The 101,987-nt window shown below is 42.2% G+C and overlaps 1 protein-coding gene across 10 annotated transcripts; it reads right to left on the reverse strand.

Annotated features, from left to right (window-relative positions):
- Nucleotides 1-934: 934 nt before the first annotated feature.
- On the reverse strand, nt 935-101,663 carry KIAA0232 (KIAA0232 ortholog). Of its 10 annotated transcripts, XM_055385399.2 has the most exons (11): nt 101,514-101,663; nt 79,809-79,892; nt 59,659-60,158; nt 42,080-42,217; nt 27,078-27,144; nt 25,801-25,882; nt 20,119-23,401; nt 18,043-18,114; nt 12,623-12,731; nt 7,539-7,636; nt 935-3,509 (listed from the first exon to the last, which is right to left on the reverse strand). In XM_055385399.2, the coding sequence occupies exons 3-11, from the start codon at nt 59,887-59,889 to the stop codon at nt 3,330-3,332; spliced, it is 4,260 nt and encodes a 1,419-aa protein (XP_055241374.1). In that variant the 5' UTR covers nt 59,890-60,158; nt 79,809-79,892; nt 101,514-101,663; the 3' UTR covers nt 935-3,329. The 10 variants fall into 10 exon arrangements, with proteins under 10 accessions (XP_055241374.1, XP_055241373.1, XP_055241376.1 ...); XM_055385398.2 differs by lacking the exon at nt 79,809-79,892 and having other exon boundaries at nt 101,514-101,656; XM_055385401.2 differs by lacking the exon at nt 18,043-18,114 and having other exon boundaries at nt 101,514-101,628.
- Nucleotides 101,664-101,987: the final 324 nt, after the last annotated feature.

Consider the following 101,987-nt stretch of genomic DNA (forward strand, 5'->3'; position numbering starts at 1 on the left):
ATTTCTCTTCAGTTCACAATGCAGAGACTACACTGACAAGGTGAAATTTCCAGGAGCCTCAGTTCTTTAGGGATAGACTGAATGGTTGGTATTATGTCTTATAGTAGTATCTTGAACTTGATGGAACTTATGTTGAGAAATAAAGTTTATATTTTTTTATTTTTCTTTTAATTCCATTTTCCATGAACTTTTAAAAGTCCCCTCATACATGTTTACGGATGTCCATAGAAACGTTATTCAGATGCTGAATAAACAACCAAAAAAACATTGTTTTATCAATGAGGAACCTGTTAAATCTACATAATACAGCTATAAAAATAATTATGTAGTTCTATAATTACCGACATGAAGACATCTGAGTAAAAACCTATTTCTGATGTTATAGAAGAACAAGTATAGTACACTCTTTAATGTAAATTTCTCTATGTATGCATTCATATATACTGTACATTCAGAATCCTGGAAAGGGGCTTGCACAGATGTTACCAGTGAATGTCTCAGAGTGACAGAAGGACATGAGTTTTCCTTTTCCCTTATACTTCTTTAAAAACACACTGATTTTTTTTCCACAATGAATATCAATCATATTAACATATAAAGATTTAATTTTTTTCCCCGGAAGAAAACAAAAAGATTGAGCTTTGTGTACCATCTATGGACAAAAATGCTATGTGTTTTGCAGACTCAGGTAGTAGTCCCTGCATGTGCTGGGGGTGAGATGGGGAGGAGCCGCTCGTTTCTCAGCAGGCCACACCACTTTCTTCCCTAGCAAAGCTGCACAATGTTTTCAGCAGTGTCTGCAAGGAGAGCTAAATGACCTCCATCTAGAACAAATGTAACCTGCGCACTTGCTCTTCCACGGATGCTCATGAGTAAAAGGAAGCTGGAGTTCTTTACAAAAGAAGCTTTGCTATGAGAAATAAAAACAACAAACTGTTTTTTTACAATTTTTATTTGGTGTTAACTCCACAAGAAAACAAAAAAAAAAAAATCAGTTACTCTGGTGTACGTGAAATCAGAACAATACAACCACGGGAAAAACAATCTCAGCCCAGGAATGGAAACTGGTACTTCAGTGCTATGGAAATGCAATGCGCTTCATACCACAGTGCGTTTCAGCGTTTGCCAACTTTTTAAAAATGCTTTTTCTTTGTGATCATCCATTCACAAAACTAAAAAGCCACACTTTCATCTCTGTTGCTGAAAGCCCCTGAGCTTCAGCTACTTAACTATGAAAACAAATAAATACATAATTTGTGAATCCCTTTGCTCACTTCGAATCCGTCCGATTCGCCTGTGGAAGGTGCTGCATCTTCTCACCTGTGTCTGAGGAAGTGTGCACCTTTGCCACCTGGAGCCCTTTCCTAATAAACAGCAGCTGTCCAAAATCAACTGTGCTCAAGGTTGTGTCTGAAATCTATTTATTTGGTCTTTGCTACACAAGCAACGATTTCTAGAATAATCGTCACTGTAGTGATATGAGGAATTTACAACTTTCAATCCTTTTTTACTTTTGCTGTTAAATTATATTTCAGTGCAGATGCTTATCAATTTTTAGGAAGCTCCAGAAGAATGAAAAATACATAAAAACGTATCTGAAGTTCGTAAATAAATAACAGCAACATAAAACCTTACACATGCGCGCGCGCACGCACACATACACACACACACACATACACCCACCCACCTTAAAGTGTCAAAAGATGTGTTGTATAAAAATAAACCCTAACACGTGGGAAGATCGACCCGGTGGGCACACCAGGTCCCTCTCGGTGAGGACACACAGACCCTCAATGACTCCACAGTCTTTGATGGTACTTTCTTTTCTGTGTTATCAATTAAGAAAAAGGCAACAAAACCCAAATGTTCAAAGCAAATCATAGATTTCACAGCCAGTTCAGCTCCCAGCTAATAAATCATATGTGTGTTTACTGCCTGCCCAAATGAGTGGTGAAGCTGTCTAGAGCGTATCAGACTTTTCTGCCATTCCTGATGCTCCAGGCATGCTACGCTGAGTTCACAGATTAGGTTTTTTTTGTTTTTGTTTTTTAAACAATGAGTTGGTTAAAAAAGAAAAACAATGTAAAATGTTTCGGTTGTGCACATACTGCTCCTCCTGGCTTCCGCCTGTGGCACAATGCCATGAGAGCCGGAGGAGCAGATGGCCATGCACAGACGCGACTCACAAGATGCGCCGGCTCCCCAGGCTCACCAAGGAGAAACGGGAGCCAGTCCCACGGAGCGACAGTCAGCAAAACCACCACACAGGGATGTGGAAAACTCATGACTCTACCCGCCCCAACCCACCACACACAGAACTTGCCCAGAACATTCTCTCAAACACAAAATGAGATCGAAGCTATACTACATCACAGCCAAGGAGTGGCTAGCTGCAGCAGCCAAAGATTTCTCTGGGTGATGAGGTGGCCTTTACTGCATGTCAAATGTTCACAATTTCAAGTTTTGGGGGTTTCAATTCAACACAGGTCACCAGAAAATAACCATCTGCAACTAAGGTCCTTATCACACATGTAACACTCACCACAAAGAACCCTGCATGGGGTTTTGGTGTAAATGTAACTGCAGTATGAGAACAGGTAAGGGGTGGGGTACGCCCCCTTACCCCACTGTGTCTCGCATACGACCCCACACCCCAAATCCTTGGCTTCTTCAGTTAGCAAGAAAGTCACGAACCATAGTATCTTCCATGATACTTTAGGGGAAAAGAAATCCTAAGATAGAAAACACAGTATTTGGTGAGTCTTGAAAAGCACACCTTTGCGGTTCCTACTTGAAATGTACATGAGATTTTGCTGAATGGAGACCACCGCCGAGTCACCCAGGCTTCCCTCTCGCCTTCAGAAAGGCATCAAGCCACTGTAGGGTAAGAATGGATATCCCAGTTCTTGGAGAACAAAGCCTAAATGCTCCAAAGCTGAAGTCTCTGAAGAGCAGAAGTGGTTGTTGACACTGCAATGCTAGTAAGGTCATAGTGATATAACCGCAGTCGGAAGGAAAATTAACTGCAGTTAAGATGCAAAAAGCAGTGATACTTCTAAGACAAGCACATGCACACCCATTCTTGATTTGACAACACAATCTAGTCTATTTCAAATAGCCAAGAATTTAACAGCTGGGAAAAAAAATCTTTAACAGGATAGCTGTCCTCAACTCTAAAATAAGCAAGAAGAGAAAGATAATTATTACCAATCTGAATCAGTTAATTGAAGAGGAAACCTAAGTTGTTGTTTTAGATTAACAGGTCTCACTGAAGAGTAATTTTCCATCACATATCATTTTAAAACAATAATTTGTACTATTTTGCAGGTTTAGAGATGAGTTCGAGAAAAGAGCTCCTCTTCACTAGGGCCCACCCACTCGCCTCCGCCTTCTGAGCCTGTCTCTTCCGAGGTGGAGCTGGCGCTGGAGCACATCTTTCCGCGGAAGCCATCTGACTTTGCTCCAGAATCTCTCTCTCCTGTACATCTTGCTTCATAAACAGAAGACACCTAAGATTAAAACAATTTTCAACACATCAAAGACTTTTTTTTTCCCAAAAGGGTGAGATACTCTATCTATATACATAGAAGAAATAACAAATCATCAGTGTTTTCCTGTGGAGTTACAAAAATGCAGAGTTTTACTGTTTCAGAGCAAAACCGCCTCTCTTCTCTGATCCATGAAGGATCCAAAATCCTAATTCCACATGTTCAGTCACTTGGACAAAATGTTAGCCTTGTTAGGGTAGGATAAAGAATTATTTCATTTTCAAAGTCTTTGAGTACCTGCTATGCACCAGGAACTTTACTGGGCACAGGGACTCCAGCAGTGGAAGGCACATGCCAGGCTCGCTGGGGAGATGAACGAGCAAACCAACACGCGCCAGTTGCACTGACACAGTACAGATGGTGAGGGGGGCACTGCAGACGGGTGTGTTGGGAAGGGAGTTTGCAGTGACACAGTACAGATGGTGAGGGGACACTGCAGACCTCTGTGTTGGGAAGGCAGTTTGCAGTGACACAGTACAGATGGTGAGGGGACACTACAGACCTGTGTGTTGGGAAGGGAGTTTGCAGTGACACAGTACAGATGGTGAGGGGACACTGCAGATGGGTGTGTTGGGAAGGGAGTTTGCAGTGACACAGTACAGATGGTGAGGGGACACTGCAGACCTGTGTGTTGGGAAGGGAGTTTGCAGTGACACAGTACAGATGGTGAGGGGGGCACTGCAGATGGGTGTGTTGGGAAGGGAGTTTGCAGTGACACAGTACGGATGGTGAGGGGGCACTGCAGACCTGTGTGTTGGGAAGGGAGTTTGCAGTGACACAGTACAGATGGTGAGGGGACACTGCAGACCTGTGTGTTGGGAAGGGAGTTTGCAGTGACACAGTACAGATGGTGAGGGGACACTGCAGACCTGTGTGTTGGGAAGGGAGTTTGCAGTGACACAGTACGGATGGTGAGGGGGCACTGCAGACGGGTGTGTTGGGAAGGGAGTTCTTTGGAGAAGAGGCCCGCTCAGCTGAGAAGCCAGCCATGCAGAGGTGCCAACACTCTGTTATGTGGGACTGTCTCCCCTACACCAGATGGTCAGCATCTCTGGACCCCAGGACATGAGATGCAGTGGTGGCCCCTCCTCAGTCACAGTCATTACAAAGCTCCCCTCACGCTGCCATAGTAACTAGCAGCACTCCCACCTCATTTCCAAATGGCAGCATTGTCCCTGGTTGAGAACCCCTGAGGCAGAAGCACAGAAAAGCCACACAGAGTAAGGGGAGAGCAGAGACAGATGAGGTCAAAGGCAGATGGGGGCAAAACATACAGGGCTGTAGAGGCGTGGCGGGGAGTTTGGATCTGTCTCATCTGCAACAGCAAAGCGACATCATGGTTAGCAGTACGGGTCCTAGAGGCAGGCTGCTGAGGTTCAGAGTTCAGGTCCACACTGAATCTGTGGCTCTCTGACCTCGGATACACGGCGCCTGATGTTTTTGTGCTTTAGCTTCCTATTTTGCAGAACAGGCATGACAACAGTACCTACCTCACAGGGTCGTTGTGAGGACTAAACAAGATACTGCTCGTGAGGTCATTCTGTCCGCTGTGTGGAGAGAAGGCTGGAAAGGATGACGGAAGCAGGAAGGACAATGAAATGACCATGGCAGCTGTTCAGGAGCAGGGACAGTGGCTTGAACAAAGTGGTAATGATGGAGAGGAGGAGAAGTGGGAGATGCGAAGTGGCTGACAGGGGGAACGGTCAGGACTGGCAGGCAGACTGTGTGTGGAAGATGAGAGAGAGGACTGGGGAATATGTCTCAGTTTGGGGTTTGAGGCCAGAGGGATGATGTGAACTAGTCACTGAGCAGAGAGCTGGTGGAGGCCTCAAACATCTGCCTTCATGTGTGGAGCCGGACAGGTCAGTGGGCAGCAGGACGTGGACGATGATGCTACAGGTGCTTGGGCAGACAGTTCTCACAGGACTTGAATGGACACTGACTGATGGTTAATACTGTCAACTTGATCACATGCCCTGTGATTAAAGTTAACGGGAAACTACAACAGCCCAGTCCAGACAGGATACAAATGGCTCAGACTCTTTAGGAATGAGGGTTTAGGTCACTCCACCGGGAAAAAACCACAACCTGTTGAGGTGCTTGCTGAAGGCAAAGGGAATACAGAATGGGTAGTAGAAGAAGGTAGTCATCAATACCAGCTACGACCATGTGACCAGGTGCAGAAACCAGGACTGTAATTGTCTTGAGTATTTCCTCCTTCGTTAAAAACACGTTTGTGCATGTATACACTTGTACTAAGAAAATCTCATTTTACTTTTTGTCCTTTATCATGTGACACAAGATTTATGTATGTATATATGTATGTATGTATGTATGTATATATGTATGAATGAATGAATGAATGATGGAGTTTTGCTCTGTCACCCAGGCTGGAGTGCAGTGGTGCGATCTCAGCTCACTGCAATCTCTACCTCCTGGGTTCAAGCAATTCTCCAGCTTCAGCCTCCCAAGTAGCTGGGATTACAGGGGTGCACCATCACACCCGGCTAATTTTTGTATTTTTAGTAGAGATGGGGTTTCGCCACGTTGGCCAGGCTGGTCTTGAACTCCTGACCTCAGGTGATCTGCCCACCTTGGCCTTCCAAAATGCTGGGATTACAAGCGTGAGCCACAGCGCCCGGCTGACATAAGATTTATTGACTTCATATCAGCATTTAAGTATTGTTAACTCTATGTAATAGTATTTGGGTTTGGGATTGGTGCTTTTCCGGTTGTATGAAGCATAGCTGAATTATGTTAGGTATAATTATGACCTTATTGTCTTTATTTGAAGATTACATATAATTTCAGGAGATGTGTATGGGTTCAAATTGACAAGGGGTGGACTTGTTATGGTTAATACTGACTGTCAACTTGATTGGATTAAAGGATGCAAAGTACTGATCCTGGGTGTGTCTGTGGGGGTGCTGCCAAAGGAGATTAACATTTGATCCAGTGGGCTGGGAAAGGCAGACCCACCCTTCCTCTGGGTGGGCACCATCTAGTCAGCTGTCACCGTGGCTAGAATATAAAGCAGGCAGAAAAATGTGAAAAGACTAGACTGGCCTAGCCTCCCAGCCTACATCTTCTCCCATGCTGGATGCTTCCTGCCCTCGAACATCGGACTCCAAGTTCTTCAGTTTTGGGACTGGGACTGGGATTGGCTCTCCTTCCTCCTCAGCTTGCAGATGGCCTATTGTGGGACCTTGTGATCGTGTGAGTTAATACTGAATAAACTCCCCTTTGTGTATATATATACCTATTTCATTAGTTCTGTCCCTCTGGAGAACGCTAATACACTGACAATTCACACCAAATAAAAAGAATTTTCCTTAGGTTCATTTGCCTGCCTGCCTCTTAACCGGGGAAGGTCTAAGACGAGACTAAACCAGGCGGAGGCCCCGCTCCCGCCTTCGTGGTGCCCACAGGCTTGTGGAAGAGGCAGACATGCAGAAATGGAACGCAGGTACATGCTCTGGCTACAGCAAGAACAGTCGTGCACAGAGTGCAGGAGGACACGGAAAGGGCGGGATCGTTCTGCAGAAGCCGGGAGAGCGGCAACAAGCACACTGGCAAGGCTGCCTCAGGGTGCACTTTCAAAGAGGACAAGGCTAGGTCTCCCACTTATTAGGTAAACAAAAAGAAAAAGAAAAAAAGAAAGATGAAAAGTGTGCCCACCCAAGGAGCAACAGGGTCAGCTCTGCATTTGTAATGCAATGCCCTCGGGCAGTAGTGTAGAGCCAAGACTGGGGAGAGAGCTGGGGATTCTTCAGGAAGCACTGGCAGTCAACAGTCAAGGGGGTTTGGAAGCGGGGGAGACTGCAGACTCAGAACAAAGGCCAGAGAACAGGAAGTCTGCACCCATAGGCCTGGCTGGTTCCTGGGAGAGGTGGGGTCCACTCACATGACTCCCAGGTTTTTGACTACAGTGACAACTGGAGGTGGTGGCTGTTTGTAAGTTAATGACGAGGAGGAGGACAGTCCACTTACCCTATTAAAATCTAACAGGCGCTCTTCATTACTGGGTGTCTCTTTAGCATCTGGATATTCTTCTAAACCACTCTCTCCCTTGGCATTTGTGTAACATTCTTAATCATTTGGAATGGAGAAGGGAAAAGAGGGAAAGGGGGAAATTCCATTAAGACACAGTTATGAAACATACATTCTTGTTTCATTTTTCACTAAAAAGCTACATCAGTTAGGTCTCCCAACCCTTCGGAGATTTTAAGTCGTCACTAAAAGCACAGCCAGGCAGGTATGTAAGAGAAAAAAAACGCTATGATGACAAAAAATTCTTGGTTTGGTGAGTTAAAAAAAGAAATAGGCCAGCATAACCATACACTCCTGTTAGTCTACCAGGAGACACGCATTGGACAAGCTTCTATTCACACCTGTAATGTGATCGGCCCTGGGAACACAGGACAGAGAGACCCACAGGGCCCATGCTCTCCACAACAAATGGATGGAGGAGACAGATGGTGCATCATAGCACGTTCATAGGACAGAGGAACAAAGGAAGCTCAGACAGGAGGGAACGCAATGGAGAAACGACACAGGGTCACGTCCTTGTGTGTTCTTCCTCAACTCAACAACATACTGAACCATGTATCACATCTATGAATAGGAAAAAGAAATGGTGCTAGCGATTCCATCAGGCAAATGGCCCACAAAATGGGAAAGAAACTGGGATGAGAAGAAATCAAACAAATCCAACGAGCCCAGTAGTTCTCAACCCTGGCTGCATATTCTCATCATCCGGGGGCTTTAGAGAGGCTTAGACTCCTGCCAGAGATTCCAAATGAACTGTCCTGGGCAGGGGCTGGGCACTTTCTGAAAAGCAGAATTGCTCCCAGGCAATTCTAATGCACTGAGAACTGCTGGTCTTCATCCAGAACAGCCTCTTACTCCCCTTACCTCCATGAGAAACACAGCTGGGCCAGAGGCACAGTGCAGAGTAAAAGGAGGAACTCGGCCAGGGTTTTGGACTCTGGCTTTGACATTCATGGTGCATTAAGTCCTTTAACACCCTTGAGCATCTACTTCCTCAAAACCAGATCACACCCCCCATCCCCTGCCACAGAGTTACCACAAGGTAGTCTGACGAGATGACATGCCTGCCCCTTGCACAACACCCCAAAGGACAAGGCTGGAGCAAGTGACTGTTGCGCCCTTCTACCTTGGCACAGGGTAGCGAGGCTGTGCCAAGGGTAAGACCATCTGGGCCCTGCTGGGCTGCTTCCTGCAGCTGCACTGGCCACATGGAAGACTCTCCACAGCTTCTGTTCTCTCTGACGGCTCCAAGAACTCCAAGTTACTAGTTGAGGTTCATGAGAATACCCCAGGCTCTGGGATTAGACAGACTTCAGTCAATTCCAGGTCATGCTATTTACTTGTGATGTAACTCTGCGCAAATTATTTAACCTCTTTGAGCCCTAGTATCCTCATCTCTAAGATGAGAACATCACCACTTTCCCTCCTCCATTTCTGTGCAAATTCAAAGAGGTGAAGCCTCAAGCACAGTGCCGGGCACACACATTGCACCCATGACCGCTGCTGATCAAAGCCATAGGCTTGGAGGCATGGTTGCCCTAGGGCGGCTGGGGAGGATGCCATGTGTCCTCTGCGGAGGCTGGGAGGAACCCTGGCTTCATCTCTCCTAAGGAGGCATCTTTTCCTTGGCTGACTTCTCACTCCATGGCCCACTCCATATGGCCACCACTTATACTGGCTGAGGGGCATGGAGTGGGTAGGGCATGGTTTCCTCGACAAGGATAGTTCAGAGGCAGGCAGGCCCATCTCCACACCCCACTCCTTCATTTTCTCTTCCTGCTTTAGGAATTCTGTACATACAAGAGGGTTTTATGGTGCCACAGGGTATTTGGAAAAGGTGATGCTGAACTGCTGCTGATAGTCTTCATGATGCTCAAGTTGACCACCACCCTGTTTCAGGCTATGACATGCCAGCCACTGTTCTAGGCACTTTACCTTACAATGAGGGCATTCTTCTAGCCTCCTTTTATACATACAGACTACAGAGGCACAGAAAGGCTCAGTCAGCACCCAAAGCCTAATAGCTGGGGAAAGAGGCTCTGGATTCCAATACAGTTCTCAATCCTGGGCCTTTCACCGCCTGTCTGTACTGCTTCCCTGCAGGACTCTCTGTCTTTAATGCTAAAATCATCCAGACGCTTACATTACTCGAGTCTTGAAAGCACTGAAAATCCAGGGGCGTGAGCTGTGGAGACTGCTGTTTGGGACGGCACTCCTGGTGCACACAGTCTACAAGGCCCTCTGTGGTCTGGCTTCCAGCTGCCTGGCTGGCCTCATCCCCATCACACTCCCATGCCATCCCTTCTTTGCCAGTCATGCTGGGGCATACCCAATGCATTCCTGTCCCTGCACAAGCCACTGCTGCCTGGCACCTCTCCCTGCAGGCAGCCCCAGCTGTCACATGGTCTGTGCCCTATTTCCTCAAGTCCCTGTTGAGAAGGTACCTGAGCAGGGGGAGGACAGGGACACGATCTGTTTGCCTATGCATTCCCAAGTCTAGAACAGTGCCTAACCCAAGTGCTGAAGGGATGCACATATGAATACGCAGCAAGGCCAGCAGGGGGCAGACTGCACAAAGCTGGGGCTTTCTTATATGGTTACCTGAACAAGCTGCCTCTTTTCTGAGCCTGTTTCCTCGCCTTACTGTAAAGGGGACAATGCTACTCTTCCTTTCCAGAGATGCTGTGAGCTCCCAGGTCAGCCCCTGGCTCAGAGCAACAACTGCTTGTGATGAATCATATCCAATATTAGAAGCATTAGGAGTCCCCAGCCACTTCTGCTGAGTAGGTAAGTGACTACCTGTTTTCTTGGCTATCCTTCTGAGACTAAATGCCCCAACCCACATAAGCTAAAGAAGGATGCTTCATGATGCTACAGGGCAAATATGCAGGGACTTAACTCACAGTGTGAGCTAAAGGTCATTCGAAAGAAATAATTACCAGTATTTATGCACTGAGAGTTTCTCTATATACCACTTCACTGTAAAAACAAAAATATTATGTACAAACACCAGTATCTACCAAGAGACTGTACAGATAACCAGGAACCTAGAGCTAAGAGGTGGAACTGGATTCTTTACTAACTAATGACAGAAAACTGGACTAAGGGTGCTAAGGTTGCCCTTTACTAAAGAAACATGAACTCTGTGTCTGAAAATCATCCTATGCCACTGCAAGGCATTGGTTCTTTTCCACAAGGTGGCATCCTCCTCTCCCTCCTAGCTCTTTCTGAGAGGTCCTCTGTGGCACAGCTGTGGCCACATCCCACCTTCATTCCATTAACTGTGTCTGTGTCTTATACTTGCCCAGTTTACCAGACTGGACACACATGAAGGGAAGCTCTGTGTGTCCTACTCCTCCTACTGCCCTGGCATCTACCTTGGTACCAAGTGCAGGCAGCTGCTGTAGAGGGCAAAACTTCTGGACCACAAGAATCACAACCTACATTCTAGCCCATGCTTAATAGTTAACTGTGTGATTTCGGGCAAATTACAGTACTAAACTTGAGACTCAGCTTCCTCATCTGAAAACTAGCGGGGGGCATCTCCTAAGGTTCTTGTGGGAATTATGTAAAAGAAAAGCTTGAGAGCACCTTGCACGTAACCAAGGCTGTCCAGATATGAGCTAATGGTAGGGCGGCAGCAGCAACGGGCCTTCAATAAACGCTGTTCAATCAACGAAGATGCTAACAGTGAAGACTCAGCTCTACGCTCTCCTTATGACCCAGCTGAACCTCTGGGAAGGAGGAAGGCAGGGTCTTGGGAAGCTGTCTGTGGCTACAGACCAGAGAACAGCAAACGCTCCACTCCTAAAGAGTCAACCTGGCCAAGCCGGCCTTCCATCCCATCAGCTATAGCCCATGCTGCCGAGGGATGCCAGGGAGGCTTTCCGGGGACAGCACAGGCGTGTGCAGGGCATCGTGGCTAGTGAGAGAGAAGTCACTTGGCTCCACACTAACTACAAATTAGCTGAGGGGATGTGACAAACACGTGAACCCGTAAATTTAAATGCAAGAGATTTGCATAACCCCTTCAGGACTCTGACAGGAGACTGTTGTTAAATAAATGTGGTAGCCAACAGAAGCCCAGGAGACCACAATCTGGACAAGCTGAACTTCTCGAGCTAATCAATTCTGGTTGCATCCTTAGTTCCTACTTCTCCCAAAATTTCAGTTCAGGGTTTCTTAACAACTTCTGGGTGTCTACCTGGAAGGCCTCACAGACTGCTCATTCAAAAAATACCCTAAACTAAAATCTTCCTCACCGTATCAGCGCCCACTCCTGTCTCCCTCTCTACCTAGACTCCCATAACTACTCCTCATAGAAAGTAATCCAACAAACTCCTCCTCTACAAAACTTCTCGGTCCTGTTTCCTTTTCTCTGTCCCCGCTTTGATTGCCTCAGTCCAGGCCTTTAGCGTATGCCTCCCAAACTACTGCAAGGGCTTAAAACCCTGGCCAATAGCCTTCAGTTTTTCAATTCCATTTCCACTCTGTTACTAGAATTGTTCTAAACAACATCTGACCTTGACAACCTCCAATTTAAATCCTGTGAACGGCGTTCCCTTCCTGCATGTCAGACGCTACCTAACCTAGCCAAGCCCTCAAACCTTCTGACAGGCTCCTGCCCTGTCTGTCTCTCCCGCGTCAGCTACAACTCAGCTGAGCCATGGGGCCCTGTGCTTTCCCCTGGCTGCGACCCTCCTGCCTCTGTGCAGGCAACTCTCTTCACAGGGACTGCCCGCTATTTCCTCCTCTGTGACTCAGTGGTGGCTTATACACACCTCATCCATGGTCAGTAATGCTTGGATATATTTCCATGCCTTTCCCCTCCATCAGATTGTGGCTGTTTCAGAGCAGGGCCCAGTTCTCATTCCTCTCTGTGTCCCCAGTGCATGACAAAGTGCTACCCACACAGAAACCTCTCGGTAAATGTTTCTTGGACTGATATTTATAGAAAAAGAAATTATTGCTCTTAATAAATTACAAATTGGAATGAATAAATGAACTAACAAAGGTCTCCTTACCTTCACACTCTGATGCAGGAAAAAGAGGAGAGTACAAGGCTTTTTCCCACCAGGTCTGTTTTTCTTGACTTCTATTCATTCCTTGTATATCAGTGTTCAATACAGGGAACTGTTTAGATTAAACCAAATATAGAAAAAGTTTATAAACTTTCAGGTTAGAGGAAGAATATTCAAGCATTATTAACTACAGATTATAAACCCAGAACTTTTAAACTGGTGAGGTTTTTTGATTTTTCTTTCTTTCTTTTTGAGATAGGGTCTGGCTCTGTCACCCAGGCTGGAGTGTAGTGGCACGATCTTGGCTCACTGCAACCTCCACCTCCAGGGCTCAAGTGATCCTTCCACCTCAGCCTTGCAAGTAGCTGGGACTACAGGCGGGAACCACCATGTCTGGCTCATTTTTTGTGCTTTTTGTAGAAATGGGGTTTCGCCATGTTGGCCAGGCTGGTCTCGAACTCCTGGGCTCAAGCAATCTGCCAAGCTTGGCCTCCCAAAGTACTGGGATTACAGGCATGAGCCACCATGCCCAGCCAACTGGTGAGTTTTTATACTGTTCTGAAAAAAAGTGCATTTTAAAAGCCAGCATGTTCACAGTGTATAAAGAAAGTATTGCTTAAGAAGTACTTAGATGGGAAGCGACATGAAAATCTTAACTAAAAAAACTCTTACAAGCCAAAAATATAATGTAACAAAAACGCTCCCAAGCAAGGCAAACTTCTAGATTCCACAAGTGCATAGAGGTAACGGGGAAGCCCTGAGCCTTTACTGGCATGAGGTGCTCTGAAGAGAACAGGAGGAACCCTCTTCTCCCTCATATATTCAGGCAGAAGTAAGTAAAAGAAGAAATGGAATCAAAGAAACTTTTTTTTTTTTTTTTTTTCCAAGACAGAGTCTCATTCTGTCACCCAGGCTGGAGTGCAGTGGCACGATCTCAGCTCACTGCAACTTCTGCCTCCAGTGTTCAAATGATTCTCATGCCTTAGCTTCCTGAGTAGCTGGGACTACAGGCATGTACCACCACCCTGGCTAATTTTTGTATTTTTAGTAGAGACAGGATTTTGCCATGTTGGCCAGGCTGGTCTCGAACTTGTGACCTCAGGTGATCTGCCCGCCTTGGCCTCCCAAAGTGCTGGGATTACAGGCGTGAGCCACCATGCCTGGCCCAAAGGAAGTTCTTATAGGCACAGTTATTGACCTAAGTGTCTTAAAATTATCTTGCTTAGGTGCGAACCAGAAGGAAACTAAGGCTAAAACCAAATTACAAATTCAAATTCCATGATTCAAATTTAAAATAGGAGATAGCCATCCAAATGAGATGAGAGAATGATTCCTGAGAGCAGGAGAGACTCACATCCTTCACATCTGGAAGTTGCCCAGGCCCAGAAGAGGGACCTAGCCTGAACCCAGGCTCTGTCCTTTCCCAGTGGGATTCTCAAGTCCTGGCTGGGCCCCGCCCACCTGCTTGGCCAGTGAGAACTGGATAGTGTGGCCAATGGCAGACAGACAACAGCTGTCATCAGTGACCAAGAAGAGTCCTTGTAGTGTGGTCAATAGAAGACTTGTGGCAGCTTCAGTCACCATGTATACCTGGCATGCTGGCAGTCAGGGCAACCCCCTTCAGTGTGCCTTCCTCACTGTGCCTGAGAGAGTGAGCCTGCCCCAGCTCGCCCAGGGTGAGGCTTGGACACTGCATCTTTCTACCACCCACATCCCCTAATACTGTGTTCTCAGTAGACACCTGCTCAGTGGAGAGGCCTGTCAACACTGCACCCATCTTCATTGTTTTAAAAGACATTTCACTACGTGTTCAAGCTTAAAATCTAAAGTGTTTTAGAAACAAATTTTTCATCAGTTTCCTAACGGGATTTTGTTATGCTTTTAACTTAATTATTTATGGGTCTAAAACTGTTCAATTCCGTAATGAGTGTCTGTTATGTAACTAAAAGGGAAACACTTCAAACTTTTGTTTTCACTTAACTTTTCGGAAACACTCCTAAGTCAGAAACTGAAGAAGAATTGTACTGTCTACCCACAGCAGTCAGTTAACCTTTGCTAATTTCTCCTACAACTTATCCTAACAATAAAAATTGGTACTACTATTAGATAAACAGATGCTAGGGCCAGGGGAATGGACAGGGCTGGGCTTCCTACAAACAAGGTGGCACCATGCAAGGCCTGCAGTTCTTCCAAGGTGGCTAACAGCACCTGTCATGCAATTCCCTGCACTCTAAGACCTCTTCAGAAAGGCCTTGCCTGTCCTGTGAGATTACTTAGTGCTACTCAGGGGGAGCAAGGAAGGTGCCCCAGCCAGAACTCTCTCCATCACCTCCCTAAGGTGCTATTGAAGATAAATGGATTTAGAGGTTAACAGGTTCTTATTTGAGAAAGAAAAAGCTCTTTGCAGGAATGATCAGTTTAAATACACTGCTTATCTTTTCATCCTTTCTTGAGGATTAAGATCAAGAAAGGGAGTGAGTTCATGGTGGGGGATGGGACAGGTCAGGGAAAGCAGGCTAGAGGGGCCAGGCACCTGGGAGCAGAGGCAGCACGAACCAAGACGAGTTTAGATCCCAGCAGAACCCGACTGTAAGCTTCCTGAGGGGCGGGACCATGTCTTCCTCATCTTTGCATCCCCAAGTATGGGGCCCCGCACAAAGCAGATACTCAGTGTCTGCTGACGTGAAGAAAAGTTTCCGCCAGGCCAACAGTCTCTGACTATCTCATACATCATTTCTTCTCTCTCTTGCTGAAACCACTGTGAAGGGCACACCAGTTTCTACCATAAATTTGAGAGTCTTTTTTCTGCATCCTCCATTTGAATGTCAATTCCTATGGCAGGGACTTATTTGTCCCGTTTTATACTAAACATATTCAAGGAATATGCATCTTGTTATGACATCTCTCCACTCATTTATAACTTTTAGGCTGGATCATGCTATGTTCATCTAATACATCATTGAATGTATTAATTCAACTTCTGCTGTAGCTGGGAATGAAAAGAATGAAGAGACAATGGAGGAAGCTGAAAGCAGATCAGAAGGTCGTTGTCATGGACAGGCAGGCACAGCAGCGGCCTCAGTGCTGCCCTCCCTTTCCTGCCAGGCATCCTCTCAGCTCATTCTCTTACCTCTATTTCCTTAAATTGCACCTTGGCGAGGAAGCCTGCTCTCACACCGCCCATAACACAGCAAACTCCTGCCATCACTCCCAACCCCAATGCCCCTTGTCCAGCGATCCTCCTTTCCAACAGCATTTATATTGTAACACACTATATAACTTCACATGTTTATTGTCAGCTCCCCAAGGTGGGATGTGACTCCATCAGCACCAAGAGCTTTGTTACTTATTCCCAGCACCAAGAATAGTACCTGGCTGAGCAGGTACATAAGAAATACTTGATGAATGAATGAAACAGTGAAAAGAAGACATAAACTTAATCCAAAAAGCCTAACCAGAAATGTTTTTAGCAACAGATGTAAAATTGAGAAATTCTTTAGAAGGTGGAAGCTGGGTGAAGGAAACAAAGGCTTCACAGCTGTAAATTCTCACAGAATACTCCTAGTTTGGGTAAAGAGAAAGGTGCTTGGTTTTAGTTTTACTCTGGGAATCTTGCCCCTTTGCCACAATCAGCTCTCATTTGGGTCACACCAGGAAAAGCAAGACTTCCATGTACCTTGTTCTCTGGGAAGGAAGAAATGAAACGTCAATGAAGAGATACTGAGTGCAACAGAGACAAACAAGAGACACAGAACTGCTGGTGTAAGTCTTCCTCAGTTCACAGAGGTGCAGAGTGGTGGAAAATGCTTTGCCTGTCCCCTACACTGGGATCTGGGGCAGCTGTCTCACCTCTCAGAGCCTATGTGTCTTTAGAAGTGGGGAAAATAACCTACCGCATGAGGTCTACATGGGCATCCAGTAGGATAGTGGTGACAGAAGCCTCTACATAGATGGGCCGGGTGGCACATCACCAGGATGACCCCTGACCCTCACTCCTTCTTTACTCATCAGAGCCTTCCTGTCCCTCCAGACCTGCTGACCTCCACAGCACAGTGAGCTCCTCTCCTGAGTGGACTGAAATTCCCTGAAGACAGCAAGTAAGCCTTTTGCTTATTTTCTGTGCGTCAAGGTGCTTGGTACTAAGTTGGCAACCAAGGAAACGACAAGAACATTTTCACCACAAATGTATGTCCAGATACCAAGGCACACTGTGCTTCATCTGTGCTACTCTTAACCGTATGGCTTCTACTCCAGAGACCGTGAGATCCCTGTTCACAGCTGCCCTTCACACATCAGCAGATTCAAATCTCTTTACCCTTGCTTCTGCTGTTCCTTCTGCCTGGACGGCCCTGCCTCCATCCTTCTACTCTGGACACTCAGATATGCTCAAGAAACCTTCCTCAACCTTCACAGGCTGGAAGGGTTCTCCTGCAGGTTCCCACAGCATTCTGTGCTCCCCTCCACCATTCTACCTACAGCACCTAAAACTGCATTGGTCAAATGCCCTAAAACATAAAGAACTGACTAGGTAGATTACAGTATATCCATACAATGGAATAGTGTGCAGAAAATAAAAAAAGAAAGGGTGATTACAATAAAGTACCATTTCAGCAAAAAGAAAAAATAGGAAGAAATACATGTGAACATTTACTTGTTTATATGCGCAAAAAATATCCTTGGAGAATACATCAGAACTCACACTAGTGGTTGCTGCTGGGGAGGAAACCTTTCACTGTGTATGTACATATACACTTGTAACTTTTGAATTTGAACCACATGAATAAATTACCTAATTCAGTTAAAATAAGTAACATGGTACAAGCTGGTCATCGTCACTACGCTGAATTCTGTATGGGCAAGGACAAAGTCTTATTCATCCGGGACACCTACTTTAGCAACAGGCATGTAGACAGGTCCTCACTAAATGTTTGCTGAATTGAACTACACTTTTGAAAATAATCACATTATTTTCATGCTCTTAGACACCAGTTCTATCGGAAATCCTACACTTTCATCATCTAGGTCTGAAATAGATGGGGTTCTACTGATCTTTAAACAGGCCTCCCAGATTGCTTTCTGAAAAGACTGTACTGACTCAGGAAAAGGGTCGGAAGCACGTCCTCTTAAAAGCACCTTTCAGACTGACCAAGCAATGTGACAGAACAGAAAGATACAGGTTCTAGTCCCAGGCTGGCCCCAAACTGTCCCTTCAGGTCACTCTCTCAGCCTCCTCCACATCTCAGATTAATCTATGAAGTAAGCTTCAACCTGGCTTCTAAAGTATAACAATGCTGCCGAGAGAGCAGTGCTGACAACATCTAAACTATCAGACAATCCCAAAATGTCCTCTGGGAATTTTTTTGGCAGCTAAGACCTTTCAAGGAAACCCAGAATTCTGATAACACATAAATACATCAACATACTAGAAAGCGAAGGAATATGGTAGTGGTATGATGTAGAATCTTGCTTCTTTCCTCTTTTTCTTTCTTCCCAATCTGGAACCAGGTGAAATACAAAGTACATAAAGGAATATTTAAGGATGAAAAATGGGGCAATAAACAAACAGATAAAGGCTAACAATATTATTGGTTTTTTTCTTAGCAGTGTTTCAATGGGATTAAATTCATCCTCTATGGGTCTCTAGGTAGCTGATTAGAGCAGTGCCTCTCAAGTCGCCTGGGGGCTTCCTAGAATCACAGGCAAGCAGTCCCACACCTGGGCACTCTGATGCGACAAATAAGTAAGGCATGGTCCACAGCCACAAGGAGCTTATAGTCCAGGATATAAATAACTCACGAGAAATGGAAGATGCAATCAAAAAGCGGCATAAAGTGCATGAAAGTTAAGAGAGGGGCAAAATTAATTCTGATGCAGAGTGGGGATGGAGCAGGGGAGAGAGGGAATTAGGGAAAGTGTCAGTGAAGGAGGTGGTATATGAAATAAGTCTCATGGTATGGGTAGGATTTGGATGTGCAATGGTGGGTAGGGCGTGCAGGACAGTTGGGAGGAAGTGCAACACTCATCTGCTCTCTGGCCACAGGTGGCATGGCTTCTAAACACCTCCATCTCTTTTTTTCAATAAGCTGGGCCGGACGCGGTGGCTCACGCCTGTAATCCCAACACTTTGGGAGACCAAGGCAGGTGGATCACTTGAAGTTAGGAGTTCAAGACCAGCCTGGCCAACCTGGTAAAACCCCGTCTCTACTAAAAATACAAATAATTAGCTGGGCGTGGTGGCGCATGCCTTTAATCCCAGCTACTTGGGAGGCTGAGGCAGGAGAATCACTTGAACCTGGGAGGTGGAGGTTGCAGTGAGCTGAGATCGCACCACTGCACTCAAGCCTGGGCGACAGAGCGAGACTCTGTCCCCAAAACAAAACAAAAACAAAAACACAATTAAATAAGCTGTTTCTGGAGAAAGGCTAGGCACTCACATATCGAAAACAGTGGAAAAATGGGCAGACTGCTGTGCTTTTTTTGTGAAACAGTTTATTGTCTTAAGTGTTATTTCTTGTACAATCAGTTTAACCTCAAGCCATTTCTTGGGCATACAGTGGAGGGGTACAATGACTCTCATTAACACAACTTAATGTGCTCCTCATTCCATAGCCTTAACATATAATCCACACAGCTTCTGGAATATGTACTTTGTATAAAGCAAGATACATCTATATAGGTTCTGTAGAAAAAATTTTGTTGCATTTGGGCTGTGGGTGAATTTCTACATGTGCCACAATGTATTTTTGAGAACTCCATAGAGATATAATTTGTTTTATATGTAAAACACAAGTTTTGATAAAGTGATCAACTTCTAAGAGTCAGTTAGACAGGCTTGCTACACTTTAATAGCAGCCACTTCCTGATTCATCAACTTTGAATGTTAGAACACTTTCATGTTAGGTTTTTGCTTTAAGCATAATACATGTATTTTTTTTTTTTTTTTTGAGATGGAGTCTCACCCTGTCAACCCAGGCTGGAGTGCAGAACACGATCTCGGCTCACTGCAACCTTTGCCTCTCAGGTTCAAGTGATTCTCCTGTCTCAGCCTCCCAAGTAGCTGGGATTACAGGTGCCTGCCACCATGCCTGGGTAATTTTTGTATTTTTAGTAGAGATGGGGTCTCACCATGTTGGCCAAGCTGGTCTTGAACTCCTGACCTCAAATGATCCACCCACTTCGGCCTCCCAAAGTGCTGGGATTACAGGCGTGAGCCACTGCACCCGGCCAATAACATGCATCTTAAGACAACACATAGGAATCTTACATCCTGTGATTTTTAAAAGCTTTTTCTCTCCAGAAAAACTCTACTGTCTAGTTCAAATTTATAAATATTAAATCCATTTTAAGTCCTTACATGTAAAATTAGAACAATTTAAGTTTTAAGACATTTAAGCTAATTTCCCAATAATTTAACCCTATCTTTCATTGACTGGCATGTCTGTTCTCGGGTTAAACTCTGATCAAATCCTTTTGTCAAATACCAACACGCAGACACATACCTCTTCCAGCTGTCCCGAAGAAACTGGATTATCTTCATAAGCAGGAAACTGACAACCTGCTTTGCAACCACAAAAATTATTAATTTCTTCCTCGCATTGTGCCATTATTTTACAATTTGCTTCTGAGCTTTCTAAATCTATTTCCAGGGATTCATTCATGCTACATTCCAAACACTGATTTTGCTTTCCTACTGACAGAATCCCAGTTGATTCCTCCTGGGAATCCAGTGATGTCTGAGCACTCTTTTCCATCCCAGATTTTTTTAACCTGGGAAGGAATTTTCCAGACTCAAGCTCTGATTTTCCATAGTAATGGCCTTCTTTCTGTGCATCTTCTTCCAGAGGTTTGAGATCTGCCTGCGGATCTTCAAATATATCAACTTGAGAAGGAATGGCAATATTTGCTTCATCTTTCTCAGATTCAAATTCTGACTCGCTTCCTCCTCCTGGGGACAGTTCAGATGCAGAAATTGGGCGAAAGTGAGTCCGAGGAGAGATCCGAATAGCCCTGTATTGTGTTCTGTCAACACCACATATCCTGGGGTGAAACACTTCACTGTCTGAATCAGAACAGAGGATTGATTTCGGTTTAAAACTGGGGCTGAAAGATGCAATCCCTTCAGGTTCAAATGAGCATTCTACATGAAGAACTTGTGAAAATGGATTGCTTAAGTCAAAGGAAGAAAATGAGTATTCAAGTCCAGGATCTTCGACTTGAAAGTTGCCACAAGCTCCTAGTAAGTCTTCATGGAAGATAAAAGAAAATCCCTTATTTAACCCATTTTCCCCACTCTTCGGCTGATCATTCTGTTCAAATGACACGAAGGGTTTCCATAACTGCCTGTGCCCAGGAGCAAAACTGTTTCCTGGGGTCATAAAGACATCTGTACCAGCTATCGTCACAACATCAGAAGCTGCACACTGTAACAGACTCCCTTTTGTGTGACTAGGTGGTACGACTGCCCATTCCCCATCACTATTGAAGGTTTTGAGTTCTCCATAAACTCCTCCAAGAATGAATGTGTTTTCTTTATCTTGGGCTACATCCCAGGGTTTAGAGGGTGTTGTATAATCACCACCATCCACGTTTGATAGCTCACTAGAAGCAAATGCTCTTTTCTCCAGGCTCTCTTTCTGTCCCTCCCACAGATGGTACTCTGACCTCCGCACAGCCTTATCAGGCTCCTGAAGGGTCTCCAGTTCAGCTTCAGCATCTAGACAGCAGCAGTAGTTATTTACATCTGCCGAAAACAACTCAGCATCAGTTCTTTCTATTTCTACTGTAGCCACAGAATTTGTGTCTGCCATCTTTGTCCAAATGTCTTTAATAACCCCTGAGCTGTAGCCATCTCCATGTGGACTTTCATTACATACTTGTGTAGTTTCAAAATTTTTGTTTTCTGTTTTTTGTTCTAGCTGAATACCACAGACGGATTCTAGTTTAGATGTTTTTTTGAAAACTAATGTAGGAATCTCACCTAAAGTTCTACTGTTTTGCTGGCAAGTTTCATCTTGCAAAAAATCTAGAAGTTCTTCATCTACATAGTTTGACGAGACTCTAGGAACTACATAATTAACATCTTCGGCATTAAACTGTGTGGATTCTTCAAACTGAATATTTAATGTTTCATTGTCTGAACGTGTTTCTTCTGAATGGGACCATGGACTACAAGTTCTTGTTGAAAGATTAGAACAGTGTTCATTTTCTTCAAAGGCACTATTTTTGGTCCATATTAGCAATCTAGACTGTGTTTTCCCAAGCATATTAGCACTAGAATCTGTATTTTCATTTCCCAAGTTGAGTGTTTCAAAAGAAAATGGTAAAACAGAATTACTGCATTGCACTTCAAACACTGAAAAACAAGAGTTTATACCAGATCCTTCATTAATATCTGAAAAGAGCTCTTGATTGCCAGCAAGCAGGTGTGAATTGAGCACTGTGCTGTCTAAGATGGGAGAGAGTCTCACTGGAGAGTCTCCTCCAAAACTCTCCCCATCAGCATCACCGGAGCTGGATGAACAGCACTCCCAAAACTGAGCCAGATTGCCAAGGTCCTGCAGGAATAAGCCCTCAGCACCTACGGAGCTGGTAGAATCTGTCCATATTGCACGTTCCCCTTGCAACTCCATACCATCTAACACTATGCAACATTCTGCCTCAAAATCTGTGTTCTCTTTGCTTTTCTGTCGAATCATATTCAAAATCCGACTTTCTCCTTGCATTGTTTCTGAGGCACCAGGATCCAACATGGATTGATCAATATCCACTTCATAGAAGTGCGTTAATTCTGATAGATGAATATCATCCAGGTATTTATTGTCCTCTGGTAGAGAACATAATGAGGTCCCAGTGAGGTCAATATCCTCATTTATAACTGCAGGCATTTCTACAAAATGACCATCAATGAAAGTACCTGCTGCGAGGTATGTTTTATGAAGATTATTGTTGCTGATACAAAGACCATGCACTGATTCAGACAATTCTTCCACTGCCTCTGATGTCAGATCACTTGTATCCTGTCTGTTTCGGTATGTGGTCTCTAGTTTACTTTTTCTGCTCAGAGGAACAAAATATTCAGCAATTGGCTCGGTGTACCACAAGGGCTCCTCTTTATACTCTGTGTCATTTCTGTTCTCCATGTACAGGTCTTTTCCTTCAGTGCTCCCAGGATCTTTTCTCCCTATTTCTTTTAAAGGTCTCTTACCCCGCTTGCACAGCTGTTTGACAGAACCACTGCTGCTACTGCTACTACTTCCAGTATGAATGTTCCTTTCAGCCTTTTCACCGTGCTTCAAAGAAAGCCTGCTTTGCCCATTCCGCCCTTTTTTGTTTCGAATCTCTCGTGCCTTGTGTCTTACTTTAACATACTTCATGGATGCTTTTAATTCTCCCTGATTCCCACTGGAACTTGAGCCTGCTTCACTGGAGCCAGAAGACCACGAGCGAGGGCGAATCTTTCCTTCAGGTTTATGTCGGATTTGCTTTTTGTACAAAGCAGGCTTTTCTTCAATTGTGCCATTACTAAATTTGTTTTCCTTCTCGTTTTTGCTTTTGCTCTGGGTTTTCTCATGCACAGTGGTGGGTACTTCACTGCTTCTTTCCTTGGTGACTTCACTTTCACTGTTGCAGTCCTTAGGAGAGGAAGTATCTGTGCTAGCTGGTGGGGCTGTGGATGATGAAGAAGAGCTAGAGTAAGAACAGACTTTAGACTTGTTCCACACAGTCATGATTTCTTGCAGGCAAACTGGTTTCTCAGAAAGTGGTGGAAATGCTTCATAGTACCTGAAAAACAGAGTAAAGACTTCAAAACACGAGTATGCAGATTTTTTAGATACAGTAAAACAACATTACCAACCAGAAGAATGGAATATTTCATTTTAGTAGTGTCAACATTCACATCATCCAAGAATCATTAACTTTACAATAATTTATAATACAGTAAAATATGCTTAAGATTAGTCCCATGCATCAAGCACCATTTTGCTCAGCACTGTGATACCCACTGTAAGATTACTGAGAAAATATGTAAGATGACAGTTTTTATCTTCAAAGTTTGCATTTTAATTAAGAAGTCAAAAAGGACAAATAGTAGAAGAAAGAATGCAGTCTCTTCAGTAAGCATTATCTGAATTTGAATCTCAGCTAAGTCACTATTGCTTGCGACTTTAAGCTCATTATTTACTACTTCAGACTATTTCCTCAACTGCAAAATGGTGATCCTATGACTTACCTCCCAAAGTTATTGTGAGCGTTGAAAATATATGCAGTTAAAAAGCTCGGTAGCAATCAGTCAAGAGTATGAGCTCTAAAGCCACATTCTGAGGTCAAATCCTGGCTCTGCCTGCTTTACTAGCTGTGTGACCTTAGGCATGTTACTTAACCTCTCCATAGCTCAGTTTCCTCACCTACAAAATAGAGCTAGTAATATTTACCTCTCAGGGTTGTCAGGAGTAAAGGAATTAATATGCAAAATGAGTTGGAACAGCAGCTTCTTATGTAACTGCTAGCATACTGCCTGGCATTGAAGCAGGCCCTCAGAAAGGGTAGGAATGATCACATTCAAGTATTCAGAAAGAGGATGTCGGTGAGGCCTAGAACAATTAAAGTGGGCCACAACTGAGCCTTGAAATTCCAGATTTATTCCACAAGTTTAGTGAGTACTACCTGTGAGGCCTGAGAGCCTGTGTGAGGACACGAAGACACACATGTTATGCTCACAGAATGGAAAACTAATTAGAGCTGTGATCACTAGAAATGCAGCGTAGAAAAAGCCAGGGAGGCTGGTTTCAGGGGGCTTGAAAATGAGAAAGTATTTTTGATTTGCTAGGAAACTGGGGGCCACTGAAGATTTCAAAGCAGAATAGATTGCAAAAGGCAGAATTTAAAGTCACATTGGCTACTGGGGACTGTTGTTTCAGAGGCAATGCTCAAGGTCACACATGAAGTGGTAAAAGGCCATGTTTTCAAAGGGCCTGAACTTGATACTCTTTCTCAGTCTATGTCAGAGTTGACCAAGAGAAATATATTTTGAGCTTCATATGTAATTTTAAGTGTTCTAGCAGGCACATTAAAAACATAAGAAATAGGTGAAATGCACTCCAGTAATATATTTAACTAAACTCCTGATATTATCATTTCAACATGTAATCAATACTTTAAAATGTTTAATACTTTACATTTTTTTTATATATAGTCTTTGGAATCCAATGAGAGTTGTCCACTGACAGCACATCACGGTTTGAACCAGCCCCATTTCAAGTGCTCAGTAGTCACACATGGCTTGCAGCTACTGTGCTGGACAATACAGGTCTATACAAACCAAGGAAATGCTATTTTTTTCTTAGGTTTCAGAGGTTCGAAAGATTAAAATAAAATGTATAATAGGGAAGTCTGTTTATAATGCAGACTATTTTAAGACTAATTATTTACAAAGAAAAAAATAAAAGTATCTTTAGGAAGCAGGTTTGGCAGGTCAAGGATTGCCTATGTTCCCTCTACAGTAAACAGCGGGAACTCAGTGTTCTTGCTTGTGAACATGGATAATCATTTCTTTTCTTTCTTTCTTGTTTTTTTTTTTTTTTTTTTTTAATAAGACAAAGTCTCGCTCTGTCGTCCAGGCTGGAGTGCAATGGCACAGTCTCAGCTCACTGCAACCTCTGCCTCCCGGGTTCCAGCAATTCTCCTGCCTCAGTCTCCTGAGTAGCTGGGATTACAGGCATGTACCACCATGCTCAACTAATATTTGAGACAGGGTTTCACCATGTTGACCAGGCTGGTCTCAAACTCCTGACCTCAGGTGATCCACCTGCCTTGGCTTCCCAAAGTGTTGGGATTACTGACATGAGCCACTGTGCCCGGCTGATAATCCTAATTTCTCACAGCTGTCTCAAAGGGCTGTTGTGAATATTAAAGGTAATAGTACATACATAGACTTAGCAAATAATAACCTTCTATGTTTCACTCATTTGTTCCACAAATATTGAATATGAACACCAAGGACAGAACCATCTTATTTCACCTTTGAATTCTCAATGTCAAGCATATAAGCACTTGATAAATGTTTCTTACATTATATATAATGAAACTAAACAAGATGACAAACAGAAAACGGAAACCATGTAGCAGTTATTCATTTGATTTTAACAAATGCACACTTTATTACTGAATACAATCTTACATACATTTCCACTTGATCCTTTGCTGGAGGGGATAATTCTGCCTCTGGAGAGGGAGACCCCTCTAACTTTTTGTGAATCTTCTCTTCTGTTACGAAACAAAAATTAAGAAAGATTTGTCTTATATCTAGTTAATAAATGCCCATGTATTTCAAAGTTTCTCAACTAATTTTAACAAGAAATAGAGACTTTGGTGCTTAAAAGGCAAACTCAATACCGATCTTTTTAATAAAAATTTATTTTTTCAGTGTGCCAGAGGGAATTCTCCGATTAAACCACATTAGCATTAGGCCAAGAGGTGAGAGTTGTTCATCTCGTCACTGATACAGTGCTCTAGAGGCACTTAATTAAGAGACTGAAGTCCCCTGTGTACTTATTAATTAGACCAGAAGGACAGAACATCTGTTTAGATTCCAAAAATATTTTCTCACAAAATTCTACACTCATAGACTTTACATTGACTCATCTTGACTAAAACTAATCTGTAAAGAATATTCTTTATTACAGTTTGCTCTATTACTTAACATGTAGGTGAGCAAGGGCTATTTCAACTAAAACAGGAAAAAGAGCTATCCCTTAGTTTAGCCTAGGATACTGCCTTAGGTTACAAATCAACTGTGCCCTTAAGAGGCAGGCTCAAGGCTTGGTGGGCAGCAAAATGACCATAAAGAGGGCAAGGAAACAAGGATCCTCACCCTTAATATGAAGGTCTCGTTCTTAGGGATTGCAAACAAGTTAGAAAAAGTATGAGGAGGATTCATATATCGAAATAACTAAATAAGCTTGCCAAGTCTGTGTTTCCAAAAAAGCTGAGTCAAAACAGAAGTCCCTTCCAAACCTGAAGTAATTCATGTCTTAACATCTTAATTTAATGTCTTAATTTAGCAGTCTTAACATCAACAGGCAGATATTAACAGAGGGGCAAGGATGGGGAAAGGAAAGAGACAATATTGTTCCTGATCTCTGAGCTTCAACTTGAAGCCAATGACAATTAAAAAAACCCAAAAAAACAGAAAACCATGAAGTGTTTCCTATCTCTGAGGGCACCTGTGGACTAAGTCCCTCCCTTGGTTGCAGGAATCTCTATGAGTGACTGCTGGGACTGACACAGAAGCCACTAACAGAGCTGCAGATGGAGCATGAGGCTGGCCTAGTGACACACACTGGACACAAAGAGTTTGTTCTGGTTGTTTTCTTTTCTGATCAATTCTAAGAGTTTCCCCAATCCAGATTCCTCAGGGATGTAATCCTGGCATGTGTGCGCACAGTGCTTTTGACCTCACCTTGCTTACTCTGAAGGTCTTTCAGTCTGGAGCAGAGCTCCTCCACTAAAGTCTCGATACCAGAGCTCTGCATGACAACAAAAAGACACATTAGGTTACAGCCAGGTATGTACAAATCAGGTATTTGTATACTTTTGTTTTTTTACAAATCATCCACATTCCAAAATAAATATATTACCAATATTTACGTGAATACTACAGTTTAAAAACTATAGGTTTGTAGATACAAATTGGTATACATGCTTATTACTAATAAGGCATATTAAATGAAACTTAGTGTTAAAATGTGAACATATTCATGTACCTCCCAGAATAGCTTCTGTTTTTCCAAAGGTGTGTCATCTTGCTCATGGGGCAGATTTAAGGGCCTAAATGTCCATCATACGACCAAAAGTCAGTCACCATCAAAAAGAGTATTAAATATTTATGTGAGCGAGATCTTATACCAGACTTAAAACAAAGGAAAATCACAAAACCTCATCTTAGTTCTCTAGGAGCTCACACCCTGAAAAAAACAAGGTGATTTTTTTTTTCTGTTTTAAAGAAACATGAACACTCATGATTAAAACAACAACAGAAGTCCAGAAAATGAAGCCAATATTGCAAATGTGAAAGCTTTGTCTTCTTTTCAGCATCTGGACCAGATTATCGACTTCTATACAAAGCTTGGGAGTTTCAAATTTAAGGAGAGTACATAGAAGAGTCTGGATTTGGGAGGGTAAAAATAAGAGTCAACCTTTAAAGAAAAATGAATGTTGAAAACAGGCACAAGCAAATAATCTTCCATTATGTAGACTTTAACTTTTAAGAGTCTCAATTTTTCACAGGAAGAAAAAAAAATTTTTTTACAGTGGACAAAAAAAGTCAATGTATTTCTCAGAAACTTTAGATTTATTCAGTGACCAAAGTCCTATTTAAACTGGAATCAAGTCCTTATTGGTGGGCATAACCCAAACAGATGCGCGTAACGGAGAGTTCTGCTAAGCCAGTGCCCTCACTAGGCCTTGACGGGCTAAAAATAGAACTTTACCCCATTCACTTAACTCAAAATGACTCAGCACAAATATTATAGATATCCTACATAAGAAATCCCACAGTTACACAGTTTGAATAGCAAGAAACAGATTACAATGAAAACAGTTAATTGTAAACATCTAGAGTTACATTCTGTCCACGTCATACCACAGCTTTTAATAGGAAGATAGAAAAATAGGCCAGACAAGAGTTGCCCTTTCCTTTAAAAACACTCTTAAAACCATGGCAGATATTAGTCATAAACACTGTTCAACCACAAACAGTTGCACCAGAAAGCACCTGCTTACCATAATGCTCAAGGTGTGACAAGGACGGCAATTATATTCCATTTCCTTCGGATCGTGAAACCAACACCAGTGTCAGCTGACACACTGCATACTGTTCTGTACAGCAAGCCTATGTCACTAGGTTTCTAAACCTAGGGCTAGTCTCCCAATGCAGAACACTGAACCTCTAGGGATCACTTATTAAACGTCTTCCAATACTCTAAAATGGGGTCCCATTTAATCAGAATGGTCATTACAACCTAGTGACTACATATTTTTTCATGCTTTGTCTTAGAAATTAATTACATATACACACATATATTTATTAATATATGAGTAAATATGTATATTATATATGAGTGATATATATATATTTGCTGTCATATATAAACATATATTTTTTTTGCTCTCATGTTTAAACAGCAGAATAAGAGCTTACTCCTTACTCTCTGTGTAAAAGCAAGCTCTACCAACCAGGTTTTTCTGTTCTTTTCTTGACTACCTGTAGCATCTTATATATTTTTTTAAAAAATCAGCTGGGCGCAGCGGCTCACACCTGTAATCCCAGCACTTTGGGAGGCCAAGGTGGGTGGATCACTTGAGGTCAGGGGTTCAAGACTAGCCTGGCGAACATGGTGAAACCCCGTTTCTACTAAAAATACAAAAAAATTAGCTGGGCGTGGTGGCAGGCACCTGTAAGCTACTTGGGAGGCTGAGGCAGGAGAACTGCTTGAACCCAGGAGGTGGAGGTTGCAGTGAGCTGAGATCGCGTCATTGCACTCCAGCCTGGGCAACAGAGCGAGACTCGGTCTCAAAAAAATAAAAAAAAATAAAAAATAAAAAATAAAAAATCATGAGAACCCTGGGTCACCATCACAGCAAGCTGGGAAGCATAGAGGCACAGCAGAAGCTGTCATCACCCTTTGTTGTCTCCTGGCAGGTGTTCCAAAGTGTTAATTTACAGTTTTAATGAGAAATTTTTATTCACTTTCCCAATTATATAAACCATTAGAAAATATTAATAATCAAATTTCAGTAGCATAGCATATCCATAAGGCCATTCAATAATATTTTGAGAGCCTACAGTATCTTAAAAAACAAAGAAAGATTAAGTTATATCTTAATAACAACTCTAAGGGAGCACAAGCTATAGGTGAAAAAAATGCTACCATTCCACCACTGAACTCATGAATTGCTTTTCCTAACTGTAAAAGGGATAATATCCACCCATCTTCCAGTATCCAACACATGTAAAACACTCTGCAAACCGTTAAGAGCAATCTAAAATTCAAATTACAGTACTCCAAACCTGCAAAGTGGCGAGCCACATACAGACGCTGCCAAGTTTCAGGACACGCTCAGTGAGCAACCCTCAGAATGCATGGCCAGCCAGCCACTAGTTTACCATGCACTGGCTCATTCACCCACCCAGTGAACAAATGGTTATGAGGACCCCTGTCCTCCTGAGATTTACATGATAATCACTCTAATTTCTCTGAGAAGAGGACTCAGTGGAATGTATTTGGGTTTGGGGCTTGGAGTCATGCTGGACTGGGTCTGAATTCTTGCCCTGCTACATTCACTGGGCAGCAAAGGGCATGTGTGCCACTTCCTCTTTCTGGACCCAAGAATGCCACCACTTCCCTCCCAAGATTCAGTAAAAAAAGCTAACATGACACATGTGAGGCATCCACAGCCCCTGTCACCTTAGTCACTTAAATGTTGGTGTCATTTCTAGATTTTGTACGTCTTTAATTTTCTACAATCTTGTTTTTTGATTCATCACTTCAAAAATGCCTTTAATTTTTGCTAAGATTTGATTTTGAGGTTGGAGGAGTAAAAAGATAATTAACCTAATGCATACCACCAAAACCCCTCTGGATTCTCCCTGGACTTCATGGCCTGCTCCTTCTCTCTCTGACCAACGCTAGGTTCTTGCTACTGCTACACTCTCTGCTTCTGGCTGTGGGGTGGGGTTGAAGAGTTAAATGATGATGGAGACTGAGCCTCGGTCAAACACAGCAACTGGTGTCCTATTACTTCATGAGGGTCTTATTTGTTCCCTGACAAATTCCTATCACTTCCCATCCCTACAACATTTCCAGTATTTCTCCATCTTCTCCATACTTCCCATCCTTCTCAACTTGGACCTTAGTTATTAAGTGTAAAGTAAAAGAAAGGCAATTTGACTTATTCTGCCTCATCTCTCCTCTCCATACTCAAAGGTTTCCGTGCCATATTAATCATCTTACAGGTTTCTCTTTTATGGAGGGTTCATTTAGACTGGATATTTCCTAAATGCTGGACAGGTGCCGCCATAGTGTGATCACTAACCTACATGATACTCAGTGTTAACTGCCTGTTCCATTTGCACATGGCTCAATGGAGTCAAAGAGATCTGGTTCTAAATTTCACCCCAGGGTTAACCACATGACCCTACATAAATCATTTACCTATCAAAGCCTCAGTTTCTACATCTGGAAAAGGGTGTTAGTATTATGGACACATTTCTTAATAGCTGGTTACTGAATTTCCTGTACTGGTCCCCTAATTTCTTTTGTCATCTGTTTACCATTTCTTCATCTTTTTGTTCTACTTTCTGGAAGATTTCCAGAGCTGCCTTCCAAACCATCTATTGAATTTTTCATTTCTATTATCATGGTTATAATTTTTAAAGGATCATCTCGTCCCTCAAATGTTTCTTCTTTCCAGCAACCTCTTCCTCGTTAAGAAATCTTCCACACTTCTATCTTTGGAAGATAAACCTATTTGTCAGTCAGGCACCAGAAAGGGATGGGGGAATCAGTCAGTCCCCAATTTTCATTATGGTGTCTCAGGCTTTGCCTCAGGGGTGCCTAGTATCCCAAAGTCCAGAACCTGTCTACTCAATCTCTCCAGAAAGTAACTGTCAGAGGAAAGGCTGTTACTCCGGTGCCCCCAATGAATTGTGCCTCCCAGCACTTGCCCCTAGGTTGGGCCCCTCCCACAGTGACTGGGTTTCACAATAAGATGTTGCCGAGTGTGACAGATGCCCTCCTGGAATGCTACCTTCTGAGCGTTCTCCATCTGCCATGTGCGGAAAGGTCACAGCTCCCAGCCATGCTTGCTGAAGCACCAGTCACATGAGGAAAGCAATCCTGGATGTTTCAGCTCCACCTGCCATCATAGACCCCAAGCAAGAACAGCAGAAGAACCTCCCAGCTGAGCCCTAGCTAACTCACAGATTTCCTCTAGTTGTTTCAAGCCACTAAGTTTTGGGGTACTTAGTCATGTAGCAATAACTGAAGCACAGGCTTTCAAACACTCCTATTTTCAGCACAGCCCTGCACATGGAGCTCTTTTACAGTTTTTCAGATCTTAGTCTTTAGCTTTAAAGCAGAGTTGGAAGATTAGTGGTAGGAAACCCAACTAGATACTGATAGAATGACTACTGGTGATCATAGTAATCATTTCACTGCAAAGCAAAGGATCAATTCCATACTTTAATGACTGGAAGTTTTAAAAACCCTTTTAAAATTTAGAATTAAATTAATGTTAAGCAAATAAGCAAAAGAGCACCAAGTGAGAAGACTGAGAATATGTGCCAGGGGTCACAAACTCATGCCTTCAATAGCCAGAGAAGCAATACAAAGTGAAAAAAAACTCCTCTAAATAAAAAGCTGTTTCTGCCAAGGCCCCTGTATGAGAGCTGTGATTCCTATCCTTGAACACGGAATGGTCTAAAAAAAACTGGCCCGTCTCCAGCTCTCATGCACATTTGCTCTCTAGAAAATGATACAGAGTAGGAGAGAAGTATCCAATGGATAAATATCTTTAAACATGATCTAGGGCACAGATTATGCACTCTTTAGAATGCTGAAAAAAAAAGAAGGTTAAAGTTTTCAACAAAAAATAGAGGATATCAAACTGTTATAATAATTAAATAATGTGATCAATCGAGGCTTAGAAAAAGGTAACCCCGCTCTTTAGCAGGGTGATGTAACATAAAGGGAACATGATCTGGACTTATGAGACCTGCTGTGCTGTGTGAAGCTGGACAAGTTATTTAACTTCTGAGCCTCCATTTCATCATTTTACAAAAAGAGGAAAATACTTCAACTTGAATTAAGTCCTTCAATTTTCTTAGTTCATTATAGCACCTTACGGATTTAGGCAAACCCCTCCCCGCTTTTTTTTTTTTTTTTTTTTTTTTAATTTTTGAGATAGGATCTTGCTCTGTCACCCAAGCTGGAGTGCAGTGGTACGATCACAGCTCACCATATACTTGACCTCCAGGACTCACGTGTTGCTCCCACCTTCTCAGCCTCCCAAGTAGCTGGGGACTCAGGCATGTGCCACCACACTTGGCTTTTTTTTTTTTGTTTTTCAGAGATGTGGTTTCTGCAAAACCCCATCTCAAACTGGTTTCAAACTGCCAGGCTCAAGCGACCCACCCGCCTCAGCTTCTCAAAGTGCTGGGATTACAGGCATGAGCCATCGCATCCAGGCAAACCCTATTTTTTATTATATGCAAAAAAGTCCTGTTTCTTACTTTCATATGGAGATGGCAGTTTCTTTTCCCTTTAGATATCTAACAAGTAAACTTCCTGAAGGATATTTGGCTACAGAAGCTCAGAAAGCTATGAGCTGAATGTCTGGATACTATTTGTTTCACTTCATGGTTCAATTAAGAAGAATAGTCACAACTTAGACCAGTTATTTTTAATCTAGGAAGGATGAACTCTTAAGGAGGCCACTAATGGGCATGTAACAAAGTAATTCATATAAGAAAAGTTTAAGTATAACATTCTGGTTAGGTCCATAGCTTTCATCAAATACTCCAGTCTATAAGGCTGACAGTTACAAAAAAACACTGACTTCAGTCAAGGAATCTGATGCCTAAGTATACATGCAAGAAAAAGTACTGTACATACGCACAAGGATAAGCAGGTAAGAATGTTCCTTTCGGCCGAGCATGGTGGCTCACGCCTGTAATCTCAGCACTTTGGGAGGCCGAGGTGGGCGGATCACGAGGTCAAGACATCGAGACCATCCTGGCCAACATGGTGAATGGTGAAATCCCGTCTCTACTAAGAATACAAAAATTGGCTGGGCGTGGTGGCATGCACCTGTAGTCCCAGCTACTCGGGAGGCTGAGGCAGAGAATCGCTTGAACCCAGGAGGCAGAGGCTGCAGTGAGCTGACTGAGATAACGCCACTGCACTCCAGCCTGGCACAGAGCGAGACTCCGTCTAAAAAAAAAAAAAAGAATGTTCCTTTCTACTTTCTTTATAATAGCCCAAAATGAGAAGCAATTGAAAGGCCCATTACCAGGAGAATAAACAGTGTTACATAGTTCACAATGGACAACTATTTAGGAATGAAGAATGAAGACATTATAAGATCATGTTATCAATATAGATAAAATTTTAAAATTTTTAACTAAAAGTTACAAAAATATATAGAGTATGGTATAATTTATAGAAAGTTTAAGAACATGCAAAATCATGCTGTATTTGTGTACACCTTCAAACAGTATTTAGTAAACATACGAAAATAAGCATGGGAAAGACAAACACCAAGCGGGGTATGATGGTGACCTGAGAGGGATGACCAGGAAAGTCATGAGGAAAGCGTACATGGGTCTCCAGCTGTGCCCCCAACACCTGGCTTCTTCAACTTCAGTGGGCACACAGGGATTCATTGGGCCATCATTTGGCCCTTTCTGGTCCTCAAACTCTTAACCTGTTTTCATACCCCAGCCCCTAACCCCACGCATGTCTATTTTATAGTGCCTCATTCTCAGATTTTTACAGCAGCCCCTTCCACTTCTGTGTCTGCTCTCATATTTTCACTTTTCAACATTTGAAAGATCAGAAAACTTCCTGTTAAAAAATCCAAATTTTCTACCTTTTCTAAAAAGAGATCAGAAGATCTGGGCTAGATTAACAAAAAGAAAATGGTCTATTTCTTGCCTGGTCCTCATAAACCACTCTACCCCACCAACCCTAGACATGCATATTCAGTTTATTCAGCTGCCTGTTCAAAAATCTCCACTTAGCTGTCTCCTAGGAGGCATCTCATATGTTAATCCTTATTCATACCACAAAGATGTTCCTTCCTTAGGTTCCTTTTCCTTAGTAAACAGAAATTACTTTTTTTTTTTTTTTTGGAGACCGAGTCTTGCTCTGTCACCTGGGCTGGAGTGCAGTGGTGTGATCTTGGCTCCACCGCCTGGTTCAAGCAATTCTCCTACCTCAGCCTCCTGAGTAGCTGGGACTACAGGCATGCACCACCACATCTGGCTAATTTTTTGTTTGTTTGTTTGAGATGGAGTCTTGCTCTGTTGCCCAGGCTGCAGTGCAGTGGCACGATCTCAGCTCACGGGAACCTCCACCTCCTGGGTTCAAGTGATTCTCCTGTCTCAGCCTCCCAGGTAGCTGGGATTATGGGTGGGCGCCACCACGTCCGGTTAATTTTTATATTTTTAGTAGAGACAGGTTTTTGCCATGTTGGCGAGGCTGATCTCAAACTCCCGACGTCAAGTGACCTGCCTGCCTCCTAAAGTGCTGGGATTACAGGCATGAGCCACTGTGCCAGGCCAGGAATTATATTCTTGCAGTTGCTCAAATCAAAACCCTTGGCTGTCTTCCTTGTCTCCTCCCCTTATCTCTACCCCACATCTAATCCTGACAGTTCCATCTTCGAAAACAGATGCAGAATCCCCCAGCCATCTGCCTTCTGGACCCCTGCAACTGCATCTTCACTGGGTACTCACAATCTGCCCTCTGTCCCTCCAGCACAGCTCACTTACCGTGTTCAGTTAGTCTCAGTGCAGCAACCAGTATGGTCTGATCAGCATCTGATTGGCAAGTAAGTCAGGTTGCACTACTCCTCTCCAAACCCTAACACTTCACAGCTGCTCAGGGGAAAAGCCCAAGTCCCTAGCATGGCCCGTGTGTCCTCAAATGCTCCAGCTCCACTGCCATCTATATACCCAAAGACATAGGACTTAGGCTTCCTCAGGCAGGACTGGCTGTGATCACACAACAACTGTGAGCACTCTCAGCTTTTCTAATCAGTGGCTTCTTCTCAGGGGGTTCTGGTCTGTAGAGAGAGCACAGCATCACTTCCTGCAATGTACATAATGTATTCAGACAGGCACCTCACACATTTTAAGCGCTCAATAAATGTTATCATTGTATTGATGCTCTTAGTATTACCCAGAAAAGGTTGGGTTCAACAGTCCATGTGTCAAGACACAGTATATAGTCATCCCTATATTGGGTCGGTTCCAGGACCCCGAGGATACCAAAATCTGTGGATGTTCAAGTTCCTTATATAAAATGGCATATTTGCATATAACCTACACACATCCTCCTGTATGTTTTAAATTATTTCTAAATGACATGTAATACCTAACACAATGTAAATGCTATGGGTGTAGTTGTCATACTGTATTTTTTAGGGAATGCCAGGAAAAAAGTCTATATGTGTTCAGCACAGACACAATCATCCATTTTTTTCCAAATATTTTTGATCCACTGTTGGTTACCTCCACAGATGTAGAACTCATGGGTATGAAGGGCCAATTGTATATGGTCAAAATTAACCTTGAAGGTAAACACTGCCGTGACATACTTTACATGGTTTTCTGTAGATATAACCCTGTACAGCATATAAATAATGCATATACAAAATACTAAGTTGTACTCTGTACTTTTACTGGCAGACTTAGCTCAATGTGAGAATATAAGCAAGTGAATGTTGAGACTCTACTTAGGGTGTAAGTCCTCTAAAGCTCTTTAAATAACAATAGGACTGGTCAGCTCCCCAGGGTAAGCTGCAGTGCTGTTACCTTCAAAACTAACACCCCAAAAGAATGGTATTATGAAAGAGTTATTGCATTTTAACTTTATTTACTCCTCAAACAGGGCCTCATTAAGTTTCTAATCTTCTAACCATCCTCAAAGTGGGAGATAAAGTACTAGCTTTGATTCAGTTTCAAGTGGCTCAATAAAAATAAAACAAATATAAGTAGTTTTTTTTTTAAGGGGGAAATGAAGAGTGGTTTGCATATATTTAACAAATACCAGGTATATGCCAGGTCCAGTCATAACAGGAATGAAACAGACAGCTTAGGATAATAATCACCTAAAAAATATGCATCTGGAGGAGGGCTGAATTGCCTATGACTGATTCACAATACCATTCCTCTTTACAGACCCCATTACTAACTGCAATCAAAGCATATGCAAAACATTTTATCGAAAACTTGCATGTTATTTGCATAGGTAAATGAAAGGGAATTAGCCAAGGCAGTTTTCAGCTGGGACGTAAAAACCAATAAAGCCCATCAAAGGTCATGATTCCCTGGAGAAATATTCACCAACTGCTCTGCCAACTTTTACACGGGGACAGCCAAATTTTAATCAATGTATAAAATTAAATTCTGACACAACTGAATTGCCCTTCTGTTTTGGCAATGTCTCTCATAAAATAATGAGCTGAGCAGGCCAAGAGAAGTGCCATCATGTGGGGTACAACTTGTTACAAGGATAAAGTGGAGGCACGGTGTAGTATCCCAAGTGTGTAAGTGGAGCCAGAGAAGTAAGCCATTCTCCTTAAACCATGACACCAGTGAACAGTCTGGTAACTATGGATGCTTTTATAGAAACAGTTCACACTGTAACTATAATAGTCACATACACGCATGGTCACATGTGTCACATACACACATAATAGTCACACACATAATGAGAAAATAATTCATCTCACATGTAATGCATAACATCACCAGTACTTCCTACCTATACTTATATCTAATATAATAATATAACCTATATTATTGTCTTTTAATTGCCATTAGCATTTTAATCTACTAGATTATAAACTGAACTGTTAGTGGTTTTTGATTGTGACCAATTAGTAGTGACTGTCTAAAGAGCTGTACTGAGAAGCACTTTTAAGAGGGCATTTGGACTGGATGGGAAAGCACAGCACACAGTACCACAAACACGATCATCCTCAGGAAATGAGCATACTTATATGCAAACATTCATGACAAAAACACAAAATAAAATTGTGCATTATAATTTTCGATGTAGGTCCTCTTTGCTCCTTTCTTTCCATTGAAGCCAATAGACAAATTATAAAAAGAAACCCAGGGGACACACGGATGGCCTACCCTTCATAAACTACCACAGAGTGATTCTTTCTATTGCAGCAGGCAATAGTTAAAGAGGGTTCTTTTCATTGGCTCCCCAAGAGGCCAGTGAGCTGGTTTAAGGCAGTGGTCCCCAGTGTTTTTGGCACCAGGGACTGGTTTCGTGGAAGACAATTGTTCCACAGACCAAGCAGGTAGGCATGGGGTTCGGGATGAAACTTCCGCCTCAGGCATTAGATTCTCATAAGGAGCGTTCACCCTAGATCCCTTGCATGCTCAGTCCACAACAGGGTTTGTGCTCCTATGAGAATCTACTGCCACAACGGATCTGACAAGAGGCGGAGCTCAGGCGGTAAAGCTTGCTCGCTGTTCACCTCCTGCTGTGCAGCCCAGCTCCTAACAGGCCATGTACTGGTACCTGTCCATGGCCTGGGGGTCGGGGACACATAGTTTAAGGGATCTATAGATTGATGCACAAACAACAGCTCTGGAGCAGGGACTGGGACTTGAAGACTCTCCTCATTCATTCCATAAGTAATTACTGAGCATCTGGTTATGCCTGGCACATTCACTTCCTCAGCTAATTTTAATTTGGTAAGATTTTTAAAAATCGTTGTTAGGAAAAAGCAATCCAACAATCTTTTTTTTTTTTTTTTTAATAAAATGAGAAGGAAAGAGCAATAAAAGTACAAATATGCTTTACTGGGGTTGAAAATAAAAATCCTGCCTATGACAGCCAGGCAAAGGAAAGCATTTTCCCAAAGCAATAACCTAAAGAATCAAAGATCTTTATAAGCAACAACCATTCCCTTGCACTGTTTCTATCTCATACTAAGTTCTTCACATCACACAACATACTCGGCTAGTATGAATTACACGCAAATTCAACAAGTTACAGGAGAAGGGTCTTGCATTGCTCATAGAAGGTTTTTATACTCTTCATCTTTTCACAGTTGATTTCAGCTGCCCCTGTCATTTCCCCAGCTTAACCATGAGTCAAAGGCTAGGCTCATTTCTCAGCAACTTTGGTCCAAAGAAGAAATAAGATCCTTTCTCAGTTTGAACCTGCACTACCCATATTTTCTTTCTGACTATAACTCAGCAGCTTCTTTGGATTTTGCTCAAATAATTTACCTGAATTAACTTCTCACTTGTTAAAAAAAAAAATCTGCATTCTGAATTCCTTTAAAAGCTCTAAACTACTTATCAATCTACAAATTATCAATGTACTCCCCTTCGGTGTCATAAAGAAAACACCATTTTGGCTGGGCATGGTGACTCAGGCCTGTACCGTGCAGTTTGGGAGGCCGACGCGGGAGGATGTCTTGAGCCCAGGAGTTCAAGATCAGCCTGGGCAACACAGGGAGACCCTGTCCGTGCACTTTTTAAAATTAAAACAAAAAACTAAAAAACCCACCATTTTAACCACAAAGTTTTCTCTGCCAAGTTTTCTCTGGGCACGTCACTCACAGCCCCTGCTGAAGTGATGAACCTCCAGGCCGCCCTGCCCCCTCACCAGGGCTTATCAAATCAGGCTGGCTCAAGCCTGATTAAGCCCAGGCTCAATCACCTGGCTCAAGCCCAGCCAATCAGATTCTCTCTCTAGATGAATGGTGTTGGACAGGAGAGTTCCATGGTCATGCTGGGCTGGAAGCTGGAATGGCCATTCTTCACTATGTGCTAAAGCAGAGAAAACCAGAGTTTGGACAGAGAGGGAATGACCCTGACTCAGGTACAGAAGGAAATGAGAGATTGTAGGTTGGTTGTTACCGAAAGTGACTTTGTCTATCACATAATTCCCAGTTCAGGTCTCTCGTGAGGCTGCTATACTTTTAGCACTTGGCTTCAGTGAAATATCCCTGTATCCTTTACATATATTTCTATTCTTCCTTAAACCAGGTTAATTATGTTCCTAATTGTTGTAATGAAATGGTGCCTAAGATAGCTGTATGTATAAGTGGTAACTTCCAAACTCCTATCCCATGCTGTATGAAGCAGCAATTTCAAGAAATTAAGAAGTTGGCCAGGCGCGGTGGCTCACGCCTGTAATCCCAGCACTTCAGGAGGTGGAAGCAGGTGGATCACCTGAGGTCAGGAGTTTGAGACCAGCCTGGCCAACATAGTGAAACCCCATCTCTACTAAAAATACCAAAATTAGCTGGGTGTGGTGGCAGATGCCTGCAATCCCAGCTACTCAGGAGGCTGAGGCAGGAGAATCGCTTGAACCCAGGAGGTTGCAGTGAGCCAGGTTTGCGTCACTGCATTCCAGCCTGGGCAATAGAGTAAGACTGTGTCGTCTCAAAAAAAAAAAAAAAAAGAAAGAAAAGAAAAAGAAAAAGAAATTAAGAAGTTAAAAAATCAGAGGTGGGGGAGAAGAAAACAGCTGGGAAGAGAAAAAATAATTGGATGAAAGGGTAGGCTTTTTAAAAAATAAATGTTAGATTCATTTTTAAAAAATCAGTACCTTTCATGTGATAAGCACTCACTGTGCTAGGCAGTAGGAGATAAAAACGATGGGTAACTTGGTCGGGTGCGGTGGCTCACGCCTGTAATCCCAGCACTTTGGGAGGCTGAGGCAGACGGATCACGAGGTCAGGAGATTGAGACCATCCTGGCTAACACGGTGATACCCCATCACTACTAAAAAATACAAAAAATTAGCCAGGCATGCTGGCAGGCGCCTGTAGTCCTAGCTATTCAGGAGGCTGAGGCAGAAGAATGGCATGAACCCGGGAGGCGGAGCTTGCAGTGAGCCGAGATGGCGCCACTGCAGTTCAGCCTGGGCTACAGAGCAAGACTCCGCCACAAAAAAAAAAAAACAAAAAAAAAAAGATGGGTAACTCACGGTCCTTGCGCCCAGTGAGCACAGTCAAATGAATGATTACAACTTAGGATGTGAAGGCCACGTTATTTGAGATATACACAATGTATCATGAGTATATGGCCAGGGGAGTCAGGCTTTCAGAGACAATTCTTTTTTTATTTTCTTGAGATGGAGTCTCCCTCTGTCACCCAGGTTGGAGTGCGGCGGCACAATCCTGGCTCACTGCAACCTCTGCCTCCCAGGTTCAAGTGATTCTCCTGCCTCAGCCTCCCAAGTAACTGGGATTACAGGCATGCACCACCACGCCCAGCTAATTTTTGTATTTTTAGTAGAGATGGGGTTTCACTATGTTGGACCAGGCTGGTCTCGAACTCCTGACCTCAGGTGATCTGCCCACCTTGGCCTCCCAAAGTGCTGGGATTACAGGTGTTGAGCCACTGTTCCTGGCCTCAGAGATAATTAGGAGTTGGATGAGAACAGAAAGGTGGGAAACACTAAGCAAGCCTTAAAAACCGTTTGCATCAGTGGCAGCCAGACAGAATAAACTTCTGCAGATTGTCAAAGATAACAAAGCCAATGATCGCAACACTAGACCATTCAACAATTAGTCCAGGAAGGAAGTTTCTGGAGGTCAGAATCCGCTCAATTTCGCCTTGCATCATAAAGGTACTTAAACCATACCTTCTCAAATAGCATGGTCAAAGCAAAATGACTCTTTCAGTAGTTATGATCTCACAGATAACATCTAAGAGTGAATAATAAAATAAGAATTCATAATATTAACTGCAAAAGATATTTTTTAATTATTTTGTTATTTCAGGAAACTGAAAGACATGAGAAATATTTTATATGAAATGCTAAAAGAATTAAATAATATTGTAATATTTTCTAAAAACAAAAAAAATATATAAATCATATGCCAATACAGTACTTTTGAAGTGTATGAACTGCTATTCCCTTCTAGGAATGTATCCAAATGTAATAATACAGACCACTGAAAAACCCCACATAACATATTCTAGACAGCATAACAGAAAAATCAAGAGCGGGCCGGGCGCGATGGCTCATGCCTATAATCTCAGCACTTTGGGAGGCCACGGCGGGCAGATCACCTGAGATCAGGAGTTCAAGACCAGCCTGGCCAACATGGTGAAACCCCATCTCTACTAAAAAATGCAAAAAAATTAGCCAGGCGTGGTGGCACGTGCCTGTAATTCTGGCTACTCAGGAGGCTGAGGCACAAGAATCGCTTAAACCTGGGAGGCAGAGGTTGCAGTGAGCTGCGATCACACCACTGCACTCCAGCCTGGGCGACAGAGCGAGACACTGTCTTAAAAAAAAAAAAAAAAAATCAAGAGTAAGGTAAACATCCAGTAATAAAGATTATATTATAATATTATACTGCTGTTGAAATATTATTTGATGAAATGCAACTTAGCCACTAAAAAGAATAAAGACAATGTAATAAGAGGATGAAATAGTCGAGTTGGAAAAAGGATATAAAATTTTGTGTATACTCTTAATTAGAGTAGCACATATAAAAGAAAAGCATATAAAACTTCAGAAAATATAGAAAAATACCATAAAGGAAAAGTGGTAATGTTCATGTTACTTGGTAAAATAAATAAGTACTTTGTTTTCCCAGTTTTTGGAGGTCAAGTTGTCATATTTGTAAACTTAAATCACCCCTTCTTTTATTCTCTTAAGTGTTAGAAACAAAATGTAAACTTACTTCATCAGAAGCAGATCGAAGACACTGGACAGCAGCCTGTTTTTTCATTTCTTCTAGAGTTAGATCTGAACATTTTTTCTTACTCTTTCCCCATTTCTTATAAGCTCCTTTTTCCCAGCCCAGGAAGATGTCATTCTCCTGCAATGAAATTGCACCAGGTTAAATGACCAGGGCTAACTTGGACACTACTATGTTCTACCTACCACACACACGCAGTCACAAAAAGGCCCCTTGCATTTCCATACGAGTTTTAGGATCAGCTTGTCTATTTCTGCGACGAAGGGAGCTGGCATTCCAAGACGGATTATCTTGATTCTATAAAACAACTTGGGGTGTACTGCCATCTTAATAGTACTGTTTTCTGATCACAAACATGGGATGTTTTCTATTTATTTAGGTCTTCTTTGATTTCTTTCAAAGATGCTTTATAGTTTTTGGTGCACAAGTCTTGCACTTTTGTCAAATTTTTTCTTAAGCATTATATTCTTTTTTATACTATTGCAAATGGAGTTTTTTCTTAATTTCATTCCTTAGGATTTTCTCTATATTCTATACAAGATCATGTCATATGTGACTAGAGTCTTACTTCTTCCTTTTCAATCTGGATGTCTTTTCCTTACCTAACTGCCCTCTTAATGCTGATTTATAAAAAAAAGTTTATGTATTTCATCTTTGAAAATGTCTTCACACAAATAGAAATTGCCAAATGCTGGTATTAATCCACAAGCATGAGTTTAACTGAACATATTTGGTTAGAAGGCATTTATAGAATTCTGTTAAATTCGTATCTTGATATTTGCCTTCTAGCATGTCAGTATATTGTAGATTAATACTAAGGAATGAAAGTTAATGAAAGAGCCTTGCTAACTTAAGTAGGCAAATAGATTTTGAGATAAAGAAATTTCCTTTGCACTGTGTATCCAGTATGAAAAACGCTGCTGGAAGAGCAGTTTGAGCCTGGACAACTTACCCATGATAAATTTGTGTGGGGATGGAGATTTCACTTCTTGTTTTAACTTTTGACAGAACAAAAAATGTATGAAGCAGCCTGACATTATTTATGACTTTATTATTTATTATTATTTGACTTTATTATGACATTATGTGACTTTATCACATTATTTAGGTTGAATTAAGAAACATCAAATCTGTAGCAAAAGCTACATAAACAACAGTATATCACACACACTTGTTTGCATTCTGTTCTTTATACTTATATTTGACAGGTCCCTCATGCTATTTTTTTCTTAATGTACTTAAGAAAAATGTACTTAACGTACTATGTTAATGTATCATAACTTAACCAAAATTTAACAGCATGGAATTGTTAATCACAGCTTAAAGAAATGAGGATAAAAAGAACCAAGATATTTCTATTTCACTTATTGTTATCCTTTTAGTCTCCTATCCTGTACTATTAAAAGTCTACTTATGACTGGGGGCGATGGCTCATGTCTGTAATCCCAGCACTTTGGGAGGCAGAGGTGGGTGGATCACGAGGTTAGGAGTGTCTCAAAAAAAAAAAAAAAGTCTGCTTATACATAAACATAAAATATTAGACATTTGTCAAATAGTTACTCAGTCCTAATCTTAAAGAAAGAACATAATTATCAAGTACCAAAAGCAGATACAACTAAGGAACTCCCCAGCATGAGAGTCTATTATCAGGTACTTTTCTAGACACTACAGGGAGGTCACGTAAGGCTAGAGTTCTGATTGACTTTTCCATGCTGTCTTTATCAAAAGGGAGATTGGGAACTGGGGGAGAAAAAGCACACGCCACTTGGAAATACACCAGCAGTCACTGGAGGCTAGCTGCTGAGCATACGCCCCTGCCTAACAGTGCCTAAATGACCAAAACCACAATGTGTCTGCATGGGATTAACACTACCCTCATCATCCCTTTGGCCACAAAGATTGGCTCAGAGAGAGGCACGTGGCCAATCAGAAATGCACATTTCATGGTCCTTGCTGGGAATGCGGGGAACATGACCTCTGGACAGTGTGTGAGAATATGATCCCAGAAGCATGCTCATTGTCACCACCCTTTACCCTACAAGGAGCTGGCTGCAAAACCAAGCTGACAAAAAGAGGTAGGCAGAGAGGCAGAGCAGAAGCCTGAATGACACTGGGAAGCTCTGAATCAAACCTAGCAGGGGCCAGCCCAACTTCTGGACTTTTAGTTATTTGAGTCTTTTTTCCCCCGTAAGCCAATCTAGGCCAAACTTTGGGTTGCTTGTGAATGAGATACAGTCAGATTCTGAGGACAGCATTCAGTAATAAATCCACTGATATATTGCTCAAAAGAACCCCTATTTGCCCCTAAAAAATGAGCCGCTCCAATCAAACAAGCATAATTTCAGGTTAACTATATTCCTGTTTTTCCTACTAGGTCTTCAGCCCACAGTGATGACCTCCTCACTGACCTGCCTGCCTTCAGTGGCCCAAGCCCGTCTGCCCACTGCCATGCCATTAAGTCCTGCTGGCTAAACTCGATCTACAGGTCTTTTGTCTCTACGACATAACCAGAAATGCCCTCACACAGCACATCAGTCTCTTCAGGGTCTGTTTCCTGCGGGCCTGCCCCACTCTGACCTTCGACTACCCCCTCCTCAGCATACTCTTCTCTGACCTTTGAGCATCAGGCCCCTCCTATTTGTGTCTTTGTACACACTATTCCTTTATACACACTATTCCTTTATTCTTCCTTCAAGGTGATTCCTAAACTGGCAGTTGTCACTCAGGGACCATCCCTAGTTTTCTCTGTATTGATGCATTCACATTTGCACATAAAAGCAGAAATGTCAGTTTTAAAACATGGGATATTTATATTTAAAACTTCTCTATTCCATGAGAACATTTTATACACACAAAAAGTTGTTAACGGTGTCTTGGGAAGTATAGGAATTTGTGTACCCATCATTAGCACCAACTCTCACTCTGAAATTATTTTCATATTCCTTATATGTAAAATTTTATATATTTTCTTCTGCCTAACGTAAGTGCTAACGCAAAATCTAAACCTGACGGTGATGGGAAAAAATTTAATCAATTTTCATATAAGAGCTAAAATTAATCTTATTAATCAATGTCATTCCTAGAAGCTTGAGAGGAAGAATCCTTAGCTTTATTTATTTTATTTCTGAGACAGAGTCTTGCTCTGTAACCCAGGCTGGAGTGCAGTGGCGTGATCTTGGCTCATTGCAACCTCTGCCTCCTGGGTTCAAGAGATTCTCGTGCCTCAGCCTGAGTAGCTGGGATTGCAGGCATGCGCCACCACACCTGGCTAATTTCTGTATTTTTAGTGGAGATGGGGTTTTGCCATGTTGGCCGGGCTGGTCTTGAACTCCTGGCCTCAAGTGATCTGCCCGCCTCGGCCTCCCAGAGTGCTAGGATTACAGGCGTGAGCCACCTCACCTGGCCAGCTTTATTTATTTTAAACATATCAATTCATAAACTACCAAAAACATGTATTAGCTTCAAGCAACCTTTATAACAATTGTGAAACGCGACTTTGTCTCAAAAAAAAAAAAAAAAAAAAAGCTGCTTTGAAAGTACAAGTCAGTTCCACCCCAACATCAATCCTCACAGGTAACTACTGTCAACAGTTGGCATATATCTTAACAGATTTATTTTAAATGTGGAATTTATCCCACATAGCAGAGTATATACAATGTAAATGTACAGTTTTAAGAATAATAATATATCTATCAGGTAACAGTCAGACCTAGAATACTCCCAGTAACCTTAGAAGCCTCATCTGTCAAAAGCTATCTTTAGGCGGGGCATATGGTGGCTCACACCTATAATCCTAGCAATTTGGGAGGCAGAGGTGGGCAGATCACTTGAGCCTAGGAGTTTGAGAACAGCCTGGCCAACAAGGTGAAACTCTGTCTCCAAGAAAAATACAAAAATTAGCCGGGCATGGTGGTGTCCACCTGTAGTCCCAGCTACTTGGAAGGCTGAGGTGGGCGAATTGCTTGAGCCTGGGAGGCGGAGGCTGCAGTGAGCAGAGATCACGCCACTGTGCTCCAGTTTGGGTGACAGAGTAAGACCTTGTCTCAAAAAAAAAAAAAAAAAAAAGCTATCTTTGTTACCCTCATACTTACTAGTTCGGGTAAGATCTTTTAGAATGGAGATAATTTTTCTCAGAATCTGAAAGGTATTGCTCCATATACTCTCAAATGCAACACCATAAGTTAGAAATCCTAATTCTACAGAATGGGAGTAAATTTCTGCAATCTAGCCATTTGACAAAGGGCTAATATCCAGAATCTACAAAGAACTTAAACAAATTTACAAGAAAAAAACAACCGCCTCTGCCTCTGCCTCTCCCTCTCCCTCCCCCTCCCCCTCTCCCCTTTGCACGGTCTCCCTCTGATGCCCAGCCAAGGCTGGACTGTGCTGCCGCCATCTAGGCTCACTGCAACCTCCCTGCCTGATTCTCCTGCCTCAGCCTGCTCAGTGCCTGGGATTGCAGGCGTGCACCGCCCACGCCTGACTGGTTTTTGTATTTTTTGGTGGAGATGGGGTTTCGTCGTGTTGGCCGTGCTGGTCTCCAGCTTCTGACCGCGAGTGATCTGCCAGCTTCGGCCTCCCGAGGTGCCAGGATTGCAGACGGAGTCTCGCTCACTCAGTGCTCAATGTTGCCCAGGCTGGAGTGCAGTGGCGTGATCTCGGCTCACTACAACCTCCACCTCCCAGCCGCCTGCCTTGGCCTCCCAAAGTGCCGAGATTGCAGCCTCTGCCCGGCCGCCACCCCGTCTAGGAAGTGAGGAGCGTCTCTGCCCGGCCGCCCAGCCTGGGAAGTGAGGAGCACCTCTTCCCGGCTGTCATCCCGTCTAGGAAGTGACGAGCCTCTCTGCCCGGCCGTCCATCGTCTGGGATGTGGGGAGCACCTCTGCCCAGCCGCGATCCCATCTGGGAACTGAGGAGTGTCTCTGCCCCGCCGCCACCCCGTCTGGGAGGTGAGGAGCGTCTGTGACCCGCCGACCCTTCTGAGAAGTGAGGAGCCCCTCCGCCCGGCAGCCGCCCCGTCTGAGAAGTGAGGAGCCCCTCCGCCCCGCCAGCCGCCCCGTTCGGGAGGTGGGGGTCAGCCCCCCGCCTGGCCGCCACCCCGTCTGGGAGGTGGGGTGCGCCTCTGCCCGGCCACCCCGTCTGGTAAGTGAGGAGCCCCTCTGCCCGGCTGCCACCCCATCTGGGAGGTGTACCCAACAGCTCATTGAGAATGGGCCATGATGACGATGGCGGTTTTGTGGAATAGAAAGGGGGGAAAGGTGGGGAAAAGAAAGGGAGATCAGATTGTTACTGTGTCTGTGTGGAAAGAAATAGACAGGAGACTCCATTTTGTTCTGTACTAAGAAAAATTCTTCTGCCTTGGGATGCTGTTAATCTATAACCTCGCCCCCAACCCTGTGCTCTCTGAAACATGTGCTGTGTCCACTCAGGGTTAAGTGGATTAAGGGCGGTGCAAGATGTGCTTTGTTAAACAGATGCTTGAAGGCAGCATGCTGTTAAGAGTCATCACCACTCCCTAATCTCAAGTACCTAGGGACACAAACACTGCAGAACACGGCAGGGCCCTCTGCCTAGGAAAACCAGAGACCTTTGTTCACATGTTTATCTGCTGACCTTCCCCCGACTATTGTCCTATGACCCTGCCAAATTCCGCTCTCCGAGAAACACCCAAGAATGATCAATAAATACCAAAAAAAAAAAAAAGAAAAAAAAGAAAAAGGACAAACAACCCTTAATATAATTATTAAGCACAATAGAGTGAGAAACAAAGAAATCAGGAAAAAGTGAGAACAATATTTCTACAAGTACAAGAAATGGGGGGAAAGTGTTAGGACTCAAAGCCACCAAACTGTGTATTCCAATTTTCAATATACATATATGATTTGCAAAGCCAAAAAACAAAACAAAACAAAAAACAAACAACCCACCCCATCAAAAAGTGGGCAAAGGATATGCATAGACACTTCTCAAAAGAAGATATTTATGCAGCCAACAGACATATGAAAAAATGCTCATCATCACTGGTCATCAGAGAAATGCAAATCAAAACCACAATGAGATACCATCTCACACCAGTTAGAATGGCGATCATCAAAAAGTCAGGAAACAACAGATGCTGGAGAAGATGTGGAGAGATAGGAACGCTTTTACACTATTGGTGGGACTGTAAATTAGTTCAACCATTGTGGAAGACAGTGTGGCGATCCCTCAAGGATCTAGAACTAGAAATACCATTTGACCCAGCATTCCCATTACTGGGTATATACCCAAAGGATTATAAATCATGCTACTATAAAGACACATGCACATGTATGTTTATTGCAGCACTATTCACAATAGCAAAGACGTGGAACCAACCCAAATGTCCATCAATAATAGACTGGATAAAGAAAATGTGGCACATATACACCATGGAATACTACGCAGCCATAAAAAAGGATGAGCTCATGCCCTTTGCAGGGACACGGATGAAGCTGGAAACCATCATTCTCAGCAAAATATCACAAGGACAGAAAACCAAACACTTCATGTTCTCACTCATAAGTGGGAATTGAACAATGAGAACACATGGACACAGGGAGAACATCACACACCGCGGGCCTGTTGGGAGGCGGGGAGCTGGGGGAGGGATAGTGTTAGGAGAAATACCTAATGTAAGTGACGAGTTGATGGGTGCAGCAAACCAACATGGCACATGTATACCTATGTAACGAACCTGCACATTGTGCGTATGTACTCTAGAACTTAAAGTATACTACACTAATAAAAAGAAATCCTAATTCTTTGGGTAACCCTTGTTTCTTCTTTGGAAAAATCGTAGCTTTGTCCTTGGTGGTCTAAAATTTTGAAACCAAACACCTTGACAGAGTGGTGGTTCTACCATCAAGAGAGTGATGCTTCTTCCCCTTGAACTTGTGTGGGCTCCAGACGGCTCAACAGAGTGCAATGGAAGTGATTCTATGTGACTTTCAAGGCTCAGTGGTAAAAGGCCTTAAGCTTCTACCTGATTCTCTTGGGCTACTCGCTTTGAGGGACCCAGCCAACCACATAAGCCTAGCTACCTCCTGACCCACATGAAGAGGATCTGGTCAACAATCCCAGCTGAGTCCAGCCCTCCAGCACACCTGCCAAGATGACAGACATGTCAGTAAAGCTATCTTGGGCCTTCCAGCTCAGCCTGTCTGTCAGCTGAGTACCAATGAGTGACTTTGGGTGAATCACCCAATTGAGCCCTGCCCAAATTCCTTACTTACAGATTCTGTCATATGATCGTGTTGTTGTTGTTTTAATGCTACTAAGTTTTGGGGCAGTTTCTTAGGCAACAACACTCTTACCACAAATAAAAGTATTTCTTTTGTGCTAAACAACTCTCTTTTAAACTCAAGAGAACCACCCCCACCCCTCCCATTATAACTTTTACAGTGAACAAATCCAGGTTCATTCTATCTATATGTACCATCAAAAGATTTTTACTTTAGTTTCTTAAAATTTATTATTTTTTTAACCTGGTCATCATGTCACAAAAAATAAGAGTAATTGCCACTGGAATTTGTCAGTCTTAAAGAACAACTTTTCAAGGGACCCAATTGTGTCAAAGGTAATAATTACATCCAGAAATATTATAGTGACCATGTTTGCTGAATGCATAATTAGGATATATGGCAGGGCTAAATATTTCAAATTGAGATTGTTAGGGTAAATGTTGGAAATACTGTATCAGCAGCTTATCTTTGCCTCTAACAAATGCATTAGCCTACCTGCTAGAAGAGGAGTAGTTAATAGGAAAATAACTATTTGAAGGAAATATTTGTATGAATAGCAACAATAATAGCAATAGTTGTCAATATTTACTGAGCACTTACTTTGTGTCTAGTATTCCTCTAACTATATTATCAGTACATAAAATGATGCCTGGCACCTATATGGTCAATAAATGAATCTCCTTTAATCCTCAGTAACGATATTAGATATGCACACAATTTGTACAATTTATAAATGGAAAGACAGCTGTAGTGCCAGCTACTTGGAAGGCTGAGACAGGAGGACCCTTGAGCCCAAGAGTTCGAGGCTCAGTGAGCTCTGAGAAACACTGCACTCCAGCCTGGGCAAAAGCAAGACCCTATCTCTAAAATAATAATAATAATAATAATAATAATAATAATAATAATAATAATAATAATAGAAATGGAGAGTCAGGCACAGAGATGTTAACTTGTCCAAGTCAGTGGTCTAAGTTGGAAAGTAAAGAAGGTGGCGTTAGAACCCAGGTCTTCAGACTCCAAGGCCTATGTTCTTAACAATGTGATACTGACTTACAGTAAGCGGGGGAAATCTCAAAAGGGAAAGAGAGAACAGGAGACTGCAGGTCTGAAAGTCACTTGGGATAAAAGTCAAGGTACTATTAAAGGAACTTTTGGTCTGGGCCAGTGGTACAAGTTTTTTCACCCTATAACCCTTCTGATATCTCCTGCTGAATTCTTCATGAATTATCCAGTGATGTATATGCTATTTCATACCTACTACCCAGAATGGTTTTTGTCACTATGGGAGTCAAAGTGAATACTGGCATGTATATATTCTTCCATCAGTAGCATGAACACTTTCTTCTTCTTTTTTTTTTTTGAGATGGAGTCTCACTCTGTTGCCTAGGCTGGAGTGCAGTGACACAATCATGGCTCACTGCAGCCTCGACCTCCCTGGGCTCAGGTGATCCTCCAACCTCAGCCTCCCGAACAGCTGAGACTACAGGCACACACCACCATGCCTGGCTAATTTTTGTATTATTTGTAGAGACAGGGTTTCTCCACGTTGCCCAGGCTAGTTTCAAACTCCTGGGCTCAAGTAATAGCATGGAATAATTCTTAGGAAGTTTTCAGGGATAGTGAAGGTTCTAGAAAGATACTCCTGGCTTTCTTCCTGGAGCTCTGAAATGCTCATTTGAAATAAGAGAATAAAAATAGGAAGTGTTTAAATGCAAATAACAATGCTTGTGATGTAGAAGGTTATTTAATTAAAGTCTGTTGAATGTTTGTTGAAATACAGTGTATGCAGTGACACACACGAGGGGCGCTTTATGGTCAGACTTTTATAGTTCCTATTGTTAAAGATTCTAATAAACTGTAAAAGGAAACACCGCAGATGCTAGCTTTTCAAGAAGCGTAATGCTGAACGGGACACGCTACAGGAGTATGTTACAAATAGGCTGAAGGAGCAAATAAGGTTTGTTGAATGAAGAAGGGATGAGTCTCGCCTAGCACTCAGGACTGGAATTATTATTATACAACCTGTGGGCAAATACAGATAATGTAATAATCCAGTTACACTTCTAGAAGGATGGACTCTCAGCTAGTAGATACAATTTGATTAGGGGATTTAAAACAAGCAACAGTAACTTCTCTGCAGGGCAGGCCCCAGTGTGTGATTATGGGGTCTACACCCACTCCTAGCATGCTTCCCTCCTACACAGGAGTCACAGACCTGAGAAAGAAGCATGTGGCTATCCATTTGTCTAATACGTATCTGAGCCTCTTGTATATTCCAGGAACTGTTTTAAGGGCTGGGAATCCAACAGAAAACATAGCAGAAAAGGTCCCCAACTCTGGCTGGGCGTGGTGGTTCACTTCTGTAATCCCAGCACTTTGGGAGGCCAAGGCAGGCAGATCACTTGAGGTCAGGAGCTCGAGACCAGCCTGGCCCACATGGTGAAACCCCATCTCTACTAAAAATACAAAAATTAGCCAGGTGTGGTGGTGGGCGCCTGTAATGCCAGCTACTCGGCTGGCTGAGGCAGGAGAATCGCTTGAACCCGGGAGATGGAGGTTGCAGTGAGCCGAGATCACGCCACTACACTCCAGCCTAGGCAACACAGCAAGAGTCCCTCTCCAAAAAAAAAAAAGGCCACAACTTCATGAATTACATATGCCAGTAGGGGAGACATAATTAAATCACAAGTAATCATATAATTTCAGGTAATAAAAAATGTCATGAAGAAAAATAAATTAGGTAAGAGGGCTGAGAATGGGAGGCTTCTATTTTAAATACACTGGGTCAGGGAAAGACTGAGGATAAGACAAAATATATATCAAAACCAAACTATGCCATTAAACAAATAAATACTCTCTTTTAAAAAGTAATTGGTGGCAGCAAAACTCTCTTGCCTAGATTAACTAGAAAAGCCAGTAACGACACAAAGACAAACCAAACCTACATCACCTGCTCCAGGGCATCAGAGCCCTGCTGAGGTGCCAGGCATTGAGAAGACAGTGAGTGCCAAGGGAAAGGTAGGTGTGGGCATAGGGCACTATCATCTGCAGCTGCTTCCTTCCTGGGGAAATATGCTGACCTAGGTCCGGGACAAGAGGCTGAGAAAAAGGTGGCCCTTTGAAGAGGCAAAGAAAGCAGCAGAACTTGGAGTGAACTCTTAGGGCCAGAGGGAGAACACCTGAGATACAGATGCCAGGGTCCAAGCAAGAGGAAGGGGTTGGAAGCAGAGGGCACTCTGCTGGCCTCCCCTCTGAGCATGTGAGGAACTCTAAAGCTGTGTGGGACACAAGGGGGGCTTCTGGGTTGCCAGTAATCTTCCATTTCTGTGTGTGGCTATAGTTACAGGGATATGATCTTTGTGAAAATTCATCAAGTTGTACATTTTTCTGTATGCATTTTATGCCTCAATAAAAAGTTTAGGGAAAAAAACCTCTTATTCTTGTACAGAATCCATGGTTGTTCTCTATATGGAACAGTTAGTAAAGTTCTGGGAGTCCTAAGATCTAAAAAAAGAAATCTAACCATCCAACAACACCTAAAGCCATCACTCAGATGGAGGGGCCATCATGAAAGGATACTTTTGGACGTGGTCTGCAAAGAAAAAACTCCTAGAAAAAGACAACAAAATCGGCCGGGTGTGGTGGCTCACGCCTGTAATCCCAGCACTTTGGGAGGCCGAGGCGGGCGGATCATGAGGTCAAGAGTTCGAGACCAGCCTAACCAACATAGTGAAACCCCGTCTCCACTAAAAATACAAAAATTAGCTGGGCGTAGTGGCGCGCACCTGTAATCCCAGCTACTTGGGAGGCTGGGGCAGGACAATCACTTGAACCTGGGAGGTGGAGGTTGCAGTGAGCCGAGGTCGCACCACTGCATTCCAGCCTGGGCGACAGGGCGAGACTCCGTCTCAAAAAAATAATAAATAAATAAATAAATACATTTTAAAAAATAAAAAATAAAAAAAAGAGAAAGAAAGCACTACTTTGTACAAAGGTAGTTAGACAGAACTTTTTTGGGGTGGTTCAGCACCCTACCTACTCATTCCATATTTCCCTTGGAGAATCATCGTCTCCAATTCTTAGTCCTTGTGGTTCCAGGTGCTTGTACCCTAGCCACCCAAGTCTTGTCACTGCAGTGATCAGGTCAGGAACAGTTCCACAGCAAAGCTGACCTATTAGGATGAGAAGCCTGCTCTTTCTGCTGGACACACATACACAAAAAAGGGTCTAAGTCTGAGCTTACAGCGGGCAGGGTAGGGGTGAAGCTTGAGAATAAAGAAAACAGGCCGGGCATGGCAGCTCACACCTATAATCCCAGCACTTTGGGAGGCCAAGGTGGGTGGATCACTTGAGGCCAGGAGTTCGAGACCAGCCTGGCCAACATGGTGAAACCCTGTGTCTACTAAAAATATAAAAATTAGCCAGGCATGGTAATGCACGCCTGCAATCTAGCTACTCAGGAGCCTAAGGCAGGAGAATCACTTGAATCCAGGAGGCAGAGGCTGCAGTGAGCTGAGATTGCCCCTGCACTCTAGCCTGGGCAACACAGTGAGTGCTCCATCTCAAAAAAAAAAAAAAAAAAAAGACAACAGAGAAGGCAAGCTAAAAGACGGGGCACTGATTTTACTGTAGGCCCTGGATCAAGTTGCCACTGGGGTCAGCCCTAATTCCCAGATATTTCAAGTTTTTTAAACCAGTAAATGCTCCAAAATTTACTAGCTGTGTGGCCTTGGGCAAGCTATTTAACCACTGTCAGTATCTCCACCTATGAAATACAAATAATAACAGGATGGTGTAAGGAAGATTAAATGAGTTACTGTGAATGGAAAATGAGTGCCTTCAACAGTGGCTGGCACACAGCACATGATACACATGTGTTTGCTTTTACTATTACTTCTGTTTAAGCCAGATTGAGCTGGGTTTTCTGTTATCATCACAGACTCCTAATAAGAATAATAAACAAAGAATGCATTATGCTGAGAACATCAATGTATAACAAGAAAAGTTTTAATAAACTCTCAATGGTAGTTTAATTAGCTATAAAGGAAACGAAAGCATATTTGGGGTTATAAGAACAATACTGAAACACACCCTCATCTGCTAGTGCATCCCTTCCCACCTGTGACAGATCATGGGGAGACCTACTGTCAACTATCAATCTTGCACAACTTCTGGGCAGGAAAAGTTAACCCCCATTTTAAGTTATAATGTTACTGAAGTTCTCCTTTTAGTCATTTTTGAGTAAGACTGTAAAATGTTTTAAACTAATGTAACAAATGTGTTGTAAGATGTACAGGATCTAAGCTTAATGCTCCAGGTCACCAGTCAATGCACATTGCCATGCCATTCACTTTCAGGCTGTGCGAGCTTAATACTTACTTTCGAGGTTTGGCTTGCAGACTGAATAAGGCAATCCTTACATATTAAGTGGCTGGTGCTGCATCTTACATGCTGTGATGTTCCTTATGTGACCAGGCTACTGATTTTTAGAAGATGGAAGGCACTGTAGTAAAATGTCAACTACTAAATGTAGAGGGGATCACTGAGTTAGGAAAATCACCACTTTTCAACCACCCAACTAATAACACATTCAGGCAAGGAACATCAATGGATGGTAAAAGTATCAAAGTCTCCCTGCACAGATCGCTTATTCATTACAACGAGAAACCTGGCAGACACCATCGGAACCACGATAAACCAAGTCAGCGTCTCCAAGAATGATAAAGACTGTCGTCACTGGCCCTCTCATGTGACATGCAGAAAAAAAGGAAACATCATTATGCAATGCTACTACCATAAACGCACAAGCCAACTCTAAATACGAGGAAATATCCGAAAAACCCAAATTAAGGGTTGTTTTGCAAAACTGGCCTGGACTCTCCAAAAGTGTCAATGTCATGAGATGCAAAGGAAAAGCAAGGAATTATTACAGATGAAAGGAGATTAAGGAGATGTGGCCATTAAAGTCGATGCATAATCTCAAACTAGATACTAGATGAGGGAGAAAACTGCAATGAGAAACAATATCGGGACAGGTGACAAAAACTGAATACTGACTGTATATCTGACAATAAAGTTTTATCAATGCTAATTTTCCTGAATTTTGTAATTGTAATATGACTAAGGGAAAGTCTTTGATCTTAAAAAGTACATGCTAGTTTACTCAGAGAGGTCAGCATGAAGAGAAGACAGAAATAAAGCAAAAGTAGAAGATGAAGAGAAGTGGGCTACAGGGTACAAACATACACGTAAACAAAGAGCCACTTCTAGTATTCAACAGTATGGTAGGGAGACTACAGCTAACAATATTTATTGTATATTTCAAAATAGCTAGAAAAGAATTGGACTATTTCCAACACAAAGAAAAGATAAATGTTTAAGGAGGTAGGTAACTCAAATACCCTGATTTGATCATAATATCTTATATTCATGTATCAAAATATCATAATACCCACAAATATGTACAACTATTATATATCAATAAAAGAAAGCAAATGTGTGAAAATACTAACAACTGATGACTGAAGAAAACATGAGAGCTCTCTGTACTATCCTAGCTGTTAGTGAGGTCTGAAATTATTTCATTTTAAAAAGTTAAATTTATTTATTTTTTAAGAGACAGGGTCTCGCTGTGTTTCCCAGGCTGGAGTGCAGCGTCATCATCGCTGCTCACTGCAGCCTCCACCCCCCCAGGCTCAAGCGATCCTCCTACCTCAGCTTCCCAAGTTGCTGGGACTACAGGTAAACCCCACTGCATCCAGATAATTTTTTTAAGAGATGGGGTCTCACTATGTTGCCCAGGCTGGTTAAACTTTTTTTAAAAAAGATTAATATATGATTTCTGCCCATAAGGATGTTATAACCTACTGAGAAACAGAATACATTCCAGTAACGATAATGAAAAGCTTTACAGTAAAATATTACCAAGTTTGGTAGAAGACATTGCTTTCATCAGAAATTATCAGAAAAAGTTTCAGAGACAGAGGTGACCTACGCTTTGAACGATGGGTGAGAAAAGCAGTTTATATAAAATAAAAGTGATATGTAGTGATTTCCTGATTATCTTAGAATATACTTCCCAGAGTAATCATGACAAAAAAAAAAAGAAAGAAGAAACATTTATGGAAATAAAACTACTGGCACAGTGACGGTATCTCCATATTACAAGGCAGTGGTTCTCTGGAACTACATTGCAACCAGTCCACCACCACAAATGTGTTTATAACCCTGCCCAAATTAGAGGTTTATAGATGATTCAGCCTTAAACAAGACTAGGATCTGATCAGCTTTACTTCCTTATCATCCTGCACAACTGAGACCAAACTGATGCATAAAATCTGTTTTAGAACTCAAGAGCACTGCGTGTTTGCTTTAGCCTAAAACAGAAAAGTGATGGGTCTTAAACCTGGCCGCTCATGGCTAGACTAACTCAAGGACTAAGGGGTGAGCGAAGATGTGAGGAAATGAACACCCAGGAGTACAGTGGTTTGGCCTCCACTCGAGGGGCTGCGTTATCACAGGCATGAGCCAGAGATCAGGAAAGGTGGCACACATCTTCACCCAGGTCTGTCGGCCTTGCTGTTAGCTGGAGTTCTGAATGACAGAAGCAAAGGCCCCTTCCACTCTCCTTACTCTTGCTAGAAGAGAACCATCCTTGTCTTCTGCATCCTCTCTGCCTGGGGAAACCGTAAGCACATCCTCCCTTTGAGTCAGGCATCTGGCTTTTGCCACCTTTAACAAGGGACTGTAACTTCACGGAAAAGCAATGCAGGGGATAAAGGATTCTCAAGTCATGTCTTACTAAAACAGGTATCATTTAAAATTTGACCTTCTTCATTGGCGTGGGACTTGGCACACATGGCTGTTACTTTGGACCAAGTAGAAAAGTATTTCAGGGCCTTTTATTTCCCTACGGATTCTCCTTGTAACTCCAGACATGTTATGTTTTCCCTAACCTTTATCTGTCCTGTGTCCTGAGGAACGAACCGGAACTCTGGAGGGAGGATCAAACACAGCTGCAGATACTGATAGTTCATCTTCTCTCTGACCACAACCCCCTAGAGCTAGTAAAGAAACCAGAGGATTCACAAGTCTGATCAGAGATGTTATTACTATAATCTTATTAACATCTGGCCTGTTTTATCCTATATGTCCTGTAGCACCCAGCACATACTTTGTGCTAGTAAATTTATTGGTGTTGATTAAATATTGTAGACTGATAATAGCTGACATACAACTCTTAAGAAATGAGAAGTTCAAGTCCTACCAAAAAACTATTCTTTCCAGCCTAGGCAACAGAAAGAGACATAGTTTTTTAAAAATTAGCTGGGTGGGGTGCCACACACATGTGGTTCCAGCTACTCAGCAGACAGAGGCAGGAAGATCGCTTGAGCCCAGGAGGTTAAGACTGCAGTGAGCTATGATCACGCCACTGCACTCCAGCCTGGGCAAAAGAGCAAGACCCTGTCTCAAAAAAAAAAAAAAAAAAATCATTCCCTATGAATACATGCTTACAATAAAGTACATAATTTTTGAATGATGAGAAATATTTTCCTCATTTCTGGAAATTAGAGTCCTTCTATGTTTGTAGATTTAACGTCTTACTTGCCTGTAAAGGAGCATATTTGACATTTACCAGAAAGATGGTAACAGAGCTCTGGTAAGGAAATTATACAAAATACTGACCACCAAAATAACACATTTGCTGATTATTAGGTTATAAGTTAATCCCTTCAAAACCTTACTTGACCTAATGCCAGCCAAGGCAGCAAGCAACCTGGAAGCAAGAAAAATGCCGCTGTGTCCAGCTAGACATGATGAGAAACCCCTCTCATCAAACATGCTCTGCACAACTGAGGTATAAAACATGTTAAGCTGGCTGGAAAGAGTAGCTCCCATCTGTAATGCCAGCAGTTTGGGAGGCTGAGGTGGGAGGATTGCTTGAGCCCAGGAGTTCAAGGCTTCAGTGAGCTATGAAAACACCACTGCACTCCAGCCTGGGTGACAGAGCAAAGACCCTGTCTCAAAAAAAGTTAAGTATCTTGGTGAAATCCTCTGTATGTGTTATTTATAGGACTTTGAAGTTTTTTTGTGTGGTCTGGAGGGGCAAAGCCAGTATTTCCTGACAATGAAACCCTTCCTGCTTTCAGTGTGGGTAACGATGGTTTAAAACAGCAACAAAAACTGCCCACAAAATACCTCCTTCTTTTTACTGTCTATAAAAACCAAAAGATTTTATGTGAAATTTGTAGACAGAAGTCACCCAGAGCCCACTTATTCAGTACTGATGACTCTGGTTCCCTCCGGCAGGCCTCACTTTCAGTAGCTCCTCTTAAGAATGAGACTGAGGTTAACATTTTTTTCAAGAACCTGTATTTGGTTTCTCTTGCTTTCTCTTTCTCTTTCTCTCTCTCTTGTGTATGCGTGCGAGAGAGAGACAGGGTCTTGCTCTGTTGCCAAGGCTGGAGTGCAATGGCGCAATCATGGCTGACTGCAGCCTCGACTTTCTGGGCTCAAGTGATCCTCCCACCTCAGCCTCCTGAGTAGCTACGGACTACAGGCACATGCTACCATGCCTGGCTAATTTTTTAATACTTTTTGTAAAGACTGGGTTCTGTGTTGCCAAGGCTGGTCTCAAACTCCCAGTTTAAAGGGATCCTCCTGCCTCGGCCTCCCAAAGTGTTGGGACTGTAAGTGTGAACCACCACACCTAGCCCAATTTCTCACTATAAACTCAGCAGCAAAGTCAAATAAAATGTGTAATGACCAACTTGCAAGGTGACACACCCTGACTTATAGCAAAATTGTGTGCTTTACTGAACTTTAAGTCTATTGATTTGTCATACATACTGACTAATAAGCAGTTAAACATCATTCTTGCAGATAAAATACAATATTAAATTTGGATGGCAAGAAGTATAACAGACGCAATGTTTAAATATCTATTCATAATGTGTGAGTTTTCTAAATAGTAGAAATCAACATTCCAGAGCACTGCTACTCAAAGGCAGCAGGTCACCAAACTATGACCAGTCCATGACAAGATCTGGAGTCTATGCCAAAACGTAACCAACAGTGAGAAAGTCTAACTATGGAGAAAATAACTGCACTTAACAGGGTGCTCGATGACACAGGCTGATTGACACTCCAAGGCAATCTTACCATCTGGTCACTGTCAGGTTAAATGTTTGCACACACACATGAATAGCTCAGTTTTAAAGTATAAAAGTGCTTGTTTAAGAGGAATGTATACATACAGATACAATCAGTTTTCACGAAACACTTAAAATATGTAAATACCTGTTCCTGCAGGTCGTAGTCATAGCTGTCATGCAGCAGAAGACTGAGGACATACCGAGTGTAAATCATGGCATCAATGCCACATTTCTCGAGCTCTTGTCCCAGCCAGGTCTGCACTGGACCCAAAGCATGAAGCAGAGACATTTCAGAAACAGACACAGGGCCTGGATAAGAACTTGAGGAGCTTTCAGATGGCAAACCATCCACAACAACTGTACAGATAGGGTACATGAATTTAGGTTGCCGACATCCTTAAAATGTGAAGCATTTTCTGCAGTTGATATTCTGTTGGTATCTGGAGGGGATTTTCACTCCAGTAAAAAGTAGAGATGCTTGACATGTAGGATAAGCATTTATTTTTGCTGGTAGTCAGCCACCTAAAACAGACTTTCCCTCTTCAGGCATGACTAATGAATCAACATCCTGATAGCAACATACATGTAGATGTGATTTTCTACTTTAATTTCACATTGAGGCCAAATGGAAGTCTCCAGCAGAACCTACAAAAATGAGAGAGGAAAAAAAGTATGCATTATATATAAATAATAAATTATTGACCTTTTGAGGAAAAAAAATCAAATAAACTGTCCCTCTTTATTAAAATATTTTTGGTATCTTAGAACACTGATTTTTCCCCCCATCATCTTTGATATTTTAAACTTCTAAAATGAATCCAGGCACTGTGGTACCTTCCTGTGTACCAGCAAGTTGGAAGGCTGAAGCGGGAAGACTGCCTGAACCCAGGAGTTCGAGGCTGTCCTGCACCATGACTGTACCTATGAATAACCCCTGCGCTCCAGTGTGGGGAACATATTGAGACATTGTCTTTATAAATAAATTTTTAAAAAAACTTAAAACAACATTGTGAACTTTTAAAAAGCTTAGTATCATTTAAAATAAATGAAAATTCAGGAGTTGATGCTCTGCTTCTGCTCAATTACACCAATTTTTTTTTTTTTTTTGCTATCTCAAGAGATTGGACTAGTAAAATTTTGTTTCTGTAATGCTGAAAAACAACTAATAAATCACTAATTCATATCTAAGTATAACGGAAATAAGTAGATGAAGAGTAATTTCATTGAAACATGGGGAAAAAAATTAGTTCTTTATGTTTTATATAAGTAATCAATTACTTTGTAAGGCTCGAAACTTTAGGACTGGTCATCTCTGATTTCATACAAATAAAGGTGGAGTATCAATCTGTTTTACAGCCAGGCTATACTGTTATAACTATTGAAACTTGTCTTCTTGCTGGAGAGGATGTGGAGAAATAGGAACACTTTTTACACTGTTGGTGGGACTGTAAACTAGTTCAACCATTGTGAAAGTCAGTGTGGCGATTCCTCAGGGATCTAGAACTGGAAATACCATTTGACCCAGCCATCCCATTACTGGGTATATACCAAAAGGATTATAAATCATGCTCCTATAAAGATACATGCACACGTATGTTTATTGCGGCATTATTCACAATAGCAAAGACTTGGAACCAACCCAAATGTCCAACAATGATAGACTGGATTAAGAAAATGTGGCACATATACACCATGGAATACTATGCAGCCATAAAAAATGATGAGTTCATGTCCTTTGTAGGGACATGGATGAAATTGGAAATCATCATTCTCAGTAAACTATCGCAAGAACAAAAAACCAAACACCGCATATTCTCACTCATAGGTGGGAACTGAACAATGAGAACACATGGACACAGGAAGGGGAACATCACACTCTGGGGACTGTTGTGGGGTGGGGGGAGGGGTGAGGGATAGCATTGGGAGATATACCTAATGCTAGATGACGAGTTAGTGGGTGCAGCACACCAGCATGTCACATGTATACATATGTAACTAACCTGCACATTGTGCACATGTACCCTAAAACTTAAAGTATAATAATAATAAATTAAAAAAAAAAAAAGAAACTTGTCTTCTTATATACCTAGGTTGAATTTCTTAGTTTTTATGACAGATGACACACTTTCACTTTAATGGCTTCCCCCCAAATTAACATACTTTCAATATGTGAAAGTAATCTAACAATGGCTTTATTAAATCATAATATTCTTTATATTAGAGTTCTGGTTAATTTACAAACCACTAGAAAATGAAAACTAATGTAATGAAAGGTAAACCTCCTAAACTCAACTTTTGCATGAATTTTAACAGATAATTAAGAGGGCTACCAAAAATTACTTTCAAAGTATTGTTAATAAATGTTAGTAAAAGCATCAAGTCAGAAAGACAAATACCATTACCCAAAGATTTAAGACTGAGTTTCTTGCATTTATCTATCACTATGTAGTAAATTTTACACACATTAAATATAAAGACAACAGTTTTAAGTTCACCACAGGACTAAGTTACTAAATTAATGTGTCACTAATACATGTTTTGCTACTTTTAAAATCCTCTCTACTATATTATCTTTTCTGAATTATGACAACTAGATAAATTAAAGCAAAGATTTTCTGTAACTTTCACCAGCTGAACTTTTCCAACTGACTTTCAAAACATTTTCCATAATTCATTTAACATTTGGATCTCAGGATGCCAGAGAGATTGTCAATTAAATAACACACTCAATTCTGGAGATGTGCAAGAAATATGAAGAAAATGACCCCTAGAACACTATAATAAAATTACTCAAACTTGTCATAAACAGAAAAATTTTAAAGCACTCAGAGAAAAAAGAAACATTAAATATAGCAAACAAAAGATAAGTATGACCTCAGTTTTCTTGTTGGAAACAATGCAAGTGAGCAGACAATGGAGCAAAAACTTTAAAGTACTAAAAGAAAAAAAAAAACTGTCAGCCTAGAATTCTATACTCATTGAAAGTGTCTTTCAAAAAGATACTTGCACACTCGTATTTATAGCAGCACAATTTACTACTGCAAAAATATGGTACCAGCCCAAATGCCCATCAATCAATGAGGGGATAAAGAAATTGTGGTATATGTATATACATATATATACACACACACACACACATATACATGTATATATATATACACATACACGTATATACACGTATCTATATACACGTATCTATATACGTGTATATAGATACGTGTATATACGTGTATATATGTGTGTATATATATACACCATGGACTACTACTCAGCCACAAAAAGGAACTAAGTAATGGCATTTGCAGTGACCCTGATGGAACTAGAGACCATTATTCTAAGTGAAGTAATATAGGAATAGAAAACCAAACACTGTATGTTTTCACTCACAAGCGGGAGCTAAGCTATGAGGATGCAAAGGCATAAGAATGATACCAGTGGACTTTGGGAACTCAGGGGGAAAGGGTGGGAGACAGGTAAGAGATAAAAAGACTACAAACTGGGTAGAGTGTATGCCGCTCAGGTGATGGGTGCACCAAAATCTCAGAAATCAGCACTAAAGGACTTACTCATGTAACCATCACCTGTTCCCCAAAAACCTATGGAAATAAAAAATAAAAATAAAAAGCAAAAAATTAAAAACTTTCAAAATGAAAGTGAAACAAATGCTTTCTCTGATATGCAAAAACTGAAGGAATTTATCGCCAGCAAATGCTATGGATTTAAATATCACCTCCAAGCCTCGTGTTGAAATTTAACTGCCATTGTGATGGTATTAAGAGGTAGTAAGACCTTTAAGAGGTGATTAGGTCATGAGGGCTCCAACTTCATATCACAGGAGTGGGCTCCTGATAAAAGGATAAGTTCAGCCCCATTTCTGTCTCAAGCACTCTCGCCTCCTCTTACCCTCCCCATCATGTGATGCTTTCTGCCATGGCATGTCCCTCACTACATGCCAGTGCCATGCTTTTGGACTTCCCAGCCTCCAGGAACTGTGAGCCAAATAAACTATTCTTTATAAATACCTAATCTGTGTCATTCTGTTATAGCAACAGAAAACAGACTAAGACAGAACAAAATGTGGATCCATTCAAGGGAACAAAGAGCACCAGAAATAACAACATTTGTCTTATTATTTAAATATCTTTAAAAGACAATTGCTTAAACAAAAATAATACAAAACATTGTAGAGCTTTTATTTAATAACATACATATAAGTAAAACATAAGCCAACAGTAGGATAAAGGCCAGGAGTGGAGAAATGTAAGAATACTATTATTAAGTTCTTGTATGAAAATGGTTTATCATTTGAAGACAAATTCTAATAACATAGCTGTTAATAATAATGAATGTAAATGACCTAAACACATCAATTAAAAGGCAGAGATACACTGAATTTTAAAACAGCAAGACCTAATTATATGCTGCCTATTAAAAAAAAAAACCCTCCACTTAATTTTTTCCACAGAATTCAAATTTATATTCCTAAATGTCAATCTGGTAGATGTAGCCTAAACATGCCAGCTTTTCCCCAAACTTCTCTACCTGCTCTACCCAAGTAAGATGTGGCGTCTTCTTTTTTCTTTTTAACTTTTATTTTAGATTCAGGGGGTACATGTGCAAGTTTGTTACCTGGGTATGTTGCATGATGCTGAGGTTTGGGGTATGAATTATTCCATTGCCCAGGTACTGAGTACAGTACCCAACAGTTAGTTTTTTCAACACCTACTGCCTCCCTCCCTCATCACTATAGCAGTCTTCAGTGTTTAGTGCTGTCACCTTTACATCCACAAGTAACTGATGTTTAACTCCCACTTCTAAGTGAGAACACACAGTATTTTATTTTCTGTTCCTACATTAATTCACTTAGGATATTATCCTCCAGCTGCATCCACATTGCTGCAAAGGACATGATTTCATTCTTTTTTTTAATGGCTGCATAGTATTCCATGGTATATATGTACCACATTTTATTTATGCAATCCACTGGTGATGGGCACCTAGGTTGATTCCATATCTTTGCTAGTGTGAATAGTGCCGTGATGAACATATGCGTACATGTGTCTTTTTGGTAGAATAATTTCTTTTCTGAGATGTAGCCAGTAATGGGATTGCTGGGTCAAATGGTAGTTCTGTTTTAAGTTCTTTGAGAAATCTCCAAACTGCTTTCCACAGTGGCTGAACTAATTTAGATTCCCACCAACAGTGCATGAGTGTTCCCTTTTCTCTGCAGCCTCATTAGCATCTGTTTTTTAACTTCTAATGACAGCCATTCTGACTGTTGTGAGATGTTAACTCATTGTGGTTTTGATTTGCATTTCTCTGATAATCAGCGATGTGGAACTTTTTTTATACATTTGTTGGCTGCTTGTATGTCTTCTTTTGAAAATTGTTCATGTCTTTTGCCCACTTTTTAGTGGGGGTTTTTTTTTTCTTGTTGAATTGTTTAAGTTTCCAATAGATTCTGGATATTGGACCTGTGTCAGATGCATAGTTTGCAAATATTTTCTCCTATTCTGTAGGTGGTCTGTATATGAAATGGTGTATCTATTAATACTGTACACCGTTTACTCTATTGATAATTTCTTTTGCTGTACATAAGCTCTTTAGCTTAATTAGATCTCATTTGTCAATGTTCGTTTTTGTTGCAATTGCTTTTGAGGACTTAGTCACAAATTCTTTCCTAAGGCCAGAATGGTGTTTCCAAGTTTTTTTCCTAGGGTTTTTACAGTTTGAGGTCTTACATTTAAGTATCTATAATCCATGTTGGGTCAATTTTTATATATGCTGAAAGGTAGGGGTCCATTTTCATTCCTCTGCATATGGCTAGTAAGCTATTCCAGGACCATTTATTGAATAGGGAGTCCTTTTCCTGTTGCTTATTTTTGTCAACTTTGTTGAAGATTCGACAGCTACAGGTGTACACCTTTATTTCTGGGTTCTCTATTCCGTTCCATTGGTCTACATATCTATTTTTGTACCAGTACCATGCTGTTTTGGTTACTGTAGCCTTACAGTATAGTTTGAAGTCAGGTAACACGAAACCACTAGTTTTGTTCTTTTTGCTTTGGATTGCTTCGGCTACTCTGGCTGTTTTTTGGTTCCACATGAATTTTGGAATAGTTTTTTTTTTTTTTTCCAGTTCTGTGAAAAATGACATTAGTAGTTTGATGGGAACAGTGTTGAATATGTAGACTGCTTTGGGCTGTATGGCCATTGTAATGATATCAATTCTTCCAGTCCATGAACATGAAATATTTTTCCATGAGTTTGTGTTATCCATGATTTTATCATCCTTCTTGCAGAGACTTTCACCTCCTTCGTTAGATGTACTCCTAGGTAGTGTGTGTGTGTGTGTCTATTGTAAATGGGAGTGTTCTCTCTTGAAGGAATCACTGAACTACTGCCAGTCCAGGGAGTGTATTTTTTTTTTTTTTGAGACGGAGTCTTGCTCTGTTGCCCAGGCTCAAGTGCAGTGGTGCGACTTTGGCTCACTGCAACCACCGCCTCCTGGGTTCTAAAAATTCTCTGCCTCGGCCTCCCGAGTAGCTGGGATTACAGATGCCCACCACCATGCCCAGCTAATTTTTGTATTTTTAGTAGACACGGGGTTTCACCATCTTGGCCAGGCTGGTCTTGAACTCCTGACCTTGTGATCCACCAGCCTTGGCCTCCCAAAGTGCTACAATTACAGGCGTGAGCCACTTCGCCCAGCCTGGGAATGTATTCTTGATTTGGTTCTTGGTTTGAATGTTATAGGTGTATAAAATCCACTTTAAATATAAAGACACAAATAGGTTAAAAGTAAAAGGAGACAAAAAATATTACACTAACATTAATAAAAAAGCTAAAGTGTCTACATCAGTTTCTAACAAAAGTAGATTTTGGTGCAAAAAATACTAACAAGAGATAAAGAAGGTCAATTCATAATGATAAAGGGATAGATGTATCAAAAGGCCATACCAGTCCTTTATATTATACATCTAACAGCATACTTGCAAAACATATGAAACAAAACTTGGTAGAACCGCAAAGATAAATAAACAAGTCCACAATTACACTAGATCTCAAAACCTCTTTGTCAGTCACTGCAAGAAGAAATACACAAAAAAACCAGTAAGGATATAGAGAGAACAACATTATTAACCAACTTGGCCTAAGATAAACTGTATCTTTGGCCACAGAAAAGGTGCAATAAGCTTAAAAGAATTCAATCATACATGCATGTTCTCTGACCACATGGAATTATAACTGGTAACATAAAGATGTCTGGAAAAGCTTCCAAATATTTGAGAACTAAAAACATATTTCTAAACAATAGGGGAGGCCAGGCACGGTGGCTCACGCCTGTAATCCCAGCACTTTGGGAGGCCGAGGCAGGCGGATCACGAGGTCAGGAGATCGAGACCATCCTGGCTAACACGGTGAAACCCTGTCTACTAAAAATACAAAAAAATTAGCCGGGCATGGTGGCAGGCGCCTGTAGTCCCAGCTACTTGGGAGGCTGAGGTGAAAGAATCACTTGAACCGGGGAGGAGGAGGCGGCTGCAGCGAGTCGAGATCATGCCACTGCACTCCAGCCTGGGCGACAGAGTGAGACTCTGTCTCACAAAAAAAAAAAAAAGTGGGGGAAGAAGAAATTGGAGAAATTAGGAAGTACTATATTTTGAACTGAATGTAAATGAAAACACAACCTATCAATATTTTTAGGATGCCACAAAAGCAGTCCTGAGAAAGAAATGTAGAGCACTGTCTATATTAGAAAAGGTCTTAAATCAATGATCTCAGTTTTCACCTTAAGAAACTAGACAAAGAAGAGCAAACGAAGCCTAAACTAAGCAGAAAAAAGATCAGAGCAGAAACCAATGAAATAGAAAGCAGAAAAACAATAAAACCAAAAACAGGTTCTTTAACCTCTAGCCAGACTGATCAGGAAAGAGAGAAGACATAGATTACCAGTATCAGGAATGAGAGAGGTGAGATCACTACAGATTCTATAGGTATAAAAATGAGAATAAGGCATATTAGAAAAACTTTATACCAATAAATTCAATAACTTAAATGAAATGGAAAAATTCCTTGAAAGATACAAACTACCAAAGCCTACTCAAGAAGAAACAGAATGAATAGTCCTATATCTATAAAGGGAATTGAATTTATAGTTTAAAATTCACAAAGAAATTGCTAGGCCCATATAGTTTCAAAGGTGAATTCTACCAAATATTTAAGAAAAGCATAATTCCAATTCTATACAAACTTTCCCAATACTTCTCAAATCATGTTATGAAGACAGCATTAAACTGATACCAAAAGCCAATAAAGATATTACAAGAAACAGGCTGAGCGTGGTGGCTCACGCCTGTAATCCCAGCACTTTGGGAGGCCGAGGCGGGTGGATCACGAGGTCAGGAGACCGAGACCATCGTGGCTAACACGGTGAAACCCTGTCTCTACCAAAATACAAAAAAATTAGCCGGGCGTGGTGGCAGGCGCCTGTAGTCCCAGCTACTCGGGAGGCTGAGGCAGGAGAACGGCGTGAACCCGGGAGGTAGAGCTTGCAGTGAGCTGAGATCATGCCACTGCACTCAAGCCTGGGCAACAGAGCGAGGCTCCGTCTCAAAAAAAAAAAAAAAAAAAAAGACATTATAAGAAACAAAGAAGACCAATATGCCTCATGAGTACAGATGCAAAAATTTTACACAAATTTTCAGGTAATTTAATCCAATAATATATACATCAAACCCAGAGGATACAAGGATATCAGAAGAATGCTGTTCTACACAATCGTCTACCACAGAACCTCCAAAATATTCGTTTCACTGTACAACTCAAAGGCCTTAAAAATTGACACCATGAAAGATTGGATTCACTGTAAAGACTGATATATTGTTTTAGTTTTATTATGTTTACTTTAAAATGTGATCTCAAGCCAACCATAAGATTCTTTTTCTTGTCGATAGAGAGTTCACATTTATTTAGCCAAGTGAAAGGATTCAAGGAGGTGAGACAAAATCAGCATACGAATGCAAAATAAAGCAAAGCATATTGAACTCCCACATGATCTCAAAGCTGGTTAAAACCTTTGCTTGCATTATTATCCTTAAGAGAACCGTTCTTACAACTTGTCCAAAATCTGATTGCATGTAATTTTAAAATAATTGGTTATATCTATAGTCATGAGTGATTAAAATCTACACAGTACAGACTGCAGAGGACCAAGGAAAAGAAAGAAAAAGAAAGTAAAGGCTGACAAGTAGCTTCAGACTGCTCTACATTCATCTATGCAGTACTTTTCAGTGGATAGTAATAACTGGGGTTTTTAGACAGAAGCACCAACCATACGATGGCTTCTTCCTGTACCATAATGACAGATCTAAATGTTCTTGGAGCTAAAGAGTATTCATTCTCCTTGCTTTAACTCAAACTGTTAGCAGATGACCCACGTACAGAATACTGGGCACTAAGCTTTCTCTACCTAAGCAGCAAGCCTTTGGTAGAGGGGTAAACATTTGACCAAATTAGAGACTACTTCTAGTTGTGAACTGAAAGGAGACTCCTAGGTATGTTGGTTCACGAATTAACTCTCTTTAATTAAAACTTACTTCACGTATGATCCACCATGATGAAACTTACCTCTAATGGTCACAGCACTGAGGGTCAGTGCTGGTTTTGACAAGCACAGGCAAAAACCCGTGTTTATTCACCTGGCATGATGAGGAACACAACTGGCAAACACTCAAATTTCAAACTATCTGCCTTTACACTCATTCCAAACATGGAATTTAGTCAATACGATGTTAAATTTTAGTTTAAATTCTATAAAAAAGTTTTAAAGAAAAAGCACCACTATATATCAAGTGTTTTTTTTTAACGTTCCCTTCCCTCTTCAGAGGCTTGTGCCAAGAGAAAAGGACCTTCAAATCATCTTATCTTTCTCTTATGCAAAATTAGCCCAAATCATCCTAATTCATGTGTATTCCCACATGAATACACTTATTTTAAAATTTGTTTTTACTTTAAAGTTTAAATCGTTTCTATTAAAAATGTAAAAACAATATAGATAGTTCCCATAAAAGTTTATATATCATTTGAGTCATCTTTAATTCACGGAGGTAGGATGGCGAGTGGAAAGTACACTAGTTCAGCAATCATAGTACCTTAGGTTTTTGCGCACAGTCCCACCTCTGCCACTTAATAGCTGGCTTTTGTGCCCACAACTTCCCAGGGTCATTGTTTTCTCATCTGTAAAACAGAATAATGTATACTGACTCTTCCTACCTTTCAACCTCTCACAAAACTGTTGCATGGGAAAATGAAAAGTCTGTGTATTTTGGGGTATCTGCATTTCTCCAAATAGCATACAAATTGAAGGCATTGTTAAAGACTACCACACTCAAATTGTTTTTATATGCTTAGTGTTACAGGTTCTGTTACTAATAGGATTATATAAAGAATAGTAATTATTTAAAATATGTTAGCCTTTTAGAACAAAATACTCAATTTCTTTACTATCCTTAAAAAAAAAACAACAACCAACTATGAGATCATCTTCATTTATAATAATCTAGTTCTAGTCCTATCAGGGCCTTTCCTCTTTCAGGTAACATTGCAGTTCTCTACAACAAAGTTCTAATATGACAGTGCAAAGAACCCAAGGTGGTTAAGTGCAAAGGAGGAGGAATATGGAAATACAACAACCTCTCTTTGCTGTCCAGTTTTCTACTTGTTTTAGAACACAGACATCTGCAGAGCAATCTCCATACATTTAAACTATGTTATCCCCAAGCAGTCCAGAGAGAGAGCTCAGCACATACATATACTTGCAGTTGTACGCCTAGTACACAACTGCAAGCCCTTTTAAAGACCTTAGGATTAAAAATAGCCTTGGTCCAATGAAAATTATCCCCCAAAGGCTGGAACAACTCTATGCAGGCTCTGGGGTCAATATTAACATTGCTCTGTGATGCCCGGCAGTGACAGTGTGATGGAGTAAGGCGAGAACAGACGTCAAGCCAGGCTCACTCCTATGGCAGCCCCCAGGAAACCCTGCACTAAGTTTAAATACATGCCACTTCGGGTCTCCAGGAGTCAGAGCTCTGGGCATGAGAGTTTATAACCAGCCCAGGGACTAAACTAAATTTTTAAATGAAAGTATTTAGTTATTTATCTAGTCTACATGTTTTCAGGGTGATATAATAAACCCCAAATGGTTTGTCCATTAAGGGGGAGAAAAAAACAACAGACCTGGCCAGGCGCGGTGGCTCACGCCTGTAATCCCAGCACTTTGGGAGGCCGAGGCGGGCGGATCACAAGGTCAGGAAATCGAGACCATCCTGGCTAACATGGTGAAACCCCATCTCTACTAAAAATACAAAAAGTTAGCCGGGCGTGGTGGCAGGCACCTGTAGTCCCAGCTACTCGGGAGGCTGAGGCAGGAGAATGGCGTGAACCTGGGAGGCAGAGCTTGCAGTGAGCCGAGACTGCACCACTGCATTCCAGCCTGGGCAACAGAGCGAGACTCCGTCTCAAAAAAAACAAAAAACAAAAACAGATCTAAGTACTTAAATTACTATATAAGTAAATACTTTCCAAGAAGTAGACCAAACATAATGCCACACTTCACACAAGTAATTGAATAATGAAGGGTTTTTTAGAGCAGTGAGGAATTGTTTTGAAGAAGTTCATAAATCTTCTCAAAATCTCATCCCTTATGTAATAATGTTCCGAGAAACATGGTGCTATCTTTTTATACTCTATATGACATATATTACTAAAAATAATTCAAAATTACAACTCCTATTGGTGTTCCTAATTATTGAGAGTGCACTAATAGCATTTCTTATAAGCTATAAGAGACATACTATCTATAGTTCAGTTTCTCTAGTGTTCAAGTACAGCAGACATGTGGCCAAGTTAACTTAAATATTAAGATAGTTCCCTTTTTTGTAATACACTGTAAATAATTTTAGGTGTGATTACAACATATGAAAATTATTTCAAAAAGCATACTCTCTTTCTGACATGGCTGCATAAATACTATCTGTGGACTGTTCTCTCAATTTACTTTTGTTACAGCACAACTGATCAAAAAGAGCACCAGACAGTAAACAGTCACAAACTGGGCTTCTCTGGGCAAAATGTAAAATGTGGACCTTGTGGAGAAAAATCTGGGCAGCTCTATTCAACCGATATATTCACTTGCCGATATATATTAGTACCACAGCACTTCTTTCTTTCTTCTCATGTTTATCATATATATCTTTATTAGCAAAGTTTTAAAGTATTTTTATAATATAAAAATAGAAGTAGACACTCATACATAATTTCAGCACCTAATATTCACTGTTAGTATTTTGGTGTGCTTATTACCATTGTTTTTTCCTTTGCATAGGACTTTAAATTTATTATTTCTATATATTAAATAATAACATACATATACTTTCATATTCTGCCTTTTTCACCTGGCATTATGTCACCCCCACGGCGTTCTAAGACCCTTACTGCACTGCCCAATATGGTAGCCACTAGTCACATGTGGCTATTTTAAACTAAAAGTCAGTTCCTCAGTCACACCAGCTACAGTTCAAGTGCTCAACAGCCTCATGTAGCCGGTGTGCAAATATAGTACATTTCCATAATCACAAAAGTTCTACTAGACGACACTGGTTTTGACTCTCTCCTCTCTAGCAAATGACTATGTTGAGCTTAATAAAGACTCATTAGCTCTTTCAATGGAGTTCATATGCCCCTCCCCACGTTCCAGTAGGTTGTCCAAGACACTACCTGGAAGAAAGGCTACTAATCACAGCTACTCTGAAATAACACAATGTGCCCAGAAAGAACTGTTTGAGAGAACTGGAAAACATCTACTTTATGTTTGATAGGTCTCAAATTTCAAAAGGTCAAATTTCATTACATTTCAATGTAATCATGGAAGGTTCAATGACAAAGTCAGACTGTATGGAATAACAAGAACAACTAAAGCCTACTGACAAAACAAAGAGAGAACTGAGAATAATTAGGATAAGGGGTCAATAACAAACTGAGGGAAAAGGTTAAAATAGGGTAGATTATGCAACAGAAACAACTCCCAAATTACAGTAGCCTAACACAAAGGTTTACATCTTAAAAAAAAAAAAAAAAATTAGGCCAGGCACATTGGCTCACACCAATAATCCCGGCACTTTGGGTGGCCGAGGCGGACAGATTGCTTGAGCTCAGGAGTTCAAGACCAGCCTGGGCAACATGGTGAGACCCCATCTCTACCAAAAAAATACAAAAATCAGCCAGGCATGGTGGCTTGCGCTTGGAGTCCCAGCTACTCAGGAGGCTGAGATGGGAGGATCACTGGAGCTCGGGAGGCAGAGGCTGCAGTGAGCCAAGATCACGCCAAAGCACTCCAGCCTAGGTGACAGAGTGAGACCCTGTCTCAGAAAGAAAAAGCAAAACTTATAGGGTACAGGTGCAATTTTGTTACATGCATAGATTGCATAGTAAGTCAGGGTTTACGCAATACCTGGCTTTCTATGTCTGGCTTGTGCCTTATCACTTAAGATAATGACTTCCAGTTCCACCAATGTTGCTGCAAAAGACACGATTTCACTCTTTTTTTATGTCTGAATAGCATTCTATTGTGTGTATAGACCACATTTTCTTTACCCATTTATTCACTGATGGACACTCAGGTTGATTCTACATCTTTGTTACTGTGAATAGTGCTGCAATAATCATACGAGCACAGGTATCTTTCTGACACGTTCTTTTCCTTTGAGTATCTACCCAAAGCAGATACTCAACAGTGGGAATGCTGAATCGAATGCTCATTCTATTTTCAGTTCTTTAAGAAATCGCCATACTCTTTTCCATAGAAGCTATACTAATTTATATTCCCACCAAAAATGTTTAAGAGTTTCCTTTTCTCTGCATCCATGCAAATACTTGTTTTCTTTTTGTTGTTGTTGTTGTTTTGTCTTTTTAATAATAGCCATTCTGACTGGGATAAGATGACATCTCATTCTGGTTTTGGTTTGCATTTCTCTGATGACTGGTGATGCTGAGCTTTTCTTCATATACGTGTAGGCCATGTGTATGTCTTCTTTTAAAAAAAGTCTATTCATGTCTTTGCCCACTTTTTAATGGGATCTTCTTGTTTTTGCTGTTGTTGAAGTGTCTGAATTCCTTGTATATTCTGGATATCAGTTCCCTATCAGATAAATAGTTTGCAAACATTTTCTCTCATTCTACAGGCTGTCTCTTCAACCTCCTGCTGATTTCTTTTGCTCTGCTGAAGCTTTTTGGTTTCAATAAGGCCCATTTGTCTATTTCTGTTTTAGTTGCCTGTGTTTTTGAGATCTTAGTCACAGATTCTTTGCCTTTATCAATGCCCTGAAGAGTTTTCCCTAGGTTTTATTCTAGTATTTTTATAGTTTCAGGTCTTACATTTAAGTCTTTAATCCATCTTGAGTTGATTTTTTGTATATGGTGAGAGACTGGGGTCCAATTTCATTCTTATGCATAGGGCAATCCAATTTTTCCAGCACCATTTCTTTAAGAGGGTATCCTTTCTCTGATGTATGTTGTTGGTAGTGTTGTCAAAGATCAGTTGGCTATATAAATATGTGGCTTAATTTCTGGACTCTCTATTCTGTGCCATTGTCTATACATCTATTTTTACACCAGTACCATGCTGTTTTGGTTACTATACCCTTGTAATATAATTTGAAGTCAGGTAATGTGATACCCCCAGCTTTGTTCTTTTTGGTCAGGATTGCTTTGGCTATTAGGGCTCTTTTTTGATTTCATATGAATTTAGGATTTTTTTCCTAATTCTGTAAAACATGACATTAGTATTTTGATAGGGGTTACATTGAATCTGTAGATTGCTTTGGATAGTACGGTCACTTTAATGACATTAATTCTTCCAATCCATGAGCATCGGATGTTTTTCCATTTATTTGTCATCTACAATTTCTTCTATCAGTATTTTGTAGTCTTCCTTGTAGAGATCTTTCACCTCCTTCGTTAAATGTATTCCTGGGTACCTTGTTTTTTTATAGCTATTGTAAATGGTACTGCCTTCTTGATTTCTTCCTCAGCTAGATCGTTATTGGTGATATATAAATATTACTGATTTTTGTATGCCGATTTTGTATCCTGCAACTTTACTGAATTTACTTATTAAATCTAGGAGGTTTTTTGGTGGAGTCTTTAGTTTTTCTAGATATAAGAGCATATTATTGGCAAACAGGGATATAATTTGACCTCCTCTTTTCTAATTTGGATGCCTTTTATTTCTTTCTCTTGCTTAATTTCTCTTACTAGGACTTCCACAAAGGTTTATATCCTTCTCATACTATGTGTTCATCCTGGATTGGCAGGGATGATCAGGGTAATCACTCATCATAATCATTCTGGGACACAGGGTGACAAAATGGCCATTATCTTGAACCCTGCTAGTCTAGGGGGCCAGAGAAAATAAGATCTGCACCAAAGCTGGCACTGGTACTTTGAATGCTTCCTCCTGGAAGTGAGCTACTCACATTTTATGGGTCAAAGCAAGTCTCTTAGCCTCACTTCACTTTAATAGGGCACGTATCACTAGCCCTAATGACCACTTCAAGGGGTAGAATATGAGGCTGTTAATATTAAGGAAACAACTCTGAAGTCTAACATTATTGAAACCAGCATTCTGGTAAACACAGACAAACTATCAAAGACAAAAATAATAGGATCATAAAAGTTTCAGAAAGCACAGACACGGCTGAAACACTAACACCCAGCTGGCAATGGAATCATTCCTGCCCTGCCTTCCTGAAGAAGCCCTTTCTAATTATTTAAGGGCATACCACTGTCTTCCTCCCAACACTTATAGAGTGCTGGCTGTCCTCATGGCCTGCTGCCTTGTGATGATGTCCTTTTATACTATTCTCTAACTGCCTCCTGGGAATGGGTTCCTCATCAAATAGGCTTAAAGTTCTTCAGGCCAAACTGTGACATCCTCCACATGTACCATTTAGTAGAATGCTTAGGCCTTGGCAGGTGATCAAGACTGTGCTGAACTAACTACTTCCCAAATCTAAATGTAGGAGAATAAATTCTGAAAAAGAGAAGTTTGGCAAATAAAATGATATTCATAATACTAGCAGGTGGGAGAAAAAACCAACTCAGATCACACTCTGAGTCCACAGGCAGGGACTAACTAACATAGGAATTTTAACTCATTCTCTCACGATCCCATGTACTAGAGGTTTCTTGTGTACAAGGCACTGTGCCTGGTGTCAGTGATATCGAGACAATCATGACTTCTCTCAGGATTTTCCTTTAGGTATTTACCATCCTGTATTAGCAGGCTTTCGCCTTAGGTAAAGCAACTTGTACTCTTCCCACAGAAGCCCTCTACCATTCCCTTTGATCTAGTATGGTACTTCTGCAAGTCATGCTTGAACTCTCTATATTTTTAACTGGTCCTTTCTCACTACAAACTTCATACTCACATTGCTGGTGTGCTCGGTACCCAAGACACTGCATTACCTGCAACTGTCTTTTCATAATTATTCAATTTGGGTGTTTATAGGACTTTCACACAAGGAAAAGACTTGAGGGGGAAGGCATAAAGCATATATAACATAAAGTAAAAGAAAGAATATAGAAAAGAGCATAAAGAAAACAGATATTTGAAATATTAAGACTCTGGCTTTTGGACTCTATTACTTTTCACCAAAATCCTAAATAATATTTGCCTGGCAAGCCAGAGTGTGCAAACATACAATTAAGTAGTTATACATTTATAAATAATTCTTGTCTGTTATTTTCTTTTTTGAGACATAGTCTCGCTCTGTTACCCAGGCTAGAGTGTAGTGGCATGCTCTCAGCTCACTGAAACCTCTGCCTCCCAGGTTCAAGGGATTCTCCTGCCTCAGCCACCCGAGTAGCTGGGACTACAGGTGCACATCACCACACCTAGCTAATTTTTGTATTTTTAGTAGAGATGGGGTTTCACCATGTTGGCCAGGCTGGTCTCCTGACCTCAAGTGATCCACTTGCCTTGGCCTCCCAAAGTGCTGGGATTACAGGCATGAGTCACTGTGCCTGGCCTTGTCTGTTATTTTCTGATCTCAGCACATGAATTTGGAACCGAAGATAATGCTTATTCTCTTTAGTAGGTAGCCTGGCTCCAAAGCCAATCTACAGCCAGAAGAGAAAATCCATAAATAATCTACAACCCAAACTGGAATTCAAGCACTGAAAACAGGAACCAACGGCTATAAACTATGTAAACCGGTTTACCCTAGGTATCTGAAAAGCTACGTAGAAATGGACAATCAGACCTACAGTTTTCTTCCCCATTCTAGAAGTGTGTCAAGTCCCAGGAAATGAATAAGGCTTTTTAAAAAGTAATGTAATCAACAAAACTAGTGTGAAACTTGAGTTCTTTCTACAAAAAGAGGAAAAACTGCATAAAGATTGAGAAATTGCATGCTTACTAGTCATCAGAAATAAACACGTAAGTATATATGCTCCAGTGACAATTAAAATGAATTATTAATATTTTCATAAACAGGATTGTTCTTATAGATAAGATTACTACTCGATAGCAAGAGAAGTAGCAAATGTTTTCATAAATTGCAAGCCTGTAACAGATTTGGTTAATCTGGTTGATCTTTATGTTTAAAAGATAAGGAAGAAAAGCTGGATGCTGTGGTGTGTGCCTATAATCCTAGCTATTGGAGAAGCTGAGGCAGGAACAACACTTGAGCCCAGGCGTACAGGGCCAACTTGGGCAACATAGCAGGACCCTGTCTTAGATAGATAGATAGATAGATAGATAGATAGATAGATAGATAGATAGATAGATAGATAGATAGATAGATAGACAGACAGATAAAAAGGAAAAACCAATTTTGTAATGATAAAGTGTAGGTGAAAGCGATCAGTTCTACATAGATTCAGAAGTACTAAACAGACTTCTATTAAAACAAAACAAATGAGAGCTAGATCTAGTGTGTAATGAGACTAAATAAAAGGGAAAAGCTTTCTATGCAACCTGGATAAACTTTCCTCTACTGAGGAAATGCTACTGTCAAATGCTCACAGACCTGAAAGTTTCGATCAGCCCGTATGTTCTTATTAATTCTTTTTTTTTTTTTTTTTTTTGAGAGGGAGTCTAGCTCTGTCACCCAGGCTAGAGTGCAGTGGCATGATCTTGGCTCACTGCAAGCTCCGCCTCCCAGGTTCATGCCATTCTCCTGCCTCAGCCTCCCAAGTAGCTGGGATTATAGACACCCACCACCACACCCAGCTAATTTTTTGTATTTTTAATACAGACGGGGTTTCACCGTGTTAGCAAGGATGGTCTCGATTTCCTGACCTTGTGATCCACCCGGCTCGGCCTCCCAAAGTGCTGGGATTACAGGCATGAGCCACCGCCAGGCCTCTTATTGTTTTGTTACTGTTTGAACTTATTGTTTAATTGTACTATGGAGATGAACTGCTTGTGCAAAGTTACATTGTTTTATGTCTAACTTATACTTGATTTCAGTTATTTGATGATTCTTACTCATCTGTTAATATTTCTGGTTTGAAAAGCTGGACTGCCATATTAAAAATTTTTTTTTACAGGTTATCAAATTATAATAACCAATGTAGACATTTAGTTCATTTAGACCAATTAGATGTCAAAATTCTTTAGCAGGGCTACAAAATGGCAGTTTTTATGCCTTCAAAAAGTTATGGAGATTTAAAAAAATGCCTTTTTTACCTAGCAGGGGTAAACCTCACATCAGACACTTTACAGGACAAAAGGATAAAACATTTGGGCCCAAGGGGAAGAGGAAAATGTATACACTTACAACTGAAGCAAATCCTCCTCCTTCCTTGCAAAAGATAACAAAATAGCAACTAAACAAAATGCAAAAACAAGATACAACAAAATTATTATGAAATTCTAAAAGCTTTTGGAAAAATTATTGGAAAAGGGACGAAACAACTAAATTTTAGAAATTTAAAAATTTCAATTAGGAAAAATGGAAACATCTACACATTAAGAAATGCAAAATTTCAAAAACCCTAAGCTTACTTGGAAAAAAACTAAAATAAGTAATTTTTACACTTTTTGAAAATTCAAAAAGCTCCAACATGATGAAACCCACTCTGTCAACGCTGAAACATTTTATCATATAAAATACTAGATCATAGTGTACCAAAATAATTTTACAATGTGATACTGTTGGTCCTCCAAATGTCTGGGCATATAAATTCTACAGCTTTCAACTACTAAACTCAAAACCACAAACATCTTCTGAGTTTCAATGAGTGAGGTAAAGGTAGCATGAAATTCTGTAACTCACTGGTAAGACAGTGAGTTAACATTTTTTAAATTACTATAAAAGCCACAGCCAAGTAATACAAATTATAGTTCTCCAAAACGGACTTAGGTAAGAAGCAATACTTCAATAATGTGTTTATATCTGTCAATAATCTAATTCTATATGAAAAGTTTATATGGATTATCTGATTCATATCCTAATAGTTAAAAATTTTAAAGAGTCCAAATAAAATTTTCTGTTTATGCAAAAAGATACACACTAGAGAACTCAGAATAGGATCAAAGTAGTACATATGTTCATTTCTCATCCATTAATTATATGCTTCCAACATTAAATCAAGCCTTTAGATATGGTTCTGAAGATAACTATAGTAATTCTTCTGGACCCTAGGAAGATATTTAAATAAACAGTGTCATCATTTAAAGGATAACTTGCTACACAGTTTCCCCAAAGTATACTCTGGGTGATATAAAAATATATTCCTTTGCCATAAACGTCTTCATTTTGCCTAATTAGGGAAATATCAAAGCTGAAACAAGAGCAGGTTTATTGCAGGACATCTTGAAACCTTTAATAGGCTAATAGGCACCCGGAACCTCCAAGAAGGAAACAAAGTAGGGGAGAGCATTCATTCATTCATTCATTCATTGACCCATTTTGCTTCCTTGGAACACAGCTTGGGAAACAGGAGATGTTCTAATCAGAAAGAATTTTCTCCAAGGCCCAAGTTATTAATATAAGCAAGGCATAGATCACCTGACCTGAGGTTTTCATATCCTGAATTCCCAGGATTAAAAAGTTAAACTGAAGATGTAATTTAGGAATAAGATCATTAATTATATTCATCTCCTTTCCTTTAAATAACTTGCATATACTGTACTATTCTATACAGTAAATCAATTAGTATTCCCTTTTATATGGTATCAGAAACTTCCACATTTTCCCATTTTCCCACATACACTTAGGGACTTACTGGTTGTCTTCATTCTTAACGCATTCTCCGGAACGGTTACAAGGGCAGAGTCCACCGCGCCCTACCTTTATCAGTGCACACTACCTACACAACAGTGAAGCAGGCATTTTAGTATCAAAGACATACCTACCATCATTAAAATGATCTTAGGTTTCTTTACACTTTACAAAGCAATCACAGTTTTTAACGGACCAAAAGACAGCTGTCTGATAATGGGATGTTAATGGCAGAGCTTCCACTAGGTAATGAACGCAACTGGTCAGTGGCTCTCAACTGAGGATGGCAGAGTATGGCACACTAGCGTTCATGTACCAAAACAAGAGGGAGCACTCCAGGGGCTGGTGGAGGGAGGCCTGCTAGAGCAGGAATACCTGTATTTAACAAACATTTGCTAAGTATTAGGTACAGCTGCTAAAAGTGTTAGAAATGCTACCAAATTTAATTGCACTTTAAGGCATCCTTGAATCTGGGAAACACATTGAGAATTCCTACTAGCTGTGATGTTTATCTTACGGAACTCTCCCCAAATAAATAAAATAGATGTATTTCTCAAAACCTCAAATACAAATACTTTAAAGACAGGTTAACATGGAACATTCTCAAAAACACATTTTAAATACTCAGCAAAGTGCCACACTTAACAAAGGTGATACATCTTGGATTGGAATTTTATGTTAATTAAAACCTTTCCCCTCAAAAATGACTATCTGTAGAGCCCTATAAGGATATCTCCTTAAAATTTCAGATATGTTCAAGTCACAAATACTATGTTACAAGGTAAATGTAAAGGAAGAAAATAGGTAGGAAAAATACCCACTGTATGGCTCAGAAAAGGAAAAACAAACATGGAAAGAAAATAGCTAACAATCCAAACATTAAACATAAAAATCCACTTCCAAATGACTCATGTCAAATATAAAATTGGCTATTCCTTTTTTATAAATTCTGGTCAAGTTCTTTAACATGAAATACTTGACTCTGAGGTTAGTAAAAAGTATTCTCTTTAAGTGAATATGAAATTAGACAACTCTAGAAAGAAATTACTATACTTGAAATTTTAATCAGGGTAATCTTATCCAAATGAATCCTTCAAGTATTTTCTAACTACCAGTAACTACATAACTACTGGAATCTTCCAACTATTACCTAACTACCAGTAACTAGATAACTTGAGACCTATGTGACAGACCCTTGAACATTCATGTTTCAATGTTTGGCATTCATGTTTGATAATGTCAAAGATTTGTGTAATTTATCAAAAGTCACCCCCTACAAATCTTTCTCTTACCTTGTCTTCTCAATCTATATTTCCAACTACTCACGGAATATTTCCATTTGAACTTAAGGGAGCTGGGCTTCAATTTATATGAGAAAGTCTATATATATATATATATGCACTCATTTTAATTTCTTTCAAGAGGTAAAGTATTCTTCTGTCATCCAGGCTGGAGGTGCAGTGGTACAATCATAGCTTACTACAGCCTAGAATTCCTGGGCTCAAGTGATCCTCCCACCTCACCTTCCACAGTAGCAGGGACTACAAGCATGCACCCACCAAACCTGGCTTTTTTTTTTTTTTTTCTTTTTGGTCAAGACAGAGTATGTTGCTCAAGTATGCCCAGTATGTTGCCTAGGCTGGTCCTGAACTCTTGACCTCAAGTGATCCTTCCATATCAGCCACCTAAAGTGTTGGGATTACAAGCATGAGCCACTGCTCCCAGCTATATACACTCACATTTGACTATTACTCTTCTTTCAACCTTCTGTCATTTTTTCCTTCCTTGAGAGAACCTCACACCAATTAATTTAATTCCTCTGTGCTCCTTACATCACCAACATACCACATCTTGCTCTATACCTGAATCACCACTCTGTATTCTATGTTATAGCAAAATCCCCTTTCTGTCTTTATGTCCTTGGGGAAGACGTGAAGATGAAGCATTCTGGTTGGAGTCAACTTCCATCAGAAGAAAAGGTTAATTGTGCACTGTAACTCTGTTCATATGTAAGACACACACACACACATAGTTATTTAGTAAGGGGGCTGGTGGGTTGGGGGGCGTTGAGAAGAGTCACAGAGAAAAAGGAAGTGACTTACCCCATATTTCTCCAGAATGCCAACCAATGAGTCAAATGAAATCAATCAAAAAAATTTCTAAGAAAAATATTGTCCAACCATGGCACGCTGTGATGTACAACCCAGACCCTCAACTGAAGGCCATGCAGCCCCAGCTGCTGGGAGTGCTCCGTCAGCCCCTTCAAGTACTGCCGTGGCTACAGAGAACTGCCTCACCCGACATCTTGCCCTCTTCCAGGCAAGTCATCCTGACTGACTGAGAGAGCGTACAGGCCTGGCTACCCAGCCCAAGCCAGGACAGCTCCCACGGGCTATTCTAATGGGGTTGGCCAAGGCTATGCTATAATTGGGCATGCAAGGTAGCTCAACTTCTCCATTCCCTGAGTCTGGACCCTACAAGCAAGCCCTAATCAACATTCTGCATGCTAAATTGTCTGCATCTGCTTCCCAAAGTACCTGCCTTCCCAGAGAACCCAACTTGTGACACTCATGAAGGAACTAACAGCCCTATCAGGATCAAGGGCCCCTTTATTGCATAAAAACAGCAGAAACCACCACCATTTAGTGGGTATTTATTATGTGCGATACACAGTGAGGGATACAAACTTTATCTGGAAGGTAATGGTGGCATGTATACAAATAACTTCTAAAGCTAAAAGAGTGTGATTTCAGCACATGCACAAAATGATCATCCTCGCAGGCCCTGTATTTTTCTTTGTACTGCAAATAAACCAGAATCCACATTTCTACTTTATGAAAACCCTATGTTCTACATTTAAAAACATGGATATGCTAATTAAAGTCCTAAGCACTGTAAGCCACTTAATAGCACCTTTCTCTTTTTTTTTTTTTCCTTTTCGTCCTGTCACCCAGTCTGGAGTGCAGTGAAGCAATCATAGCTCGCTGCAGCTTGGAATTCCTGGGCTCAAGCAATCCTCCCACCTCAGCCTCCAGAGTAGCTAAGACGACAAGTGTGTGGCCATCAAGTCCAGCTTTTTTCTTTGGTAGAGATAGGGTCGCACTACATTGCTCAGGCTGGTCACGAACTCCTAGGCTCAAGCAATCCTCCCACCTCAGCCTCCCAAAGGGCCAGGATTACAGGCATGAGCCACCATGCCTGGCCTAGTGGCATCTTTTCAGTCTCCTATAACCACCATCCACTTATTCTTTGAACAAAGGTGAAATGAATCTCTAGAACTGCACTGTCCAACGAATATGGTAGCCACTAGTGGCTATTTACATTTAAATTAATTAAAATTAAATAAAATTGAAAATTCAGTTCTTTAATGACACAAGCCACATTTCCAGTGTTAATAGCCCCATGTAGCCAGTGGATACTGAATAGAAAAGACAGTGAACATTTCCATTATCAAACAAAGTTCTACTGGACACAACAGGTCTAACACATCAAGATTTGGGGAAATGGTGACAATTCCACATCCTGGTTCAATACCCAGCTGCTGAACTTAATTTCCTACAAACTAAGAAAATTACAAATTATCCTATGACCAAATTATCAAGAACTCTGTCTATATTTATAGTTGTATTCCCACTACATTCCATGTTAATAAGCTGTTGGAAAAGCATTGCTGAACCGAACAAACCCTTAAGAACCTGCCTGCCCTTCCTAACTGGGCTCTTCGTATCACCCCCCTCACATAACCTTTCAGAGTGATGAGCCCAGGAGCCAACCTGGCTCTGCATTTTCTATGTGACCCAAAACTATATAAAATGTTACCAAATGACATTTCTGCCATTCTATTTACTTCATTTACAGAATTCAAACAAGTATAATGAGCAAGGTCTTTTCCTCCAAATTTTCTTTTTTTTTTTTTTGAGACGGAGTTTCCCTCTGTCGCCCAGGCTGCAGTGCAGTGGTATGATCTCGTCTCACAACCTCCACCTCCTGGGTTAAAGTGATTCTCCTGCATCAGCCTCCTGCGTAGCTGGGATTACAGGTGCATACCACCACACGCAGCTAATTTTGTATTTTTAGTAGAGATGGGGTTTCTCCATGTTGGTCAGGCTGGTCTCGAATTCCTGATCTCAGGTGATCCGCCTGCCTTGGCCTCCCAAAGTGCTGGGATTACAGGCATGAACCACCACATCTGGCCCCAAATTTTCAAATATAATAAAATCAGAACACATCAAGAAAACAGAGCATATTTAAGTCCAGGCACGATGACTCAGTACTTTGGGAGGCCAAGACAGGCAGATCACCTGAGGTCAGGAGTTCGAGACCAGCTTGGCAAAAATGGTGAAACCCTATCTCTACTAAAAATACAAAAATTGGCCAAGCATGGTGGCGGGCACCTGTAATACTAGCTACTCCGGAGGCTGAGGCAGGAGAATCACTTGAACCCGGGAGATGGAGGTTGCAGTCAGCTGAGATCATGCCACTGCACTCTAACCGGGGCGACAGAGTGAGACTCCATCTCAAAAAAAAAAAAAAAAAAGAAAGAAAAAGAAAACAGAGTATATGCAAAACTAAAGCCAGCCAGGCGGAGTGGCTCATGCCTGTCATCCAAGCACTTTGGGAGGCTGAGGCGGGGGGATCATGATGCCAGGAGATGGAGACTATCCTGGCCAACATGGTGAAACCCCGTCTCCACTAGAAATACAAAAATTAGCCGGGCATGGTGGCGGGCACCTGTAGTCCCAGCCACCTGGGAGGCTGAGGCAGGAGAATCGCTTGAACCCGGGAGGCGGAGGTTGCAGTGAGTCGAGATTGTGCCACTTCACTCCAGCCTGGCGACAGAGCGAGGCTCCGACTCAAAAAACAAACAAACAAAAAACAAAAAAACCCAACTAATCTCAAAGCAAAAACCCAATGTGTAAAAAACAGAATTCTTAGTCTCTATTATAAGAGTCTTTCTAATAGTTATGTAGTCTTAGGCTATGCCATCCACGATTTTGACTTGAGGCCAAATTGATGCTTTCTAGTAGACATGAATTTTTTGTTTGTTTTATCCCAATTCCTCTGACAGACCTAGCTCTAATGAAAAGAGATGAATTTGAGGAAATGAGTCACAATTTTTAAGAAATTGTTTACCCCCAACTTTAACACCTGCTGTGGACTGAACTGTTTCCCCCAAAAAAGGTATGTTCAAGTCCTTCCTCCATTACCTGTGAACATTACCTTATTTGAAAACAGGGTCCGTGAAAATGTAATCAAGTTAAAGTGAGGTCATACTAGATTATCAGCCACCTAAATTGGATAAGAGACTCTAATTCAATGATCTGATGTCCTTATAAGAAGAGGGAAATTCGCACAGAGACATGCAGGGGAGAATCCCACGTGAAGACAGATGCGGAGACTGCAGTAATGTACTAATGCAAGCCAAGAAATGCCAAGGATTGCCAATAACCACCAGATGCTAAGAGTAGGGCATGGACCAAGCTCTCTCTCAGAACCTCCAGAAGGAACCAGCCGTGCCAACACTTGGATTTTGGACTTCTGGCCTCCAGAACTGTGAGAAGATACACTTCTGTTGTTAAAAGCCATCCATCAAAGTTTGGGGTACTTTGTTGTAGCATCCCTAGGAAACAAACACAGCACCTCTGACTTCCTCCCCTACACCTGATGAAACTGCATTTCTTCTCGTGCAACTTTTATCTTAGTAAATAGTACACAGCAGCTGGCCACGGTGGCTCACGCCTATAATCCCAGCACTTTGGGAGGCTGAGGCAGGAGGATGGCTTGAGCCCAGGGGTTTGAGACCAGCCTGGACAACACAGGGAGGCTCCATTTCTACAAAAAAATAAAAAATTAATTGGCCATAATGTCACATGCCTGTAGTCCAAGAGACTCAGAAGGTTGAGGTGGGAGGCTCGTTTGAGCCCTGGAGGTCAAGGGTGCAGTGAGCGATAATCACGCCCCGGCACTCCAGCCTGTGCGACAGCGAGACCCTGTCTCAAAAATAAAGCATGTAACTGAGAAGAAAGAAAAGGGTTGGTGTCAGCATCAGAAGCATGACATATTTAAGCTTAGAAAGGGATTATCTAACCTAGTGTTGTTCAAATACGTCTCAAAGTAGTAGTAGCCAATGCTACACTACACAGGTTAAGGTGGGACAGGTGAGGAGCAGGGGATGGCCAATACCCATCACCTTGACCCCTGGCTCATGCCTTAAGTACCTAGACTCTCTATAGTTATTTTATTCCTTGTTCATGTAATCAACATCTGAGCACCTACTCAGCATCAAACACTGCTTTCACAAAATGAAAAAGCATAAGCTAAGCCAAACCTCCCATTTCATGGATTAAGAAATTTAGACAGGTATTTAGGGTCTCATGGAGAGTCAAAACCAGGGCCATCATGTATGTGCCCTATCTCCAAAGCTGGTGCCCTTTCTATCATACTATTCACTCCTCGTTTAACTTGTAGCCTTTCCTTCAAACATTTTTATTTCTCTCTTTTTTTTTTTTTTTTTGAGACGGAGTCTGGCTCTGTCACCCAGGCTGGAATGCAGTGGCGCGATCTCAGCTCACTGCAAGCTCCACCTCTCGGGTTCACGCCATTCTCCTGCCTCAGCCTCCCAAGTAGCTGGGACTACAGGTGCCCGCCACTGTGCCCGGCTATTTTTTGTATTTTTAGTAGAGATGGGGTTTCACCGTGGTCTCGATCTCTTGACCTTGTGATCCGCCCGCCTCGGCCTCCCAAAGTGCTGGGATTACAGGCGTGAGCCACCGCGCCCGGCCTTTTTTTTTTTTTTTTTTTGAGAGGCACGGTCTGGCTCTGTCACCCAGGCTAGCTGGAGCACAGTAGCGCAATCATGGCTCACTGTAGCCTGGAATTCCTGGACTCAAGCAATCCTACCACCTCAGCCTCCCAGGTAACTGGGACTATGGGCATACACCACTACATCCAGCTAAGTTTTTTTTTTAAGAGATGGGATCTTGCTATGTTGCCCAGGCTGGTCTCGAATTCCTGGGCTCAAGCGATCCTCCTGCCTTGGCCTCCCAAAGTGCTGGGATTACAGATGTGAGCCACCACACCCGGCCCTCTTTATACATTTGTTGAGGGTTAAAGCGAAGTCTTTTTCCCTGCATTTAGCATATCATATCCTTCTTAAAGTTTTTAGTTTGGCCATTACTGTTCACTGTCCCAACAGGCCTGGAGGCATTTTGAGAAGATGACAGGCCTGAACCTCAAGACAGAGAGAAAATGGCAACCAGCTCTGACCCCACTTTAGCCAATGGCAAAATGCAGGGTGCTACCTGATCCTTTTCAACGTCACCTTTTGCCCACCCTGGCAAGGCCTAAGTAAGTTCCAGTCAGAGGAGCTTCAGTTTCCATGACAGTTTCTATCTCGTGGCTTCGGAAAAAACTGTTCAAACACTGCTCTTAAATGTGCAAGTGTGTTTTTTGGGAAATGAAATAATAAAATACAGAGGAAAAAAGTATAATGTCTAAAGAAAAAACAATCTGCCTGATACTACACTGTTATAGCTACCAACATATTAAAAAGAAGTCGACGTGCTGCATGAGGAAGGCTCTCCAACTGACTGTTGTCAGTAAATGTCCCAAAGTCTGTTCCCATGAGATGATCAGGACAGAAGGCAGTGCCAAAGGATGCTGACTAACATAACCAAGTGACCAACATATAAACCAGAAAACCAAGAATGGAAACGAAGCCCTCCCATCACGATAGCTAAGGCCACTCAAGGAGCCTACTTGAACATTCTCAAAGACACCCTACGAGCTCAGAAAGAGCAAAAGGAAGGTAAGATATTCTTATGGTAGTTTTACTAAGTGAAGATTACAAGCTGAAAGAAAACCGTGTGACCAAAGTTTTAAGGGCCATAAGAGTCACCTTCTTGCACTAACTGTGTCAAATCTTATAAATGTGTGCTTCCTTTTCTACTATCATGATTGATTCCTCAGATACGCCATGTTAGAGCTTTCTTTAAACAGGTGGCATGAAACTCACTTAAAAAAGAACAATATGGTTGGGTGTGGTGGCTCACGCCTGCAATCCCAGCACTTTGGGAGGCCAAGGCAGGCAGATCACCTGAGGTCAGAAGTTTGAGGCCAGCCTGGTCAACATGGCAAAATGCTGTCTCTATTAAAAATACAAAAATTAGCCAGGGGTGGTGGCACACGCCTGTAGTCCCAGTGACTTGGGAGGCTGAGACATAAGAATCGCTTGCACCCAGGAGGCAGAGGCTGCAGTGAGCTGAGATCGTGCCACTGCACTCCAACCTGGGTGACAGAGCAAGACTCTGTCTCCAAAAAAAAAAGAACAATATAGGGAAGGATCTCGATCCTATCCTGATCCTACAGACCATCTCCAGGACTCGTTCACTTCTACAAACAACCAATTCCACATATTACATATTAATTAGACCTAGTTTCTGATACTTTCCTTTTACTCAAGTTCTAATCAAATTTTAGTGCAGCTCACTTACACACAAACCACACCTCTCATCATCCTCTCCTCACCCAGTCCACACCCTCGCTGGCTCCTCTGCTGGCTGCTCCTCCTCTTCCCAGCTTTCCAGGCTCTGCCCTTGGACTTCTCTATTTCCATTCGCTTCCTCCACCAGTGCCTTCAAGAGCAAAATAATGCCAGTCATATATGTAATTAAAATTTTCTAGGCCAAGTGCAGTGGTTCATTCCTGTAACCCCAGCACTTGGGGAGGCCAAGGCAAGCGGACTGCATGAGAGCAGGAGTTTGAGCTCAGCCTGGGCAACATAGTGAGACCCAGTCTCTACAAAAAAAGTAAATTAGCTGGATGCAGTGGCGCATGCCTATAGTCCCAGCTACTCAGGAGGCTGAAGTGGGAGGACTACTTGAGCCTGGGAGACCAAGGCTGCAAGAAGCTGTGAATGTACCACCGCACTTCAGCCTAGGTGACCGTGATGTCCTAGCTCAAAAAATAAATAAATACATTCCTAGTAGCCATATTAAAAAAGAAACAGGTGAAATTAACTTTAATATGTTTGATTTAACCCAATATATCCAAAATAATATCACTCCAAATATAATGAAGGTAAAAATTAATGATATATTTTACATTGTAATTTTTCACACTGTCTTTGGCATCTGGTGCATAATTGACACAGCACATCTCAATTCAGATTAGCTGCATGCAAAGTTCAAAAGCCACATGTGGGCCGGGCGCGGTGGCTCACGCCTGTGATCCCAGTACTTTGGGAGGCTGAAGCAGGCGGATCACAAGGTCAGGAGATCGAGACCATCCTGGCTAGCACGATGAAACCTGTCTCTACTAAAAAATACAAAAAAATTAGCTAGGCGTGGTGGCGGGTGCCTGTAGTCCTAGCTGCTCAGGAGGCTGAGGCAAGAGAATGGCATGAACCCGGAAGGCGGAGCTTGCAGTAAGCCAAGATCATGCAATTGCACTCCAGCCTGGGCGACAGAGTGAGACTCCATCTCAAAAACAAAACTAAACTAAACAAAAGCCACATGTGGCTTGTGGCTGCCTTATTTAACTGCGCAATCTGGCTTACCTCTTCTAGTCCCATGATTATAAATACCACCTATGCAGAGACTGCTCCATCCTTTCCCTCTACCCTGCTTCTTTCTCTTTAATTCCAGAACTCTAATGCTACCAAGCTACTAGACAAGGAGATATCTAACTGGCATCTCAAACTTATAACATGTCTAAAGCCAAACAACACAACCCTGAATTCTCACCACCATTACCCTCGCCATGACCTTCCCCATGTCAGTCAAGGGCAACCCCACGCTATGATGGCTCCTCCTCTCACATCCCACATCTCGTCCATCAGCAAACCCTCTTAGGTGTACCTTCATCATGGATGCAGAACCAAGGCCTTTCACTTGCTCTCCTCTACCCCTTGAAATGCTCTGCTCCTCAGGTATCTCCACATCTTTCTCTCTTCCTCTTCAGGTCTCTGCTCAAGTGTCAACAGAGGCTTTCCCTGTCCACCACATACGATGCAACACCCCATCTTCTGCTCTGTTTTTCCCCTTGGCACTAATTTTCACTTCACATATGCATCTACTTGCTTATTTGTATTATCAGTCTTTCTACCCACATCCACCAGGACAGGACCGTGTGCAGCCACTATGAAGGTGCCCTGCTCAGATCACCCTTCAAGAGAAGCTGCTACAGGAAACTAAGCTGACAGCCTCAAGTTGCTACATGTTCAGAGCCACAACAGCACTGACACCAAGCCATGCTTCCGTCAGGCTGCCCCCAACTAATGGTTTAATCCGAAAGGGATAACAGACTCAGGCCTTTCTGTCCGGTGCAGGATGCACAGCTTCAGCATGAGAATTCCCTATCAGCTTGGTCAAGACTTTCTCAGAACTGTACAGTGACCTGAGGCTGTTCCTAGCCACTCTTCCTCTCCTCTCTTCACGGGAATCAGACCAAGTGGAAGTCAAAAGGCTCTTCCTACATACTACTCCTGCTTCCTCTCGCCTTACCCTTAATTCCCCCAATAAATCTCCTGGATGTCTAATCCATCCTGGTATCTGTACCTAGCCCAGTGTAGGCAGTCAACAAATACTTTATGAATGAATAGATCTCTAGGTAGAGTAGGGAAGCGGAAAGAACATGAACTTTTAAGTTGGAAGGACGGAAGTCTGGGCTCCTGCTCTGCCATATATTACCTGTGACCACAGGGAAGTTTTTCGGAATCTCTCTGAGTTGTAGCTTCCTCATTTGTAAAATGACAACCATCCCATCTCTCTCAGAGTTCTCAGGAGGCTTACATTAAATGGTTTATCTAAGGTCCCTAACACAACGCCCTAACAGATTAGAACGGTTAACCAGTGTTAGCTCACTCTCCCCTTATCCATTTTCTGTAGCTACTTCTAAGAATCCTTAGCCCTTTTACTTCACCAAGAATTCTGACCACTTTTTAAGAAAGCACCAAATAATCCTAGTGAATCCCTTATTCAATTGAACCTGATTGATGAATAAACTTTATTTTCATTTCTGACTCACCTATGATGAGCTTAAGGTTCTACTTCATTTTACAAGGTGAAATCTCAGAGATAGCTATCTTAACACTGAAACTTAGGCTGTTTCGCTAAAGCTTCAAGTTAAGCATACTTTTTCAAACACAAACCAATACAAAATCTAAAACTACAGTTCAGTACCAACTTCTTAAGGCTAAGTTTTTTAGAGCCTCTATTTTCTGAAAGTCTGTAGCATTCGTGATCCATTATGGAGTTTTTCAGGAAAATACATACTGACTCTGTGTGGATTTCAAATAAACAGTTTTTTTTAATGGCTCAAGCATAATATGCAATGTTGTTTATATACACATTCTAAAAAGTCCCCAAGTGGATAAACTAATGGTAATTACTTAATTAATGGTAATTAGTTAATTAGTTAACATTAGGTAATGTTAATGGTAGTCACTCACAGGGACCAGGATTAGGAGATGAGAGGATGAGGGGTTCTTACTACGAGTTTTTATCAAGTCTTCATAGGACTGGCTACATAATTTGTGGGACCCAGTGCAGAACAATAATGTGGGTTCTGAGTTCAAAAATACCTAAGAATGGTCGAGCACGGTGGCTCTTGCCTATAATCCCAGCACTTTGGGAGGCTGAGGCAGACGGATCACGAGATCAGGAGATCGAGACCATTCTGGCTAACATGGTGAAACCCCGTCTCTACTAAAAATACAAAAACATTAGCCGGGCGTGGTGGTGGGCACCTGTGGTCCCAGCTACTCAGGAGGCTGAGACAGGAGAATGGTGTGAACCCGGGAGGCGGAGCTTGCAGTGAGCCAAGATGACGCCATTGCACTACAGCCTGGGCAACAGAGTGAGACTCTGTCTCAAAAAAAAAAAAAAAGAAAGAAAAAAAAAAACCTAAGACTATCAAGACTACAACAGCAGATCACTGAAGCAAGCAAGGGCCCTGCATGATGCAATTACAGGCTCATAAAGCCAACCCTGTGCCTTTATAAACTTTATGAGCCTAATATTCTATGTGCAATATAAAGAATCTGTGCTTAATTGTATGAAATTATATCACAGGACTACTTCAGAAAACAAAACATCCGGCCTTAACAAAAGTAGTAAAACTAATATAGCCACCAAGAAAATTTTTAACATGACAAATGATTATTCAGAGTAGTTAGAAACTTGCTGGTCAATTTTTTTAAGGCTGCTGAGAGTAAGGCGGTTACTCATGAAAGTTCACTAAGACATATGTACAAAAATGTTTACTGTAGCACTGTGTTACAAATAACAAAAACCTGGAAACTCTTCATATCAACTAGTTAAATAAATTCAGGCACCTTCACACAAGGTAATACTAGGCATATTAAAAAAAAGAACATGGTAAAGCAAATCTGTACCTAAAGTAGATCTGTGTATTAGTCTGTTTTTGCACTGCTGATAAAGACATACCCAAGACTGGGTAATTTAGAAAGGAAAGAGGTTTAATTGACTTACAGTTCCACGTGGCCGCGGAGGCCTCACAATCATGGCAGAAGGCAAGGAGGAGCAAAGTCACATCTTACATGGATGGTGACAGTCAAAAGAGGAGAGATTATGCAGGGAAACTCCCCTTTTTAAAACCATCAAATCTCGTGAGACGTATTCACTATCATGAGAACAGCATGAGAAAGACCTGTCCCCATGATTCAATCACCACAGGTCCCTCCTACAACATGTGGGAATTCAAGATGAGATTTGGGTGGGGACACAGCCAACCCATATCAATCTGTATGTCTGATATGGAAAGCATTCCAAGATACAAAGTTTAGTGTTTGTTTAAATAATGACACAAGAACACTCTTTACCATGATTCCATTTTTTAAAATTTATCTGTGGTCTTCAAGGGAAGATGAATACAGGATGGGAAGGGAGATGAAGAAAGAGACTTATTGTTCATGTTAAAAAGTCGGCTTGAGTCCAGGCATAGTGGTTTATGCCTCTAATCCCAGCATTTTGGGAGGCAGAGGCAGGAGCATCGCTTGAGTTCAGGAGTTCCAGAACAGCCTGGGTAACGTGGTGAAACCCCATCTCTCCAAAAAATTTAAAAATTAGCTGGGTGTGGTGGCGCACAACTGTAGTTCCAGTTACTCAGGAAGCTGAGGTGGGAGGATCAATTGAGCCTGGGAGGTGGCTAAGGCTACAGTGAGCCATAATTTTGCCACTGCACTCCAGCCTGGGTGACAGAATGAGACCCTGTCTCAAAAAAAAAAAAAAAAGGCTTTATAACAGCTACTTGTATTCCAATGTTTTGGCAAATCATACAAAACACATACTTTAACAAGTTTAATTTAAACTTTAAAGTATATAAAAACAGGCCAGGCACGGTGGCTCATGCCTGTAATCCAACACTTTGGGAGGCCAAGGCGGGCGGACTGCCTGAGCTCAGGAGTTCGAGACCAGCCTGGGCAACATGGCAAAACCCCATCTCTACTAAAAATACAAAAGATTATCTGGGCATGGTGGCACACACCCGTAGTCCCAGGTACTCAGGAGGCCAAGGCAGGAGAATCGCTTGAACCCGGGAGGTGGAGGTTGCAGTAAGCCAAGATTGTACCACTGGACTCCAGCCTGGGTGACAGAGCAAGACTGCCTCAAAAAAAAAAAAAAAAAAAAAAAAAGTATATAAAAACAAGAAACTCCTTCAGATGGTACTGGCAAAAGATTAACAAAAGTAGAATCAGGACGCAATTATCTATGATGGTAACCAAAGAAAGCAGTGGCAAGGAAAACAACCAAAGAAAGAATTAAAAACGTGTCTACTCTATTTCAACTTTCTCTCCATTAAAATATTCAGGGAAAATGCTAGCAAGGAGCAACATACTAATCAGACATCTAATAAAGGGCTTGCCTGGCATGGTGGCTCATACCCACAGTCCCAGCACTTTGAGAGGCCAAGGCGGGAGGATTGCTTGAGGCCAGGAGTTTGATATCAGCCTGGGCAACATGGCAAAACCCTGTCTCTACATAAAAAGAATAAAAATTAGCCAGGAGTGGTAACATGAGCATGTAGTCCCAGCTGAGGCAGGAGGATCACTTGAGCCCAGGAGGTCCTGGCTGTAGTGAGCTCTGATCGTGCCATTGCACTCCAGCCTCGGTGACAGAGTGAGACTCTGCCTAAAAAAAAAAAAAGACCTTTTTTAATTAAAAAAAAATAAATAAATAAAAAAAGGAAGGGCTTGAAAAAATCTCCAAACTGGGTGAACAATTCTGAAATAATTACGGCTGGTTCTCCCTATCTTCTCCCTATTCAACCAGGGGCAACACTGAGGAACAGACAGATATGGAGAAAGCCTGGCAACAGGTAAGCACTTAGGGAAGATGTCAGAAACAGAAACCTCAATAGTCATTCCAAATACCAAAGAGGAAGTTTCTACTGCTTAATGTATGTTAACAAGATGTAAGATTAAAGTGAAAACATTCGCTTTCCTGAAAATAATATACTGTATAGTGTAAACTTTGACAATTTCTATTTTCCACTCTTTTTTTTTTTTTTCTTGAGACAGAGTCTCGCTCAGTCACCCAGGCTGGAGTCCAGTGGTGCAATCATGGCTCACTGCAGCCTTGATCTCCTGGGCTCAAGCGATCCTCCTGCCTCAGCCTCCAAAGTAGCTGGGACTACAGACATGTGCCACTACACCTGGCTAATTTTTTAAATTTTTTTGTAGAAACAGGGTTTCACCATGTTGCCCAGGCACATCTCAAACTCCTGGGCTCAAGCGATCCTCCCACCTCACTTTCCCAAACTGCTGGAATTATAGGCAAGCCAGCATGCCTGGCCAATTTTCCAGACTTTCTTAAGCCATATGCAAAAAACCTGCTCATCTACAGACAGGTTTGCCTGTCTTCAGAATAATTTAGGACCACCATCATGAATCTGTTTATGCAAAAGCCCTCTCCAACTTAGTCACAAAATTAATGAAAGAACGTAGATGCAAGTTGAAAATGAGATGACTGGCCAGGCACGGTGGCTCACACTTGTAATCCCAGCACTTTGGGAGGCCGAGGCAAGAAGATCATGAGGTCAGGACTTCAAGACCAACCTGGCCAACATGGTGAAACCCCGTCTCTATTAAAAAATAAAAAATTAGCCGGGCATGGTGGCACGCACCTGTAATCCCAGCTACTGGGGAGTCTGAGGCAGGAGAATCACTTGAACCCACGAGACAGAGGTTGCAGTAAGCCAAGATCACGCCACCATACTCCAGCCTGGGCGACAGAGTAAAACTCAGCCTCGGAAAAAAAAAAAAAAAAAAAAGGCCGGGCATGGTGGCTCAGTCCTGTAATCCCAGCACTTTGGGAGGCCAAAGCGGGCAGACCACAAGGTCAGGAGATAAAAACCATCCTGGCTAACACGGTAAAACCCCGTCTCTACTAAAAATACAAAAAATTAGCTGGGCGTTGTGGCGGGCGCCTGTAGTCCCAGCTACTCAGGAGGCTGAGGCAGGAGAATGGCGTGAACCCAGGAGGTGGAGTTTGCAGTGAGCAGAGATTGCGCCACTGCACTCGAGCCTGGGCGACAGAGCGAGATTCTGTCTCAAAATAAAAATAAAAAAAAAGAAAGAAAATGAGATTTTTTTCTTTACACACACACCAGAAATATGTGAACACTGTCATAATAAACTAGCATATACAATTAACCAGTGTATCCAACCACTAGTGTCGTCTCCACCTATTCAAATTAATAGCTAAAAGCTGCCACTTACTGAGCACTTACTATATGCCGGGCCCTGTTCTGAGTGTGTCACGTGGATTCACTAAGTTCCCATACAAAGTTATTCCAACTCTATCCTCCTCCTCCTGAAATCAGAGACTGTAAATTTTGAGTTAATTCAGTCAAACATTTAACAAATGAGTACTATGTAAAAGACTATATTGCACACTAGAGGAAATCAGAAATGATTAAGATTTTCCTCTACATCTCTCAAGGAGTTTGTAATCCAGGAAAGACCTTCATGTGTATAAACTAAAAAGTCATAAGGAAAAAATAGATAAGTAGAGGTATCAGGCTAGCACCGTGTGGGAGAAAAATAATGAGTTAATTCTGAAAATCGGGTTACAGAAATAGAAGTAGCAGCATTTAAGCCAAGACTCCAAGACTCAGAAAGAGAGAGAAAGGTGGAAAGGATATTTCAGAGTAGTCTGCCAATAACGGAAGTGGCCAGAGGTCTTGTGTTGAAATATAAGGTGACAAGAAGAGATGCAGGCTGGGCGTGGTGGCTCATGCTTATAATCTCGGTACTTTCGGAGGCCAAGGCGGGCAGATTGCTTGAGCCCAGGAGTTTGAAGCCAGTCTAGGCAACAGAGCAAAACCCCATCTCTACAAAAAATTAGCCAGGCGTTATATGCCTGTAGTCCCAGCTACTCAGGAGGCCAAGGCAGGAGGAGGAAGGGAGGTGGAAGTTGCAGTGAGCCAAGATGGCACCACTGCACTCCAGCATGAGTGACAGAGCAAGACCCTGTCTCAAAAACACAAAAACGAAAAAGAAGAGATCCAATAAAAGATTAAGCTAAAAGTAAGAATGAGGCTAGATAGCAAAGATCTTACAGTGATTTCCTAACTCTTTAACATTAATTCTCAACCAGGGGAGGAGTGTGGTAGCACTTCCAAGGTAAAAATCTTGGGAGGAGAAAGCCCATAACCTTACCAACGAAACTGTCATATCCCTTAGGTGTGATGGAATAGAGGGAAATGTTGAGAACCTCTGGTGTACACTTGGGAAAGGGGTCATGATATGATTTGATTTGCCTATTAAATAATTCTGGCAACAGAACAGAGGAGGAGAGACCAGAAAAGAGAGAGGCCAGTTGGAGGACTACAGTAACTATCTTCATAAGGAGTAAGAGCTTCAGGGAGGGTAGGGGCAGAGGAAACATGAAAGAGTAAAGAAAAAGACTGATGGAAAAGACTCATGGAGGCAAACCTGGTAAAAATCTGGTCAAGAAAGGAAGTCTCTAAAGGTTTCCAGGCTGGGTAACAAGTAGGACAAAAATGCTATAAAGCAAAACATCTGATTACCTTATATCTGTGTAAGGATGTGCAGTACACAAAGCATAGCCTCTTTAAATGTACTACAAAGCAACAGGAATAACTGTTCTCAGTTCCCAAATAAAGATTGACTGACTTCCAAAGGGATTTAACAAACTTGTTCACGGCCAGGAAGCAAACCTGAGTCTTTCAAATCCAGTTCTACTATTCTTTTAAGAAGCCCCTCAAACGCAATTGCTTTTGATGCATATAATAAATCTCTAAAAAAGAAAACTTTTAAAGAAAAAGCATGTAATATCTTGGGAATTAAATTATACTTCAAATATAAGGAATTTTTTTTTTTTTTTTTTTTTTAGAGAGAGCCTTGCTCTGTCGCCAGGCTGGAGTCCAGTGGTGTGATCTTGGCTCACTGCAACCTCCACCTCCCGGGTTCAAGAGATTCTACTGCCTCAGCCTCCCAAGTAGCTGGGACTACAGGCGTGCTCCACCACGCCCAGATAATTTTTGTATTTTTAGTAGAGATGGGGTTTCACCATGTTGGCCAGGATGGTCTCAACCTCTTGACCTCGTGATCCACCCGCCTCGGCCTCCCAAGGTGCTGGAATTACAGGCGTGAGCCACCGCGCCCGGCCAATACAAGGAATATTTTTAACCTTGTGCTCTGGTTCCCTCTACCCAAAAAACGGGTCGGTGATTTACAGTCAGCAATGCAGGCACTTCATCTATTTCATTAGACCCTACAAGTTTAGATACAGATGGGAAAGATGACAGTTTTTACTTTGTATAAAATACCACTTATGTGATTATGTGAAAGACCAAAAATAACTGTAAAGAAACATTCTAAATAGTAACTATATTCAACATAGTAAAACTACATTTCTAATGTTGTTGTGGGCACCGATGTTTATTAAAAATACTTCATGTGGGTCTTGTTCGGTGGCTCATGCTTGTAATCCCAGCACTTTGGGAGGTTGAGGTGGGAGGATTGCTTGAGCCCAGGAGTTCGAGATCAGCCCGGGCAACACAGGGAGACCCCTGTTTCTACAAAAAAACAAATTGTTTTAATTAGCTGAGCATGGTGGTGCATGCCCGTGGTCCCAGCCACTCAGGAGGCTGAGGTGGGAGGATCACTTGAGCCTGGGAGGTTGAGGCTACAGTGAGCCATGATCACACCACCGCACTCCAAGCCTGGGTGACAGAGCAAGATCCTGTCTCAAAAACAAACAACCTTTATTTGGAGACTTAAGCCAGGGTCAGAAAAAATAAAAATAAATATACTTTATAATATTAACATACTCTTTAAGGTTGATTACAGACTTTGACTTTATTTAGCAAACATTTAAACACTTATGTTTAACATTAAGCACTTATGTTTAAACGCCTGAGCAAGGTGTTGGGGGCAAAATGATGAGATAGACACCACAGCCAGAGTTTACTATGACCAATTTATAATACAACATGATATAGACAATAATGAAGGAAAAATAGAGAACTATGATTGAGGAAAGGAATAATTCATTGTAATAGGACTTCCAAAGGACTCCAGAGAGAACAGAATATTTGATATGAACTTTTAAGAACTGGAGGGAGTGGGAGACAGGACATTCCAATAAGAGAAAAGAATATAAGCAAAGAAGGTCTGAAATAGCTTGGCATGTTCAGAGAACCAAGAGCAGTCTTGTTTAGCTGGACAGTGTGGAAAGGGGACAAAGAGGACAAGATAAAGTACAGAGATGACTGGGGGCCAGACTGCAAGGGGCCTGCATTGTGATGCTGATATCTCTGAATTCTAAGCTCCAAACCACAGGCAGTCTTAGAAGCCTACTGAGCCAGAGGCTGACAAGATCTGAGCTCAGGAAAGATGACTCTGGCAGCCAGGCAAAGTATGGATAGGAAGGGGTGGGGAGGAGCCTGAAGACAAAGTTAAAAGCTTTAAGCAAAGCAATCTCAGGTTTTAACACTTACACTAGGCGAGTATTTTTAAAGGGTTTGAGTCTTGACGAAATTTCACGTCTTCCCTCAAGTGATTATCCCAACTATTCTGTGAAACAGGTGTCATCAATCTTCCCATTTTACAGATGAGGAAATTAGCTCACAAGCCATTAACTGCCAAGTCAAATGCTACAAAAACAAGGACAAAGCGCAGGCTCAGCACTTTTCCACACAATGAAAAATAAAGAACAAGAACAATCTAATTTCTTTTGAAGAGTGCTACCGTACAACACAGCACAGAGTAGGCTAGCTACATTACCCTATATCACCACTGGAAGTGCTAAAAATTCATCTAATCAGCCAGGCGCGGTGGCTCACGCCTGTAATCCCAGCACTTTGGGAGGCTGAGGCAGGCGGATCACGAGGTCTGGAGACAAAGACCATCCTGGCTAACACGGTGAAGCCCCGTCTCTACTAAAAATGCAAAAAATCAGCCGGGCGTGGTGGCATGCACCTGTAGTCCCAGCTACTCGGGAGGCTGAGGCAGGAGACTCGCTTGTACCCGGCGGGCGGAGGTTGCAGTGAGTGAGCCGAGATCGCGGACTCCAGCCTGGGCGACAGAGCGAGCGAGACTCCGTCTCAAAAAAAAAAAAAAATTCATCTGATCTTCTTAAATGTTTGCAACTTGTATAACAAGCTAATTATCCTTAGATTTGACTTCTGTTAACGTCATGTTAAAGACCTATACTTTTTCTCCAAAGCAAACAAAAAAGCACCTGCACTTTGAATTCTACTTCCTATGGAAATAAATAAGAATAATATTCTCCCTTCCCTTCAATGTTTAAAAACTGGCATTTCACTGATGTAACGGGCTTACATAAAAACCATTATACCCAAGGAAGCTAGCTGTAAACCACTTTTTGAATGATTAAAAATGCATTATTTAGCAAGTACAGCAATTGAATCTGAGTTATAAGATGTATTAAGTGAAAGGAGCTTCTATAGGTATGCAAAGGCACAATCTCGGAAATAGGTTCTGTCATAAGGAAGCGACATAGAGATCCTGAGACCTATTTAGGAATGGTTCAATCCAAAATAACTGATGGAAGAATATTTGACCTTGAGGATGCAGAGTGATAGAATCCGCTCCTCCTCCCCCCCGCCCTCACCCGCCTTTAAATTCTAAGTCCACGAAATGGTCAAAGTGTTCTGGAACGGGTCTTATTTTGCACAGGAAGAATCTAGCTTGGGCATTTTACCGCACAGTTTTATCCACAGCATCGCCTATTACCAAAACTGCTTGTCCCTACCCCCTCAGGAGCTTTCTAACAGTTTTTAAAACAAGACCCAGAAATGTAAAATCCCTTCTTAGGAACTTGAACAATAAGTCAAAGTATCCAACCCAGGTAATTATTAGCAAGAACTACATTTATATAATTTTTTCCAAAGAATCTCGCATGCCTCCTCTCCGCTGAATCTCCCTCCTGTTTTTAACTGGGTTAAGTCTTTATAGCTTGCCTATAGAGGACAAAAACGGAAAAGTGGCAAAAAAGAAATCAAGACAGTTCTGCCATAATTTAGGGGTCTGTACCAAGAGTTCGGCAGGTCCTGTCATCTGCGCACCACAAGACGCAAGCTGAATTCTAGGGCAACACGAAGCATTCCAACACGACACACACTGGTTTCTCCAGCGGGAAAAAGCAGAGAGCTCTAGAAATGCCGGCTGGAGACGCGTATTGTTGGAAAGGAGCCGGATCAGGCCCCGCAGCAAGTCGGGGCGCCCTCGCGACAGGGTCTGCCGCGCAGCGCACGGATGACTGTGGGCCTGTCACTCCTAGCTCCAGCTGTAACCTTCGCCAAACCTTGCGCCGCACCGGCCCCGCCCGCCAGGCCCGCCCCCCGCGCCGCGCCCCGCGCCATAGGCCGGCGCGCCAGTCGCTCAGCCGGCCTCCCGGCCCCGCCCGCCTGCGGCCCTCCTCCCCCGCCCGGCGGTTTTCCCTTCCCGGGGCCCCAAAAGGACAATGCTGGAGGGGAGGGGAACGGAGGGGACGCGAGCGAGCGGCCCAGCCTGCCGGCCTGACCCCGCTGCCGGGGACGCCGGGCGCCTCCCACCGGCCGAAGCCTTCCTCCCGCGCCCACTTTCGGGGCTCTACGTCCTATCAAGTCTAAGCACCCCTGCCTCGTCTCCCCCAGAAGAGCCGCCCCGGCGCGGCGACACCTGCCCCAGGCAGGAGGCAGCCAACGGCAACCCATTGTGCGAACTCATCGTCCGCTGCCCACCCGGGCGCACGAGCCGCAAGCCGGTGTCCCGGCGTCCTGGGGTCGGGGCGGGGGTCCCACGGCCCACAGCTCACCCGCACGCCCGGGCACCACCAGGGTCGGGGCCAGTCAGGCCTCCCTCGGCTGGCCCCGGAGCCATCAGCAGCGGCCTGGTCTCCCTTAGGCTGGCCCCGGAGCCATCAGCGGCGGCCCGGCCTCCCTCAGGCTGGCCCCGGAGCCCCAGGCGGCGGCCCGGTCTCCCTCAGGCTGGCCCCGGAGCCCTCGGCGGCGGCTCGGCCTCCCTTAGGCTGGCCCCAGAGCCCCCGGCGGCGGCGCTGTCTCCCTTGGGCTGACCCCGAAGCCTTCGGCTGCGGCCGGGCCTCCCTCGGGCTGGCCCCGGAGCCCCACGGCGGCGAGCGTCCGGCCTCCCCGGCCCGCGCCCGCCCGGCCGAGGGGCTGCTCCGCGCCCTCCCTCCCCGCCGCCTGCCCGCAGTACCTGCCGAGGCTGCCGGGCGGCGCGGCGGCCGGCGGGGGCGCCTCTCCTGTGGCTCCGAGGGGCTGCGGGCGGCTGCCGAGCGCCGGGCGGCCCTGGCCTGCGCCTTACGTAAAGCGGCGGCGGCGGCCCCAGCGCCACTCCGCGGAGGGCGGGAGGCGGCGCGCCGGGAGCCGCTCCGCTCCGTTACCCGGCAACTGGCCTCAGCGCCCCGCCAACCAGGGGCGCGCTCCATATCCTTCCGCCCGGGTGCCGGGATTACATCAGCGCCGGCCGGTCCCCGCCCCTGCCCCTCCCTCCGGCTGGGCTGCGGGCGCGCGCGGGCGGTGGGCCGCGGGCTGAGGGCGCGAGGGGTCAGGCCGGGGCTGGTGCCTGGCGGGTGGGGGTCTAGGGCCCGGGACGCGCCGTGCAGCTTGGCCGGGGCGGCGGAAGCCGCTGGGAGGTGAGAGGGCAAGCAGTAGAGAGGGCAGGCAGGAA

This window comes from Gorilla gorilla, chromosome 3, assembly GCF_029281585.2.
Source record: "Gorilla gorilla gorilla isolate KB3781 chromosome 3, NHGRI_mGorGor1-v2.1_pri, whole genome shotgun sequence".
In the NCBI taxonomy this organism is placed as follows: domain Eukaryota; kingdom Metazoa; phylum Chordata; class Mammalia; order Primates; family Hominidae; genus Gorilla; species Gorilla gorilla.

Coding starts and splice junctions, on each gene's coding strand:
- KIAA0232 (XM_055385399.2), bottom strand. CDS start 59,889: ATGTACCCTATCTGTACAGTTGTTGTGGATGGTTTGCCATCTGAAAGC. Junction 42,218..59,658: donor ACTACGACCTGCAGGAACAG/GTATTTACATAT, acceptor ATTTCATTGCAG/GAGAATGACATCTTCCTGGG. Junction 12,732..18,042: donor CCATATTCCTTCGCTTTCTA/GTATGTTGATGT, acceptor TAATCTAAACAG/TTCCCTGTATTGAACACTGA.